Source organism: Populus alba, chromosome 1, assembly GCF_005239225.2.
Source record: "Populus alba chromosome 1, ASM523922v2, whole genome shotgun sequence".
NCBI classification, from domain to species: domain Eukaryota; kingdom Viridiplantae; phylum Streptophyta; class Magnoliopsida; order Malpighiales; family Salicaceae; genus Populus; species Populus alba.
The window spans coordinates 303,827-436,748 of record NC_133284.1 but is presented as its reverse complement, the minus strand read 5'-3'; the positions used below and the strand labels follow the sequence as shown (position 1 = coordinate 436,748).

Genomic DNA, 132,922 nt, shown 5'->3' with positions numbered 1-132,922 from the left:
TTTGCATGAAACGGCGTCGTTTTGGATAAAACGCGCCGTTCCATTTTAAAATAAAGGCGCCAGAACATTTCTTGAATCAGTCCTTAATCATTTGTGTTCAATTCAATTTCGTCCCTTCCAATTTCGGTTCGTCCCCATAGTTGGCCGCGTTTTCCACTTTGATCCTTGGCCTCTGATTTATGCAATTTAGCCCTCAATTGATCAATAAACTTCTAATTTCTTCAATTAAGCCCCTGGATCAAATTCAAACAGCCCCCTCTATCTTTGCGCCTTCTCCAAATTGGTCCCTGGTTTTGGATTTTTACAATTAAGTCCCTAATTGGCCATTAAACTTCAATATTTATGCAATTAAGCCCCTGATTTGACCCAATAAATTTCCTAAAAAATATATAATTTGGCCTCAGAACTTTAATTTCTTCTAATTAAAGCCCAAATTGACTTAAAAATCAATTTTTTCTTGCAATCAAATCCTTTATAAATTCAAATAAAAATCCAATTAAAGTCCATAAACATCCAAATTTGGGCTTCTCCTCAAAATTTAAATTTTCCTTCTCATAGGGCTCTCATCCTTCAAGAAAATACTGTAAAAAATCCAATCTTTGTATCTTTATACTCCTTGACCAGTTTTCTAACCATTTTCTGAGTGCTTCTCTGCCTTCCGTTATTTTTCTAGCCTCTTTTGGCTATTTTATTTTATTTTTTCAGGGGGACCCAAAAATGGGTTACAACAGATGCCCTCTTTATAATACTTACGGAGCATGGGTTTTGCGCAGTAAGTGTTATAAAGATAAACCCAAAAACGGAACTCCCGAAACTGATCTGGTCGAAGCTTAATTGATCTGAAACCTTGTCTTTTGCAACAATCCTCTTTAGCCCAAAAACTATGATCCAAATTTAGTCATCTCGAGATCCCTTCTGGCGATCTCCTTTAACCCCAAAAAACTTGGAATCCTATCTGGCGATTCTTCTTAACCAAGGCTAAAATATAAAGTCCCTTCTGGCGACCTCCTTTTGACCAATATCGAAATGCGAGATCCCTTCTGGCGATCTCAACCAACTGGAATCTCATCTGGCGATTCCTTTACTCACAACCAAATACAAAAATGCGTAATGGTCTCGTTGTATGGGTGACCTACCCAAGAAAAAATGATGGTCTCATTATATGGGTGACCTACCAGAAAAAAAAAATGAAGAATGGTCTCATTGTATGGGTGACCTACCCAGAAAAAAATGTTGGTCTCATTGTATGGGTGACAAACCCAAGAAAAATGCTGGTCTCATTGTATGGGTGACCGACCCAAGAAAAATGCTGGTCTCATTGTACGGGTGACGAACCCCTAGTGCTGGTCTCATTGTACGGGTGACGAACCCTAGAAAAAATGATGGTCTCATTGTATGGGTGACCGACCCAAGAAAAATAATGGTCTCATTGTATGGGTGACCTACCCAGGGGGAAGAATACTTAGTAAACTCCAATGCTTTTCTAAGAAATGGTTTCAATATGAGGTCCCTTCTGGCGACCTTCCTTGATGAATGTCGAAGTATGAGATCCATCTGGCGATCTCCTTTAACTTGGAATCCCATCTGGCGATTCCTTTTATTCAAAGCTGAAAATATGAGGTCCCTTTCTGGCGACCTCCTTGGATGAATATCGAAATATGAGATCCCTTCTGGCGATCTCCTTTAACCAACTTGGAATCCCATCTAGCGATTCCTTTTTTAACCAACATGAAATACGAGGTCCCATCTAGCGACCTCCAAATAGTGAAACACGAGATCCCTTCTGGCGATCTCCTTTAATCATCTTGGAATCCCATCTGGCGATTCCTTTTAACAAACATGGAATATGAGGTCCCATCTGGCGACCCCCAAAATAGTGAAATACGAGATCCCTTCTGGCGATCTCCATCAACTTGGAATCCCATCTGGCAATTCCTTTTATTAAAACATGAAATATGAGGTCCCTTCTGGCGACCTTCATCGAAATACGAGATCCCTTCTGGCGATCTCAAACAACTTGGAATCCCATCTGGCGATTCCTTTTTATCAAACATGAAATATGAGGTCCCTTCTGGCGACCTCCGTTGATGAATATCAAAATACGAGATCCCTTCTGGCGATCTCAAACAACTTGGAATCCCATCTGGCGATTCCTTTTTACCGAATGCTATCGATGTCGTTTTTCCTGCTGGCAGGGTTTGAGAATCCTTATCTTCTCTTCTTGTTGTTCTAGAATCAACTCAATGATTCTTTCTTCGTCCATAATCTTGTTGGAATGCACTAAGATCTCCTCCTGTAACGATCCAAAAAAACATACATGCAATGATTTATGATTAGATGCAATGCATGCATTCGTACCTGGTTTTGAAACATAGGCCCCATCCTCATCTTCTTGTTCGTGAGACTGCCTCTCAACATGAGCTTGCTTTTGAAATCGTATGCTGGATTCATCTCTCGTGTTGCCTCCTATCATATCTTGGGGAAGAAGTCTTCGACTTTTTTACAAGTAGCCCCTTTTTTCTCCAAATTTACGACTTGTCCTTGCCTCTTTGTCATGCTTTTGTTAAATGCTTTATCTTTTTCAAATCTACGGGCCCTCATCCCGTTTTGAAAACATGTAAAACCTTTCAGGAAATAATCTTTTATTGCCCCCTAGTGTGGAGTGCAACTATATGTCAAGAAGATCTGATTTGGTGCTCTCCAATTGATGGAGTCATCTCTTTAGTCATGTGTAAAAAGTTCTTTTAAGTAAAAGATTTCAAATGCTATGAGATCATATGTTTTATATATATAAATAAAAAAGGCTCTTTACAAAGAGAATTCATGGTCAGACTTTAATTTTGTTGATTGGGAAATTACGAAATACATCAAGCGTAATATTTCCTTATAGAGTCAGAATTCACGGGCCTAAATAGATCTTCTCCATCCATTCTAGGTAACAATTAAAGCTTCTCCCAAAAATGCTTTTTGTACCACTAAAGGGCCCTCATTGTTTGGCGTCCATTTACTCTGACCTTCTCCTGGTAAAAGACAACATTTTCTTCCATATAAGATCTCCTTCGTGGGACCCTCAAGGTCGAATCCTCTTGTTGTATGATTTGGCCATCCTTCTTTGATAAAGTTGATGATGACAGATTGCGGCTATCCTCTTTTCACTTATCAGATTCAACTGTTCACATTTAACCTTGTCCCATTCTAACTCTTCTAGCTCAAAGTCTATCAATACTCTTAATGAGGGGATTTCAACTTCTAAAGGTATTACCGCCTCCATTTCATATACCAACGTATACAGGGTGACTCTTATTGAGGTTCGGATTGCAGTGGGGTACGCGTGAAGGGAAAATGACAACATCTCATACCAATCCTTGTAAGTGAATACCATTTTCTAGATAATCTTCTTGATATTTTCGTTCGAAGCTTCTACCGCACTATTCATCTTTGGCTTGTATGGCGAGGAATTGGCATACTTGATTTTTTCATTTAGCGCAGAGTTCTATTATCATCTTGCTATTGAAGTTCTGGGCATTATTAATTTTTCTAGTGGACCATATCGATGGATCAAATATCTTTCCATAAATTTCTTCACCACTTTTTTCACGTGATCAAAACATCTCAACAAAGTTTCGTCAGATGATTTATACAAAGTTTCCCCATCAAGATAGAAATCCATTGCCAACCTCCTCAACGTCTTCTTGTTGATTTTTGGATGCCCCCACGGGATATGTATGGTTTTGGATGAAATTCTTGATATCATAGTACCAAGGGTTTCCATCTATTTCTCTTTCAAACTGAGCAACAGTGAGCTAAGTTATTTCTTATATCAATGTGTATTGGTTGTACCTTGTGCCCAAAGTCTATTCTAACCATAGAAGCTGGCGTGACCAAAACATCAAAATGGTTTCATTCCCTTCCTAGATGAGTGAACTTTATTTCCTCAAATTCTCTAGCCCATCTAGACAAGTATTCTTGGCAAGGTCTCAACTTCTCGTCCTTGGTTTGCCCTTGTCCTTTCACTTGACAAATAATCAAAATCGAGTCTCCAATACACATCTATCTTTCTGATGTTTAGCTCTAATGCAACCTCTAAAATGCAAGCTTCAAACTCAGTTGTGTTGTTAGTGTACCCAAATTGCGACTTAACTAAAACCGGATACTGTTTCTTATTAGGAAAGATTAGCACTGCCCCCACTCTATTACCACAACACCCTCAAAGTACATAATCCAACAATCTGATTTCCCTTACTCGACTGAAAGCATATTTTTATCCAAAAAATCAAATCTTAACAACCCATAAACTTTCACAACATGGTCAGCTAGGTGATTGGCGATGACATTCATGGCTTTTCTTGTCATATATACTATGTTGTACTCAGTTAGTAGAACTTGCCATTTTTCAATTCAACTCATAGATAGGGGTGGATTCAGTAGGTATTGCTTGATTTTTGTGAAAGCTTCTCCACGTTCTTATTCCAAATTCCAAGATTCTTCCTCCTTAACAATTTGAAGATGAGGTCATAAGTCGTGGTTAATTGGGATATAAATTGAGCAATGTAATTCAAACTTCCCAAGAACCTCCTTACATCCTTCTTAGTCTTGGGAGTTGGCATAGGTTGAATAGCCTTTACTTAATCAGGGTCCACTTCTATCCCTTTGTCACTCATCATAAATTCCAACAACTTCCTAGATTTTTACCCCGAATGAACACCTTGCATGGTTAAGCCTCAACTTGTACTTTCTTAGTCTTTCAACTAATTCCTTCAATATTTGGTCATGATTCTCTCCCTCTCTAGGTCATGTCATCCACGTATACTTTAATCTCTTTTGCATCATGTTGTGAAATAAAGTTACCCTGGCACTTTGGTAGGTGCCCCCAACTTTCTTTAACCCAAACGGCATGACCTTGTAGCGGGTTTCCAAGTTTGTTCATGTTGTTCGTTTTTGTGAATCCCCTAATGTTATTTTCCTACCATTCTTCCTCTTCTACAACTAATATGGATTCTTTAAAGTCCGGCCATTCATTCTCAGTGTAAAGTGCAGGTGTAGTTATGGAAGATTCGTTTTGAAAAGAAAAATGATGTGTAAAAACACCAAGATGAACTTTTGAAAAGGCATTTGGAACCTCGATTTAAAAAGTTGAAAAAGGAAAACAACACAATATCATGATCAAACAAGCATTGTTGATTAAATCACCAAATGAAGCTTCTTGGGTCTCCCAATTCTAGAACATCTCTCCCTTTATGGATGCAAAAAGATATTATGGAGCATACATCCTAAGGATAGGCTCTAGTTCCTTTATGTGAGACATTGGGTAGGTTTACTACTGGGTCTCTAAAAAGGGTCTCTTGATGTTCCAGTGATCACCCTCGTAAAGGCGATATGGAGGTCCAGCAGATAGTGGGATGGCACGTGTACCAATCACAATCAGTCTAAACACTCAGCAAAGAGTTGGGGTTTACACAAACTTAAACCTTGACTCAAGTCATAAGGCCAGCTGCTAGTCCCCCACTTAACCTTAAAGTTACAGGTGTGTGCCCTCATAATATAATAACAATAATAAAGTGATGCATGACCATGCCATGTACGATAGAATGTAAAGATGTATGCTAAAGCTTTTAAACAAAGCATCGTAAGAAAACAAAAACCAATAACACATAGCCTAAACAAACAAAAAATCAAGCTTAGTCCAAGGGTCCCCAGTGGAGTCGCCATTCTGTCACACCCCCACAAAAAAAAATTTTATAAAGGCACGACATCGACTGGCGATTTTCGTAGTGTTCTGATGATTTGGTTCTTTGGAGTCGCCACCTAGTATTTGGTCACTAGGAACCCTAACTGGTCTTTCAGAGATTCTAAGGCAAGGGACTGGTTGCGTAAAGGGAAGGTACTAGCACCCCTAGTACGCCCTACCTAAGGTAAGCTGCTTGGTGTTTGGTTTGCTTTATAGTCTATGGTGTTGGTGTTTTCTAATCCCGTCAACTCGTAAATCGCAAGGAAAAGAGAATAAAAAGAACGAAGAAAATTTCACAATTCCTAAAAAAAATTACTTTTCACGGCTCGTAAACCGTGGAGAGAAAAAATTTTAATTTTGAAATATTCTCGATCGCAGCCAAAGCTTCTTTCAAACATGTGCGTTGATTTATTACTCCCGATAATATTTTGGATGTTCGTCCTTTTAAGGATTTCTTCATCCAAACATTAGCGGTGAACAATAACCACAACTTCTCCTCCCAAAATAAGATTTTTTATAGTTTTTTGGAATATTGGCCAATACCCTTTGGAGTTTTACAAACGGGTTGTAAAATCCACAAATGCAAGAAAATGATTTTGTGTTTTAAGAAATCTATGCGAAAACACATTTTCAAAACTTCCAATATTTTTTTTTATATATAAAAAGAACATTCAAAACATGTTAGTGTATTGGCCGTATGCATGAAAACAAAACATTTTTTTTTAGTAAACATTTTTTTTGACGAAAACCGGGTATTTTAATACCGAATTTGTATCTTGACAATATAAAAATACAAACCGGTATTGACCCAAAATACAATAATAAAATTACAGAAAAATCACAAATTCTTTGAAATAATTTTTTTTGAAGATTTTTTTATTTTTTTATTTTTTTTTTAGGGCTGACCCATCGGGGCCCACATGGCTGGGCTGAACCCAGCAGGCCTCATGTGAACAGTGAAATAAATATGATGTGAACAGTGAAATAGCATTTCACTGTTCACGTGAATTATATGTGATGTGAACAGTGAATTAACATTTCACTGTTCAAGTGAATTATATTTCACTTCAACAGTGAAATGCAAGGAAATGGTGCATGCACAGCGACGAAGGGGGTGCAAACCTGGTGGCAGAAATGATGTTGAAGACGATGGCGAACACTCCCAGTGATGCTGGTGGCGGTGGACAGGAAGCCAATGGGGGCTCACGATGGTTCTGACGGTGGCAGTGGTTGGGAAGCGCAACTGTTTTCTGCAGTATTTCTTCTTCTTTATGTAGACGCACGTACCTCTGTCTTCCTCCTTTTTGCTTATGTCTGGTTCTTCTCCTTTTGATCCCGGGTGTTTCCTTCTGTCAGCTGTTCATCCTTCTCTGTGTACAATGGTCTCCCCTCTCGGTCGTCCCCTCACTGTCTCATTGCTTTTTTTTGTTTTGTTTCCTCCTCCCTCTCTTCTCTGTCCGTTCCTTCTCCGGTTTCTTCTCTCTCTCTCTTCGGGTTCTCTCCTCCTCTCTCTCTTTGGTTTTCTTTGTTTTTTTCTTTTGGGTTTTTTTTTTTTCTTTTCTGTCTTCCCCCCCTTCTTCTCTCTTTCGGTTCTCCATTTATAGAACCAGCGGGCGTGGCTTCACCGTGGAGCCAAGGAGCGGGTCGAGGAGCGGCTGTCCAGGCGGGCCTCCCTCGGCTTCGGCAGCGCGGCGGGTGGTCGGCCAGTGTCTTCTGTCGGTGGCCCACCGGCGTGGGGCCTCGGTCGGTGACAAGAGGGACCTGCAGAAAAATAAATAATGCAAACTTTTCCTTCTTCCCCGCTGTAATGTTCGGGAGAAGAAGAAAGTGAACAGTGCCGTTCAAAACGGCACCGTTCGGTCTCCTTTTTTTTTTTTTTGCATGAAACGGCGTCGTTTTGGATAAAACGCGCCGTTCCATTTTAAAATAAAGGCGCCAGAACATTTCTTGAATCAGTCCTTAATCATCTGTGTTCAATTCAATTTCGTCCCTTCCAATTTCGGTTCGTCCCCATAGTTGGCCGCGTTTTCCACTTTGATCCTTGGCCTCTGATTTATGCAATTTAGCCCTCAATTGATCAATAAACTTCTAATTTCTTCAATTAAGCCCCTGGATCAAATTCAAACAGCCCCCTCTATCTTTGCGCCTTCTCCAAATTGGTCCCTGGTTTTGGATTTTTACAATTAAGTCCCTAATTGGCCATTAAACTTCAATATTTATGCAATTAAGCCCCTGATTTGACCCAATAAATTCCTAAAAAATATATAATTTGGCCTCAGAACTTTAATTTCTTCTAATTAAAGCCCAAATTGACTTAAAAATCAATTTTTTCTTGCAATCAAATCCTTTATAAATTCAAATAAAAATCCAATTAAGTCCATAAACATCCAAATTTGGGCTTCTCCTCAAAATTTAAATTTTCCTTCTCAATAGGGCTCTCATCCTTCAAGAAAATACTGTAAAAAATCCAATCTTTGTATCTTTATACTCCTTGACCAGTTTTCTAACCATTTTCTGAGTGCTTCTGCCTTCCGTTATTTTTCTAGCCTCTTTTGGCTATTTATTTTATTTTTTCAGGGGGACCCAAAAATGGGTTACAACAGATGCCCCCTCTTTATAATACTTACGGAGCATGGGTTTTGCGCAGTAAGTGTTATAAAGATAAACCCAAAACGGAACTCCCGAAACTGATCTGGTCGAAGCTTAATTGATCTGAAACCTTGTCTTTTGCAACAATCCTCTTTAGCCCAAAAACTATGATCCAAATTTAGTCATCTCGAGATCCCTTCTGGCGATCTCCTTTAACCCCAAAAACTTGGAATCCCATCTGGCGATTCTTCTTAACCAAGGCTAAAATATAAAGTCCCTTCTGGCGACCTCCTTTGACCAATATCGAAATGCGAGATCCCTTCTGGCGATCTCAACCAACTTGGAATCTCATCTGGCGATTCCTTTACTCACAACCAAATACAAAAATGCGTAATGGTCTCGTTGTATGGGTGACCTACCCAAGAAAAAATGATGGTCTCATTATATGGGTGACCTACCCAGAAAAAAAATGAAGAATGGTCTCATTGTATGGGTGACCTACCCAGAAAAAAATGTTGGTCTCATTGTATGGGTGACAAACCCAAGAAAAATGCTGGTCTCATTGTATGGGTGACCGACCCAAGAAAAATGCTGGTCTCATTGTACGGGTGACGAACCCTAGTGCTGGTCTCATTGTACGGGTGACGAACCCTAGAAAAATGATGGTCTCATTGTATGGGTGACCGACCCAAGAAAAATAATGGTCTCATTGTATGGGTGACCTACCCAGGGGGAAGAATACTTAGTAAACTCCAATGCTTTTCTAAGAAATGGTTTCAATATGAGGTCCCTTCTGGCGACCTTCCTTGATGAATGTCGAAGTATGAGATCCCATCTGGCGATCTCCTTTAACTTGGAATCCCATCTGGCGATTCCTTTTATTCAAAGCTGAAATATGAGGTCCCTTCTGGCGACCTCCTTGGATGAATATCGAAATATGAGATCCCTTCTGGCGATCTCCTTTAACCAACTTGGAATCCCATCTAGCGATTCCTTTTTTAACCAACATGAAATACGAGGTCCCATCTAGCGACCTCCAAATAGTGAAACACGAGATCCCTTCTGGCGATCTCCTTTAATCATCTTGGAATCCCATCTGGCGATTCCTTTTAACAAACATGGAATATGAGGTCCCATCTGGCGACCCCCAAAATAGTGAAATACGAGATCCCTTCTGGCGATCTCCATCAACTTGGAATCCCATCTGGCAATTCCTTTTATTAAAACATGAAATATGAGGTCCCTTCTGGCGACCTTCATCGAAATACGAGATCCCTTCTGGCGATCTCAAACAACTTGGAATCCCATCTGGCGATTCCTTTTTATCAAACATGAAATATGAGGTCCCTTCTGGCGACCTCCGTTGATGAATATCAAAATACGAGATCCCTTCTGGCGATCTCAAACAACTTGGAATCCCATCTGGCGATTCCTTTTTACCGAATGCTATCGATGTCGTTTTTCCTGCTGGCAGGGTTTGAGAATCCTTATCTTCTCTTCTTGTTGTTCTAGAATCAACTCAATGATTCTTTCTTCGTCCAATTGGTCGGCCATTCAGAAGTTGTTGCTGTTGGTTCCTTCTCCCACCAACACCAACAACAACCCCAACCTACAAAGTAGAACCATAGTTCATTCTTTCATGTTTCAATTGTCTCTCTTCACATTATGGAGACAACAACTACTTCTATCATTGCATTGTCAAACACTCATCAAGTGGTTTCATTGAAGCTTATGAACACCAACAATCTCTATTGGCGAATGTAGATGAAGCCATATCTTCTTGGTCAATGTGTTTTCCAATTTGTTGATGGCTTAGTGTCGTGTTTTTCTTCTCATGTTTCTGATAGTTCTGATGGTTCTTCTTTGGTAATCAACCCCTCTTTTCTTGTGGATGTATTGCATCTTGTGGTAGATTGTTAGACTTTTTCTTGTATTTGGCACACTCTTGAGAAAGTGTTTTCTTCTCCGTCAAATTCTCGTATTATGCAACTCCAGGAGTCTTTTCAAGATCTTCGGCAATGAGATGCCTAGATTGTTTAATATATGCAACTTGCCAAGCCATTATTTGATAAATTGGCTGCTGTTGGCCAACCCCTTTCTCTTAAGTACTTTAACCTCTATATATTTTTGTGGTCTTTATGGTGAGTTTAAAGACTTGGTAACTAGTTGTGTGACCAAGAAAGAACTGCTATCATACACTGACTCTTATAGCCATCTTTTTACTCATAAGTTTCTGCATAAGACTTCTCTTCCATTCTTGGGTGTAAATTCACCTTTGCTCCCCACACTATCTATGTTGCCCTCTGCTCACCTTGCTCAACAGTAGCATAGCTATAACAGAGGTTGTTCTCGCGACAATTGGCACTCTAACAGTAACAGGTACAACAGCCAGCACATGTCTGATTTTCATAGTTCTTATTCCTTTGCTCCCACAGACTGGAAGCAGGGTCATTGGCAGCAGCCTAGGTGGCCTGCTGGTGGTGGGGAGTGGTCTCCTCACCAGTCCTTGGAGCGTAACATCAAGTGTCATCTATGCTTTTCCTTCGGCCACGTAACCCCATAATGTGCTTAGCTTCGCAGTAGTGGTCACCAACCCCTACCCATTCTGCATCCTATACTGGTGCGACCAACACGTTACGCTCGATATGCTCAAAGGATCATTTGCATGTTGGTGCCAACCAACTTTCCACCCCTACTTGGTGTTGCGATGTCACGGTCGCACAAATTAATTACCCTAGCTTCAAACACAACACACAAGATAATATAGAGCAAGCAAGGGGTCGATCCCACGAGGAAGATTTAGTTCAGATTTTTATGCTATACGTTATGCAATTTGGGGGGGTTGGATGTTATATAGGCTAAAGAAAAATAAAAAAGAAAACTATCAAACAAAATTTAATAAAATCACAAAATTATCAAGAGAACAAACCTTGGTCGCAATCACACATCCACCTATAGAAATCAGAACTGATCCTTGAAACGAAATTCCAGTTTATATTCTGAATTTTTATCTTTTCTTAACGTTGGTTAATTAACAGATCCGCCGTATAACTAACCCTAACCAACAAATAATCACAGTGTCCGCACTAATGATTTAATCCAATGGCAGCCTTAAGATCTAGATAAATTCATTATCTTAACAACTAAGTTGTCTGCTTATGTTGCTTTGATCGAATGTTCTCCCTAAGATTAATAATGTGGATCCGCTACAATTATTAAACTCAGTTGCTTCACAAGTTCATATACCACAACTCCGGTTTTGATATCAAACTTAGCAATAAATTGTCTATAATAATAACTTAGAGTCCGCTCTGGCAATTAAAATAAACAATCATTGGAAAAATAAGCATAGGAGAACAAACATATTCATCATATAAACTGAAAAGAAAAGGTAAAATAGATCTCACAGTTCTTGAAATCCGAAGGTTTCCGTGTCCTTGCAACCAAGAAAATGAGTTTAGCCTTGCATGTTTGTTGAACAACTAATCAAAAAGATGGAAGAATGCATGATTTAGGGTTTCTTAGAGTAGGGGGGCATTTTTCTCCTCTTGGGTGGTTTCCCTCGTTCTCTTCTCTTATTCTTTTTATATGCTAGGAAACCCTAATCTCTATTTTACAAAATAGTCCTCCCTTAAGTAGACAATTTACATTTAAGTAGTTCAATTACTATTTTCCTAAAAAAGGAGAAATAGCTTTGCATAAAATCTTCAAGCTTTGACTTAGAGGAGCTACATTGCTGAAATAAAAACTTGGATGTCGGTTTAGATGCTTCGGAACGTAATCTGGACTCGTTTCTTCACGAAACCTGTTTGCTGGCAGAATTCATTTGTCATCTTTGAAAAATCATATCTCCCTCATATGACATATTTTTTGGCTGAAATTTGGAGCTTTTATAGGCCTTTGAGTCAGGAATCCAAAACAATTGAGTTTGAATCAATTGGACTTTTGTAGCTCTAGATATTCAAGTCGGAATGACCGAAGGTCAACATTGGCAGATTGCGAGATTTGACTTTGAAAGCTGCGATTTCCATGCTCTTCCTTATTTTATTGTCTTGCCTTATATGTACAGAAAGGTATGGATGTTAGCTTTTTAATTCCACTGGAATCACTTCATTTCGACCTTTAGAGCTCACGTTCTGCACAAAACATCGACTGAACGTCAAATCTGTCAATTACCTTCAATTTACTCCTTTTTGCATCTTTCATCCAAAAGTGCCTTCAAAACATAAAACAAAGAATATCAAGGCATTTTCTATATAAAACATAGGCAAAACACTAGTTAAATGTGGGTGAAACCATCGAATAATATGGTTGCATCACTTGGTTTCCGAACACTGGTGCGAACCAACACGTTACGCTCGACCTTGTAACTCTGACCGATTTTGCATTCTATATTGGTAATGATCACTTGCATGTTGGTGACGGTAAGGGTCTTTTTATATCTCATATTAGGCATATCATGTTACGTTCCCCTACACGCACCTTTACAATATTTGACGTTCTCTATGTTCCTCACATTACCAAACCATTACAATCTATTCAAAAATTATATCATGATAATAATGTTTATTTTGAATTTCATGCCTCCGTATTTTATGTAAAGGATCTTACCACCAAAGCAATGCTTATTTCTTGTCAGAGCAATAATGGTCTATATGTTTTATTTGAGTCTTCTGCCACCACCATTCCTCAAGCTTATTGATCTTCTTGCGTCTCAATAACTGTTGATCTGTGACATCATTAATTAGGTTATCATACTTCCTGTATTTTCAATTTGCTAGTTTCCAAAAAAAAAAAGTGTGCTTCTAGACGCTCTCTTGTTCAATGTCAAGCTTGTCTGATTGGCAAGTCTTCGCGTTTATCACTGCGACCTACGGGTCACAAAACTACTACCTTACTTGATTTAATATTTAGTGATGTTTGGGGCTCTGCTCCTATGTTTTTATCTTATGGTTTTCGTTACTTCGTTATTTTTATCAATGCACATACAAAATATATATGATAGTATCCTCTTGTTGCAAAATCCGATGTGTTTTTTATATTCCAACATTTTCAAGTGCTTGTTGAGCGTTAATTTTCCTGTCAAATTAAATATGTTCAAACCAATTGGGGTGGTGAATATCATAAGTTAAATATTTTCTTTTGAATTATTGGTATTCATCATAGGTTAATTTTTCCTCATACAAATGAGCAAAGTGACAACGTTGAGCGTCGTCATTGCTATATTGTCGAAATTGGTCTTACCCTCCTAGAACAATGTAGTGCTCTGATTAGTACTTAAAAGTGCATGTTTATCAAGGTTTTATATCATCATTTTGCACTTGAAGTATCAATAACTCCTTAACTAAAGCATGTTTTATAATAACAAGTTTGATACTATAAGATACCTTAATTTATGGTAAATGCTCATCTTAAATGCAGGCCTATCACATAAATGAAAGGATTGATTGATAAGTTTAAGTATTGAAAGTGAAAGGACAAAGAGATGGCCAAACTTAGAAATGAGATGCTGGTGCAATCCAAACCGGAACATTGCTCGGTAATTGGATCATATCTGGAGCTCTAGATCTCGGATTTAGGTCCATTTTATGTGGATGGAAAGGTAAGACAAAGGCCTACAACTTTTATGGGAGCTCAAGATTTAAAAAGCCTGTTTTGAAGTCCAAATTGAAGGAACAACGAAGAAGTCCAAAGCTGTCCTGCAGCCCAGACACTGTTCAGTGTTCAGCCTATATCTTGAGTTCTAGAAGTCCAAATGACCTCATCTTTTTTTTGTTGGAAAGCTGAGACAATTTCCTAGAACATTCTTGAGGATTTTGTGCAAATTATGATGTTAGCAATGACGTCTTGTTCAGACAAGAAGATAAGGATTGTCACCAAGTCAAGATGTGGCCACCCACTCATCAATTAGTCAACAAATCAATAGTTTCAAATTTTGGCCTATAAAAGGAGGCATTTACCATGTATTGATGCATCTTGGTTTCCAGATCAAGATCATGCTTTTTCTTTCTCTCCTTGTATTGCTTATGTTTTGCTTTTATTAATATCAAGTTTATGCACTTCATTTCCTTTCCTTTACTTAGTTAACTTCTTTCTTATTTATGTTCTTATCTTGTTCATTTATGTTTCTTTCTTTCATTATGTTTAGCTAAGTTAATTATATCAAGGTGAAAAGGGTACACTAATGGTGTAAAAATAAGTATAATATAAACTTAACATGGATCTTAACGTTGGATACTAACATGTTTTATATTTGTTATCTTGTTCACTTTTAATACTTTGCTTGTTAAATGGTTAATCTAGATTTATGTTATATAACACTTGGTACAATAAATACTTGGCACTTTCATAGCCCATACTCTATGGTATAACCGACACCTGAGCTATGAAAGGAACTTGATTTGTTGTTAACATAAGTTATAATCATGAATGCATGCCAACATTTACAAGTATTAGCTTTATTCAAATAAGATAACTAATGTAATCATGTTAACCATTTATAATCTGATTGGAACCTCCTTTATGTGTTGTTTCCAATTGAGTAATAAGAGTTTATACTATACTTGTTTGAAGTACCATTAGTGGATCCTCTAACCTTGACATTTGTTTTTATCGTTGTTTAATCCTTACACTAATCTTCCATCTCAAAGTTCTCATTAATTTCTTCATCTTCTTCTTTTATTATTATTATTATTACTACTACTACTACTAGTGTTATTATTATTATTATTACTATTAATATTATTACTACTACTACTACTATTATTATTATTATTATTATTTACATTTTGTTATATATATCTTTGATCTTTTCATAAACTCAGTATATAGGCTGGAAACATGTGACCCGATCTTTTAGATCATTCTCAGGTATAACAACGCCACGTACTGAGTATTATTATTGTTGTTGTTGTTGTTGTTGTTGTTGTTGTTGTTATTGTTGTTGTCTTGTTATTTATAATTTATACAATTAACCTCTCTGTGGTTCGATCCCGGTCTTACCGGGTTATTTATTACTTCGACACTCCTGCACTTGGGAAGACATCAATCTTTTGGTCGTGTCATGCTCTGTTATGATTTTGGAATTATGCATTTGAATCCTCAGTATATCTTATCAATCATATGCCTACTTTTTTCCTTCAAAATCAATCTCTTTTTGAATGACTGTTTAATCGTACTCTTTATTGTGATTTTTTATGTACTTTTGGGTGTCTTTGTTTTCATTTTTTGCATCTATATCATGCTCATAAATTGGATTTTCATTAATCTTCATATGTGTTATTAGGTTACAGTCCCTCTCATCTTGGTTATCGTTGTCTTGATTTTGCATCTCAACGTATATATATCTCTCGTCATGTTCGTTTTCATGAAGGTATGTTTCCTTTTACAAAATCTGAACAGATAACCCACCCACCAGCCACTCTTTCCCAATCCACACACTTGCCCACCTTGATTACCCCTCTAAATTTTATCCTTGCTGAACTGCCAAACACCACACCTAACAAATACATCGCCCTTCTAGCTCCACCCACACAGCCCCACCATTCCCCACCCTTGCTTACTACCATACCAGTGCCACCCAACCCTGCCTCTATGTCACCATTTGCATGTTTCTATAATGATGATTATGCAGAAGCAGGTTCACCTCTTTAAAGTTACATAGTTTGGGGTATGTCACTGCAGCCACTTTTGATTCTGCGGCAGGTTCTCCTACATCTGTTGTTGTGAGCTTCGATCTTTCCATAGATTCTCCTGTAGGTTTGCAACTCTTTGTTGATCTCTCATTTTATCCTCTTCAGTAGTTCTCCAGTTTATATTCTCCTGCCCCTCGATCTACTACTCGTCAGCATCCAATGGTTCTTCACTCTTAGCTGCCAAAAACTGCACTCTTCATAGCGTCTATTGCTCCTTATTATTAGGGTAATGTCTTTTCCTATTTGTGAGCCCCTTACATTCTCTGATGCTGACAAGTATGAGGCATGGCATGGTGTTATACGCGATGAAATTCAGGCCTTATGCTTAAATAATACCTGGTCCTTGGTTCTCTTTTATCCTTCGATGAATGTTATTAGTTGCTGGTGGGTGTACATTATAAAGCATCATGTGGATGGCAGTGTTAAACGGTATAAGGCATGTTTAGTTGCTAGAGGCTTTACTCAACATTAAGGCATTGATTATTTTGAAACTTTTAGTCCAGTTGTTAAGCAAGCAACAATCAGTTAGTCTTCTCCATTGCGGTCTCATGTAATTGGAAGATTCATCAACTTGATAATCATAATGCCTTCCTCAATGATGTTCTTGTCAAAGAGGTCTACATGAAACAACCAACAAGTTTTGTTGACTTTTCTCTTCCCTCTCATGTGTGCCAGTTGCATAGGTCTTTATATGGTTTAAAACAAGCTCCACGGGCATGGTACACTTGTTTGAGTGATTTTCTACTTTTTATTGGCTTTCATGCCTCCAAGGTTAACACCTCCTTATTTATTTTATCTATTAGTGCTGATATCTTCTATCTTTTGGTTCATGTTGATGACATTTTGCTTACGGGTAGCAACTTTGCTATACTTCACCGCCTAATACAGTTACTAAGTTCAAAGTTCAAGCTTCGTGACTTAGACGCCGTTTATTATTTTTTGGGCATTGAGGTTTAGTCCACTACTATAGGTCTGATGTTACACCAGTATAAGTATGTTCTCGACATCCTCACTTAAACGAGTATGACCTCTTATAAACTGGTTGATACTCTTATCTCTATTTCTAAAGTCATCATACTATCAAATCTCTTGTTTTTCTAACCCAACATGGTTTCGTCAAATTATGAGTTCTCTTCAATATCTCATCTTTATGAGACTAGACATCTGCTTTGCCGTTAACAAACTCTGTCAATTTATGCATGCTCTTACATATTCTCATTGGGGTGCCGTTAAGCGCATTTTGCGTCATCTACGAGGTATGACCATCTATGGCTTACATATCACTCGCAGTTCCTCATTTGCTCCACATGGTTTTATAGATGCAGATTGGGCAGGTAGTACTGATGATCGTAAGTCTACGAGTGGTTATCTTGTCTTCTTTGGTCAGAAACCAATTTTATGGAAATCAGGCAAGCATCGCAGAGTTGCTCGCTCCTCCACCAAGGCTAAGTATATAGCCTTGGCAAATGGCAATGCTGAGGTTATCTGGCTTTAGTATCTATTGAGAGATCTGCATATTATTTCTAGCTCTGCTCCTACTATTTGGTGTGATAATCTAGACGCTACTTATCTGCAAATCCTATCTTTCATACTTGCACTAAACATGTTGAGGTTGACTAGCATTTTGTACGAGACAGGATTGCGGAGAAAGAGATTCAAATTCAGTTTATCCCCTCTCACAATCAACTTGTCGATGTTCTTACTAAGTTGCTTCCTACTACTCCGTTTACTACATTTTAATTTAAGCTTCAAGCTTATGCTTCACCCTCAGCTTGAGGGGGTATATTATAGAATCAATCTGTATAGAAAATATAGAAAATATTTTAGTCATACTCTTGTATTGTAATTTCTACCATTACTATTGTATATTGCCCTACACACACACACACACATATATATATAGAAAAGGTTGGCTAACCAATATGTCAAGCTTCCTAATTATTCTCAACTATCATATTTTATCTCCATTCTTCTTCTTTTTTCTATCTTTTTTGTTTTTGCAAGATTTTTTATTAATATTTTTTCACGATTTCATCTTTCAAGATTAAACTGCTTGGGAATTAAACTTCTTCATTGAACTTGGATCCAAAATTTCATGGGTTACGACTTTTAGAGATTAGACCAGGTTTAGGAGGTTTTCTTGGATTTGCCTGTCTTTTTTTCCTTTTTTAAGCTGACATTTTCATAATTTTTTTATTTTTTTTATAGTTTTGGCATGTTATTTTTTAAGGTTGCCTTTTATGAAGTTAGCTTCGGGTTCATTATTAAGACCACCGATTTTGAAGGTTAACATGAGTTCACTTTTGTTTTTTTATCCTTTTTTAAAATTAATCTATTTCAATTTTATCATTTAAACTTTTTTTTCTACTATTCTTTCTAAGATATTATAATATGGTCACGAGGTTTGTGAGTTCACTTGGTTTAACATGACCTTTTAAAAAAAAACTATTATTTTACAATATCACCCTTTAATATAGGGTCTGTAAAGCTAATCCAGATAGGCTAAGATCTTGGTTTTTTTTTACTTCTTTTCATGTTATTTTTGTTATCAGTTTATTTATTATTGTTCTTTTTTTTTTGTTCATAATTGTCGCACCCGACATCGCGGCGATCCTAAAAATTAATTCTCTTATTAATGAAAAAAAAAATAGATTTCTGGCATCTTGTTCTTTTAGGAAAAATATCTTGCTTAAGGAGTCGCCACCTAGTATTATGATCACTAGGAACCCTAATTGATCAACAGAGATTCTATGGCTTGGGATTGGTTACGTAAAATGAAAGATATTATCACCCTTAAACGTTCTGCCTAAGGCAGACTGCATTGTTGGTTTTGTCTTAAATTACTAAATGTTTATTAGTTTATGCTATGATGATTTGTTTACAATATTCCTGACTCTGACGCCAATGAATATTCGAGCTCGAATAATTCCAACTCTGGCGTTGGTAAAAATTCGTAGCTACGAAAAAAAATTAGATCAATATTTTTTTATTTCCTACTCTAGCACTAGTGCATAGATAAATAAAAATAAATTTATTTTTACGCATGCACATATATTTTTTTTATTTTTCTAGCTAAATAAAATAAAATACAACGAATAAAAATAATATAAATTTAAAATCGGTATTTTTATTCCTGACTCTGGCGTCTGTAAATAAACCAATAAATTTACATTATTTTTATTCATGCATACACATTTTTTATTTTTTTTTCTATGTTCTTTTATTTTTCTGTTTTTTATTTTTTTCTGTTTTTTTTATTATTTTTTTGGGCTGGGCTGGGTTGGACCCAGCAGGCCTAGCCAGGTCAGAAGCTTGACCCGACTAGCCATTTTTTTTAGTTTTTCTACAGGAGCATCAAGCATGTAATTAAAATGAACGGAGGGAAAGAGCAACTTACCTGGCGCTGCACTCGAAGATGAGGATGACGGTGATGGAGGGCTGGCCGGTTGATGCTATTTTCTCCTCCTCTGTTTTCCTCTTGGTGTTCCTATAGTCTTCCTTCTCTCTGCTCTCTTTTCTTTACTTTTATAGGTTCCTTCGTCTTCTCTGATCTCTCTCTCTCTCTACTGTGTTTGCTCTCTCCTCGTCTGTGCTCTCCATTTTTCTTTGTGTTCGTCCATTCAAGAGGTGGTGTAACCCGAGACAAGGCTGGTGCTCGTGCGTTGGCTGGCCAACGCTTCTCTCTGTTCTGTCTTCTCCAAGTCCCCTATTTTTTTTCTGCATTCTTCTTCTGTTTATTTATTTTTTTTGTCCTCTGTCCCCTCCTAGTTTTTCACTCGTTGCCTGCTTTTATGTATTCTTTGTTTTTCATTCGGGTTTGTTCACCTCTCTGTTTCTTTGAGAAGAAACCAGGGGAACGAACGTCTGCTCCTTTTCTTTTCCTTTAGTCTCCCCCGATTCTGTGGTTCCTCCCCCCTGGGTTTGGTTTCTGTCGTTCGTGGCTTTTCTTCTTTTTTTTTCCTTTCGGTTCTGCCCTTTTTTCTCCTCTGTCTCTGGTTTTTTCACTGTCTTTTCCCCCCCTTTCGTGGCTTTTTCTTCTCTGGTTTTTATCCCCCCCTTAGAATGCCATCGGTCGATCGTGCCTCTGTTTTAATGCAGGAGTAAAGGCCGTAGTTTTCTTCTTTTTTTTCGGGTGAAGAAGATGAATAGTGTTGAGGTTATTTTGCGTTTTGGTCCTTGATGTTTTGGAAGTTTTCAGTTCAGTCCTTAGATAAATTGCAATTGAAACCCTGCATCTCAGCACCATTTACACATTGGTCCTTGGGTTTTAATTTCTTGCAAATTTGACCAGAATCAGCCCTATACTTTGGTAGTTTTTCAATTACGTCCCTGATTTCATTAATTTAATTAAATCCAAAGTCCAATTAAGTCTAAAACTTATCAATTCTCCAGTTAAGCTCCTGATTGGATTAATTAAATTAATTTCAAGCTTAATTAAGTCCCAAAATTTATCAATTTTTCAATTTAACCCTTGATTGGATGAATTAAATATTTCAAGCTTAATTAAGTCCCAAAACTTATCAATTCTCCAATTAAACCCTTGATTGGATTAATTAAATTAATTACAAGCTCAATTAAGTCTTAAAATTTATAAACCCTTAATTGAATTAATTAAATTAATTCCAAGCTTAATTAGATTAATTCTAAAGTTTAATTAAACCTCAAAATTTCTAATCATGTTGTGCTTAACCCAAATTTTAATTTATTATTCATTTATTTCATTTTACTTGTTTTTTTCATCATTATTTTTTTTTCATCATTATTTTTTTATTCTTTTCAATAAATAAAATAATAATAATAATAATTAAAATAAAATGGTCAAAAATTGGGTTATGATAATAATATTTAAATTACCACTTGAGCTTGTAACTTGGATCTCAATTTTTTTTAACCTAGCATTTTCTCACGAAAGAAAGCCGGGAACAAATCTAGTGTATGCTAATTAATAAAAAATAATAATATGATGAATAAATCCATTTACGGATTTATGTACAAATCAAATCTCAAACTACATGGATTATGGTAAAGTTACGTAGCTTAGGAAGCCACACCCTAAGAATGGCAGAAAAGTTGTGTTAATAGTGAAATTACTTGACTTTCATGGTAGTTTAATTACGAGTCAAATTTTCTTTTTATCTTTTGGTAATAATTCTTGTAATATAATAATATCAAGAAACACTCTCTTCAATCTATATATGAACCCTAACAACAAGGGAATGAAATGTTATTCTTCCTGGACTTGCATATTTCCTTTTCATTTATCATTATGGTTTATAAATTAAAATTTAAGTTAAAGGTAAGTATCCTTAGAACAAATTTAGCAAGTGTGAAATAATTGTTAAAAATTGATGAGAAAATACTTTGTTTTTGTTTATTTATGAAATTTTAGGGGCATGTTTAGGAGCATGATTGTAGATGCTTTTTAAATAATATTTTTTTTATTTTTTAAAATTAGCGTATTACAATAATCTAAATATAAAAAAAATAATTTTAAATAAAAAAATAAAAAAATTTAAAATTTTTAAATTTTTTTAAAATGTAAAAGCAAATAAGGCTGTTTGAATTTATAAAAAGTTAGTAAAAAAAATAATTTATAATTAAAGAAAAAATTAAGCTTTTATTAGAGAGAAAAATTTTTTTGTTATTTTTAAAAAACATTCTCTTTTCTTTACAAAGAAAACACCTCATACAAGAAAACTGAGGTTGTTGTAAACATATATTTGAAAAAACAGATTCCATTAATCATAACACACAAATTCCAGCGAACCCAATCCTGCCCTTCTCTCTTTCTTACTCTGCCCTAATCCCCTCCCCTTCCTTTCACACTTCCCCTCTTTCCCTCCCTTTTCCTCCTTATTTCCCTCTCCCCCCCAAAAATACCCTAGGAGGGGAAGGAAAAAAAAACAAATCTCTCTCTCTCGCTTTCTCACTCCCTCTAATCCCTAAACCCCCCAAAAGAAACCCACCACTACCGCCGCCACCACAAGCCCTAATTCTTCACCACCATGGACGAGTCAACTCAATTCCAGCAATCTCAACTCGCTGCCATCCTCGCCGGCGATCCTTCTCAATTCGAAATCTTAATCTCTTCCCTTATGTCGTCCACTAATGAAACCCGATCTAAAAGAAACTAATCTCTTCCGCTTTTTTAAATTTCTGACAAGCACGACAATTTCTACTGCAAAGGACGGTGACTCCAGAGCTGAGAACTACAAGAAATTATCCAGTTAGGCTTTTCCAAAGAAATTATATAAGATAAGAAACCCAACTTTGAAATTTTCTGCCAACAAACATTCAAAATTAAGCACCCTTTTTCTCTTAGGAGTTCACCTGGCGGGCAGGTTAACCCACGGGTCATCGATCAACACCAACTATATTTTCAAAAAAAAAAAAACTTAAAATGATTTTATTTTGATTAAAAAACCAAACAGTTTTAAATCAATCTCAACTCAAATTAGACTTCGAGGTCAAGGATTGACCCTCGGTTTTCTGACTGCTCTTTTCCTTTCTCAAGATCCTTATTTCAGTTTAGAAGTCGGGAGAGTTGGTCCAACTATATATTGAACCCGGCCTCCTATCAAACAAAAATATTGGGCCTACCCGACACGACACAAGAAAAGGGAACCAAAGGCGGCAGTCGACAAAAAAAATGGGGACAGACATTCAATTCTGTTTTTGTTTTTATGTTACCAAGGAAAAACTTGAACCCGAGACATCCTCTTCAGGGAGAGGGATCGTGGGTGTGAGTTGTGAGCATTTGAGCTACAGTAAAGAAAAACACCAGAGGAACACACAGGCGCACGTAATGCAGGATTCACACACTCATGTTTCTAGCAAAAGAAGGAAGCAGAGTTTCCTCATTGCAAACCAGTGAACATGAAGGCCCTAAACTGTTTGAGAGTGAGGTGGAAGAGTTTGGTTCCATTGATAATACAATCACACCATCAAAAGAATGCTCAAGAAAACATATACCTTACAATTTTGAAAGGATTTCCCATTAGATAAGAATCGGGGCGCTTCTACATGTAAATGTCAGAAAAAGCTAATCCTTGAGTTTGTTATGTCGACATGGTTTCCGATCTTATATACTTGTACTTCTGTTCCTGGTTGAACCATCTTGCAGTTCTTGTCAAGCCTTCAAATAAGATGCACCTTAATGCAACAACCCCCTCTGGTAAGGCAGCATCAATCTTGTCCAACAACAGCACACAGCACCATGAGGAATGAAAAGATGCCATTCTAACTAGAAAAATGTGTATGAACCAATGACAAGCAGATACATATAAGCCAAATCCAAATGAACCTTATTATGAAAATTTGGAACTACAAACTTACTCGTTCTCGAGCTGTTGCATTGAACTTCTGCAGCAAGAAAGCCTTGGGATCCATTTGGCCAGGAGGCCTCCCAATTCCTAAGAAGAACGATAAGAGATTTGGCCTTTAGAAGGAAGTTAGGAAGCAAATAAATGCCAACTGAGGTTTCACACTAACCGATTCTTAGTCGAGCAAATTCTCTGTTCCCTCGAAATTGGTTGATCACACTCTTCAAACTGGTTAAAGAAAAGGAATAAAACATTATGCTCACACAATACATCCAAAAGCACAAAAAATGTTTGGAAAAATAAAATAAAACAGGGGTTAACCCTGAGCCATAAAAGGTCCACTGCTAATGCAGCCTACTGTAGTCACATCAACAGCAACATCAATATTGGCTGAGGAACCAGACTAAAAGCCTTAGGTAGGACTTAAAACTACTGCAAGAGCGCAAAAAGCAGTTGAAATAATAAAAAAAATAAAAAATTGCAAACAAATATTATTTCAAATGTACACAGGGCATGGCTTTATCACTCCATGATACTCTGTCCATCATTTCATTTTTAATTGAATTTTGGAGGTGGCACTGACATAGAGCTCATCAACCATTTCTATTTATCTCAAACGTGCTCTTTCAGTAAGAAATCGTACATTCCATACACAACTATCTGCAAATTCTAATCCTGGGAATAAATACACAAGACTTCACCGTCCATACCCTCTGTGGCATCCATGACCTCCTTTCTCTTGAAGTCGAAGCACTCCACATGGCAGCTCCATGTCGTCATGAAACTATAGTTGCACAACTTAGACAACATCAGTAAGGAAAAATACTTACATCATCCTTCAGTACCCAGTAAAGGGAAGAATAGTGGATAATGAGAGCAAACTTACCACAATAACACGATTAAGAGGTAGCTTATAGTAAGCAGCAAGCGGTCCTGCCTGCATTTGAACAGAAAAAAAATATACTACAAGTTATGTGAAGATTAATTAAATTCCTCCACACAAAAATTTTATATCCCTAGAAACTATTGATTACAGTCGAGACAAGCAATATCCATCAAAACTGAACCTTTTTTTAATTTATATCATGGAAAAAGAAAATTAGGTGGATGATTCACTCACCGATTCACCTCTCAGATTCATGTAAGTTTGAGGCTTCGCAAGAAGAACAGGCGCGTCACCAACAAACCCTGAAATTATCAAACCTGTATTAGTACTTCCACATAGATAAAGTTCATATCTTTTACAAAAAAAAGCAACGAAATGAACCACAAGGATATGCTTTGGGACAAAACCACCTTCTCCAAAAAGAGCTTTATACATAGAGGTATATTCATAGAAATCCCTAGTGACTCAGCAAATGCATCAATCATCTCAAAACCCACCTGCATCCATCCAAGTTTGAGTCAAAAAAATAGTAAAAGAAGCTAAATCTCATTGGGGTTCTTCGAGATTTTGATACATGCATTGTGTCGAGTTCCTTTGAATTTCTCGCCGGGATTTCCCAACCCAACAAAGAGCCAAGGCGATAGTGTTGTGGGAGCAGGAGTAGCAGCAGCAGTGCAAAAGCAGCGCCTTGAGACTCTATTCAACATCTCTCTTCGTAAAGGAGTGTCGGTGTCCTTTAAATTTGTTTTGCTTTGCGTTTAGAGAAATGGAAAAGAGTGATGAGACAAATTCGTTTAGGCAAATTGTTGAACAGTTGGTATGCACTTTGGTCACAAAAATATTCGAAAAAGGAAGATATTGAGAAAACGAGGTCGAAACTGCAGATACAAAATCCGGTTAATTTATCGGTCACAGGGGAAGAAGAAGGTTGCGTTTGAAGAGGGAGGGAGGGAGGGAGGGAGCCCGGCCCTAACTTCGCTGATTCTTTGCCCTTCTGCGATGGAGGCCAAGAGGCATGCCTGCCATTTTATGCCTGCGGTAGAACGCACCGTTTCCTCTCAATCAAATTCCCGCTCTCCCTTCCATCCAATCCTTTATTTATTTATTTTCTGTCTCATTCTAAAATCTCTATACAATGGAGGTATTCAATCCATTTATATTGAGATTAATAAAATTAGATTGATTGAGACTCAAATCTACTTCGATAAATAAATACCATTATTGGATACACGCTCCTTAAATCAACTTTATATATATTATTGTTTAGTGTTGAAAGATTGCTCTCGAGTCTCGACTCTTGGCAACGTTTAAGAACATAAAAAAAAAAAAATTAAAAAAAAAAAAAACAAAAAAACAAAAACAATGCATCTAGACTTATGCTCCTGGGGCTTGTATACAATTTTGTAGATGGGTTTTATGTTTACTAGCCTTCGTTCCCGCGATTCGTTGCAAAGATGGACTTTTTTGTGTATAAAAAATGATATACATGATTTGAAATTTAGTTAAAGACAAGATATAAAAAAACTCTTAATGATAAACTTGTAAATATACTAATTAGAATTGAGATGTTTCATTAAACTCGTGATTCAAATTATATAATTAAATTAATCTAATAAAAAAATCAAAAGAATTATAAAGTTTTTTTTTTAAAAAAAAAAACTCATTAACTTTTCAAACTCATAATCCAAGTTAGTGGACTTAGAGCACCTATTCTAAAAAAAAACATGAAGTTCAATTTTCAATTAATTAAAGGCCCGTTTGAAATTATGGTGGCGATTACGATTCAAAGTGCATTTTACTTAGAAATGCATTAAAATTATTATTTTTATTTTAAAAAAATTATTTTTGAGATCAGCACATCAAAATGATCAGAAAAATATTAAAGAAATAATATTTTTTTGCAAAAACAATTTGGGGGGGACATAGTTTTAACTATGTTCTCAAAAGGTCTCTAAGTATTGAAGGATAAATTTGAAAAAAAAATATACAAAATAATTTTAAAAAATAGTAATTAAAAGAAGGAGGATCAAAAATAAAAATAAAAAAATAAATTTTATGTTTAATTGAAAAAAAAATTAATTTAGTAAAAGGATAAAAGAAAAACTAAAAAGAATGAGGATCAAAATTGATATAAGAAATCAAAACAATTTTGTAATTAAAAGGTAAAATTGAAAAGAGTAATAACTTTTACAAAAGGGTTGAGGAAAAAAAAATTAAAAATTAAAACAACAATTTCTAAATTGAAAAATACAATGCCATGTCACTGTACAGAGATTCTGATTTGAATCCTTTGGTCATTCCATTGATAAAATTGTCTAAAAAAATTCACGTCATCACACCGTTGCAAATTTTTAAAAATCTATATAATTCATCGGCAATACAATCGATACATATCGACAAAATTAAAAATAAAATTATATTCATCGGTAAAAATTATTGCCAAAAATTTTTTGTCGACAATTCTATTCATTTTTGTTGATTTTCTAGTAGTACATGAACTAATCTTGTTGATGTAGTTAGGTTGATCTCCTCCTTAACCCAAGCGAATGAGTTAGTAATATTGAGCAATTTAAGATCCTGCAAAAGATAAAGATTAAGGCAAATTGAGTTGAGGTTCTAAAGATCATGAAAAACGGAAGAAAACATTGAGAATCAATCATTGATGATTGTACTCAAGATACCTTTGGAGAAGCCAAGTAATTAATATGAAAAAAAATAAATAAAAAAGTAATCCAAGCAAGTACACTTAGTTCTTGCAATTGCCCTCCATATTTAAAGTGCGTTTGATAACGAGATTGCGTCTGTGTTTTAACAAAACACAAATGCAACCTATTTGGTAAAAAAAAAAAAACAACAACTTATTATTCATGGATCCCACACTATTTTTACGTTCAAAACACTGGGGAAAGAAAAGCAAACGAATCCTGCTTCCTGCACCCTTCATGCTAATTAATTAGCATGAACAGTGGATAGTCATGCTCCACTTTTCATGATAATTAATTAGGATGAACAGTGAAGCATGGCTATCCACTTTAGCATGAACAGTGGAGCATGACCATCCACTGTTCTTGCTAATTAATCCATTATGTTCTTTTATTTGTTCAAAAAAGAAACGAAAGACTACTTTTGTAAACATTTTTTATTATGGTTAAAAGGAATAATGTAGCATGATATACTGTTCACGTGAACAGTGTAGCCAGCTACATTGTTCTGGTCGGACCGGTTTCGGGCGGACCTGTCCCAAGCTCAAAATACATTGAACCAAGTCCGACCCAGTAAAATAAAAAATAAAAATTATGTTTTATTTTTTAATTATGTTTTATTCAAAAAACTAGTGTTTAACATTATTTAATGACACTATATAAATTAGACAGAGATCGCTTGATGACGTAACATTTGTAGAATTTAATCGCAATTCTAAATTTTTTCCTGATTATATTTTACCTGATGTTGTTGCATACTTAAGAAATAAAAAAAACTATAGTCCTTGTCGGATGTATTTCATACGTGGTGGAATTGTAGATAATTTAATGGAATAATAAAAAATATTTTATATAAAATATTATTTATTTCATAATGTAATAACAATAGTTAAATCTATAATATTTAAATTAAAAACCATCAATATTAATAATATTTTTTTAAAAATTATTTTATAACCTTAATTTCAAAAGCATTATTAACCAAACACATTAAATTATTTTTTGCTCAACCTCAATTTTAACCACAGTTTTAACCAAACATATATTTTTTCAAACCAACCTCAACTAAAAATATTTTTTATAAAATAACTTTTTTAAAACCACAACCACAATAGTAACCGCAATACCAAATATACCTTTAGGGGCACTATGTATTGTTAATTTAATATAGTATGATGCGCGCGCACACTATGTATTGTTAATTTAATAAGAGGAAGGAATTCATCTTAATAAATAAACCCTATGTCAAAAACTTTCGCTAATATAACTCCAAAAATAATCTTCACGTCTTTTATGGCTTTGTATTAAAAAGACCAATACATATATAATAACATCACTTTAAATTAATACAATGCATTAGGTTGCACTTGGCTCTCCAAAAGAAGAAGAAGATCGGTGTCTTACTCGATCGGCGTGAGCTGTATTGGTTTACCTAATAAATACAATGCACTCAACTAAGTTACGTTTTTCACCGTTGATTATTATATGCATAACATAACTTTAATCTCTCTCTCGGTTGGTGTGGCTTTCGTAAGTTGTACGTTCACCGTTGATTATTATATGCATCAGGTCTTGCACTTTCCTCTCCAAAAAGAAGAAGAAGAAGAAGAAGAAAGAAGAGGAACAGTACCGTCTATTCTTAGTGTGAATTGTAAATAGATTTATTTATTTAATCTCTCATGGTGTTGGTCAATATTAGTCTATTCTTTCAGAAACTTGAGTACCAAATCAGCTAAATTCCTAAGCAACTTTTCATGGCATGGAATAATTTAGTTTTTATATACGCAAAAATTGGTCCATTTTCTTTCTTCAGGAAATGGTTCATTTATCCACATATATTTCATCGAACTCTAATTAAGTCTTCAATTTTATTCTTTTATTTTCAATTTCTAATACTTTAAATATAATAGTAGATATTTGAATATTATACGAAGGCATGCAGAGAGCACAAATCACCGGTGGGGTCAGCACAAAGATAAGACAACCCCGTGCCAGGTCCTCGAAGCGAAATTAACGAACAACTTTGTTTTTCTCGCAGGCCTAGTATAAAATAAAATCACCACCTCCATGAGTCCATGGTGTCGCACGTTAGCTCTTCAAACCGTACTGATCTCACAGGCAAAGTATTTAAGTGTTTTTGGCAGCGTGATAATAATTATTTTTTAAATAATTTTTTATATTAAAATAAATATTAATAATATTTTTTTTTAAAAAAATATTTTTTTTAGTGTATCAAAATAATTCAAAACATATAAATCATATTAAATTTTAATAAAAAAAATTTTAAAAAATATAATTTACACCGTGTCCCAAACATTATCTTTATCACTGAAACCAACATTTTGCAAAGTCCTCTATATTTCTAATTTTATATTAAAATAAAAAATAAATAAATCACTATATATGTGTTCTCGTGCGCTTTCGGTCGCATTTGCCTCTCCAGAGAGAAGAAGAAAATCATTGTCTTCCTCCGTGTGAATAATCTTGGTTCACAGATTACACCTAACTATAAATACAATGCCTTCAACAATTCCTTTGTTTGCTGCCCTGCCCCTGCGGGACTGGAGGAGGAGGAGAGTAAGTGCTATATAAATCTTGTGTCATTTAACAAAGTTGTTCATCGTCGATTATTATGGAGAGCTTAGCTTGTATCTCTCTGATCCCTTAGTTGGTGTTACTGCTAGATCCACTGATCTCCTTCCTCACTGTTCCCACTCCCTCGAGTGCTACCGATCTCCATCTCCCGCCTCATGTGTACTGCTCGAACGGAACTGTCACTAAGGAAATGCAGAAGCAAAGGAAGCGGGAAACTGATAGACGTTATCGAAAGAACAAGAAGGTAAATGCCAGTATCACGAGTAGTGCTCATCTTGAGGTTAAGAAATCCAAAGAAAGAAAGAGTACTCTTCCTCTTAATTTGTGTGAATTATTTTGGCTTATGCTGTGCATATTAATTTCACAATGGAAGCTAGTCCATTTCAGCTCTGCTATCTGTATATTCACTGTTTTCTTCTCCCCCACCAACCTCCTCCTTTTCTTTTATTATTCAAGCAGAGAGCAGTGCAAGAAACCAAGAACAAGCTGGCCATGACCATCATTGAAAATGAAAAATTCCGTCAAGAAATATTCCATCTTACAAGCCAGATAAAATTGATTTACCAAAGGGTAACTTCTTTTCTCTTTTCTTTTTTTTGCCTGATTACTAAGCCCATAAACCCAGCCTCCTTGTTTTACTTCTTCTTGGGTTTTTTTTTTTTGGGCAGTTCGAGACCATATATACTGAGCTGGAGAAAGAAATCGAATGCGTGAGGACTGAAAATGAACTCACCGAGTTCTTGTTGAATTCCGTCAAGAAACAGTTCTTGTATGAATATAATAATAACTGGACTGGGCTACAACTAAAACGCAATGACAAGGGAATTAACATGTATAAAAATTAAATACTCTACTCTTCTTCTTCTTTTTTTAAGCTTTTCCCCGAAACTAAAAATGCCCATCTTAAGAAACAGCGGGTAACTTTCTTCTTCTTTTCTCATGATTAGCTATTAAAACTTGTTTCTTTTAATTCTCAGCCCATTAACCCACCCTCCCTCCTTCTTTTAATCCTCCTTCGTGTTTTCTTTTTCTTTTCATTTTTTTGGCTGTTCGCTGCCATTTATGCTGAGTTCTCCCTTCCTTTGAACATGCTCCTTCTTTTGTGATTTGTTTTCTGTGACTTTTTTTACATTCACCATTGAAGCTAATACATAGTATTTAGAAAAGAGAATTAATTTTCAAGCAATTATTATATTTAATTGATTTTAAAAAAATATTCATTGACAAGCTCAAGCTTCATCAAAAAATTAACAAATATCAAAGTTGAACATTATGTTATAGCTCAATATAAGACTCTTCTAGATTTAAACTCAGTCTAATTTACACAACAACTAATAGACCCAAGCAAGTGTTTGATATTGTGATGAAGAGTACCTTTTAAAAATTATTTTTTTGCTTGATAAAAATATATTATATATATATTTTTTATTTTTAATATCAACACATTAAAATTATTAAAAAATACTAAAAAAATATATCAATTTAATATTTTTTAAAAAATATATATGCTTTTAAAACATACATATACGTGTTCCAAACATAAAAATAAACGGTATCTAAGCAGCCTCATATGAGGCTATCCATAACAACATCATTGTCAACTAAAGAACCAGGCTAATACCAACAGATTGTTGGCTTAGTGGTTGTTGGGGCAGCTCTCCTTCCTTCGAACTTCGGTTCGAGTCCTAGTGGGAGTGGGGCTGAAGAGTTTATTCCCTTCATGTCTCTATTGGGTCCTTCCTGTGCGGTATGTCTGTCACCCCCGCGATGCCTTACTTGCTCACTGAGCTTGTAGGATGTTCAGTGGGCCGTGGGATTAGTCGTAGTGCGCACAAGCTGGCCCAAACACCCACGTTAATAATAATAAAAAAAAGAACCAGGCTAATGATCGAGCCTTAGAGAATACTTGGTGAGACTTAAAAATGTGCCCGATATGCACTATCGTTGGTTCATGTCCTTTTACCAACTTAAAAAAAAAATATATTTGAATTATCTATAAAATATTTTTAAATTTTCTTATATCACCGTTTTAATTTATAAATAATTTATCAAATTACAAATATTTTTCAATCCCTTATAATTTTTTAATCTTTCAGATTTAATTTTCATTTTTTTATTGTTATTTATTTTTTATTTTAGATTATTTTTTAATTTTTACAATTTCATCCTCCTCAAATTCTTTTCTATCAAATTTTATCCATTTTCTTTTTTGTTATTATCTTTTTTATTTTTGCAAGTTTTTTTTTCTTAATATTTTTCCATGATTTCCTCCTTCAAAATAAAAATATAAAATTGCTTAGGAATTAAGTTTTTTTTATTAAGCTCAGGTTTAAAATTTCAAGGGTTACGAGTTTTAGGAATTATATTATATTTAGAAGGTTCACTCGGTTTTGCCTTTTTTTTTTTCTAATCCACGAAGAAGCGCGTGACAAATCTATTATATGCTACTAAATAAAAAATAATAATGTGATGAATAAATCCATTGAATTACAAGTCAAATCTCAAACTATATGGATTATGGTAAAGTTACGTAGCTCGGGAAGCCAAGCCCTAAGAATGGCAGAAAAGTTGTGTTAATAGTGAAATTACTTGACTGTCATGGTAGTTTAATTACGAGTCCATATTTATTTTTACCTTCTGGTAATAATTATTGTAATATAATAATATCAATAAGCACTCTCTTCAATCTATATATGAACCCTGACAACAAGGGAATAAAATGAGTTATATGATTTTGAAATCCATGGTGGGTCACCTCACCATCTCTCTAAATCATGTATCATGTCATGGTGCTACCATCATCTTCACACGTCATCACTCATAAACTCTCTGAAGAGTGCACTCAAAAGACTCAGCAAATAACTGAGGCAGGCTAGGTCTACATTATCATACTGTTCTACGTGGACTCCCATACAAATATTATTCTTCCCCGACTTACGTATTTCCTTTTCCATTATCATTACGGTGTATAAATTAAAGTTTATATTAAAGGTAAGTAACTTGTTTATAGTTTTGAAATCCGATCCGGTCTAATGATCGGATCATGGGCTAAATGGGTTGACCCGGTTCAACCCGGGTCAACCAAAAAAATTACAATCTTTGTGTTTAGTCGCTGTCATGTCTTACACAAAAATACCTAAAACTAAAATCTATCTCTATATGTCACTCTCCCAAATAAATCCAGCAGAGCCCCTTTCCTAGCTGGAATTCAACAATCCACCATTCCCTCGCCACAACAACTATAAACCTAGTCAATAGCAGTAATTCCCACAACAACCACGTAGCAGCTCCGCCACCACCATTCTATATTCTCTACCGGTTACAGTCTTTTTATCACCAAATCACAATATCTATTGCCCTTCTCACGTCACCCAAATCCTCTCCCCATAGTAGCCTTTACCAACAATCCATAAAAAAAAACCGAGTGACCAGCCACCACTTTAAACTCATAGTCTCTCCACCATGACTCTTCTCCTCCACCTCTCAGCTTTTTTACACACCCTCGCTCAGGGTATGGGCTTTTTCTATTAATAAAGTCCCGGCATGAACTCCCCTACTGATCTGACTCCAGCAGATTCTCGAGAAGCCAATTCTCTCTCTCAATCTACTTTTCCGACAATAGCTTTGAATGAATGAGCAACAAGTTTGATTCTAGCTATTCAAAGTCAAAGCAGAGAAAATAGAATATTCTATAGTTATATCCTTAAGAATCTCTCACTCCCCTCCCCTCTAATCTATTCTTATAAAGGCTAGAGAGAATTGTAACTGAGTTATAAAGCAAATGAAGAAAACAAACAGCACGCCACTGAGTTGTGAAGCAAAAAACAGCACAGTCTCTTGAATCTATAAAGAACAAAAAAAAAGGAAGCCAGGTCTCAGCCTGGTTTACCCGGGTCGACCGGGTTCCGCCGAGCCAACTCTCCTGCGGGTTTTTGACCGGTCCTAGGCCCAGGTCGGCAGGGTCCTGAGTCAACCCACTGGGCCAGTCCGAATTTCAAAACATTGACTTTATCCGACGCTTTTATAACAAATTTAGCAAGTATGAAATATTTGTTAAAAATCGATGAGAAAATACTTTATCTTCATTTATGAAATTTTATCATAGATTACATTAACTCTTGAGATTAATAGACATTTAGGTTTTAACCATGAGAGATGCAACTTAATTAGTTAGGTCTTGAGTTTGTTTTCTATAGGTCACAAGTTCGAGGCTCACGAACTTCATTATTATTGAATGTTTACATAATCGTTAACTTCAGGGTATATAAAATTAGTCGAGGTGCACGCAAACTACTTCGAACAATCAAGTGAATTAAAAAAACCAATAACCATTTAGATTTTATATGAGTGTATTGTTGAAATAATTTACATATATTCGAGATAAAATTATCTTAAATCAATCTTGATAAAAATAGAATATTTTTATTTTTTCATTAAAAAAAACTCATTTTTTTATATATTTTATGAACTTATAGAAAGTTAGTTCAAGAAAATGATCTATAGTAGATAAAAAAAACTAACCTTTTATGCTAGAAAAGTTTTTTTTTTTTTTTTTTTATCCTTGGAAAACACTTTATTTTTTTTAAAAACACCTTTTTTATATTATATATATAGTTATTTTTATAGTAAAAAAAATTGTAGTTGTTGTAAATATATAGTTAACGAGGTTAAATATCTATTATATTATATTTACAATATTTATATTATATATATATATAGTTATATTTTATAAAATAAACTATATATAAATACATGATATAATAAAAAATCCACTATTACACTTTTATATCTCATTATACTTAACAAGGTTATATATCTATTATATTATATTAACAATATTTATATTATATATATAATTATATGTTATAAAATAAACCATGTATAAATATATGATATAATAAAAAAAATTACTATTACACTTTTTGTATCTCATTATCCATGTGGTCAAATATTTATATTTAATGTTACATATATTTTGTAAACTTGAAAAAAAATAAAATATTAATAAATTATTTTTCAATTTGTTTTATATGATATATCAAAATACTAGAAAATATTTTCTAAGTTATTTTTTATAATTTTATCAAATACAAAAATTAATTTAATTTTAAAAATTAACTTTAAAAATAACTAATATTCAGCAAACAAACATATATTTGGAAAAAATAAACCCATTAATCATAACACACAAATTCCAGCTAATCCAATTCCACCCTTCTCTCTTTCTTACTTTGCCCTAATCCCCTCCCCTTCCTTTCACACTCCCCCCTTTCTTATTACCCCCACTTTCCCTCCCCTTTCCTCCTTATTTCCCTCTCCCCCCCAAAAATACCCTAAGAGAGGAAAAAAAAAAAAAAAATCTCTCTCTCTCTCGCTTTCTCACCCCCTCTAATCCCTAAACCCCCCAAAAGAAACCTAGCCACCTCACCACTACCGCCACCACCACAAACCCTAATTCTTCACCACCATGGACGAGTCAACTCAATTCCAGCAATCTCAACTCGCTGCCATCCTCGCCGGCGATCCTTCTCAATTCGAAATCTTAATCTCTTCCCTTATGTCTTCCTCTAATGAAACCCGATCTCAAGCCGAGCTTCTGTTCAACCTCGCCAAACAACACGATCCTAACTCACTCTCTCTCAAACTCGCTCAACTCCTTCAATTCTCTCCTCACCTTGATGCTCGTGCCATGTCAGCCGTCCTCCTCCGTAAACTCCTCACTCGAGACGACTCATACCTCTGGCCGCGCCTCTCGTTACAAACTCAGTCCTCTCTCAAATCGATCCTGCTTGCCTGTCTCCAGCAGGAATCTGTTAAATCGATCACCAAGAAATTGTGCGACACCGTTTCCGAGCTTGCTTCCGGGATTTTGCCTGATAATGGATGGCCAGAGCTTTTGCCGTTTATGTTTCAGTGTGTGACGTCAGATTCTGTTAAGTTGCAAGAATCTGCTTTTTTGATTTTCGCACAGCTGTCGCAGTATATTGGAGAGAGTTTGGTTCCCTATATCAAGGAGCTGCACGGGGTTTTTCTACAGTGTTTGGGATCCAGCACGAACTTCGATGTGAAAATCGCTGCTTTGAATGCTGTGATTAACTTTATCCAGTGTTTGAATAATACGTCTGAGAGGGACCGGTTTCAGGATTTGTTGCCGTCGATGATTAGGACTTTAACGGAGGCGTTGAATAATGGGAATGAGGCGACAGCACAGGAGGCGTTGGAGTTGTTGATTGAATTGGCAGGGGCGGAGCCCAGGTTCTTGCGGAGGCAGCTGGTGGATGTTGTAGGGTCAATGTTGCAGATTGCCGAGGCAGAGGGTTTGGAGGAAGGGACTCGGCATTTGGCTATTGAGTTTGTGATCACGTTGGCGGAAGCTAGGGAGAGGGCACCAGGGATGATGAGAAAGTTACCTCAGTTTATTAGTAGATTGTTTGCGATATTGATGAGCATGTTGCTGGATATTGAGGATGATCCAGCATGGCACAGTGCAGAGAACGAGGATGAAGATGCAGGGGAAACAAGTAATTATAGCATGGGACAAGAGTGTTTGGATAGGTTGGCGATTTCTTTGGGTGGGAATACTATTGTTCCAGTTGCTTCGGAACAATTGCCTGCCTATTTGGCGGCTCCTGAGTGGCAGAAACATCATGCTGCTCTTATTGCATTAGCTCAGATTGCTGAAGGTTGCTCTAAGGTATATAGAAATAACCGACGACTATATTCTCTCTTTTTTTGCGAGTTGTGATTAATGTCTTGATGATATGCTGTTCAAGTTTGGTTATGTATATATGCTTTTGAAGGGTACTCCAAGATACAGGAAATATATTGTTTTTTTGTATAGTTGTAATGCCTAGTTATATAGACAGTTGCTGTGAAGTTATATTTTTAATGTTAACTATTGCATTATGCATTTGATTTTGTCATTTTGGAATGAATTGCATTTACTAATGATGTCCAGGTTTTTTGTTTCTCAGTAATGTGTAGTCATATCGTTAATAATAAGCTGTTTTAAGTTTCATTATGCTATTCTGTAATGCTGTTTGTATGCGTTTGCTTTCTTTATGTCGGAATGTATTGGATGTTGGTGAGAATCACTCAGTTAATGTCACTGAATATTCTGACTATTGTTGTTTCAATCTTCAAAGTCTTGCAGTGATTTGTTGTGGGAAAGTTTGAAATGGAATTGTATTGGTTTGTACCATAACATATCCAGGAATTTTTTTAGAAAGGTTTTGATTTCTCTTGTTATTTATGTTCTTATTGTTTTGCTGATATAGGTAATGCTAAAAAATCTGGAACAAGTAGTTACAATGGTCCTAAATTCATTTTATGATCCACATCCCCGTGTGAGATGGGCAGCTATTAATGCAATTGGGCAGTTGTCCACGGATTTGGGTCCAGATTTGCAAAACCAATACCATCAAAGGGTTTTGCCTGCATTAGCAGCTGCCATGGATGATTTTCAGAATCCTCGAGTGCAGGTTAGCCATGTTCATTGCTTTGTGTTTTTTTAAGTTACCAATTCTAAATTTGGTAGACAATATCTCAATTAGAATATATTTGCTTCATGTGATTTTGATTAAAGCTGATTCTTTGTTAAAGTAGCTCCTGTTGTGATTGATCTTGATCCTTTCAGTTTTGTGAATAGTAACTATATAAAACACTTGCGATAAGCTTCTAATTGTGGACTTATGATCAAGTAAAGCCATGTCACTTTCCAGCACCTATATTGATTGCTTCCTTTCATACATTGCATCTGTTTGTACCAAAACCATTTGACTTGTTTATTGGACTTGAAAGATTTGTTAATAGAATGAGATTTTACCTGTTTATTATCTATTCATCTGATATGATGACTGTCTCAATTGATTAGCAGTAGAGAATACTTGAAATCTCTAAGTTGCCCAAGAATAGCTAATGATGTTAGAAAGTTTTTGATGTCAGCATCTGATTTTGAAATAGAAACATGAAACACCCTCACAATGGTAGAGTAAGAGGGTAACTTTCATGGCCATTTGATTGTTTTGAGCTAGAATGTAAATTGCTTTTTGTGGCCCTAAGTTTTTGCAGTTGAGACATTTTATTTTTATTGCTAGAAGACAGGGGGCTGGTGTTGACTGCTGTAACTGGCATGGATTATATGATTATCTCCTGTTGCATCTATTCTAGCTCACTGCAGTGCTGACTGAATTAAGTCTTTTGTTGGGAATGGGTGGTCTGCATAAAAGAAGTTGTGTCTAAACAATTGTCAGCTATACGAAGCATTTCCCCTGAATCTGTTGGAAAACATTATTGGGTTTGTTGATGTTTTTTCTTTCACCTTTTCTGTTAATTTTGAGGGGATAGAAATCAAGAACAATGTTGATTGTCAATAAATTTCTGTCATGCAGACATGCACACAAAAAGTGTCAGAAATAACAATATGTATCTAACATTGGTTTTAGATTACTTAAATGATGTTATGGCATGCTCTTCAATTTTTTCCCTCTTTTATGCTGGTGTTGGGTTTCTTATATGACGGGATGAGAATTTGGAAAGTGATCACGCAGGGATCACAGCTCATTTCACTTATTTTGGTACCTATTTTCATGTTCGTTCCCACTATCAATATGCATTATTCTATATTATTACTTTTTTTTTTTTGAATGGGTGGGGTTGGTGTTTATTTGGCAGAGATGCAGTCAAAGATTATGCTGTTGTTCTATCCAGTAACTGATTAGTCATCGTATTCTTTTGTGACAGGCACATGCTGCTTCAGCAGTTCTTAACTTCAGTGAGAACTGCACTCCAGAAATTTTGACACCTTACTTAGATGGAGTAGTGAGCAAATTGCTTGTTCTTCTACAGGTATATTCACAAGAGAGTAGGAAACAAAATTTCAAATAATTTTTCTGATTACACTTTTTAGCACAGACACAAATTTCTTATATGTCATTATATGGCATATATGTGGTGCAGAATGGAAAACAAATGGTGCAAGAGGGAGCATTGACTGCTTTGGCATCAGTTGCCGATTCCTCTCAGGTAATGTATAATATCTGCTTGGTTTCTTATTTAGTTTGTCTTATGGAAGATTTGGTCTAACAGTCTCTAGTTTCATAGGAGCACTTCCAAAAATACTATGATGCAGTTATGCCTTACTTGAAGACCATCTTGGTGAATGCAAATGACAAGGCTAACTGCATGCTTCGTGCCAAATCTATGGAGTGCATTAGTCTAGTTGGGATGGCTGTGGGGAAGGATAAGTTCAGGGATGATGCCAAGCAGGTAGGTTTCATTGCATAACACAACTCTTTTTCTTTTTTAAGGAGTGGTTCCTTGAGTTTATCAAGTCTTTCATGGAATACCTTTAAAATGTGGGAGAATTTATCAATGATCTGCCCTTGGTTTCTTTTGACATCCTTATTCTTATCACTATGTACTAAAATACTCACCAATAAATTGAAAAGTGTGGTTCTTATATTTTTGCATGTCTTTTTATCCTTTCTGTTTTTGTCCAGGTTATGGATGTACTTATGTCATTGCAAGGATCTCGGATGGAGTCGGATGATCCAACAATAAGTTACATGCTCCAAGTATACTCTGATCACTAAAAAATGTGCAGAAAATCTTAAAATCATTTTGTTATTTTCTTGTCTCATGATCTTTTATTCTTTGCTGACATAGGCGTGGGCCAGACTTTGCAAATGTTTGGGACAGGATTTTCTTCCTTATATGAGTGTTGTCATGCCACCTTTGCTTCAGTCTGCTCAACTCAAGCCTGATGTAACCATTACATCTGCAGATTCAGATAATGACATTGATGATACTGATGATGAAAGGTGTATATATTTTCCTTGAACCTGATTTCATCAATTTTTTATGTAATTTATTGGCAGAACTCTCTTTCAAGTTCATTTACCTAGATCAATAGTTCAAGATGCACACATATGTAAGTTACTATATTTATATGACTGTAACAAGGGCACCCACTCCCTCTCTCTCGGACACACGTGCATGATTGCTTGTGATCACATGCATCTAGACACAGATGAACTCATGTTCGGTGTCTTGTGTCTTGCTAAGATGTGTATTTCTGTTACAGTATGGAAACCATCACCCTTGGTGACAAAAGAATAGGGATCAAGACTAGTGTTCTGGAAGAAAAAGCTACTGCTTGTAATATGTTATGTTGCTATGCTGATGAGTTGAAGGAAGGATTCTTTCCATGGATCGATCAGGTTTGTCAGTGAAACATATTAACAACTGTTATATTTTATACTCTTCGTAACTTTCCAGTTCCATGATGCTGATATAATGACATTTTACACACAGGTTGCTCCAACTTTAGTACCTCTTCTTAAATTTTATTTCCATGAAGAGGTTAGGAAAGCAGCTGTTTCAGGTATTGAATTGATAATGTGGATCTCTTTTCCTTTGGTTCCTCGGTCCTTATTTGAAATTCGACAATACTCACTGGAGTCATTTACTTTCTTCTCCAGCCATGCCAGAACTTCTGCGCTCTGCAAAATTAGCTGTAGAGAAAGGACTTGCTCAAGGTCGCAATGAGTCCTATATAAAGCAGCTGTCTGATTATATTATTCCTGCTTTGGTTGAAGCATTGCACAAGGTCACCTGCGTTTCTTTTCTTTTTTCCTGTGTTGGTATAATCTTACTTTTAATTTAATGTCCCTTTGAAGTGATGAAATTCTTGACTATTAAATTGATTGCAGGAACCTGATACTGAGATCTGTGCAAACATGTTGGATGCATTAAATGAATGCTTACAGGTTTGTTGTATTCCTTAATGAACTTATTTATGTCAATTTCTCTGCTTTCCCACTGTGTTTTGTGTTTGTAATTCATCCTGCATCAAATTCTGGATAAAAGTTGGAATTCATCTTCCATGTGAAGAGAAAACTAGGAATTGATTTTTTTTCTTGGAATCATGTGTTCTTTCCCAATCTGTGCTGCAATCAATGTGAAATCCCTGAATGTGTTTTGCAATCTTCTGTTTCTTCTTTCAGATATCTGGGACATTTGTTGATGAAAACCAAGTGCGATCCATTGTGGATGAGATAAAACTGGTCATCACTGCCAGCTCCAGTCGAAAAAGAGAGAGAGCGGATAGAGCCAAAGCTGAAGACTTTGATGCGGAGGAGAGCGAGTTGATCAAGGAGGAAAATGAGCAAGAGGAGGATGTTTTTGACCAAGTCAGTATATATCACAATAACATGGATTGATTTCTTCTTCATAAACTTTGAAGTTCATGTTCCTTAGTTGTATAATTTCTGGTTTCAGGTCGGTGAAATCTTGGGAACTCTGATTAAAACATTCAAAGCCTCTTTCTTGCCTTTATTTGAGGAACTATCATCCTACCTGACTCCTATGTGGGTAAGTATTCATCCACGATTACAAATCTTTTCTGAGCTTTGTTGCCTTGAGGAATCTTATATTTACTATTATATTTTCTCATTGTTTTTTTCAATGAGAAGGTTGATTGTGTGTTAGTAGCTCCTGATACTGGATTTTTTTTAGTTTCCGTGTTACCTATTTGATTTTTGTATATCATTAAGTTTTTATTGCCGTTGTACTTAATTTTTGTTTCAGTCATCTTAATGGATGATACAGTATAACTTCTCTTTTGGTTCGTTTTGATGTGTTAATGTTGCCTGAATGCTATCAAATTTCTGGTATCTGAGTTCTGTTTGAGCTCCTATCTTAAATGTGTTGTTTACATTGCTCTTATGCAAGGCTGTAACTGGTGTTAACATGGATTTGTTGGTTTAAATATTTATTTCCAACAACTATAGTTTAGAAAATATAGAAAGGCTAATTTTATGTAGATAATATTTTTGCATTCCATTTAGGGATTGGAATGGTCTTGTTTATTTGCAAATATGCCAGTTATGGTGGCCACTGTAGCTGTTTAATGGATGATAATGGGGTAGAGAAATGCTCTAATAAATTGGCTTTAACTTTTTTGTATTTCATGGTGTAAATCGCTGACTATTTACGTGTCTAAAACTAATTGTTACTAATTAACATCCACACTGCATGATTTAAGGTGGCATGAACTTGTTGAAATCTGTGCATATAAATGATTTTGACATTTCCATTTCTCATTAGCATACATTCTAAAGATAGTTGCTTTCTCTTGGTGTATGCTAAATTGTTTCCATCCCTATGAGCAAATGTTTTTATCAAAGAGCACCAGGGTTGCGACCAATATTCAGAAATAGAATTTCTCATTTGTGAGAAAGAGTGGACAAGATCTTCAACTAAAAAGTTCAATGCACTGAAAGCACAATTTTCATCCTTAGCCATTGATTGACAACAATGCTATGAATAATTTTGCTAGTTTTATTCGTGTTATTTGCCTGACAAGTTTTGTGAATGCAGGGCAAGGATAAGACTGCTGAAGAGAGAAGGATTGCAATTTGCATTTTTGATGATGTTGCAGAGCAGTGTCGTGAGGCAGCTCTTAAGTAAGCTTCTAGAGAACACACACAAACACATTCTTACAAACTGGTTTTCATTATCTAGAGCCATTGTTTGATGCTACTGTTACAATGTGGATGGACAGATATTATGACACATATCTTCCTTTCTTACTGGAGGCATGCAACGATGAAAACCCAGATGTTCGGCAGGTCTGCACTATTTATGCTCTGGTAGTTGTTTGACTCAATTTTGCAATATTCCCATCCAAGTTGTGTGTTTATTTTTCAGGCAGCTGTATATGGACTCGGTGTTTGTGCAGAATTTGGTGGGTCCGTGTTTAAATCTTTAGTTGGAGGTAATTTTTGTCTGTGTCCTAAAGGAGTTGATTTTTTATTCTAGTGGGAGTAAAAGCATTGATTTTTTTTGTACTTGCAAGTAACATTTATTAGTTCTTTCCAGAGGCTCTATCAAGACTTAATGTTGTCATAAGGCATCCTAATGCTAAGCAACCAGACAATGTCATGGCATATGATAATGCTGTTTCTGCTTTAGGGAAAATTTGCCAGTTTCATCGTGACAGTATTGATTCAGCTCAGGTATTTGATCTCTGTCTGTCTTTAAGTATATTGCATTGTTCAAGCCTATTCCCATTCTTTTATTCGTGATGAGCTTCTGAGGGTGCTGTATGCTTTCTAGTAGAAAGTGAAGGATAGTCTGCACCTGGAAATTGTCTTTTCAAAGAGAGCTCACTAAAAAATTTATGGTTGCTTCTTGTAGGTGTAGGTCTCATTTTTATGAATTATTAAAAATAAGTGTAGAGGTTTTCCATGATTTTATTTGCTACTGAGTTTAGTGTTTCTTTCAGCATTCTTGTTGGTTGACACTTGTCTTGTTTGGCAGGTTGTTCCTGCATGGTTAAACTGTTTGCCAATAACAGGCGATTTGATTGAGGCAAAAGTTGTTCACGAACAACTTTGTTCAATGGTGGAGAGGTAAGGAGTAGCATCCTCCTCATTTCTCGTTTTGGTTTACTCAAACTTTAGTATGCCTTGCTTTGACCAATTACCATCCATTAATAATGAACTTGTACCTATCATTCATTTACAGGTCAGACATTGAACTTTTGGGACCCAACAATCAATATCTTCCTAAGATTGTTTCAGTATTTGCTGAGGTTAGTTTATAAATTATGCTTTCACCTAACTTACAACTCGAATTTCTAATATTTTGTTTTGAACTCGTTTTTATTACTCAAACGTCTAGAATTTTTAGTGCTTGGTTGATCTGATCTAATAGTCAATTTTTTATCCCTTTGACAAGCATCATAATGAAGTGAAACAATGACATGTTAGAACTCCCTCCCAACTTTGCTTCCGACTTAACTTGGGATCTGTATCCTTCCCGAACACCAGTGTCTGACATCTGGCACCATTGACTTTGTGGTTATGTATTTTATTGCAATATAGATGTTTATCCTGAACCAACTCCTGATTACCTATATTGTCATTGATTCAAGTACATGCTATTTAGTAATTGATTCTCTCATCTGTCTCCATACTCCAAGTTAAGTCCTTCCCTTTACCCAGCATGCTAACACTTACAGCTGTGCTTGAGTTTGATATGAACTTAACACACACATTAGATTTTGGTTTATAATTTCCCTTTGATTTTAAAAGGAATTTGTATGGTTAGACAAGCAATGATGGAAACTCAACACATACACCTACAGCTGCTCTTGAAATTTGATATGAACTCAACACATACATTAGATTTTGGTTTTCAAATCTCCCTCTGATTTTAAAAGGAATTTGTATAGTTAGCTGTTCTTGCATGGTAGATGGGGGTTATGTTTGCAATTTTAGTTTTTCTCATGGAGGGAATGCTACTGTTCCTGTAGGTTTTATGTGGTAAGGATCTAGCGACTGAACAAACTCTAAGCCGAATGGTTAATCTGCTGAGACACCTTCAACAAACCCTACCACCAGCTACCTTGGCCTCAACCTTATCACTGTTGCATCCACAACAACAGTTGGCATTGCAATCCATCCTCTCAACATAGCCTCTTGGGCTGGAAGCGATGACTCTGGGGAAGATGCAATCAAACCCCGGTCTGTTGTTGGAATATTATTCATTACCCATTCTTTCGATAAGATGGTATCGGTTCCCATCATTTGTTTTTTGCATGGCGCTCTACAACCACCTGGCGTCAGTTTGATTGAGTGTGAAAGTCACTGCCATTGAATTTTTTTTTTTTTTTTTTGTAGAATGTGTATATGATTTATAAGTACTATTTTATACTGCATCCATCAAGATCGAGTCAAGGAGGAAAAAGAAAAACAAAAGAGTGTAGGTAATGTTTTTGTTTGCCTGTTTTTCTTTTCTTTTTTTGTTGGTTGGTGCGTCCGTCCAGTCTGAGGGTTGTCAGAGGCAATTCTTGTCACAGTTTTGTCCCCCATTGTGATGATATTTCTGGGTTTCATACAAATAACATCTGAGATTTTGATCAGTTGTATGCACTGAAATTTTGAAATGGTGATTCTTTCATTATAATTGCAATATTGGATTTACTGTTTTAAGTTCTTTCAAGTCTTGATACTACACTCTACTCAATGAGATCTCGTGCTGGAAGACTGCTAAAGTAAGTTACTAGTAGATCTTACACCCTTTTTTTAATTAGCTCATGATAGATACCGTGCATGGCCGAGCAGTGCCTCTCTTTTTTTTCCTTTTTTACCATTTCTCTCTAACATAGTTATGAAACCCACTTTGAGAGTTCACTCAGCCGTTGACTTGATCCTGAGTTTTATGGATTAATTTAGATTAATTGAAAAAAATTAAAAAAAAATTAAAGTTTCAAGTTTTTATATAAAAAAATTAAGAAATAATTTATATAAATATAGGCTATACTTGTAATTATTTTATTTTACATTAAAAATATATTATGTTAAATTTTTTAATTTTAAATTGAATTATCGAAACCAAAATTTTTTTTATTTTATATTAAAAAGTATGAGTTTTTTTGTTTAAAAACATAGAATATATATACTAATAGGGTTTAAATTTTATATTAAAAAAATATAATTTTTTTCTTGAAAATATCTATACAAATGGATTTTAAATTCAACATTTAAAAAAAAACAGGTCTTACCTGATCCCCGATCACCCGAGTCATTAATTAAGCTGTAAAGTTAACTGAATTTATTCGGGTCGTTGCAATAACTGGTTTTTTAATAAATTCAGCCAGTCCGGATACTATGCTCTCGTGTATTACTTTTTTGAAAGTGGAAACTTCGGAACCTCGACTGTACTTCGTGTTTGTGGCAAAAGAAGAATTCTCATGTCTGCCCTTTTGGTTTTTTTTTTTTGCCAGACAAAGTTATAAGTTATTATTATTATTATATTCAAAAGAATTATTTAGTATACCGAGAATTGTACTATTTTCTCTCATAAGAATATAGATTTATAATTTATTTTCAAAGGGAATCTCTTAAAAAAAAAAAAAAAACTAAAAGGACCCAGTTAATTAGTTTAGCATGAGGAGAATTATTGTGGATTTGAACAGTAATAATGATTGTCTTTAATTATTCTTAACAATTGGCTTGATATTGAGAGTAAAATTGTATTTTTTATGAAATTGAAATGTTATATGACAAATGATTGGGGTAAGGTTGTTGTTCTATGTACTGTAAGTGCAGTAAAAATATTATATTGCCCAGGGCTCAAAAAATTAGCCTTCGTTTTAGAGGTTTTCACGTCTTTGCAGATTTATTTGTATAGTTAAATAATGTTTGTACCTTTCATGTTTAAAAAATATTGAAAGGTTGTTTTTTTGTACATTTTATGTATAGTAAAATTTCATAATTGCTCTTTGATTTTGAAAAATTAAAGGCTGTCTGGGGAGGGTATTTTTTAATTTGCATTAATTTTTTTTCATAATATTTATCTGCTGCTTTTTTAGTAATTAGTGTTATTATAATATTAAAAATCAATAAAATAAACCTATACGTGCCACACGTTTAGGCACATCATTATGGTGGCGTGTGAGGGCACATTCAGTAGCTAAAAAAAGCTGATCTCCTACTCACTTAACATAAAAGGTGGCAGCATATATTTTAGGGTGACGTGTTTTGTTATTTAAGCAATAATTAGTTTTTGCCTTTTTTTTTTTTCTCTCTTCTAATCTTTGGTATACATGAAGAGCTTTAACAAATACAATTGTGTTATTGAATTTATATTTTATTTTGGATTTGATCTTGATTGTTATTTTTTTTATTTTGTCCTGAAAGTTTAATTTAATTTTATTTGGTTCTTAATTTTGGTCCGCATTGTCTTATTGCTTTTTTTTTTATTATTCTTTTTTTTTTGTTTTGTTTTTCAATTTTGTCCCTAATTAGTTTCTTTGAATTATTTTTGTGTATTTTTTAGTCCTTATTGTTTTAATTTTAATTATTTTAAATTTTTAATGGTTTGAATTTTTTTTAATGCATGTCATTTAAGTATCGAACCTTTAGCATGTTTTATTAAATATTATTTTAAAAAAAATGTACATGTCAGCATGTGATGGGTTATCTCAAGTGTGAGGTGGTAAAGTTAACTCGGATTAGCTTGTATTTTCTTACTAAGTTTTTTTTATTTAACTTTGATTATTTTCACTAGGTGCTTCTTTTGAAAGTTTGATTTTTTTTTTGTAGATTTTTTATGGGGTTTTCCTTTTCAATTTCATCGTTTTGCATGAAATAACTTTTTCTTGATCTTTTTTTTTTTCTATTTGGTTATTACGAGTTAAGAAAATTAACTCAAGTTAACTCGAGTTTTTTTTGTTGAACTTTGTTTTTTTTTTTTTTTGCTAGGTACTTCTTTTGAAAAAAAAATTATGTCAATTTTATATCACGGGTTGTGAGTTTATCAAGGTATTTTGAGTTGACTTGGATTCGCTTATTCAACATTATATTTTTTGAGTTTTTTTCATCTTTGATATTATTTTATTAAGTCTTGAAATTTATATTTTTTTTTATGAGTTATTTTAATTTTATATTATAAGTCATGTTTTAATAAATTTAACTTGATTTATCTTGAATTATCATCATTTAAATATTATTTTCTCGTGTTGAGAAAATTTACACCAACCCGCGGATATCACGAGCCACCTACAGTGTTTTCATAAAAGAGTAGTAATTTATCATGTGTAGAAAGAAAGGAAGGGAGACAAAACTCTGCAGAGTGTATGGAGTCGCTTACTACACAAAATTTGTTCCTTTTGTTTTGAGAATTAACAAACACAACTTTGAACCGTACCTGACTGGGACAATGTCTACTCTGCAAATTACAATTTTTTTGGCACTTTGCTGATGTTTTATTAGATGTTTTTGAGTGATGGTATGCATCAATTGTCAATAATAACCTTCACTAATATCCCAATGATACCATCAAACCTTTAACTGTAAGCCATGCTTGTAAAACCGGATTCGGTTTTGGTCCTGGACTCTTTAGGTTATATATTGTCTAATACCATCTCTAGTTATGTTGTGGGCTTGAAGGAAAGTGGGTGGTGGTCACTGCTGTCTTGTCTCTGCGATGACTGTAGGTGGGCAAAGGAGTGGCAGCACTTGCGGCAATCACTGGGAGACCATTGCATTTCACGAGCTCCTCTCGTCACTGGTTTGTTTGATAATGCGAGTGAAGATTCCTCCGAGGAGAGGCAAAATCAGATGCCACCAAAATCTGGGATGGAAGGGCCCAATCATGTTCTTTGAAGGCTAGGGCTCCAGGTGTCTTGCCTTGGTGCCTTGCACGATTCTTGCTTTGTTTTTTCGTTGACCAGATGAAGGAGAGGACAGCAACTTGAACCTTGAACCAATAAGAAAATGCTGACTATTGTTTCTCAGGTGTTCTCTTCTAGATACTAGACATGGCTTGCATGTCCCTAGGAGATGTGTTGACAAGCGGGTCTTAACTTCAACTTTGATATCTGAGTCATGCTTAAAACAGAACAAATTCAATGGAAAATGCTGGCAAGTAAAAAAGACGAGACACCCACTAAGATTAAACCACTCCTTTTCTCTGTATAAATCCACCATCTCTCTAGTTTTTCTCACCCACTCCTCTCCCAACACTTGCAAAATGGAATACCATCAATTCCAAAAGCAGCCAGGAGGAGTCTCACACAGCAAATTGAAGGAGAGATGCTTAACGAACACCTCCAAGAACAAGTTTGTTGGAGTTAGACAAAGGCCTTCAGGAAAATGGGTGGCAGAGATCAAAGACACCACACAGTCACAGAAGATCAGAATGTGGCTTGGGACCTTTGAGACAGCTGAAGAAGCTGCGCGAGCTTATGATGAAGCTGCCTGTCTTCTTCGTGGTTCGAATACTCGAACCAACTTTAACACTCATGTCCCCTCCAACTCTCCCGTTTCTATGAAAATTAGAAACCTTCTCAAACACAAAAAGAGTTTGAAACAGAACTCTTCCGCGACTTCCACCACAAAATCTACCATTAAAACCAGCACTATAGTTAGCAGTAAGAGTAGTTTCAATAGTAGCATTAATAGTTTTCTACCTAATGATAGCAACATTGATAGTTTTTCATCATCCATCGATAACCATAGTAGTTATTTTAATGGCATCAAACAAGAAAACCTAGTGTTTGATAATGCATATAGGCCAGACTTGAGTGGCTGCTGCATTGGAGGGCTTGAACCGGTTACATCCCAATTCCATCCCTCGTGCTCACTCCCGTCTGGGTTTGATCCTCAACTTCAATTTGTTCAAGACGGAACGTGGCTGCCGAAGAATGTTGGTTTGTTGTCTGATACATCATCTGGTCCAGAGTTAGCCGAATTCGAACGCATGAAGGTGGAAAGGCAGATATCAGCATCATTATATGCCATGAATGGAGGGAATGAGTACTTTGAGAATGCTAATGATTCAAGTGATGCTCTCTGGGATCTCCCTGCACTCTGCCAATTGTTCTGTTCTAGTTGATTCTCCCAATTTCATGAATGGAGGCAGCAGCTATGTTTTGATAACAAATATTATTTGAGTTTTGATTCATTCAACGATGAATGTTATCCTTTGTTATTACAAGGCATTGACACAGCTTTTCATACAATTAGTGTCGTGCATTTCTCACCATCTTCTTCTCATTTCTCCCAACAATTTGTTCACGCTAGGGTTTTAGGAAACCTAGGTTCGAGTCAGAGATTGGAAATTCTTTCAGCCTGCCTTGCCTGCTGTACATTTTGCTTTTCTATCAAGTCTAAACCTCGTAATGATTAAAATTCAAGTGCTTACATTCTTTTCGGATCAAGAGGGAAAAAAAAAAAAAAAAAAACCTACTTGCACAACATAGATAACACCTTACAGCGAGCTGTGGTTTTATCGAAGTTTTATGTGGCTGTCAGTTCTTCATATATTTGAGCACTTGTTCAATGCTTCCAGAACGTCTAGCGAGACCCAATAAGCAAATTTATTCACTTAACAAGCAAACGGGAGCTAGGCATTCAGCAATCACAGATGGCCTGTACTTTCACACCCTTCCTTTCGAAGGGATGTTGCAGCAGGCATGGACAATGGGAAAGTATACTTGTCAAATCTGGTCCATGATTTGATCCGATTTAAGACATGTTACTGAAACTGCAATTAATTCAGGTTTTTTTTTTGTTTTTTTTTAATGAAACATGGTTTTAGACAAAAAAAAAAAAAACATTTCCTTAAAATTAACTCAATCACATATCGTTTGGCTGATAAACCACGTCGCAGTTAACTTAGAATATCACTTAACGTTGATTAGATAAATGTATGAACTGATTTGAAAGAAATCAACTAGGTAATTTGATCATGTCAATGTTTAAACTGATTCAAAGAAAGATCCACTAAGTTGATCTGCTAGAACAAATTTAGTAACTGCTTGGAAAAGAACCAACGATTTTATCAGATGCCAATTTGCTTGACATACGGCGGTATCAGAAGAAAAGAGGAGGCAGAAATTCGAGAAGGGAAACATAGAAATGATGAGAAACTTAATTCTGAAATATCAAACTGGAAACAATAAAATACACTTCAAATACGAAGACAGACATAGTCTTGAGTATTTTACAGAAGAAGGATAGTGGTGCGAAAAATCACAAACATAACAACGGCAACGTAAGACGGGCGGGTTGGTGGCCAAACCCTCACACGCTTCACCATTTCCCAGATGAATTCTATTGCAAGTGGCAATAACTTATTGATAATCATCGCCTTCCTCTTCATCATCTACACCTTCAGCACCAACTTCCTCGTAATCCTTCTCAAGGGCAGCCAGATCTTCACGAGCTTCTGAGAATTCCCCTTCTTCCATGCCTTCACCAACATACCAGTGGACAAAAGCCCTCTTGGAGTACATGAGATCAAATTTGTGGTCAATGCGAGAAAACACCTCGGCCACAGCAGTGTTGTTGCTGATCATGCATACAGCACGCTGAACCTTGGCAAGATCACCCCCAGGTACTACAGTAGGTGGCTGATAGTTGATCCCACATTTGAAGCCAGTTGGACACCTGCGGATTACAAGTAAAACAACATTTCAGATTAACGATAAGTTAAGCAGTGGGAAAATGTCAGCTTAAGATTTCATACTATCAGGCATTGAAAAAACAAAAATAGAAGTGGAAAATTCAAGACTATTAGTGAAAATGATGCTTGTGTATCTTTAACACGACCATTCCTTGTTTTTTTTTCCAGTTGTGTGTATTTTCTCACCAGTCAACAAACTGAACAGTCCTTTTGCTTTTGATAGTAGCCACAGCAGCATTGACATCCTTTGGAACAACATCTCCTCGGTACATCAAACAGCAGGCCATGTATTTCCCATGTCTAGGATCACACTTAGCCATCATGCTTGCAGGCTCAAAGACAGCATTTGTGATCTCTGGAATTGACAATTGCTCGTGGTACGCCTTTTCAGCTGATATAACAGGGGCATATGAAGAAAGCATGAAATGGATACGGGGATATGGCACAAGGTTGGTCTGAAACTCTGTAACATCCACGTTTATGGCTCCATCAAACCTTAATGAAGTTGTCAAGGATGATATGGTTTGAGATATCAATCGGTTCAAATTTGTGTATGTTGGTCTTTCAATATCCAAGGATCTTCGACAAATGTCATAAATAGCTTCATTGTCCAAGAGTACTGCCACATCTGTGTGCTCAAGAAGGGAATGAGTAGAGAGTACACTGTTGTAAGGCTCCACAACTGCTGTTGAGACCTGCAACCAAAGAGAGACACATTATAACCGATTTCCATAAGAGTTCCAACCTAGCCATTATTGGAATCATGCTTCCTGTGGCATTCCCTCATAATGTTCGAGAACAAGGAAGCCAAGCTTTCACTTCTTTAAACAGTAAGTACCTGAGGAGAAGGATAAATGGTGAATCCAAGCTTTGACTTCTTTCCATAATCTACAGACAAGCGTTCTAACAACAAAGACCCCAAACCAGACCCCGTTCCACCACCAACAGCATTAAACACCAAAAACCCTTGTAAGCCAGTGCAGTTATCAGCCAACTTCCTCACTCGATCAACACAGAGATCCACAATTTCCTTCCCAACTACAAACCACAACTACATCAGTTTAATCCCGCAACCATTTACAAGGCAAAAGAGTTAATTACTTTACCTGTATAGTGTCCTCTAGCAAAATTATTAGCAGCATCTTCCTTTCCAGACATAAGCTGCTCAGGGTGAAAAAGTTGCCGATAAGTTCCAGTCCTAACTTCGTCAATAACAGTTGGTTCCAAGTCAACAAAAATAGCTCTAGGCACATGTTTTCCAGAGCTTGTCTCACTGAAGAAGGTATTGAATGCATCATGTGCAGCACCCGGTGAAGTGTCACTGCAAAAACACATTAGCTTTTTTTGTTAGCACACCACACCACGACTCCAATCAAGACCACAAGCAGGGCAAAAACACACACAATACTCTAAGTACAACTATGGATGTCTAAAGATTCACCCATTAATCAAAAGACCATAGCTTTCAATGCACCTTCTTAAAGTGTCAAATCATCACAGATTCTTGAGAAAAAATGGTTTATCTACAGATGATATGTGCAAAAAAGTTAGAATCAAAATCTATGAAGACCATCCATGTAATTGTTCAACAAAAGAAAGATGTTTGATCTGGTGATTTCAACACTCAAAATAAACAATCTTGATCCCGTCAAAAAGCATACTTCAATACGCCATTATAAAAAAGCATATATATAAAAACTACCCCACTAAATTTTATTAGCATAAACATACAGAAAAAACAGCAAAAGATCAAAGAAAACAGAAACAAGAATAGAACAGTAAAGAAAGAAAGAGCGAAACTTGATAAACAAAATTGAAAACCCAGAAAAGAAAAGATACCTAGGCATCATTCCATCAGGTTGGATGTCATGTTCAAGACAGTAAAGCTCCCAACAAGCATTGCCGACTTGAATCCCCGCTTGTCCTATGTGAATGCTTATTATTTCTCTCATCTTTTTTCCTTGACTCTAAACACTCACAGTCTCTTCTCCCTCTCTCTCTCTGTTCGGACACTCAAAGTCTCTCTATCTGTGTTTCTTTGACGTTGTTATAGATCGAGAGAAGGATGCAAGATTTTTTCTTGGATCTCAGTCTCTCTCTATCTCTATACAAAGTTGCCTTCCTGGGTAAACTATATTTCCACCTCTATAGATTCAGAACATTTCATTCCGGTTTATGTACTTTAAAAAACATATCGATGATGTTAGTCTCATTGTTTCCAATATGTTTCAATGTAGTCCCTGGTTGCAAATCGCTAATGGAAATCAACAATAAGTCTACCTTCTGAATTTATTTTACGTGTTTCTTTTTGGATTTTAAGAAAGGAAACACTAACTTTACATTATGTACACAGAAAACAAGAACAGTCTATGGTTAATGTTGGAGAATCTAAACAAAGGGTCAAGAATGAAGCATTTTTGAATTTACAGGGACTACAATTATAGCCATCCATTTTTTTTTTCTGTTTATAATTTTTTTACTGGACAGCAAGATTTGAAGTAGACATAAATGAAATTCGATAGAAGATTTGGAATCCGATAAAAAAAAATAAAAATGGTCCCCACCATTTGGCTCCAGCCTTACTTGGGACCTACTTCAAACTTGCTGTCTTATTGACCGTGGATTTTGTTGGGATTAATGGAGAAAATGGGAGATAAGGGAAGTTCCTTGGGGTAATATTGGACATAGGTGGAAAATTGAGGACCGCTTGGGAGGTGGGTGGCATGTGCATTTGCAGATGTTGTGAGCTGGTGTAAAATACCATATATATAAATATTTATTGCTAAGATGTTTGTGACACATTTGACTATTAATAGTGTTTGAAATTGTGATGGTGGTGATTATTTAATGTGCATTTTTATTTAAAAATATATTTTAAATAATTATTATTTGTTTTTTTAAAATTATTTTTAAAATCAATACATCAAAATGATTCGAAAACATAGAAAAAAAATTTAAAATTTTTTAAAAAATATAATTTCAATATTGTTATCAGATATTATCTAAATCAGATCAGCCTATCAAGTGGATCCAAGATCTAGTTTTTTATATAAGACGGAGTAAAAAGAAAAAAACAATTCAAGTTGATTTAAATCTAGTTTTATTTTGCCCTTTTCAAATGAATATCATTTTAAATCATAAAATAATTTTAATTGATTTGAGTTAAGATGAACTGGATTTTAATAACTCTATGGTGTTTCTCTTTTTATATATATATATATATATATAAATTGGAAAAAAAGATCCAATTATATGAAAAATACTTCATGGGGAGAGATCATATATTGATGAATCTATTTTGTTTCCATAGATTAAACATACATGCATTTCATTCAGCCCATTTGAGTGGAAATGACATGCTATTCTTGGTTTTCTTGAACAGAACATAGCCTGGGAATTGTGACCTAGCTCGAGCAAATTGAGATAAATCTTGAGGTTCAAATTTGAAAATCTCAACTGCCGCAGCCTTAATCTTGATTCTTTTCCCTCTAATTAACGTGGAAGTACTCGATCCCTTTTTTATATATTGTCTACTTTCAATATACAATATAACACTCTCTCGGGGATTGACCCAAAACTGCGGTGCCTTTAGTGTAAAATTAGCTTTTTTTAATTGAGCTTTGTGTATAATTCAACATAATTTTAAGATCCGGCCTGATTTAAGATCCGAATTCTAAATTTTAACCAGTCACCGGGTTAAAATCAGGTCAAATTTTATTTTTTAAAAAATTAAAACGACGTTGTTTTAGTAAAAACAACAAAAAATAAATAAAAGTCAACAGGTTTGTAGCCGGGTTTTGACTGGATCGGCGGGTTTCGTCAGGTTTTTTCTTCCCTCATTGTTTCTTCAACCCGGTCTGGTTCCAGCTCCGAGTTGGCCAGATCTCGAGTCGACCTACGGGCCAAACCAGATTTCAAAACTATATAATTGAGTTATATCTAATTATAATTGAGTTATATCTAATTATAATCTCAATCGTAAAAGATAAAACAAACACCCTTATATTTTTTCTTTTTTCACACAAAGAACTCATTTGTTCTCTTAATTCCACTTATTATTGTATAAAACTAAGTTATCGAATTCTACTCGGGTCAGCACTCACTCGGCTCAAAATTAAAGTTATTAGTTTGGTAGATTAATTAAAGCCAATTCAAGACGCAGTTGTTTCAAGATTTTTTAAAAATAAAAATAAAAATAAAATAATATTATTTTAATTTTTATTTAATTAAAATTGAGCCAATTACAATTTAATTTAATTTAAAATTCAATTCAGATGAGATTTCACATCAATTAATCACCGAAATGATCACATGCAAGTCTTGAGATGAAGCTTCGAAGTACAGAGGTGGCTTTGGTTTCTTGCCGGGTGTTGGACCAACAGAGTTGCTTACCACATTTATTAATGCCTTTACTAAGGTGGCCTTCACATGGCTACAATATTCCTTCAAACAGTCCCTTCAAAAATAATTATTGTCTGCTTCCCGTTTAAATTGTTTTTTTTTAAATATTGTTTTTATAAATATATTAAAATAATATATTTTTTATTTTTTAAAATCTATTTTTAATATGAGCATATTAAAATAATATACATAAAAAATTCAATTCTTTTTAAAAACTATCATTTCTGCCGCAACATCAAAGATGCATTTAATCAAGTGTTTTTATCACCTTCTCCTCTCCATCTATTCTCACCTAACTAGTAGCTTGTGCAATAACTCATAGTTAATTACCATTAATAAACACTAGTGCAATATGCATTAATTAAATTACAAGAACATAAAAACTTGAAAATAAGTTTTTTCACTATTAGAATTAATGTCCATTTAAAAAACATATGCGCGCGGTTAAAGTTAGACTTAAAAATAATATTTTTAGTTTAAAAATATAAGTGCGATTGTAGCCGCGCTCGCATTGTCAATTCAAGCCTCAGATTTTTAAAATAAAACTCAACCTCAATTATAAAAATTTAAAATACAGGTTTATCAACCCTCCATCGGAAGGGTAATTTTCACCATAATAATTAATCATTTTTGCACGCTTTACTGAGTTAATATATATAGTAGTAAAGGAAGAGGCTGGCCACCTATGAGAGTTTAGCAAGTTTACAGCGAAAATAGAGAGAATGCTGTTCTTCTCCCACTCCCATTTATATCTAGAACGAGTACAGTCCACGCCAGAGAGTAAATACATGCTTTTAAATTTGTTGTAAATGGAAATTAAATTGGTTTCGACCAGAAAAATGAAAAAAGAAAAAAAAAGACAGCAGGGCATAAAGGTCCCATGAATTTGCTGGCATTAATTAACAACAAGTACAGTACATGGTGGATGAGGACAAACAGAACATGGACATGTATGTAATTTGTCCCCTCTTGCATCCATGTATCATTTGTCTTCACTGTCTAAGTATTATGATTCCCTTTCTTATTTAAATGTATAGATTGTGTTTCTTATGGATACAGATAAAATATACCTCAAAAACCTCTTGCATGCCTTAAAAACACTAATTACATAACTTATCTTAAGAAGACGCCTGACATCCACATGGTACATTTAAAAAATCAAATAATTTTTTTAAATATATCTGGAATGATCATCGCGGGCTTTATTAAAGAGCCCATTCCGCAGACAACAGGCCGGGCCTCCTGGCAACATTCTTCTTGCGTGTTCACTGTTCACCCACATTAAGGCCCAGAGACAGATCCCAGTGCCTGCAAACTGTGATCCTAATTATAGCGTCGAGCTATTCTCTGCTGCTTGAATTTAAAAAAATATATATCTAAATCACAGGAAATTATGTTAATTTTAAAATCTTCTGATATAATGGTTAGAGTTTTAAAATTAAATGATCCCAATATAATTTAATTAACTTGGGATCCAAAAAACATTCTAAATGATCAATATAAAATATAAGTAATTTTAATTTTTTAAAAAGAAGTAAGATTAATGTTTTTTTTTTTTTTTAAATTAAGATGGCACAAATTCTTGATTGGCCTAGGCTTGGGGCTTAAGCCACCAAATCTACAGTCTAAATGATGGATTTCATTGGGTTTATAAAACTTTTTTTTTAAAATTATTTTTTACTTTTATACGATAACAAAATATAAATACTTGTAAAATCAAGTATAAACTAAATAGTAGGATATTTGTTTGAAAGTATAACAATTTTATAAGAAAATATGAAAATTAAAATAAAATTAAATAAATGTTAAAATATGAAGTTAAGAAAGGAATGGTGAAAATAAGATAAAAAAAAATAAAATAAATAATTTTTGAATTGGAGTCTTATATAGCCCTAATATATTGTAAGTTTTATTCAAAACCTTAATAATGCAGAAAAGCTTGATACAGACAACTCTTCGAATCTTCAATCGCAAGCTACTCCATCAACTCGCCTCATCAGCACCTGAAGTTCTTGCTTTGCCAAATGCCTTAATTTGCTCGAAAACAGACTCATTTTGTTGGTCCGACAATATCATCATCATCCTGTTCTACCTCCACCAATCACCATGCATCTCTATTTCCCTCGACCTCACTCCTTTATCAATGCTAAAAATCCTTTGCTAGTTCTAGCTAGGTCTCAGCAATTTTAAAATGATGTGTTTTTTGTTTTGATTTTTTCTCCTTTTACGTATCGCAACAGCTCCTGCATGCATGGGCATGCAGCGTGCCACGATTTTTATTCTTTATTCTTTGATTTACGAGTTGCAAATCAAGTGCATCTGCACATCAATCTAATAAATTTAATAAAATATCTTTTTTTTTTATATATATAAAAATTTGATCTTAAATCTTGGATTCAAAACTATTAAAACCTAGATAACCGCTTTAACTATTATAAGCATGTATGTTTTTCGAGGAGAGCTACATTAGGGTTTTTGCTTTCAAAATTTTTAGAATGTCCCTCGAGGTAATTAAATGAATTTCTTAAGAATGTTTTGTTGTTTTTTATACAAAACGACTCCTATATTTTCTTAAAAAATCTCTAGCATGCAACTTGAAATGTAGTTTGCACTCGTGGGTGACTTCCTCATTTCATAGTAGAAGTAATTATATACTTGTGTTTGATATTATTATGCAGAGTGCTTTTAAAATATGTATTTTAATTAAAAATATATTAAAATAAGTTTTTTGAAATTTATTTATATTTTTAACATTTAACACATTAAAATTATAAAAAAAAACTTAACAAAAATCAACCAGTGAGTGTTTGTTTTTACAATATAACCTTCTTTTTAAATTGTTTATCTAAAAAATATTGATTATTTTTTTTTTAAAATTGTTTTTTACTTGGAAAATAAATAATTTATTTTTTTAGATTAATAATAATTTTAAAAAACATATTATAACATATAAACAAACACTCAATAGTATCTCGTGAATAAAAACAAATTTTCAACCATTTTTTTTTTGAGTTTCTCTCTCCAAGCATTCCTGCATTTAAAGAAAAAAAAAATAAAACATGGAAGGACATCATCGTACTTCGAATATTTAAGAATCTGCCAATCCTAGGTGGTATGGCAAACCGAGTGGTTGGGCAATCTTAGTTAACTTGAATTTGTTTTTTTTAAAAATGTTTGAGGTTCATATGATTATAAATTAACTTGAGTTAATTAATTTATTTTTTTAAAAGTAAAAATAATATTATTTTAAAAATAATATTTAAGAGTTAAATTAGATTTTATGGAGAGTTAACTTGCCAATCAACCATCTCGAACTAAATTAATTTTTTTTACACCATCGGATGAATCTCTCAAGTCAACCTGCAGCGGTGAGTTCTAGTTATCATTATCTCTCTATTTGATTACAAGCATGCTTCGATGTGTGATATTTAATTACAAAAATGGCAGTGTAGTCAATACATCAATTCCACCAAACTCAAAAATCCACCTCTCGTGTCACACACGCACCCAAAATAAAAGAAAGTAAATGGCTAAGTGGCTGTTTGGCAATGCTAGTGCGGCTGCGGTTTAAAAAAAAAGCAGTAAAAAGCTGTTTGGTAACCACGAACCACAGGTTATTTGTACGTGGGTCCCACTAGAAAATGCGTTTCAATTGTCAAAAATGAAAAGCTATTATCTTTTGCTTTTCATGCGTTTCAGCTCTCTCTCATCACCGACGATTTCTAATTGCTTTCTTTAACAGTTCTCTCTGTCCCTCATCAATTTGCAATAACCTCTAATTTCTCAACGGTCACAACAAACACTGGAAGTGTAGATCTTTCATGCGGTTTCCTACGCCCAGTTTCACTACGCCCAAAATTTCACCCAAAATTTCTTCACTACGCCCAGTTTCCTTCACCTCTCAACTCACCACCGAACTTTCCCAACCACGGATTACGGTCAACCTCTAAACTTTCTTACGGTTGCAGATCAATTTGATGAACTAAAAAACGCCAATTTCCTTCCCCAAACCTTTCTCCTCTCTCTTCTCTTGCTACAACCCCGTTTCTATTTGCCCTAACCACCAACGCCAGACAAGCTTCCTCCTCCTCTGTCCATTCATTCAAACACAAACGTAAGGTCCACGAACAAAAACCAAGAGATTGGTCCCGGGAAAGGTCCACGAGCGAGATACCAGGTACTGTTTGTTCCCTTTGTCAATTCTAATTTCATGTTTCTCAAACTCTAATTTCTGTAATGGGTTTTTGATTTTGCAGAACACAGCTGCAACACCGCTGCAGAACAAAAACGCAGAGAGTGAGGTAAGTTCCTCCCTCAGCTCCATCTTCATTTTCGGTTTTTTAGATGAAAAATTTCATTGCTGCTGCATTGCTTTAAACAATTCCTTGAATTTATTTTTTTTTCAATCTGGAGAGGCAAATGACGAATCTTTTGAATTGTTGAATGCTCTGCTTCTTTTTTGGGTTTCGGTTCTTATGATTTAGCTTCTTGAATAGGAAGATCTGATGCTCTCTATGTTTCTGCTTTTGTCTTCAAGTCTCGGCTTCAATGGGTTTTTCTTAATTACTGGCAACCAATGATGACAATACTATTTTCATGGTTTTTTTTTTTCAATCTGGAGAGGCAAATGACGAATATTTTGAATTGTTGAATGCTCTGCTTCTTATTTGGGTTTCGGTTCTTATGATTTAGCTTGTTGAATAGGAAGATCTGATGCTCTCTATGTTTCTGCTTTTGTCTTCAAGTCTCGGCTTCAATGGGGTTTTCTTAATTACTGGCAGCCAATGATCAATACTATTTTCATGGATTTTTTTTCAATCTGGAGAGGCAAATGAGGAATCTTTTGAATTGTTGAATGCTCTGCTTCTTATTTGGGTTTCGGTTCTTATGATTTAGCTTCTTGAATAGGAAGATCTGATGCTCTCTATGTTTCTGCTTTTGTCTTCAAGTCTCGGCTTCAATGGGTTTTTCTTAATTACTGGCAGCCAATGATGACAATACTATTTTCATGGTTTTTTTTTTTTCAATCTGGAGAGGCAAATGACCAATCTTTTGAATTGTTGAATGCTCTGCCTCTTATTTGGGTTTCGGTTCTTATGATTTAGCTTCTTGAATAGGAAGATTTGATGATCTCTATCTTTCTGCTTTTATGTCTTCAAGTCTCAGCTTTCATGGGTTTTTTTTATTACTGTGCTGGTAGCCTATGATGACAATTCTATTTTCCATTGAAAGCAGGTCTATGGATCTGCCTAGCTATTGAAATGCATGAACTAGGATGGTTTGAGGCTTGAATGGTTTTAGTTTTTTTTTTTTTCCTATCTTCTTCTTCACAGGCTAAAAAATTGCTCTGGACTCTACTGTTTTGTGCATGATGAGAAACATAAAAAATAACAGTTATCCCTGGCTGATGCATTAGTGCTGATTATTGTTGAATCTGAAACTGTAGAGTTCTTTACAAGCTTTTTTTTATAAATTGTTGTAATCCCATCAGTGGTCTGTTTAACCGGGAAAAAAAGTAATTCTATGTGTTGCTGCTTGATTCCTTTAGATTTGTAGTAACTTTTTAAAGCTATTTTGAACAGAAATATTTTGATTTTTGCCATGCAGCACAAATGTTTCGATTACAAATTTCGATTTACTGCTCACAGTCTTTGCAAGTTACAAACAGACATGCATACTTATCCCATTGCTAGGAAAAACCGTTGCATAGTCCTTTATTCTCCATTCATGAAATAAACTAAAAAATGTGTTATGTCTCTTCGGAACTACTTCCAAAAACTGTTCTGGAATTGAAAACCTTCATTTCTGTGATGCTTTTGTGTACTTGGTTGATATACCATGTCAATTTTGTAGTAATCGTCGCTGAAAATTTAATTTATCTTCTAGGTCTCCATTGTGTATTTGTTTTGTAGGACAAAGTTGCAGAACTGCGCTAGTCTGGACACCTATAGACTGAGGTAAGTTCCTGCCTTATCTCCATCTTCATTTTCATTTTTTTAGATGAAAAATTGCATGTCTGTGTACCTGCATGATCAATTACCGTGTGTTCTGCAATTGATAAATTTCATAGCTGTTGTTGATTGTCTTCTGTTTACTGTGCCTTCATCAATTGTTTTGAATTTAGCAAAATTTAATTGCTTCTATATACTGCTTGTTTGTTGTTCTTTGTTTATGTACTTTAGCAAATATATTCTATTCTATTTGTTTTTTCCCTTTGTTTTTGTCTTCCAAACAACATGATGGCAATGAAGTGTTGCTTGATAATTCAAATATTTTATCATGGCTGAAACTGAGTTTTTTGAGCAGTTCAAAATTAATGGGTTGCAATTAGATTTCATTACAAATGAATGTGAACATTCCCATTCAAATACATGCATGTGCTGAACATTTATTGTTATATTATTGTTTTATAGTCCACGGTTTATGTATGTGCCACTATTTATTTGATATCATTTATTGATTTCAATTTTTTTTTAAATGTGTTAAAAGATATCATGGAAGGTCTTGAATCTTTTGATAAGGCTGCTTGGACAAAAGACATGTTGCATATATTTTCTGATATATGCATTAAGGCAATTGAAATGGGAATGAGACCTAATACTCATTTCGATAAAACGGGGTGGAAATTTCTTATAACATCATTCAAAGAACAAACTGGGCATGCATTCACTAAAACACAATTGAAAAACAAATGGGATGGATGCAAAAAGGATTGGAGGATATGGAATAAGTTGGTTTCTGAAACCGGTGTTGGCTGGAATAGTGAAATAGGCACAATTGCAGCTAGTGATGAGTGGTGGAAACAAAAAATTCAGGTACATTCCTTGTCATCCTAACAATTTCTTTTATTATTGTCAAATTCCAGCCCTAAAATTTTACTAGTATTGATCCTTCATTACTTGATTTAATTTATATGCAGGAAATTAGAGGAGCCAAAAAATTCAGACATGTCGGTATTGAGCCCTCTTTGAAGAATAAATTTGACCGAATGTATTCCAACATTGTCGCAACTGGAGCGTTTGCATGGGCTCCTTCATCAGGTGTTCCTGCCAGCAGTGGTGTTGATCCTGGTACAAGCAATGCCGACATTGCTGATGATGGTTTGGAAGAGGGCAGCGGTGATTCAGAGGAAGATGTGATTCCAGATTTCTGCACTGACATGGCTCGAATGGTTGGAGAGATAAATATGTCTACCAGCAGCAATACAAAAAGCAGCGGCAAAAGAAAAGAACGAGATCATGCCGATGTGCGATGTAGAAAGAAAAAAACATCTGGAATTGGTGTTCAGCTGCTGACAAGGTGCAATAATCTTCTTGAGAGTATGTCGACCAAGAGTGATTCGACGTCTATTAATATGGATCGCGAAGGTTGTAGCATCCCCGAGGTGATGGCTGAGCTGCACTCAATTCCTGGAGTTTCAATTGAAGATGACTTCCACGACTTCGCTACGGAGTTTCTCATGTCAAGAAGGAAAAGAGAAATGTGGGCCAGTATGGGCGATAACCAACAGAAGTTGAGATGGTTGCAGCGAATGTATGCACGAACTAAACGTGCTTAGCTGACATGGTATGATTTAAGTATCTTAACTGTTAATCAATTAAGTATGTTCAAGTGCTTACGATATTTATACATGTTTATTTTTTTTGTTGCAGAGTAATGGGATGCCGGTTTTTAAAAGAGTAGTTTCCAATTGCCGAAGTTTGTTTTAGGCATTGTATTCTTCCACATTTGATTTTAAGGCATATGAGCATATGCATTTGCGGTAATTTATGAACTGTTATATTTATTAAATTGCTTTACGGGAGTTAACAAACTTGTATGAGAAATTGGTGGTTGTAATGTTGTATTTTATCTACGAATTACAATGTTCAATGGTTAATGTTAAATGGTTGCCCCTTTAATGGAATTGGTTGTTAATTTACATGAATTGGTTGTTCAAAATTACCTTAACTGTTTTGTTCAATTGGTTTTTGCTCTATTTCTTGACCAAGGCTGTGTGGTTTTAAGGTGAAAGGTTAGCTTTTTCATGTTCCCTCTGTGTTTTAAGGTGAAAGGTGAAAGGTTTCTGTGGAAGCCATTGCCTCATTTGCAGAGATTCTGTTGACAGTCTTGAGAAATGGAGTTAATTTTATGAACCCACCCTTAATATTTTGGCTAAAAAATGGGTTCTGCCGGCTCCAAAGTTGACAAAACTGAACCTTTGGCTCTGTGCAAGGAACGGAGGAAGGTCATAAAGCAAGCGATTGATTCAAGGTACAATCTTGCAGCAGCTCATGTTTCTTACATAAACTCTCTTAAAAACATTGGTGTAGCTCTCCGACGATTTGCTGCAGCAGAGGTTTGATAGAGTCTTATCTGTCAACAACCTCAACTACTGAGCTTGGAATCTGTTTTTAACTTTTTTCCATGGCAGAGTAACTTGGAATTTGGAATTTGTTTGCATTGTAACTTGGAATCTGTTTTTAATTTTTTTCCATGGCAGAGTAACTTCGAATCTGTTTGCAGAGTAACTTGGAATCTGTTTTTAATTTTTTTACATGGCAGAGTAACTTGAAATTTGTTTGCATTGTAACTTGGAATCTATTTTTAATTTTTTTCCATGGCAGAGTAACTTCGAATCTGTTTGCAGAGTAACTTGGAATCTGTTTTTTATTTTTTTACATGGCAGAGTAACTTGAAATTTGTTTGCATTGTAACTTGGAATCTGTTTTTAATTTTTTTACATGGCAGAGTAACTTCGAATCTGTTTGCAGAGTAACTTGGAATCTGTTTTTAATTTTTTTACATGGCAGAGTAACTTGAAATTTGTTTGCATTGTAACTTGGAATCTATTTTTAACTTTTTTCCATGGCAGAGTAACTTGGAATTTGTTTGCATTGTAACTTTGAATCTGTTTTTAACTTTTTTTCCATGGCAGAGTAACTTGGAATTTGTTTGCATTGTAACTTGGAATCTGTTTTTAATTTTTTTCCATGGCAGAGTAACTTGGAATTTGTTTGCATTGTAACTTGGAATTTGTTTGCATTGTAACTTGGAATCTGTTTTTAATTTTTTTTCCATGGCAGAGTACTTTTACAGCACATGCATACATGTGAATGTACTTATGTTGAAAGCTGGAAAATTGTAAAATAGACGTAAAGAGCATATAAATTTTCTATATAAAGAGGAATGGTTGCATCATATTTTTCAATGCAATAGCTTTGTTCATAACAAGCTTCTCAAACCTCTCGGTTGCACCAAATACAAGCAAGTCGAATATTTCTTTTTGTTGGCTTTACAGGTATGGAAAAAACTTATGTTGATACAACTCTTTGATAGTTTTTTTATTGAATGATATTTAATTATTTCAAGTTTTTTTAAACAACATATAATTTTTTTTCTTTTTTACATGTAATTGAAGTTATGGCTGATCCACGATTTAATGACATATTTAATGAAGATTTCGATGGTAATTATGACAATATAATGAACCGCATTGTAGACCAAATTAATTATCCTAGTTGTGAAGGTAGTGGTGCCTCAGTTGATGGTGTCGGAGATGATAGCAATGGAAACGACTCCGACGATAGTAATGATGATGACGGTGACAGTGATAGTGACAGTGACAGTGATGATGACAATGCATTTATTATAAGGAGGCATCTTGATAGGAAAAAATTAATTATATGCATAGCTGGAGCTGTAAACATGTATTATATTAATTATATGTTTAAAGAACCATGTATGGTTTCATATAACACAGGGATGCGTTGGTTGACGGAGGTTGTAAGAGGGCATTGGAAACGAAGTGTTAACATGTTCAGGATGGACGCAACCACTTTATTGAGTTTGTGCACTGAATTAGAAACGCGTTATGGCTTAAAACCGTCAAGAAGAATGAGCGTTATTGAGAAGGTAGCAATGTTTCTATTTACAATAGCAGTTGGGGCGTCAAATAGACAAGTGCAGGAAAGATTCCAGCATTCAGGTGAAACTATTAGTCGATGTTTTAAAGAAGTGCTTAAATCATTACATTTGTTTGCTGTGGAAGTCATAAAACCAGAAGATCCACAATTTACGAGCACACCAAGAGAAATTGCTATGAATCCAAGATTTATGCCACATTTCAAGGTATGATGAATTTTTGTATAATTAAGTAGTTTAATTAAGTTGTTCAAAGGAGTATGAAATATGTTATAAATGTTTATGAGTACTAAATATTTTTGTTGTTTGTAGAATTGTGTCGGTGCAATTGATGGAACACATGTTCGTGCCTGCATACCATCTGCAAATCAAATTCCATTTATTGGAAGAAAAGGTGTACCAACACAAAATGTCATGGCCGCATGTAGTTTCGACATGCAATTCATGTTTGTGTGGGCAGGATGGGAAGGCAGTGCACACGATACGCGTATTTTTCTTGAGGCAATTGACAATAGCAATATCCAATTTCCAAAACCTCCGGAAGGTTGTGATTTTGACTAAATTGAAGATTTGATAATTGAAGGAATATAATTATTTTTTTAAGTTTAGTTTAAAATTACAATGTTATTTTTTTTCCAGGAAAATATTATTTGGTTGATGCTGGATATCCAAACGAGTATGGATATTTGGGTCCCTACAAAGGCGAGAGGTATCACTTCCAAGAATTTAGGCGTCGTGGACAACCAAGTGGTCGGAAAGAAGTGTTTAATCGTGCACACTCGTCATTACGTAACGTGATTGAACGTTCTTTTGGGGTATGGAAACAGAGGTGGAAATTTTGCAAAACATGCCTGCTTATCCATACAAAACACAAGTTGAGATTGTAGTTGTATCAATGGCACTACATAATTATATTAGAAGGAGATCGCAAGATGATGCAGTTTTTTCTGAGTATGATCGCAATTCCAATTTAATTCCAGATGACTTTTTACCTGATAGTGTTCAGGCTTCGGCTGTTCAAGGCTCACAGAGGCCTTCACGTATGGATTTTGTACGCGATGGAATTGCAAATAGTTTGATGGAACAATAAAGGAGTACATTAATGTATAATGATTTTTTATTTTGTTATGTACTCATAATTACAAAACACCTATGTTTTGGAATTATATGTCTTTTGTCTATATATGTCCTTTTAATTAATTCAAATCAAATATAAAACACAAACCATGTTACGTGTTTGGAAGTGTGGTTGTTGTTGATTTTCGAAGTGATTTTCACTAAAAAAAGCATGTTAATAATATTTTTATTATTTCTTAAAAATCATTTTTGATATCAGCACATCAAAATTATTTAAAAAACATCAAAACATAATAATTCAAAGCAAAAAAAAAATTAAATTTTTTGAAAAGTGCTTTTTGAACCACGGTTTTACCAAACACAAAACTGCTTTTTTTCTACCACAATTTTAACCACAGTTTTTTAACCAAACACAAGAAACTGCTTTTTTTAAAACCACAACTTCAACCACAGTTTTAACCAAACACCAACTTTTTTTGAAATCAACCTCACAAAAAGTACTTTTTATTAAACTACTTTTTTTAAACCGCAACCACAAAAGCTACCACAATACCAAACACACCCTAAATGCGTAAAGATATGAAAAAAAAACATCATAAAAAATTGAAAGAAAAATAATATAATAATTGAAATAGGAAAGACAAGGTTTTTCTTGTGAATATTCAAGATTGGTATACTGTGAACTTTAAAATAGATTGTTTTTTAAAAATATATTAAAATAATTTTTAATTATATAAATATTTTTTTAATTTTAATATCAGTATATAAAAACATTAATATTTTTAAACAAAAATATTTAATATTTACTTTAGTAACTAAATATTTTAAATCAATTTTAAATATATTTTCAAACACTTATTGGTTTTATTTAGAGTTTGTTTATGAATATAATTGAGTTATTTTTTAAAATAAATTTTATTTAAAAATATATTTATATAATAAATTTTATTTTTTAAGAATTATTTTTAATATCATTGTATCAAAATTATTTAAAAATATTAATTTAAAATAAAAAAATAAAAAATTTTAATTGTTTTTTTAAATACTTTTGAAACGCAAACAGGTGTTAGCTGTGGTATATTTATATCGCCTCCTTCACGTGTACATTCTCCCTCTCTCACTCGTTGCTTCTCTGTGGCAAATCCCAGATTCCTGTCTACCTTGAGGCCTTTTTGAATCCAGAAAAAAGAAGGGAAGGAATGGGAGAGGAGAAGAAACCTCAATCACGTGGTGTATGGCCTACTGTCAAACCTTTTGTTAATGGTGGTGCCTCGGGTATGCTTGCCACCTGTGTTATCCAGCCTATTGATATGATTAAGGTACATAAATGTTTGTGTTTTTGGCTTTTGGAGATTTGCTGAGGCTTGTTGTTTATCAGTTTCTGGGTTTTGTGTTATTTGTGAGGTAAAGTTTGAATCTTTTGAGCTAAAATGGGTCTTTTAGATCTGGGATTTGATGGGTTTTTAGAAATATCTTGTTTGCTTTTGTGGTGTAAAGTGGTTTATTGAGGTCTGTGTTTTGATGGGTTTTTGTTGTTTTGGTGTTTGGTGTAGGTGAGGATTCAATTGGGTCAAGGATCAGCTACTGAGGTGACGAAGACTATGTTAAAGAATGAGGGTTTTGGTGCTCTTTACAAGGTTCGATTCTGTTAACTTGTTAAATTCTGGATTTGTAGTTGTGTGTAATGTTGATTTAGTTTCTGGTTTTAAAATCCGTGCTACAGTATGGAACTTTATTGCTGTTTAATTTGAAGTTCAGCATTAATCTCGCTGGGAAACAATTAACGATTGCCAATTTGAATGCTTTGAAATGAGGTGTGGTTTGTGCTATTTTGATAGGACATTGATAAATTTGATCTAATCTGACCTTTAATTTTGAGATTAAAACAAATTTGTAAGATTTGATACTGGTCACTTGTTCGTGTCTTAATTTAGGAGATCGCTACAGAAATGGCATCAATGAGAAGCATTTAACTTGACCAATGAAATTCTTAGTGTCTTTTGAATTCAAATGTGTTTTGTTGTTATTGAATATAAATACAGTGCATGTTACGTGTGCACCGTATCTCATTACCATATTTAATGTCAATAATCAGGGGCTTTCTGCTGGACTACTGAGGCAAGCCACTTATACAACTGCCCGACTTGGAACATTCAAGTGAGTGTTTGGAAATATTTGTTATCAAACTATAATATGGTTTGCATCTTTTAACTTCTATTGTTATCAAGCTTTTGAATTCTATTCTCTGTTTTTGTTAGGATTTTGACCAGCAAAGCAATTGAAGCCAATGATGGGAAGCCCTTACCTCTATATCAGAAGGCTTTGTGTGGGCTAACTGCCGGTGCGATTGGAGCATCTGTTGGCAGCCCAGCAGATTTAGCACTTATCCGTATGCAGGCTGATGCCACTTTACCAGCTGCTCAGCGCAGAAATTATTCAAATGCTTTCAATGCCCTCTTCCGCATTGTTTCTGATGAAGGGGTTTTGGCACTCTGGAAAGGTGCAGGCCCTACTGTTGTTAGAGCAATGGCATTGAACATGGGGATGCTTGCTTCTTATGATCAAAGTGTTGAGTTTTGCAAGGATTCACTTGGTTTTGGTGAAATGTCCACCGTGCTAGGTAATATTCTTTGCGTGAATGATTTTTTTACTTGTATTAATTAGTATTTTATTTTTATGTTTTTTTATGGTGGTTTTGCACAGTGTCTTGTTTAGTTAAAAGTATTGTTATTTCATAACTATTCTGTTAAACTCAACTTTATTTATGTAACAAGATCCTTCTTCTAGTTATGCATGCATTCATTTTCGTAACATGAGTATGGCATAAACAATCTCCTGGCGTGCATATTACATAGATTCAAGGGCAGAACTAGGATTTTAGTTATGGAAGTGTCAAAATAAAATATATTAGAATAAACTTGAAAATAGTATAAACAAATAAGGGCTATAGAATAATAAATAATTCTTTGGAGGGGGGACAAAATGCACGTTTCTTAGGAAATATGCCTTAAATTCAATTGTATATTTAAAATATATTAAAATTTTATAACTAAAATTTAAACTTTGTCAGACTTTGGGGGTGCATGCCCCCAGCTATGCTGTAGTTCAGGCCCTGCATTGAGATAGTCAAAGCTTTGAAAAGTTGGTCTTATTCAAGCATGTTTTTTTCCTTTTGTTGCTAACATATGGATTTTGTTTTTTGCTGTATAAATAAGGCATGTTGATTGATTGAATTCTGACATTCCTAACACCATGTAGCAAAAGATTTTGTCTCAACCGTTAAGCATGATGTGTTACAATGACTAACAGCTTCTTTTATCCTCTCTATTCCCAGGTGCAAGTACTGTTTCAGGATTTTTCGCCGCAGCTTGTAGTCTTCCATTTGATTATGTCAAAACTCAAATTCAGAAAATGCAACCTGATGCCCAAGGAAAGTATCCATACACTGGCTCCATGGATTGTGCCCTTAAGACATTCAAGTCAGGAGGACCATTCAAGTTTTACACTGGATTCCCTGTCTATTGTGTTAGAATTGCGCCTCATGTTATGGTACATCTCTCTACCCCTCCCCCCCTCCTTCCGTGCACGTGTTTGTCTTCCTTTCTGTGCATCTTGTCTGATTAGATACGGGCTTATTAGTTCAATGTTTTTAGATCTATGCATAGAGTTCTTATTGTTGAATGTTTGCATGTGCAGATGACCTGGATATTCCTTAACCAGATTCAAAAGCTGGAGAAATCAGTTGGGTTGTAGTTTTCTGCGGAGATGGGATTGGTGTCAAGTCAGGCGATCAAAATAATGGCATTTGGTTGAGTTGTAGTTTCTGTCTGGTTTTTGGCGGTTCACACTCTGTTAGACTTCAAGTCAATTTTAAGTAGGATTGCCGAATTTTATGCTTATTAGCACCTTTTAGGGTGGGGAAGGATTTGGATTTTACATAAATCCCTTTTGAATTCAATAGAGTTCCGCAAGAGAAAAGTAAAATAAGTTGTTTACTTGATAAACAAGTATTATGGATAAATTTTTATACCTTTCAAGAACATAAATTTCAGAATTCAAGATTGACCCCCGTCTGTGCTCTGAAGGTTTTCCATGCTGGCCTTGTATTTATTTTCACTCGGAATTTTCTTTTTCTTTATGGAGAGGGTGAGGGGTGTTTAAAATTAAGGGTGGTGGTTAGAATCTACCAATTAGGAAGCATGTTGCTGTCACAAGCCATGATATGAATTGGGTGTGGACAAAGTTCTTGCTGCAATTTGACATTATTGTTATTGCCAGCTCTCCAAATTGGCAATGCCTAGGTGCTTTTTTCACCTCTCTTTCACAATTTCACTGTTGCTGTAAATCATGGAGTGCTGCTATTCAGTAACTGGATTGCTACAAAAGAATGCTTTTAGGCTGAGGCTGAGGCTGAGGCTGTTGAGCCTTGCATTGTTGATGGAGACTGAGGATGAAAGTAATCGATTGTGATGGCTTGTGGAGATGAAGATAGTCTTAAAAAAGTGATGAGTGTTCTGCTAAATGACATTTCCTTACCAAAACTTAAATTAAAATCTTAAAAATTCAGGAGCCAGAGCTTTTCTTAACCTAATAGAATATAATCACTTAACAATAATTAGTTACTTGTACATCTTCAAATTCATACCAGCATTTCAAACGCTCATCTATTTAAACTTAGTTCACATAATTCTACTTGTTATGATGTTTTTAGAAAGACAAAGGTAATGTTATTGATAGATTTTCAAAAAATATAATGAAATGGATCATACAAAATGCAATGGATCACCTCCAGAAAAAAAACTTATTTTATTCTTCCCTTAATTAATAATATTTACCTTGTTTATCATTAAATCCTTATTTTTTTCATTTTATTAATTAAAAAATAATTAATAATATTTACCTGATTATTTCCTTAACATATTTAAAAAAAAACAAATTTTAACATTCTTCAATATCTCAATTTAAGCATGTCAATTTCTCTTAATTATGTTTAGATAATTCTTATATATATATATATATAAAAGAATGTTGTAGGCTAATCATCACAAATAAATTTATTAAACTATAATGAACATTGAATGACAAATATTTTAGATAACAAAAAGTGCAGAATATGTGAAATGTCTTATTTGTGCTAATAATACATTAAAATCAATGAGTTATAAGAAAATGAAAGAAGTAAAAATCATCAATTATACATCAGCACTTAAAAAGACAAAAGAGAGATTATTTTAGATAATAAAAACATCTAAAAACAACTTATTTTTATACTCTTTTGAATATAGTTTAACACGAAAAGTTAATACAGTGATTTGTTAATCCAGAATTTAATTCGAGTTGAGTTGAGTTTATAAAAATTAATTTGGTTAAATTTGATTGATATGGATAAAATTAAAAAAAAACCATTCACTTTAATTATTTTTTTAAAAAAAACTAAAATGATATAATTTTAATTTATTTGTTTTTAAAATATTAAACCCACGTAATTTTAACATTTTAATCCTTAACCCCAGTCTTGGACCAGATCATAGTCCTGGGAGCCTAGCATTCACCTCCTTCATGAGCCTATCATTCACTCAACCATGACTCACTGGCACCATTTTTGCAAACCATCATGCAAAACACAGTAGTTAAAGTATTTATATCCAAAAATAGATAGTATTAACCTTCTTACTATTAGCAATTATACAGCAGCTTCAGCAGACTTCAGCCGCAGCTCCACAGTAACAAGCAAAACCTATGCAGCAGCAGCAGGAGACATCACAGCTTCTTCATCCCCGTCAGCAATCTTGATCAACACCTATTACGCCAACATCTAAGATTGTAGGGAAAACACCCCAACGGCTACTTCACTTCAGGATGGTAACTCACCATACATGGAAACTATAGCTGGATGCAGATCAAGAAAAATTAGCCTCCATAAATAAAGAATTCTGTAACTATGGAAGGGTATTTTGAATCCTATAGCTATGGAAAGTCAATAGTTACTCCCTTTATTTATATATAGAACATCCTGTACAAGCAATGCAATGTGCTTACATATGAGGGGAAATTCAACTAGTCAGGTCACGAGTTCGAGTCCTCTCAGAGCTATTAAAGACTTACATGGTCGTTAATTTCAGGGTTCATGGGATTAGTCGAGATATGTGTAAACTAACTCGAACACCCACATTAATAAAAAAAAATTTGTAATGCGTTCACGGTTATATCTTTTTATCAGAGAAAAACAGAACAAAAGTCTTTCCTCATCAACTGTCATTCTAATTTTTCTCTCTTACATAATGCTCACTTTGGAGCTATCTTAGGTGGAAACTCTCTGCTTTCACTCCAATCTTTTGTACAAAAGAGATTTCTCTGAGAGAAAGAGATTTTTTTTTTTGAGAGAGACTAATCTTTTGTCTTAGAAATAAGGAGAGCCAGTCAATACCAGGTGGTTATTCAAGTGAAAAGAATCAAGAAATGGGTTTTGTTTCAGAAAAGGAAGAAGAGAATCAGTCTCTATCCATGGGAAGAAATACCCAAGCTTCTTTAATGGGTGGTTCTTGGCGGTGGCAAAATGTGAAGGCATTTGTGAATGGTGGATCAGCAGCATTACTAACACAACTACAGTTTCTCTTGGTGGAATCTGCTATCTATTATTACCTTCGAAGTTAGGAAAAGGAATCTGCGGCAAAGGCCTTTAAGCAGCTGCCTCACCTTCAAAATCTCAAGGTTGGCCTGTGTTTTCCTTTTATTTATCCAAGTTTTCTCCTTTATATATATATGTCTGTGTGTGTGTGAAGGAAAAGAGAGGAAAGGAACTTCCTTTATGTAGAGTAGGCATATTGTTTAAAATTTATGGTTGGTTTCAAAGAGAGGAAGAGAAGCAAGGCTATAACTTTACATTGAAAATCAGTGAATGTGTAGGAAGGCAAGCATTTGTGTATTATTGAGTTGAGATTTTCACTTTCATTTTCTTGAGAAAAAAAAGTACATTAAGGAAAACCATTACCATTCTTCCATGGGGATCTTCTTTCTAGTTGGGATTTTCATTAATTAATTTGTGCTAATCATGTGGTCATTAATGGATTTGCTTTACATAGCAGGACCTATCTTTATCATTTCATTTCTAGATTCACATATATCATCTGATTTTCACTTGACCGTAGATAATGAAGTGTATGATATCTATACACATTGCTATGCTAGACCGGAAAGTTTTTCATCAGTTCTCTAGGGGTTGAACTAGGAATTTGATTTGGTTTTCCTCTGCAAACTTATTTCTTAGTAACTTTGATCTTGTTCACCGTATTCCATTGTTTAAGAGGAGGGTTTTTCCATCCAAAGCCAATTACACATCACTGCTTTCTTTAATCAAAAGCGCTCATCAAAATGTCAAACTCTACCGTTTCCATTGGATTAATTAGCATTAGCTTGGATGAACACACAACAGCATTGATCTAACATTACTTCAAACTTACAGAAAAGGCAAGGTTACATTCCCTTGGAGCTACCATCGTGCTATGGCATTCGGATCATTCGAGCAAGTGACTAAGAGTCTTTGTTCCACGAGTACCAATCTATGCAACCTGCAGGAAAAGAAAATGATCAATATTGGCTACATGACCACAATTCTTATCATAAATGTTTGTAGTGAATTGGTTGGTTAGAAAGGGTTTTTGAGAATATAAGCAAATAGATACAATCAGCAATTGCTTCTTTTCTCTCATGTGTTTATGGCTTTATGCATGGTGTTGACCTGGAACTTTCTGTTAACAGTCAATGATGTCTTTGGTTTTACTAGGATTTTGACCAGAAAGGCCATTGCTGCCTGTGTTTGCCGGAACTGTTGGAGCATGCGTGGCTGCTCCAATAGCTACAGCCTTCTATCATGCTGGGACTAAGATAGTATCAGGGGCAAAAAAGCTGGCTTGTGGGGATGTCTTCAGAGCTTAATTTATTATCAGTACAAATCAAGGGCTTTCAGCATTATGGAAACATGGATTATTTTGGACTTTCACAGCATTTTATGCAGGCATGCTCGCTCCATTATTTGAGTAGAGAAAACTTTTGGAAAGATAAACACTAAACACATACTAAAAAATGTTGGATGGCTATAGATTTGTGATTGATTAGTATATATTTTGTTCACATATAATAAAAGCTAATAAGATATTGGTTTAAGTGTTTAATTGATAGCTTCAAATAAGTTATTTACCATCCACAAAAATTAAAAAATTAAAAATAAATTCAACCATAAAATAAAAGCTAAGAACTAGTGCAACCGATCATTATCATATTCTCAACAATTTAGCTGCCTTCCAAAAAAATTTAATTAAAGCATCCCTTTATCTCAAGAAATACAAAAGATTAGAGGTTTGAAAGCCGAGGTGGAAACTACTTCTCTCTCTTTTTTATTCCTCAAAAATCACATTGACTTCATATACCAATATGACTGTCCTGTCCTCCTATTTTTCATCTCCTCCTGTTGCCTTGTTAAATGACCAGTCAAAGCTTACGGGCATGGCAGCTTTTGTACCTTGCTTTAGCGGCGCAATAAAGCTTTATATATAGATGAAAGCTTACATCTTGGAGGGAAGTTAAATTTTATTTTTTTGTTTTTTTTCTAAGAATCAAGGCTTGCTTTAAGGTTATTTTTGTGTCGTTAGTATATGAAAATGAAAACAAAGCGTGTATTCATGTTTGTTCGGTTAGTGTCCAGCGATAAAAATAATATATACATTGCAAAGCTACAATTTGAATCCTTTAAGTAATGTTTCCTTGGCCTCGAGTACTAATATAATTTTATGCAAATATAAATTACATACACTCAAGGTAAATAAGTTACTTAACCGCTTTATGTTAGCAGAAGCTACACAGATTAGTAATGGTAGAGGGCAGGTAAAGTTTCTTGCAGATTAAAAAGAAATAAGCTAGAAGGGTGCCAAATTGCAATCAATGAACTGAGCTTGCACTAGGATGTGGTAGCATACATTCAAATTACCATACTCTAAAATCTTATGGAAAAACCAGAAACGAAAATCTACATGACGAAAAAGAAATGGAGAAGAAGCTTGGGAGTCACCTACCAATCCATTTCAATTTGCATGGGACCATGATTATACCAAAACCCAGACACGCCATTCTTGCCCTCCCATCAGGACTCAAACATGAAGATTGAAGTGTGTGTGCATCACAATACACACAGTACCTACCTACTTCATACATAAAAGCAACCTTACTAAGAAACTGACTTCACAAACTTTTATTTGTTTATATATATATATGAACCCGGTCATCGTTGAGGTTTTCTTGAGGAGGCTGGCTATATAGTTGAGTAAGATGGAAGGTTGCCTGAAGAATGATCAGTCTCTGCCAAGTGATTGTTCTAGTGGGGTTGATGAAATCATTGGATAGCCAGGTTTTATAACTAAGAAGAGGAGTTGAAGCACCGTGCTATAAATAATGCCTCATCATCGGGTGTTTCTTGGTGGTGGGAACAAGTGAAGCCACTTGTCAATCCTCGAACAGCCACCGTACTTGCACGTTCAGCATGCAGAATATAGCCAGGAGTTCGTAGCGAAGCACTCCAAATGCTTGGTATCCATCCATGAAAAATTCAAGGCTTTTGTTAGCAGGGTGACATCAGTTTTTGTTTTGATTTCTAGAAATCAGCACTTCACTTTTCCACAACACTTCATGATGACAATCACACTATTTCACGTCTGCTTCAACAATTTGATTTCATTTATAACGGAATAACATCAAATTTAGTCTTGGATCTAGCAGCAATGGTGCAGCATCTGGATTATTTTAGTCATTTTACTATAAAACAACCAGTTAATAAGAAAATAGTAATCTGTTCAAGAATTTTGGAGATCAGGTCTGACATTAAAAGGAAAATGCTTCAATACAATGTTGGAGTACTCTCGTTGAAACAAAATTTCTAGACTGATGGTAGGTTTCGAGGGCTCTAAAAGCTAGCCCTACATTTTCCAATTCTGCATGCAAAACATATCCTCTTGTTTAGGAAAGAAGTTGAAAAGAATACCATATGCCTTATAATTTCTAAAGAGACTCTCGTACTTTAAGATCTAGTGAAAAGTACCAAAAAAAGCATGCATTGATAGAAAAGAACCAAACAGAACGGTATGCAGTAAGCTGCAGTGCCTGGCTCCAATGCGAAATAAAAGATTCTGTATTTTCAATTTTCTCCTCCGGAAAGTAGCCGTGGGCTAAGGTTATTTGTTGGCCCTGAGTAAAAGAACAAAATAAATCAACAAAGCAACGAAATGATACTAATAACAATCTTTTACAAATCGTTTCTAAGTATTTAAGCAAGCAGGGCCAGCCAAATTAGGAAAGGGCTGTTTATCGGTACATTATTATTGGGTGTGTGTAAGAGAAATGAGAAAACTTAAAAGGCCTTAGACATGCCAAGTAATTAAAAGAAACAAAGACCAGAACTATTCCCAAATTTGAAAGAGATGCAATCTAATTTACCTGGTAACAAACGAGCCATCTTCAGTATTGACAACAACTGCTTCTCCAGTCTCAATGTATGTTGGTACCTGGTGTTTCAGAAGATAGATAAGATAATAATGAAGGTTTTAAAAGTTCGTACCAAACCTATTGTGGCTGTTTAAGAATCAACACTTGGGTGTATTCAAAGACTCAAGACACACACACACAAGATCCAGTGCACCCTTAAACTTCAAAATAAATCCAAAGTACATTTTCCTTTTTGATAATCCAAAATACAATTATTTACTTCCAGGAAAAAGTAAATGTTAAATCAATTAACAAGCAAGCACTTCTATCCGAATGGCTACATTAATTCAAAATTTTATAGCCTCAAGCATCCATTTTACTCAATAAATGTTTGCACCTAAACCGCTATCTGTTTAGATACACTCTAACCCTTAATTGCAGTTTTCTACTTGCTCATAGTACAGAATTAGTTTACAATAACTGGAACCAGGAAAAAAAAAGTCTTACTTGAATAATGAGACCATTGTCCAGCACAGCCTTTTTGTACCTACATCAAAGGGGAAAGTGTTGACAACAGAGTTTACAGTGACAAGCATACAAATAATCAAGTAGGTGAAAAGCTTTTTATGAAACATAATACATGAATATGAAGTTCAGTTATCAATCACATAAATTATTTTTGAATTGAATTCTGGTGTGCAGTCATAATTAATTATGAAGAGATATAAGATGGGGAGAAAACTGATCATGGAAAACACATGGACCACATAAAGCTGAAATCCCAAATTAATTCATACAATCTATAGTGCTAGTGACTACCCAATTGGCAGGCTACATTTATGTGGGATAAGTACCTCATTACCATTATAAACAGCATTCACTAATCACTAAAATATATTGCCAATTACAACTTGTAAAAACCACTACATGAATAGATCAGGGCCTATTTGCGAGTAACTTAAACCAAAATGATGACCAAACTACAGACTGAAGAAAAGGAAGAGCAAGGTTTTATAATTGTTATCCACCATGAAATGTGTCATTTGGCCAGAATTATCTATCTGCTTCATGAAAGATATCCCAAAGGGTAAATTAGTTCATGCATTTTGCCTTACTATATTTGAAGGAAGTATACTTCATTGTAGTGGGAACAAATCAATAATAAAAAATTCAAACATGTAAGATGGCAATCAAAAGCATGTAAAAGCCACACAAGTAAGATCAGGCACATGACAAGAACTTATGAGAACACACGAATGAGTATCTGGCAAGTTGTGTAGCAAACCGAGGTGTAGCTGCATGATCTTGTGTCTCCTTAATAACACATGTTACTTGTTTTGGAATTGATCCAGACAAAGGTCTTCCATCAAATAACTGCATTTTAACTTTCATTTCCTCTGTTCATCATGAAATTTTGTAATAGTTAGAAAGAAAGTTCACCATGCAATTCCTTAATAGCCAAGCAGATTATTAATTGCAGCAGTTGATGATGAACAGTGCAATTAAGAAAAGGCAAGATTTTCCCATAGGAGCAACATTAAAAGAATGAAGCAGAAATGACAATTAACGGCATCCATAAACATCATCTTTAAGAGTTACAAGAAGCAGAAAGTCCCTCAAAACCTTAGACAAAGTGCATGAGAAAGTAAGGAAAATCATAGAAGATCTGCGCATATAACAACAGTGGAAATCTTAAAAAAGGCAGGATGCTTTTTGAAATATCAAATTTGGAATTTTACCAACCTTTTAGATATGCAGCAGCTTGGCCAAACAAGATCAGCGGCACTTCGAGTTGCTCAAATTTCTCAAGGCTAACATTATAAAAACAGACATCATTTTGAAATTTATAATAGATACATATCCGTGACTAAAACAAAAGATATTTCAAAAGAAAGGAATAGCCTGTCTTGGGAGCAGGGAGAAGTGATGATATTACTTACTCGATTAGATATACTGATTCATGTTCTGTGTACAAACATGTGAAAGACCTCTCCTCAACAAAAACCCCTAAAGCAAGTTAAATAGGATTAATCTAGATTTCAATATATGAATAACACCTTGAAATGGAAAACTGTTGAATAAACTTTTGACCTTTCAAAATAAAATGATTCCATATGATTTTATGCTTACAGGAAAAAAAAAAAGCCTGCATTAACAATACATTTGATGAATAAATTGACGTATCATACAGTTATGAAAAACAAATGAGAAAACACCAAGTCTATGTGTTCCAGTTTCATTCAAAACTGATACTTTTCCCAGAATATCCATGAGGTTATTTCAACTGCCATCACTGTTCTAGGGTGTTAAACAATAATTTCTGAACTTGCAACCCCTAAAATAGCTGAAGCAAACAATGCCTGATATAGAGCACCAACCCGCTACTAACAATTTAGGCAGGAAGAGCAAAAAAATAAATTTGCCATCCAAAACGACCAAGATTTTGACTATGTAAAAGAGTGGATGTCAATGCCTTATATTTCAATATGTACAAAAATGCATCATCTAACAACATAGGGATCAAGAATTTAAAGTTGATAAACATACTTTCAACAGCCTCCTCTGCACCAAAGCGTAAGGTTTGCTTGTTTCCACTGTCAACATCACGAAGCTCCAACTATGGCAAAAATGGCAAATAAAAAACAGATGCAATTGATTCAGACAATTCAACCAAGATAAGGTCAGCTATGTCAGAGAATGACAATGCCTTTTATTTGCAATCCAATTATTTCACATTCACAAATATGAACAAAATAAATTCAAATGACAATTAATTATTTAACAATAAAGTCGCTAGGTGCAAAAGAATAATCGCCAATGAAGCCAGCCACTCTGTAAGTCAGATAGACCAAAAATAAGCAACAATTCGCTGACATAACTAACATGGAAATGTATCTTATCACTGCAAGGGTGATCACAATAGCATGCAAATAAAACTAAACAATGTTTAAATTCCCGTCAACAAATTTGAACACATAGTAAACATCAAATATAGAACACTTAAAGGTTTTAGCTGTCGAATAAACCCATTAAATACATGAACCTAACATTCAAACTCAACTCCATGATATAGCATGAACCCGACAAAGTACCACCTTTACTAAACCCTAAAACAATCCAAAAAGCAGATACTTCAAAAGCAGCACTCACTATTTACAGTCACTTCGCACATTATCAAACAATGAAAAAATTTATGATAATTGGGGTTTAAAATTGATAAGAAAAAAAATAATAACACCGTCAAAATCGCTCCTCCTCTTCCTCGCTGTTTATGCTCCGCATCCACCACCTACATTAATCAACTTCCATTATCATAAACTCCAATTCAAATCACACAATAATCCATTATAATAAACATATTAAAATTCAATTACCTCGAAAATTCTTCCTGATATGTATTCACCAGATTTACAGTAACAAAGGCAAAACCTTTAGCAAGTCACATCCAAAAACAACAATCCAAAAAGAAAAAAAACCAAATTCATATAAAAACCACAAAGCTTACCTGATTTTTCAATTACATTTCCAGGTCTTAACTGCAATACAAAATCAAGTTTTTATTTTTCTTATATTATCTCATAAAATCACTAATAATTTCAATTTAAATATAAAAAGACTGAAGCTTTACATGAATAGCATTGACTTTAACGCCGCGGTGTTGGATTGCGAACCAAGGCCTGGCGTAAACATTGCCGTTGGTGGTGATGGCAACACCGTGGCAGTCAGGTGAGAATAGAGTGAGTGTAGAGAAAGTTCTAGAAGAAGTAAGAGAGGAGTAGGGGGAGGAAGAGAAGACAAGAGCGCGAGAGAGTCTCTTGCTAAGTTGCAGTAAAGCTCGCATCTTTTTTGTTTTTCTCTGATCCTTTAAGCTCTCTAGATACTCGTGTTTGTTTTCCGAAACTGAAAGCTGATGATGGACTTTGATTGATGCCAGGAAGACAAAAGAAAAAAAATGTGAAATCCCAAGTAAGCAACCCTTAATGTATTACCCAAGTTTCATTTTGGTCCTAAATAAAAAATATTATAACTTGATTTTTGAAAAAGTAATCGACAAATAAAAGTGGAAGGGTTGATCATTGGTAAATGATAATGCCTAAATTGCAAGAATTGATAGTAAGTTAACTCGATCGAGACATTAATGATAATTGTATGACTAGTGTGTATTTAGTCCCTGAAAACCGTCATAAGAAAACATAGTCAGCATCTCCTCGTGAGAGAGTCCCAACAGTGGTTTCACACAGAGAGTACACACCTGGCTTGCTGGCTTTGGCTGGGCCTGGAAAGAAATCCAACCTCTTCAAAAACTTCCATAAAAGCTTCAATTTTTATTTATTTACTGAATTATTATTAATAATTAACTATCTCGTCAGCTTCAGCTTCAGCTTCTTCTTCGTCTTCTTCTTCTTCCTCTTCCTTACAGGGTAAGCCAACCAAATCTCTCTATCTCTCATTCCTCCTTTTTATTTTCTGTTTGGTGATTTACGTAGACAAGTCAAACCCCCTTACGTTTCTTTCTTCCGAATCTGTCAATTAGGGTTTTTCCTTTTCAAATTTCACTAAACGGCGTCGATTTGTGCGAAATGTTATAGCTATCGATATCAAGTACTTCACTGCTTAAGTGTTGCTCTTTGATTTCTTGCATGGAGATATATGCGTGCGCGCGTGCTTTGTAGCGTAAAGCTTTTTAATTTTTATTTTTTGGGAGCTTTAACAGGTTGAAGAAAGAGAAAAGATGTGGACTAATGTATTCAAGATTGTATGTATTTTTCTTTTCTTTTTTACTTCAGTTCTGTTACTATTTATTTATTATTGAATTCTTTATTGTCTAGTCGTAGTTAGCTAATGAATTCTTTGTTATTATAGTGGTATAAACATTGTTGGTGACGCGGTTGTTCGGAATTTATGCGAGGATGAGTGATTGAATTTGAAGTTTATTTAGGGAAATGCCGGGGTTGACGTTATTGAAGATTTGTGTGTGTTAGTTTATGTATTGGACTTTCAACTTTGACTGTTTGCTGTAGGTTGTTTTTTTTAAGCGTATAGTATGATCAGATTGAGGATTTAAAGTTTCTGACAGAACTAACTGAAAAGTCATGTGGCATTGTATTTAGTACGTGATTTGTGTCGGTCGTGGTGTATTATTCTCTTAGTTTAAAAGGAAACTGCTTTGCATGTAAGGATTGCTAAATATGGAGTTGGCATTAAGATCATGGTGGTGTTTGGTTAACGGGTGTTAGGTTTTGTGGTGGATGTTAAATTTTACTGGTTTAGCGACCGGTTTAGGAAGGTAGAATTATGTTCTTCAGGATGTGATTTTTTTTTCTGGTTAGTGATCAAGAGGGATTTTGTTAAGAGAAAAAAATGTGATGCAAGGTGGAAAATGAGGCATCCTTTTAGAGATTAAAAAACTTAACAACATAAAACAAGAATTGCATGTCCACTAAAGATACTCCTGTAATGATGCACGAGGCGGAGTGCTAAAGTGATGCCAACCAAACCTCTTTATCTATAGGTAAGCGCTGGTACTGAAAGATCCAAAATTGAACTCCATTCAAATATGCTAAACCTTTGCGCATATCAAGCAATTCCAAAGTATCTTACATCACTCCACTCTCTCAAATCCTCTTCATGCATTAATAACAGCTCTTCTGGTTAGTGGGACAAACTTAATGCTTTTTGGAGATGAAAAATACCCTACCTAGCTATTCTACAGCTTCATGCCACATAGTAGTGCAAGAGAATAGATTCTCCATTTTCCCTTCTGCTCTTAACTTTGTGTCGATTCTTTTATGGAAGGCTTATTTTCCCTAAATGGTAGTAAAATATCAGAAAATCTTGGCACATGTTTGGCTAACAACTATTTTAAAGTGGCTTTTTTGTTCTTATTGGTTTCGATCTTTGTTATTGCTTTTCTTTTTAGCTGTGGTCACATTTTCTCTTACATGTAATGTTCTTATTAATATAAGATTTTTATTCTGCCTGAATGCCTGATGAAGTTTCCCACAGAATTTGAGTTCCATAATATAACACCTTGAACTGAATATTTAGTTTTTATGCATGTCATCTTTGAGTCTTTTATTAAACATCTATCATACTTTTGCTCCATTTCTTTTTTCTTTTTTTTTTAAACTTTATCAACCATTTCTACAGGGTGGTCTTCATCATATATCATGGTTCCAGTTTCTCCCAAATGAATCTGATTTGAACTCTTTACCTGATAAGAGGCAAGAATCATTTGCTTCCCTTATCATTGCCTGTGATTTGAACTCAAGGCCATCTAAAATATTGGGAATCGTACTCACAGTTATGTGCTTAAAAATCACCAATAGATTTTTTTTATGGTTGGACAGTGTGAAGGTAGAGCAGAAAGATGTTGCTACATGTCTCGTGATTTTGGCTCATTTGCAGTTGCAGAAAGAGGGATTTCTAAGCACTTGGACCAATTCCTTTGTTGGACCTTGGGATCCATCACAAGGTCTACATAATCCTGGTAAGAATTACAATCTGTGGTCATCTACCGACCACGTGGTACTTACTCCCATGTAGGAAGGAGAAGAACAAATAAATGAATCTGATCATGTGATCATGCATGGGTTATGCCGTGTTCGAGTTCTGACCATGCTCATAACTGTTTAACAGATGAGAAAATAAAACTCTGGCTTTTTCTTCCTGGACGTTATTCATCTGTTGTTGATAAGGCTCAAGCTGCAGTGTCTAGATTAAGAGGTAAAATTTGTTTTTGAGTCTCTGCTGCTGCCATTCCTATTATTTTTTTCTGAAATTCATATTTTATGATTCAGGTAGATTAGGAATGTCTGCTATCTTCTTTACCCAATTGTACTTTCTCCATCTTTGTTGTTCGCTTTTTGCAACATTTTTATGGAATTTGCACTAATGGTGTATAATTAAATCATTACATGTCTTATTCCTATGTATCTTTCTTTTGTAGTTGTTGCATCTGGAATTTGGGTGGCTCCTGGGGACTCTGAAGAGGTTGCAGCAGCCCTTTCTCAATCTTTGAGGAATTACATAGAGAGGTAAACTTATCCTACTTTTCCCATTCATCATATTTTCTCTTTGAATTATTTTAACTAAAATTATTGATATTTACAGAGCATTGGCCGGGTATTCATACATGCGGTTTGGAGATGTGTTTTTAAAGTACCATCCATCTCAAAGTGAAGGACTTTCCAGGTCGAACATAATTATTTCTTGATTACTTGTAATAATATATAATGTTGACGATTTTCATCACCAAAATCATGATATCAAACAATTTAATGATTTAATGGCTTCTGCATTCTTTTGGTCCTTGATGTTTCTGTTTCCTAGTAGTCATTCATTTTCAATCCAGTTCTTGACCAAGTAAAAAGCTGTGATATTGTGTTACACAGTCGAACTTATGTTTCTTTTTGATAACATTATTTGCTTGTATTCAGTAGTTTTTTTTTTTGGTGGGTGTTTTGCAGTAAAGGACAGCCCACAGTTGAGTTCATCTTTTCTGCCTCTGAAGAGACGATCTTTGTGCACGTGATAATATCTGCAAAGTTGGTGAAATTTCATAGTTTGTTTCTAGTTATGATTATTGCATCAATAACTTTCCCTAATGTACAAGTTTAAAATAACCTGTTTTCAGGCATATCCGAGCACTTTCAAATGGTGATGTGGAAAGAGTGTTAAAACATTCTTCTACAAATTCCAGTTATAGGCTTCCAGGTTGGTGAATGTTATATGTTGGGGATTTCTTAGGAATGTTCTCATCACATATTTTACAAGAATATTAGGACCTCTTCATGGTGATTACAGAACCGAATTCACAACCCCCCCCCCCCCTCCTATTGTTTAGGATTTGAGCTTTAAGCAGCATTTTTTCCGCATTATGTTGTAGTCTCTTTGAATTTACCCTTGTTTCAGGGATTGAGGGTTTTGCAAGTTAACACGAATATAATAACATAAGAAACACCCCCATCTAGTTGAGTTTGTCATTCTTGAATCATAGCTTCTGGATGGTGTCAGAATCTGGACATCTATGAAAAAGAGTGTCTTAACATGTGGATGTGTTTTGAGAAACATAAAAGAAAAAATGTTTTGTCTAAGTTGGAACTTGAATGACTATTTATGATAGTTACAAGACAAAGTTATCACTGGAAGAAAATGTAAATAAAAATAAGGTGCAATTGAATCTGACTCAAGCTGATATCACTTTTCATTGTAGAGTGTAGAGAAGGTAGTTTGTTGATGCATGAGCATATTGGTACATTGGATGCCCATTCTAAGGTTTTAGCATTTTCAGCATTCAAGCAAACTTTGTTCTTTGTATTCGGGATTGCATCCCATGGTCAACTAAGAATATCTTTGCCATATTACTGGGCAATATCTTTTCTGAATTCTAGAAAGCAACATGTATTTGCAAATATATGGTTCTGATTTGTCTGGGCATTTGTTTATCCAGCATTTCTACATTTGCTTAACCTGTAAAATGTTCCACATCCCACAAACCACCTACCATTGGTGGTGGCAAGGTCGATCCATGGGATGTTTTTTCACCTTCTTTATGAATAGCTGGATTGCTTGTCATGTGACAATGGCAATTATGTGTGTAATTTCTGTATCAGGATCTCTAATTTGTGTTTTATGTTTTCATCTTGTAGTGATTGCTTCTCCTCATGGAATTCGTGGTTCGCTGACAGGATGTTGTCCAAGTGATCTTGTCAAGCAAGTGTATTTGAGGTAATTTTTTGTTTTTTGTAGAAATCTGTATGTTCACAGTTCTTTTTCTTTTGGAGTTTGGGTTAATATTTTCCATTGCCAACTTATGCTTTCCTCAACAGTTCTGGCAAGTTTAGGACATTAAATGGATATATTGGCCTGCCATATCATGTTTCTCAAGGACCTGGCTGTCAGCTGAGGGGGCAAAATTGCTATGTTGAAATTACACTAGGCTGCCCAAGGTCTGATAGTGACAAGGCATTGCAAAAAAACTCGCAGTCAACTAAGAATTCATCCAAGAATTATATTGCTGAATCTATTGCAGCAAGGAGAGGTGATCAGAAGGTATCGCCAGATCACTTATCAGCTCATGAGAAAGCATTTATTTATCCTGCTGAAGCAGTTGTTGTTCCAGTCTTACAAAAATCTTTTGCTAGGTCTTCTTTGAAAAGGTAAATTGAATTCTGTGCTAATTTTTTTCGAGGTTTGGAGGGAGGGTTATACTTTTCAAGGTTCTGGGTATACTTTTTTATTCTCTAGTTTCAGAGTTGGGATGATCAATAAGCTTATTTCTGTTTGTTCATAAATATTGTTATATGTGGCTTAAGCTAACATCGGTTTTGTACTTGCAGATTTTGGCTGCAAAACTGGATAGGGCCATCACTGCCTGGTTCATCATTCTTTATGCATTGGTTAGTTATGCTCATGCTTTTTGAATTAAAATTGCTGATACTACTTGAGAAATTATGCTGTTAAAGATCTCAATTTTTTAGTAAGCTTATAAATCTAGTCCATCACATGCTTTATCTAATTATCCATTTACTCATGTATTTTTAGTCATGCATGTGCAACCTTAGCTTGTGTTTTCCATGCTTTCAAATCACGGTCCCGGTGACACCATGACTATCTTGGCCACCTTCGTTGTGCATCATTAGCAACTTTTAGCAAATTTTTAGTAACACAAGTATTTTAATATTGTATCTTAATGAACACGAGCAACACTTTGACTGGTTACATATCATAAAAAATACTATTTGCCTTGATGTCATAAAATATCCATCCACAAAAATTCCTTTTATTGAGATATTAATAACTAAATTTCATGTTGCTTGTTTGAAGGTTGTTTGAGGTTGGAAATGTGAATGAGAAATTGTTCTAAACTTACTGTATTGGTGGGAAATGGTTATGGTAATTCCCATGGAAGCAAATTCCCTTTGGCAAAAGGTGATTAGGTTAAATATGGTTTAGTAGAACAAGCAAGACTTGGATAGATACCGCCTATCTCATAATTATGGACTGAGCACACCCTTATTCTTAAGTGTGGAAATCAGTCTCAAAATCAGTTAAGATCTTAGAGAAATCTTAGTATATATGGTTTAGGAAACAGAATCTGATATTAACTATTCAGATTCTCTAGATTATTGCTTTCTAGTTTAGTGTAGAATACTTTCCTATCTAGGATTTATTTCTTGTTTTGAGGGTCAGTAGGTTAGCTTCTCTTCCCTATTTATTGTACAAACATACGGCTGTTAAGATGAAAGAAAAGAGAAAGACTTCTCTCAAAATTCTTCATGGTATCAGAGCCTACTCTTGAACCCTAATCTGCTTCTCTAAGACATGGCAGCAGCAGGACAAAGCTCTCTCTCTGAGGTGACCTCACAGCCAGGAACAACCTCATCTGTTAGCCTTTCAGGAGGCACTGAAGGCACATCACACCAAATCACAGGACACAAACTCAATGGATACAATTATCTTCAGTGGTCATCATCAGTCATGATGTTTATTTGTGGAAAGGGCAGAGATGACTACCTCACAGGGGATATCATCATACCAGAAAGGAATGATCCCATGTTTCGAACATGGAAGACTGAAAATCATATGGTAATGTCATGGCTGATCAATTCAATGACCAATGAAATTGGCGAAAACTTTCTGCTATATGGAACAGCAAAGGAAATCTGGGAAGCAGCAAGAGAAACCTACTCAAGTTCTGAAAATACATCAGAACTATTTGAGATTGAGGCAGTGTTACATGATCTACGCCAAGGAGAACTTTCTATCACTCAATTCTTCAACACTCTCTGCCGTCATTGGCAGCACCTAGATATGTTTGAAACTCACAGCTGGAATTGCCCTGAAGACACAGTCTTATATAGAAGAATTGTAGAGCAGAAAAGAACTTTCAAATTTCTTCTCGGGCTCAACAAGAATCTTGATGAAGTCAGAGGAAGAATAATGGGAACCAAACCTCTTCCAAATCTCAGAGAAGCATTCTCTGAGGTTAGACGTGAAGAAAGTAGAAAGAAAGTAATGATGGGACCTCACAACTCAGCTCATATAATGGAAGGATCTGCACTTGCTGCTCGAGGCTATTCAAACAGCAACTATGATAATCGACAGAGGAAAGGAAGACCCTGGTGTGATCACTGCAACAAACCAGGACATGTCAAGGAAAAACTGCTGGAAGATTCATGGCAAACCTGCTGATTGGAAACCATCAAAATCAATAAATGACAAAGACAGACGTGCCAACAATGTATATTCAGACAACAACCGAGATAAGAACACCATTCTGCCAACAGAAACAAGTCCTTTCAGCAAGGAACAGCTTGAGATCTTACAGCAACTCTTCAGTCAGAATTCACTGTCTCAACCAAGTATGTCAGCCTCTGGTTCTGGATCTGGACTGTTAGCACAAAAAGGTAACTTTTCAACAGCCCTTACTGTTAGTAAGAAACACTCAAGCCCTTGGATCATCGACTCTGGAGCGTCAGACCATATGACAGGAGATGCCACTCTTCTTAATGAATACAATCAGTGCACTAATAACTCTACAGTCCGTATAGCTGATGGGTCTTCCTCCCAAGTTAAGGGAATAGGCCTGAGCAGACTCTCAAGGGACATGATCCTAAACTCTATCCTCCATGTCCCTAACCTAGACTGCAACCTACTCTCAATCAGCAAATTGACTCGTGATCTAAATTGTGTTGCTAAATTCTTTCCTCATTTGTGTATATTTCAGGATCTGGATACGGGGAAGAAGATTGGCAGTGCTAAGATGTGTTCTGGGCTCTATCTCCTCAAAAGTGAGATTCCTCTAAGAAGGCAAACTCAAAACAGAAGCTATATATCATTCAAGGGTCAGTCAGCTTTAAAATTTTCATGTCAATAAAGATAGTGATGTTCTGTTATGGCACTATCGCCTTGGTCATCCAAACTTCATGTACCTTGAAAGGCTGTTTCCCTCTTTCTTTTCCAATAAAAGCTCACAATCCTTCAAATGTGAAATATGTCAAACTCTCTAAACATGTTCGCAGTAGTTATCCCACCATTTCATATAAACCATCACATCCATTTGCAATGATTCATAGTGATGTATGGGGACCCTCAAAAGTGCACAAATATAACTGGAACTCGGTGGTTTTGTCTCCTTTGTTGATGATCACACTAGATTGACTTGGCTATTCCTTATGAAAGAAAAAATCTGAAGTCAGTCAGATTTTTCCAAAACTTCCATTCCATGATACAAACCCAATTCCAGACTAAAATCCAAATCCTAAAAAAACTGATAATGCCAAAGAATATTTCAATTCTAGCCTTAATACCTTTTGTCTAAATCAAGGCATTATCCATATAAGCTCTTGTGTTAACACCCCACAACAAAATGGAGTAGCTGAAAGGAAGAATAGACATCTGTTGGAAGTTGCTAGATCCCTTATGCTCTCTACTCATGTGCCAAAACAATTCTGGGGAGAAGCTGTACTCACAGCAACCTATCTCATCAACAGAATGCCTTCCAGAGTTCTAAACTTCAAAACTCCTAGCCAAGTCCTTCTACAAGCCTTTCCACATACCAAACTACTCTCTTCCTTAGACCCCGAAAGTATTTGGCTGCTCAGTGTTTGTCCATATACACCATAGAGGAAAATTAGACCCTACATCTCTCAAATGTATTTTTATAGGATACTCTCCACACCAAAAGGGTTATAAATGTTATTCTCCTACCTACAAAAAGGTCTATACCTCTATGGATGTCACATTTTTTGAACACCAAGCATACTATCCCAAGTCTGATCTTCAGGGGGCAACCATGAGAGAATATCAGAATTGGGATATACAATCTGATCATGTAATTAACCTAGGAGACAACCAACAGAGTCTTGTCCAAAGTCATTCCACAATGAGTTCTCCTACTTTGAGTCCTCACACTACACCTCCAGTCTCAATCCAATCAGTCCCAGCACCACCAGCCTCAGTCCAATCTCCTGACCAGATTCATCCTACACCAAAACACAGATCACAAATCATGAGCTTCTTACCTACTCTAGAAGGAAAAAAACTTGGAAAGGAGATAGAGCACACAATACCTCTTGCACATGACCAAGATTCAGAACCAAGTCCAGATTCTGCCCCAATATACTCAGGTATGGAAAACTTCTGACTGTGAGAATACTGCCTCTGTTATTGATGATTCAAATATTCCAATTGCTTTGAGAAAGGGTGTTAGATCATGCACAAGTCATCCCATCAGCAAATTTGTTTCATATGAAGGGTTATCACCAACCTATCATGCATTTGTTTCAGCCATTGACAGTGTACAGATTCCTAAGTCTATTGAAGAAGCTCTCAAAGATTCAGGGTGGAAAAAGGCAGTGAGTGATGAAATCAGTGCCTTAAACAAGAATAGAACTTGGGAAATTTCTGAACTTCCACCTGGAAAGAAGCCAGTTGGGTGTAAATGGTTATTTACTATCAAACATAAGGCTGATGGGAGTATTGAAAGGTTAAAAGCTCGTCTGGTTGCAAAAAGGGTATACTCAGTCCTATGGAATAGACTATCAAGAAACATTTGCTCCGGTGGCCAAACTTAATACAATCAGAGTACTTCTGTCCCTAGCAGCTAACCAAGACTGGCCACTACATCAACTAGACATCAAAAATGCTTTCCTTAATGGAGACTTGGAAGAAGAAGTATACATGGATATTCCTCCAGGACTAGAAACATCCTCCAACCTCAACAGAGTATGCAGACTGAAAAAAATCACTATATGGACTCAAGCAATCACCTCGGGCATGGTTTGACAGGTTTACAAAGACAGTAGCACAGTATGGATATTCCCAATGCCAAGCAGACCACACACTGTTTGTAAAAACCTCTCCAGAAAAGAAAATAGCAATCCTAATAGTATATGTGGATGACATCATCTTAACTGGGGATTATGAGGAAGAACTGGTGAGATTGAAGAAACTGTTAGCCAAGGAATTTGAGATCAAAGACCTTGGGTATCTCAAATACTTCCTTGGCATGGAAGTGGCACGATCAAGGAAAGGTATATATGTTTCTCAACGAAAATATGTCTTGGATCTACTACAAGAAACAGGAATGCTTGGATGCAAACCTGCAGACACTCCAATGGATTCAACAAAGAAGATAGGAGCAGAAAATGATAGTATAACCAGTGGATAGGGGGAGATATCAAAGACTTGTGGGTCGACTCATCTATCTCTCACATACCAGACCTGATATTTGGCTTTTCTGTCAGTTTTGTAAGCCAATTCATGAACAACCCGACAGAAGATCATATGGCAGCAGTTAATAGAATCTTGAGGTACCTGAAAATGACTCCTGGTAGAGGCCTTCTATACAAGAAATGTGACAACAAAAATATTGAAATCTACACAGATGCAGACTGGGCAGGAAACATTATAGATAGGAGATCTACTTCTGGATATTGCTCCTATGTTTGGGGAAATCTAGTAACTTGGAGAAGCAAGAAACAACATGTGGTATCTAGAAGCAGTGCAGAATCTGAACTGAGAGCTCTAGCTCTTGGTATTTGTGAAGGGATGTGGATACTTAGATTACTTAAGGAACTTGGCATGGAATCATTGACACCTATACAGCTGCATTGTGATAATCAAGCAGCCATAAGCATAGCAAAGAATCCAGTTCATCATGACAGGACAAAGCACATTGAAATAGATCGACACTTCATCACAGAAAAGATTGAGAAGAACATTGTTCACCTTATTTACACTCCAACAAAATCTCAGATTGCAGACATCCTCACCAAAGCTCTACCAAGAACTAATTTTGAAGAATTGAGTCACAAGCTGGGCATGTATAACATATACAACCCAGCTTGAGGGGGAGTGTGGAAATCAGTCTCAAAATCAGTTAAGATCTTAGAGAAATCTTAGTATATATGGTTTAGGAAACAGAATCTGATATTAACTATTCAGATTCTCTAGATTATTGCTTTCTAGTTTAGTGTAGAATACTTTCCTATCTAGGATTTATTTCTTGTTTTGAGGGTCAGTAGGTTAGCTTCTCTTCCCTATTTATTGTACAAACATACGGCTGTTAAGATGAAAGAAAAGAGAAAGACTTCTCTCAAAATTCTTCATTAAGTTCTTGTCATCTATGTGAATAATCTTTAAAAAATTGTATTGACTTCTCATTTTTTTCTTTTAGTTTTGCATGCACTTTCTTTCGAATTTCTCTGCTTCAATAACTGATAAAATAGTTTTGGAAAAGAAAAGAAAACTCCTCACAGGAATTATGGGGCAGAGGGAGTATGCATGAGATCTTTCAATGGTCATGCTAAGTGTCATAATTAACTATCAATGTTGAGAGTTGGTCTTGAATCTTCATTTTGGCTCTTGCATTTTTCTTCTTTCTTCAGTGGTGGTGATACAGATTTTCTGGAAGGATCTTGGATTGAATCTAATGGAGTACGTATGCAGCATGGATATAACAGCAGTAGCAATAGTAATAGTAGCAGCATCAGCTCCATAAGCAGCGGCTCTAGTGACAGTGATTACAAGATGACCACTGGTGAGCTTGAGGCTGATGCTGATTCATTGTCATGCAGACAATCTGGTTTATCTTCCAATGATCAGATGGAAAATGATGGCCTCAAACTGGTACTCCATTTTATCCACATTCATAGTTTTGACTCTTACAATCCTTGAATTATTCATTATCTGTAGACAAGGATACCTATGTTTGAGCTGAAGATGAAGATATTGTTGTAGGCACTAAAGTTTACAAAAGTCTAAATATAATGACATGCTCACAAGGGACAAGCATCTTTTGCCTTTTTTTGAGTTTATCCAAGGGACAAGCATCTTTTACCTTTTTTGAGTTTATCTTGTTGGCTTGGATGTTTAAAATAAGTGTGCATACACTAGATGGAATGGTTTATGATTGTGAGGAATGGCGCCAGAAGATCCATTAAAGCGACCCTATGTAGTTTGGGATTGAGACTTTCTTGTTATGTAAACTAGATAGAATAAACAATTTAGAATATAGAAATCTTGTAGAAGCCTCAAGTACTAGACTTTGTTGGCCTAATATCTTACAACATAATGCTTTTTAGTAACTCCTATATGGCAATCATTTCTTGTAGAGAAAGAGCCACTACATAGATCAGTGTATTCTTTACATTGCTGAATTTAGCAAAGTAGGTTAATTGTTGGTTCATGTTAGAAACTGTCCAGCAGGCATACTGTAAGCAGGAATGTATTGGTACACACATGCACATATACAGCAATCCAGCAAAATTATGCTTATTGCGAGTACTAAATAGAGTTGGATAATTTTGTAGTTTCATTCTAGTGTTGTATTTCATTAATAGATGCAAACTACTAGTCATTCTGATCGCAAAATCCTTGATTCTTGATCTTATTCTTCTTTTGTGATTTCCAAAAGGGATGTCTAGGGCCTTTATGGTACTTGAGAAATCCTAATAATCCGTGATTCTGCCTAAATGCGTGTCTGCCCAATGTCAAACCAGTTCCAAAGTGCTAAGAGACTAGGGAAGACTAGACATGTTACTCCTGTTATGTTGCCTGTGGCCTCTAGCAGGGATTTCTGTATGATTTATACTGTTTTGATTAATATTAAAGACTTCCATTCCTAAAGGTCCCCTCAATATGATCTAGGTGTGAACATTTGATATTGTTGCCTCATTCCCCCCTACAACTAAACTATAAATTACCTGAACTGAGGGTTCTGAGTGCAATTCCATGGTCTGCTTGCTAGATTGCTCTTATAATTGACTCTCATGTGATCTCCTCTTGTACAAAATACGTTCTTGACTGAGTTTTATCCTGCAAAGAAAGAATGTAAAGGTAAAGAAGCCAGCTTCTTTTTGTTGACTATAACTGCACTTAATGTCTCCTCACTGGAAGTTCTAGGTGATTATGTTCATTTCATTCATAGATGTCCCATCAATATGATCTAGGTATGAGCCTTTGATGCTGTTGCTTTACAATTTTTATTATGTAGGATGAGTTTCTTTTTCACGATTTTCTGGACTTAGTTCAAATGGGTTGTCACTTATTAAGGGATACTGGAAAATTGTCTTTATGGATGATGAATGGGAACAGCGCTTGAACCTGTCTTTGTATATGTTCATTTTAGGCATTTTGTGGGATTCAGACTGATGACTTTGCTGGTATTTCTTATGCAGGGTTCGAAGCGTCCTAGAACAGGGATGACTGAGCCATTTGGTCAAGCGGGCATGGTTAAAAATGTTCACATGCAAGATTTTGGTTCAGTAGAAGTTAATGATTCAGCTATTACAGGAATTGCAAATGAGCAGATTGGATCTCGTTGGGATTGGGACGATGACAGAGGTGCAGGCATGGATATCCAAGCTCTTCTCTCTGAATTTGGTGATTTTGGGGACTTCTTTGAGAATGATGATCTGCCTTTTGGAGAGGTAATCTCCTATACAACTGCAAGCCTAACACAATGCACAATATGGGAGATACTCATTTGTATGCATGCTTGTGCTAGTGCATGCAGATTTTGATTGTTTATCTGATGAAAAGGAATGTATAAGATTTGCATATTTGTCAATGGGAAAACACTCTGTGACATGGGAATATTTGACACTCGATAATTATTATTATTATTTTGTCTTTATGAACCTGGAAGACAACTCTTTCATCTGATAGACCCTGATGTAGAAACTCTTATCAATTGCTGAATAGCACTAGAATCTAGATGTTTTGTTGATGTTTCTTAACAATTGTTTCCCCTTTGGAGCTTGGAAGGTCTATAATTGCTTTATAGTCTTTTTATAATTAAACAAAATTAAGTTTTAAGTTTTTCCCTTTGTTTTGTGAAGCCTCCTGGAACAGCAGAGTCGCAGGCTCTTATGTTTCCTGGTCCTGATTGTGGTGAAGTTGCTAACAGTCCTATTGGGGTAATGGATGTCGTGGATCAGATGCTTCCGCCAGTAGCTTTTCCATCTTTTGAAAGTTTTAATCCGTCTCCTGCAGTAGTCATAGATGAAAGTGCCAGCAAAAGCCAAGAAGACACACCTGGTACTCTGGCATTAATTCCAGTGAACTGCACTCCATCATCTTCTTCAGGCGAGTTTGATCATTTAATCAAAGCCGAAGCTTTGATGACCTTTGCCCCAGAATATGGGGCAGTTGAAACCCTTTCAAGCGAATTCTCCTCATCAATTTTCAGGAGTCCATATTGTCCAAAATCTCGCCAAGTGGAGAGCTCAAATTCAAGTTCAAATAATTATGCATATGGTGCAACACCACCATCTTCTCCTTGCTTTGAAGGATCAAATGAGAAAACTGGCATACAGGTGAATCTGAAAACAGGTCCTGGAAGGAATGACACAAAGAAATATTACACTCTTGTGGAAGGTGGGAAAGTACCACTTGATAGAAGAACATTCACATCTAATGAAAGCCGTCCTACAAGTGAGGCGATGATGCCATCTCCATTATTGAATTCTAATTCATCAAACACTGTCAAATCTGCGCAGAGGAAAATGAGTGATGGCACACTAGGAGCAGAAAGTTTCTTATTTTCTATGAAGACTGTTCTGGCAACTGAAGTAGAATGCATTATGTTACAAGCATCCATGTGTAGAATGCGACACACGCTGTTGTCTCCTGGTAACCCTACATCTGTAAATTTGCACAGGTTAAGTGGAAGCACTGGTTTGAATCAGGTGCATGGTGATGCAAGTACCATGACAGACAACATATCTGGCAGGCATGAAGTGAAGAAAAAAGAATCTATACCAGTTAGAATAGCTGGGGATATGGATGGTGGAGTACTAGATGGGCATCTTAATTCACCTGTAGGTGTTTGGCGCTCTGTTGGAGTTCCTAAATTAACAAAACATACTAGTTCATCGAATATTGAAGTTAGTGTGTCCTTGCCACACCATTCATTCAGCGAGGAAGGGGTTCTCTCATATAGGCAAAGGCAGCAGCCACTGCAGGAGCTTTTGGATGGCATGGCATTGCTTGTCCAACAAGCTACTTCCTTTGTTGATGTGGCTCTGGATGCTGATTGTGGTGATGGTCCTTATGGGTGGCTTGCATTACAAGAACATTGGAGGCGTGGATTTTCTTGCGGGCCTTCCATGATCCATGCAGGTTGTGGAGGGACTTTGGCTTCTTGTCATTTTCTGGACATTGCTGGCGTGGAACTAGTAGACCCACTTTCTGCTGATGTAAGCATTTGTATTTCATGAGTACGATTTATTGTGGGATAATATTCAAACACTTAACATAATTCTGCATCTATGCATTTTTACTGTACTGTGATGGGAACCTCTTCCTCTTCCTCAGATTCATTCTTCTGCAGTGACCACCTTGCTGCAGTCTGAAATCAAAATAGCCTTAAAATCTGCTTTCGGGAATTTGGAAGGTCCTTTATGTGTCACTGATTGGTGCAAAGGCCACATTCAGTCAGGTGATGGAGCAACCACATGCGACGGATCCTCTGGGGAGTCCACTTTAAGTGAATGCAAAGATTCAAGTACTGTAACACTGTCTGTTGGAGAACCAATGAGCCCAGCCCTCTCTTCCGCTGCTGGATCATCTTCCCTCAAAGGTATGGTAATGCTGTGCTCACATGCACATCTGTGTGCGTGTTGGGTTCTTGAATTTACAGTTACTTTACAGTTTCTCAATGGCTGCAGCATCCAGTACACCAGATGGAGCTAAAGTGGATGAGACATCCCAAAGGAAATCAAATCAGGAAATAGAGCCAGAGCTTGTTCCCAGGATAAAGCCAACGGTTTTTGTTCTACCTTTGCCTGCAATTCTTGTTGGGTATGTATCATAATTGGTTTTGTTTTCATGTCAACAGTTGATAAATTAAGAAAGAAATTTAACATATGTAGATGAGCATTGCATTTTCTCTTTTGTGGTGAATGCAAAGCTGATTGCTAAGAAAATGCATAAGACATTTAGAGAATGCACTTTATTCAAAAATCAGATCTAGGAAAGAATATGTGGATCTCAACTTTTTGAGTTCATCAAATTGCTTGTTGTTTTTCTCTGGCTGGTTGGTCTATGAATCTGTGTATCAAACAAATCAGAGAATTTGTTGCAATGTTTGTAACACTTTATACAGAGTTTTTAAGAGGATATCCTGCAGATCTCATTGCCATTTATAACTTCAGAGGCTTTCAGACATAATGTTACTTGCTCTTTTTGTGTAGATAACTCAAGTAGACCAAGCCTTACCCCCATTATTTGATAACTCTGTAATTTCAGTTTTTCCGTTAGCTTTATTATTTGGTATCATTGTCTATGAAATGTGCAAATGAATTGTTTGTCAAATAGGTACCAGGACGATTGGCTTAAGACATCAGCAAGCTCTTTACAACTCTGGGAAAAGGCTCCTTTTGAACCATATGCTTCACCAAAACCAGTAAGATCCTTGAAACCAGTGCCTTCTTTGGATACTCTTGCTGTCTGTTTTGCATCCCTGTTTTGTTTGTTTCTTGAGTAGATTTTTTGTTGTGTCCATTTTTTATGATACTGAAACTTTATTGTTCATTAACCTTTGCAGATAACTTATTGTGTTGTATGTCCAGACATTGATCCCCTTACTTCTGCAGCTGCAGATTTTTTCCAACAACTTGGAACTGGTGAGTGTGCTTTTATATTCTTGCCCTGGTAATGTGTCTATAAAACTGTGGTCATGTTCAAAAAATTTACCCAACCATTCCAATTTTAGGGAAAGGATTCTACATACTTTTCTCTTGGAGGAAAAAAGTAATTTCTAGGTTTTGTTCAAGATTTGCTAACAACCAGATGAGTATTGTGCTGAATAAAATTCTGTGATCCCAGTCTTTTAGGGAAGTGATTTTTCTTTTGTTTAAGAATTCCTAGCCCTGAGGGGAAAAAGCCACTGTTATTGACTTATTCATTTCGCTCATGTTTCTATTTTTAATTTGTAAATCACATTCTTCATGAAATTTTCCTAGGCTAATCAATGTGTGTGCAATCATGTGTTTTTCGCATGCATGTGCTGTTTGAGTAATCTATTTGAGTTCAATGGCTCCATGTCATTATGTAAATTGGTTCAGTCTTATGAATTCTTTTTTATCCTTCAGTCTATGAGACGTGCAAACTGGGAACCCATTCACCTCAGAGTTTGGGAAACCAAATGGAGATGGATGCAGGGAAATCTTTGTCTTCTGGTTTTGTACTACTTGATTGCCCTCAGTCAATGAAGATAGAAAGCAGTAATGCTTCCCTTGTGGGATCGATAAGCGATTATTTTCTCTCGCTCTCCAATGGTTGGGACCTGGCAAGCTATCTTAAGTCTCTTTCGAAGGCTGTCAAGGCTTTGAAAATTGGTCCATCCTTAGCAACAAACCCAAAAGAAGGCAATAGCAGCCCTTGTATGGTAAGTAGCGAGCTCTATTTTCCTTAAATGAAGAATGTAGGTTGAGTTTTTTTCTCCAACTGGTTTGCTTCTTGTATCCCAAAATGGCATTAGTAGTGTGGCGTTTTTTTCTTTCAATTCTTTCACTTTTAGCCACCACTATTAATGACATGTTCTCCATGTTTAATGGATGATATCAGTATCTTTTGATTTTGATTTTACTTGTGAACTCCTGTTATATTTGGGAATTACTTAAAATCATTTTCTTTTTGTGCTTTTGGGGAATCTGGATGGGTTTGTTGTTGCTATCTGCTAGTTTTGAACTCCAGAATCTGTTGAACTCAATTATGCCGTGTAATGTTTATGCTGTGCTCATGTTTCTTGAGCAGGCAATGATGTATTTTTTTTAGCAACCAAAGTTTGCATGCCTGCATCTTGTGTCAAGCACATAACGTTGTATTAGTTTATTTTCGTGTAACTGAACACATCTGTGATGGTTCTTGGTATCTAGGTTGTCTATGTGGTGTGCCCCTTTCCTGAACCTGCTGCAGTTCTACAAACTGTCATTGAATCCTCTGTTTCTATTGGGTCAATCATTCCCCCAGCAAATAGAGAGAGGAGGTCTATGTTGCTGGCTCAGGTCGGCAAAGCATTAAGCAGCTTGGCAGCTGTGGATGAAGCGTCGGCCTCAAATGTTCTAGTACTTTCTGGGTTTAGCATTCCTAAATTGGTATTGCAAATTGTGACAGTTGATGCCATTTTTAGGGTCACTAGTCCAGCTCTTAATGAGCTCATCATTCTTAAGGAGACTGCTTTCACTGTATACAATAAGGCCCGGCGAATTTCGAAAGGCTCTTCAAATGATGTTCAGCCATCAACATCAAGTAGATCTCATTTAACACAAATGAGTTCTGTTCCAGCAATGTGGAATTCGTTACCAAGAGAGACTGACATTGATTCTAGATTGAGATCTGGCACTTGGGATAACTCCTGGCAAACAGCAAGGGCTGGAGGCTTGACCTGTGATCCAAACCGAAATGGAGATTTTTCTCTTCAAGATGAGATCCGCTACATGTTTGAACCACTTTTTATTCTTTCAGAGCCCGGATCTCTGGACCATGCAGTTGCACCTACAATTATTGGTAATATGGTCTCTGAATCTTCAAAACTGCAATCTGATGATACTGGTGGAAGCTTCATGCAAAGTGCAAGCTCAGCAGGGAGTGTGGATTCTGGATCTAGCTCACAACATGATGGATCTGAGCCCGATGGCTATGGATCTAGTTATCAAAAGACTCTTCCAAGCCTGCATTGCTGCTATGGATGGACAGAGGACTGGCGTTGGCTTGTTTGCATCTGGACAGATGCAAGAGGAGAATTGCTTGACAGCCATATATTCCCTTTTGGTGGAATTAGTAGTCGCCAGGATACAAAAGGTTTGCAATGCCTTTTTGTACAAGTTTTGCAGCAAGGATGTCAGATACTTCAGGCTTGCTCCTCTCCCGACACTGGTGGTGTAAAGCCTAGAGATTTTGTGATTACTCGAATTGGAAACTTCTTTGAGCTTGAGTACATAGGTATATAAGTTTCTTTCATGAAAGTCATCCATTGTTCTCTGTTTGATGTTTACAATCAATTGCCTTTTCATGTCTAAGGTTTTCCTGTCTGCTGTCATTATTTAGATTGGCTGCTTCACAACTATTTTATTGTTTATGTGCAACAAGTAAATGGTTTATGAATTCAGTTTAAATAAAAGAAGATGTCTTCCATTGTGATTCTCTTACCAATTACCAGTAACGAAAGTTTCACTGCAGTCTTGGGGTGCCTTTATATGGTTTAGTGTGTTTGGAACCTTTTGCTAAGTTGCCAGTAATTTATCAGTTGCCTGCAACTATTACCCATTTAGCCTGTTGATTGAAGGATTTTTGGTGTTGTGATTATGACTTTTGACCTCTATTTTTGTTCTATTCTTTTGGCATTTACTTTTTGTTATTTCTCTTCTACTGTGTGATTAAACAGAGTGGCAGAAAGCCATTTATTCAGTTGGGGGTTCTGAGGTGAAGAAATGGCCACTGCAACTACGGCGATCAATGCCTGATGGGACGGCTGCAAGCGCTAATGGGGCTTCCTTGCAGCAACAGGAGATGGGTTTAATTCAAGAAAGAACCTTGCCTTCCTCACCTAGTCCGTTGTATAGCCCTCACTCAAAAGCATCTGGCTATATGAAGGGTGGTTTGGGGCAAACTTCTTCAAGAAAACAGCTTATGGGTGGGCACGCAGCAGTTGACAACTCAAGGGGGATGCTTCAGTGGATGCAGAGCATCAGTTTTGTTACAATTTCAATTGACCATTCTTTACATCTATTGCTTCAGGCTGATACACCATCTCCTGGTAAGTTGATGTTCTCTCCTCCACTCTCATTCTTTATTTCCCCTCAGTGCATTCATATTAAAAACATTTGATACTCTTGTTAAAGAAAGGTCACATTCTTCATCTATTGTTCACTGCACCTGGTTTTCTGTGGTGATGCCACAGTAGCTACGTTTTACCACCAGTCTCATTTTCTTGGATGTTGATGGACTGTAACCTTGGCATCGACTTGGTGTCCTTTTGGGAAATCTTTCATATGACTTTAGACAATATTGTTATGCTGGTGTGGTGATGAAGATACACAACAATAAACATATTAAAAGCACACGTTATGTTGCCACTTTGCTCAATCATTGGGCATGGTTTTCCTTTCCTGGACATGCATGTACAATTAACACAAGCAAGCATACTTTGTAACCTTTAGGAACATGTGAAATAGTTTTGGTGTGCCCTGTTTAGAGGAGTTGGAAATATTTTGGCACATAAGATCATATCCATGTAATCAGGTTTATGTTGAGATTTCTTGGAACATCGTTTCCTCCACTAATTAGGGCTGGAGTTCATAACTTTGTTGCCTTGAGTTCTAATAGCAAAAGTTGTGTAGGAGGAAGTGGCAGTGGTGTTGGCACGTCAATCTATCTGGAAGGTATCACTCCTGTAAAGTCTCTCGGTTCAACATCAGCATCTTACATTTTAATTCCATCACCCAGCATGCGCTTCCTTCCATCAACACCCCTGCAGCACCCCACATGCCTCACTGCTGAATCCCCACCACTTGCACATCTCCTTCACAGTAAGGGATCTGCAATTCCGCTCTCCACTGGTTTCATGGTTTCAAAGGCTGTACCTTCTGTGAGGAGAGATTATAAGAGCAATTCAAGAGAAGAATGGCCTTCTGTTCTTTCTGTGAGTCTCATTGATTATTATGGAGGCAATAATATGACCCAAGATAAAATGTTTCGAAGGATTGTGAAGCAAGGGGGACGGACTTTAGGTGTAGATGGTAAAGATTTTGAAATCAGGACCCAGGTAATTCTTGAGAGTGTCGCAGCAGAACTTCAAGCCCTATCATGGATGACTGTGAGCCCAGCATATTTGGAGCGAAGAACCGCACTTCCATTTCATTGTGACATGGTTTTAAGACTCAGAAGACTGCTTCATTTTGCTGATAAAGAGCTCTCTTCACAGCCGGGTCGGTCACAGGTATAAGACACAAGCAACAATGACCTGCCCCCTGCGTTGTTGCTCCTATGTACAATAAACTGTAACGTGTAAATGTAACTGTAGCCTGCTGATGCATAGCCCTCCTTTTTGAAGTCCTAGAAAGAAATGAAATGTTTGGGAAGAAATAGTTAGATCTAACAGAATAGGTTTTGACAGCAGATGCCAAAAATGTAAATGAATAGGCAGTTCATTGTTTCTCTAGGCACAACATGTTTGTAGATTTTGTTTATGTGAAACATAACCACCACCCTTGTAATAGATACCCTTTTTATTATCTCACATTTCAATTTTCTATATCGATTTTTGCCTCTAAGATAGAAGTTTTTCTTCGTTTATTCAACGTTATTGCTTGTATCCGTGGCGATGATATTTGTGCATGTGCACGTATATCACTTTCTGAAAAAATTTCATTATAGTTGATTGATTTTTGGAGCAGATTCAAGAATACAGAGAGTGAAAGGTTGTCAAGTTATCAAGTTGTGTGGTTAGTGTATAAGAATAAATAAGATAGATAAAGAATGTATAGAAAGACGGAGACACAAAAATAAATATTTATAGGATAACTTTGAAGTAAATTCTAATCTTTTCAAAACAAGAAAAGCAAATGAGACATGCATAGCATGTTACAGCCATCTTGTTCTTCCTATCCCAGAACACAAAAAAAATAAAATAAAGAGGAACACGGTGGCATGAGCAGCTATGTTCAGCGTTGATGAACCCTTTATCCTTGGAGGTCTGTCTGCTATCTTGGTTTGAATCCAATAAAAAACATCGAAACACAAATTTTTAGTGCAGATATGGAAGAAAACCTGACCAGATCAGGATTTTATTTCAATGCCTGAAAACTGGCGTGAAAATACCTGGTGACTAAACCAAATGGATTCTCAACAAGCCAAAAAGTAAGAAAAGAAAGGACATTGATGGCACTAAATGCTAGAACCCATGTTTTTTATGCAAAGTCTTAGCGTCCAGACAAAGCTTACCCCAACCCACCACTTCTGCCTGGTGACACTGCATTTGGTCACTTTCACAGGCCTCGTGTGCATAGCACATATGATGTGAGATTCCACATGGCAACCTTGCAAGCTTTGTATTCTCATCTTCTCATTGATTAATAGATGATCAGTAAGTTAATCAAAATTAATGACAAATCTCCGTAGCTATCAAACTACTACTTTTCTTTTTTTGAGTTCTATTTTGGTTATCCTTGTGGGAACAAATTTTAATTGGGCTGCAGGTGCTTGGATGCCACCTTACTAAACAATATATTAGCAAGCATATTTCTCTATGATTAAGGCCACTAGTTAGGCCAAGAAAGCTTAATATAAAATGGATTCCTTTTAAACAAAAACTGCTGTACAGGGGGCTGCCATTTATCTTACATTCTATGTCCCAACAAGCATGTGCCATTTGTTAACATGTTCACATCATCAACTGGTCTTAACTCCTACCCTGGCCGCTCACCCATAATTCTAATAATATTGATTCATAAAATGTCCAAAGTTTACATTGTTGGCGTGGTTTAGGGATTGGATGGCCCAAAGAGTGATTTTGTTAAAAAAATAAAAATAAAAATTAGAGGTGAAATCGACGGGGAACACTAGGATGGCAAAGTTTAATGACAATGGAGCCTTTTTGGGACAGAATTTGAGTGCTCTTTCCATTAACCACAGTTCTTCCATCAACGACCATGGCCTGCCCTTGTTAGTAAAATTAATACTAGGTTTCTTTTAACACGAAGCAGGATTTTGATGGCATGTCATTGTAGGGCATCCTTAAAGTTTGGTGACCGTCACTTTACCGGCGGTATCAAGGACTGATTGGAATGACTCACTGATTGGCCTGATTGCTTTCCCGCACCGACCGAATTGCTTTCCTTGGACAGTTCAAGAGAACAAAGGAAGAATCAGGTGTCACTATCAAATGGAAAAATATCATCTTGTGTGGCTATGGTACATCAGGGCAGTAGGCAATATTTTCCAAGCCGTTCAGCATTCCAAATGGCATCACTAATGCTTGAGATTAGGGTTTAGTTTACCCATTAAAAAAAGGGGAAGTTTGATTTGATTTTGGAAGCCTCATGCTTCATTTCAATGGGTTGGTGCTTCATTAGCATTGATTTTTTTCATGGAAATGCTTTTACCAGATTTCTGTAGCAATACAATTCCTAAAACTTCTAGGCTCCCATTTCAATGCCAGGCCATTTGATTCTGGACCATATTTCTTCACATGTCAGGAAATAGGAACCACTTTTTTTACCTTCACATGGTAGGCCAATGCCTTGCCTTCAAATTCAATGGCCTGGCCATTGTGCCTAACACAATCATAATTGAAGGCCCCATCAACTCCTGTCTACAATCATCACCTTCAACAATCACCACATAAACTCCGATGGAATCTGCCAAACTACAGCTCATTACCATCCTTCCAACAAAAGCTTTCAACTTGGTCCTTCACTTGTTTAACAAGAACCTATTCTCAGTGACCCCTCTGAACCTCAACGAGAAAATTTGTTATGAGGTGCTCAAATGGTTTAGGACATCAATTATTCTCATAAAAAAAGAACATCAAATTCATTGGAGAAGAAGAAACAAAGAGCAAGACTTTTATAAAAAAAAAGTGAGGGAAGGATTTATTACTAGAGTAAATCACAAATACAAGTGAGAGAAGCTCAAGCCAAAGCAAGATACATGAATAAATGGAAAGGAATTATACAAGAAAATACAACACAAGTGCCATCAAAAGACATCAATCACACCCCAAGTACATCAATACATAAAATAAATACAACAAAGAAAGAAAGGGAGAAATCCCAACCCATTTCCTCTCCTTCTTTCTTGTGTCACTCCCATATTGTAAGCATGAAAGATCCAACATTACAAAAGACTATGGAAAAGTGATCCTAAGGGGAGAAAGAAAGAAAAATGGGAAGGGAAAGAAATGAGAGAAACCATGCTATAACACCTAATAAGTTGGCTCAAAAGAGGAACCCGAAAGCAAGAGCAACAAGAGATGCCAAGAACGTGGGAACAAAGATAGTGGCATCAGATGCTGGGCTTGGTGCTGGTGCATCGGCAGCTGCAGCCTTTTGCATGGTTGAGAAGGCCATCAAGACCACCATCAACACAACAAAGATCTTCATCTTCATTGCCTCCATTTTCTTGATCAACAGATATAGAAAGAAAGAAGAAAGGCTCTACAAATCCCTCTTTGAAAAGGGTTTTCTTTAGAGAGAAATTGTAGAGAGGCAAGGCAACAAGCAAAGCAAGCACAAAAACAATGGAGACAATGAATTGTAGGAATGTGGATGGTAGGTATATATAAAGGGGTAAAGAGGAAGGTGAGTGAGAACAGGGTGGCGAAGACAGGGTTGCCATACTGCTGTCCAATGGTCTTTTGTGGCTCCCCCATCTTTCCTCTACCTACCATTACAATTTTCCCCAATTTTTTTTTTTTTCACTATTTTAAGGATTTTAAACTAGAATTTTTTTGTTGGGTTGTGAATTATTTCAACTACTTTGTGGAAATGTATGTACATTGGTTGTTTGGAAGCATGTGCTTGCTAGAATGGTTTTAATCATTGCATGGTCTTAAATCATTGTTTTTTCAGTTATAGATGGGGGGGAGGTTAAGAAAATTACTATACAATAGAGCATTGATTGGAAGTATTTGATTCCTAGAAAGGGGAAAAAATGAAAAGAAGAGGGTAAAATTAAGATAATTTTACAAAGGATACAACCCAAATAATTAATTAGTTTCAGAGTATTTTTTTTTTTAATATCATAGTTGTTTTTGCACTTGAAACTATATCAAATTATATCTGGCTTAAAAAAATATCAAATTGAATGTTTTTTTTATATATTTTATGATAATTTTGATGTACTGATGTTAAAAATAAAAAAAATATATAAAAATATTATTTTAATATATTTTTTAGTAAAACATATTTTAAAAAGTACACTCCACCACAATACCAAACACACAAAGATAATGTTTGACACTATGGTAGTAATTATTTTTTAAAGTGTATTTTTCTTGAAAATATATTAAAATAATATTTTTTTTTATTTTTTTTATATCGGTATATCAAAATGATCCAAAAACATCCAAAAAAAATTAATTTAAAATATATATATAAAAAAATATTTTTAAAAAAACACAATGGCACTACATGTTTAGATTGTCAAGTTTTGCCAAATACAATAATTAAGTTCCAAGTTTAAGCACCAATTGTCTAGAGAGATTGGTTCAAATTCTTTATTGCTGCGTGAAATATCCCTTCTCTTTGTATATATTACCACTTTTATTTATTCGTATTAGAATTGAAACTGATTTATCATTCCAAAAAAATCTATTTTCATGAAAAAAATAAAATTTATTAAGATCCCCATTGCATGTTAAGAATGAACTATTTTAGAATTTGTTTTTTAAAAAAAAAAAAACACAATTACACACATACATAATTTCCTAACATTATTTATCAAAAAATAAATAATTTGTCCTCATATAATAGGACCATTTTTTAGAAGCTTTGGAAATTACAACACCACCACTTAATTTACTTGTATGTGAAAGGAACTAAAAGATATGGAATGAAAAATATATAAAAAATTTTAAAAAATATTATTAAGCTTGACTCCATCTAAAACATGTATTATAGGTTCTCAACTGTTTACATGATCGTTAATTTCAGGACTTGTAAGATTAGTTAAAGTGTGAAACAAACTACCTAGACACCCATATTAATAATAATTAAAAAAAAATAGTTAGCTTAGGTTGACTAACAAATTTAAAATTTCATCATTTTAAAATTAAAAAAATAAAAATAAAAATCTCAAATCAGGTTTTGATTGAGACGCGGGCTAATCTATTAGGTCAATTCAATTCTTATCCAGATCTTGGATTAATAGGTCAGCGGGTTCACCCACGAGCAAATAAATTTTTAACAAGACAACTATTTTTTCTTTTTATTTTTTATTTTTTTTTTATCAAAAGAACAATGAATGCAATTAGTGTTAGTTGATTTCATTTTCATTATCCCGTGCCGTGGCCACCAGGAATGATAAGAACAAGTTGTTCTTGTTCAAATGAGTGGAATTGAGGAAATTCATGTGTCAGATTCAACTTTGAAAAAAGCCAAACACTAAAGAAGTTTCTGCTTAAATTCCAAATAGAAAAGGATATCTTAACTGTTATGATATGTGCATCAATTTATATGAGGTTGAGAAAAAACGAGGGAATGCTTCAAATACGCACCTACTTTTTGCCTAACTTGCAGGTACTCCGTCAAGATCAATGCCTCTTCTTACACATCTTGACAGCTCCTGCTTCGTGTTTTGTTATCTTTACTCGTCCAGAACAGTCGCTTTGTTTGATCAAATTCAAACTGGAAATAATAACGTGAGGAGTATGTAACATCAAGTTGTAAACCCAGGTTGGTTGACTACACCGTGCAAACCTACTTTTTAAATATTGTAACATGTAATTTGCATCACGTAGCCAAACAAAACCATAATCTTCAAGGATCTTCGGTTGCAGCCAGGTTTAAACCTGAGAACAATAATTCATATGTATGTATGGCTGTACTTTAGGTTACGTTTGGTCCTGCAATGCAAGAGATCAATGGTATATATGCTTTGTAGTTGTTAATTATAGCTATAGTTTCTATAACCATCCTAGAGATCGACTCGAAATTAATCGACTAGAAATCATTGAAGAGAAATATAATTAATGAATTTCTTTCCAAACATGGGCTCGTTGATGCGACCAAAACTCGAAGGAGATGGAACTATGGATGTCAATATACTACAAGTTAGCCTCAACCTCGGATTCAACAGATAGCTGGCTGGCTGCTGCCCTAAAGAGAAAACAACAAAGAACCAGTCGAGTGGATTAATGTCGACACTGTGTGCTTGTCAAGTCCAGCATATATGGAGCTCATGATTCATCGCCATCATCAAAGCTAGGCGTGGGTGGTCACATAACCTCTCGGTGTGTTGCTTTCCAAACCAACCTGTTCGTTTTCAAAATTTGAAAGACTCAAGAAACCAATCAAAGCACTGGAGCAAGAGTAACGTTACGATGGCGAGACCCTTTTCTGCTTTTAAATCAATGAGAAGCAATGCCAAAAGACCTTTTCTTTTTCCTTTTCCTTCATCGTAGAGAGGAAGGATTCTGGTTCCCACCATCTATAGTCCTACAATCATTAAAGTAGGTCCTAGGATTGTTTTCGTAGCTGTTTGGTGTCGCGGTGCAATCTAAAAATGAAAGTCAGCTCGGTCCGTTCGATTAAAAACCAAAATAAAACTTGGTTCGACGAGCTTTATAACTATGCTTGAAATAGAGGAATTAAACCCGTGAATTTCTTCACAAGTTAAAACCCTAGACATGAATCACAGTTCACTTTCTAATTTTCTTTCTCCACTACGGTAATGTAGAGAAAGGACATCATCTGTGTCTTGAAATTAAGAAGGTGGTTGTTAGAGCTAGGCCACCCAATAGTAGACTTGATGGGCTCGTTTGAAGCAAGGAAAGTGATCTAATTGCGCAAACAATAATTAATTATTACTCGAAGACTTCTGAACAGCGCACTTTAGTTAACTTCTCCCGAACGAAAAGAAAGCTTCTGATCAAACTCTGAAGAATCAATATATATATATATATATATATATATATATATATATATAGAATAAGTTACAGTTTGAGCTTTTAAATAACCATTGTGAGGTATAAAATGAAGTGAAAGATGATGAGTGCTCATCTCCTGTTCATGCACTTTCTCCTACAACCTTCAATGACATTATTTTCCTTTGATCAGCCCGGCAGTAGGAAATTTAAACAAAACTCTAAAACGCGTGGTGAATTTATTATGACAATAGATGCCGTTTACTGTAGATTGCTTTGGTAAATTTACTTTTATGTCTCTTGGTGGAAAAGTTTGGAAAGTTGGAATACGAGGGTGTTTCGATCTTTTTACATGGATCATTTGGTCATTAAAAGATTGAACATGGATATTATTATCTTTTTTAGATTATTTTGTATAGTAAAAATACTATTTTATCTCTGAGGTCAACAAAATTAAAACTCGCTAACCAAGAGTTTTTTTTTACTTTGCACAAACTTTAAAATAAGTAAAATATTTCTTTTCCCTTAGATAAGACAAAATTGCTTTTATACATTTAGGGGTGTTTTGGTACTTTCACATTGGTTTATTTATTATTTCCAAGGTTATGAGGGGCTTTTTAGTAATTTTATATTTATTTTTAATATTAAATTTTGAAAAAGATGTTGATGCATGTTTTTTCACACACCAGGATGTTGGAGTGTGTTGGTGGTGAATTTAATATTTATTTTACTTTAACATTGGTTTATTTGTTATTTCAAAGGTTATGAATTTATCTAGATCTTATAATCCATGTCATAGGTTTTCCATGTCATTTTTTAATATAAATTTTTTAGAGTTGTTTTGTTTTGTCTGATTTTTCAAGATGATATGCTAATTCATTTAAAATATTTTTTTTGGGTTTTATACAAATGAGTTTATTTTTAAAAATAAAAAAATATTCATTTTTAGATAATATTACTGATATGTTTGGCCTTACCTAATATTGTTTTTTTACAAGAATTTATTTAGTCACTTTAATTTGTGTTCATATTTGAAGTCATGAGTTTTTTAAGTTGTAGATTTATCTTTTATTGATTTTAATAAACAAGTTCAGTAAACACAATCAAGTGAATGTCTTATTTTGTGTGGTTGAATATCTTAATTTACATTCATTTCTTAATTTTATGAATTTTTCTTTTGGTTATTATTAACAATTTTTTTCTCCTTTATTTACATAAATAATTATTAATTTATTTATTGAGATACTTGCATAGGCTTTCCAATTTATATTTTGAATTTTTTTATGTTAAAAAATACATTGAAGTAGCCTATATATTTGGTTTTTTTAAAATAAAAAATTATGACCGGCAACGAAGCGCGGGTTAAATGGCTAGTTATTGGATAAATGCGAATGTGTGCATGTATTGTGTTATTGGCATTGCATTAGCTTTTGTGATTGTAGTTTGAAAGAGTAGGTTTAAGAAAAACTATTGTTGATACCACTATTCTACATCAGTCAAGAGATAAGGGTCTTAGTTTTTTATATAGCACAACCTCTCTTTTCAATAAGTGTTTTTTCAAGAACAAAACTCATTATGTAGTTCCAGTGATACGATACCTTTTAAGAGACATACCATGTACGGGTATAAACACACATCATCATTAACACTGTTTGTGGAAATGTCAATATGTTGTCGTATTCAAGCCCCTTGTTTAAGAGGCTATAATGATGTCATTATTTCATATTGGTTAGAATACAAGGGTTTTCATCGCTTATATAGTACAAGAATCACAATATCTCTCCTCATGGAGGGACCACTATATACGAGTGTTGGTATACATCATCAACTATAAACTACAGCTTTTTAAGAGAAATTTTAGTAAAACCCATATAAAATTGTAATATATATTAATTAATCAAATATTTTTAAAATTATATCAAAATAACAGTAGTGTTATAATTTCGATGAAAACTCAAGAAAGATGGTTTAGAAAAGTTTCTTTGATATTTTCTTATTGCTTAATAAAAGTTCATCACATCTTCGTTATCTATAGCCTTATTATAATATAATCTAATTAATTAGAGTTCTAATAATTAAAAAAAAAATGACAACGCTAATTAAACCGCTCAGAATCTAAGACAGATAATAAAAACCGGAACTCAAAAAACTCTTTTAAAGTCGATATCCTAATCCCGTCAGCTTCTTATTTCAAATTGAATTATGCCACGTCATGAAAACTCTTGATTCTCATCCTACCCTGCAGTTTCTTGAAGGATAATAGCACCGAATATAGCATCCCCTTCCACACAGCCCACCTGCTACTCTTCTGGTAGAGATGAGCTGCTTATAGGCTTTAATGTCGCTGCTGCATTTTCCCTTGCTTCTGTTGTGAGTCCAAATCTCTCAATACTTCAAGAACCGACCCCAGACTCCATTTTTTTCAATCAACAATTCGGCTTTTATCTTGTCATGAATGGATAAATTGAGTATTGCAGAACAGAATCTTTTGTGCGAAGGAGTTTGTACAAGACAGCAGTTTACGAAGGTGGGGAATTGCACAAGCGTCTGCGTTGAAATCACGGTTCTCTCTTCTTGTTTTTGCTAACAAACGTATCCCACGAGCAGCTTTGGAGTGCATAGCTGCTGCCAAAGCCTCCACAGATGAATCTGTATTCTCTGGAGAGTCATAAGGTATTCCATGAACAGTACACCGTTGGACGATCAGATTCCTCAAAGCTCGAATTGGAACGAGAATTCGTGTTTTTGTTGCCCCGTTTCATAGCCTTCATGATCATCTCCTCTAGACAATCCATGCAGTTTCTTGAATGATAATAGCACCGAATATAGCATCCCCTTCCATACAGCCCACCTGCTACTCTTCTGGTAGAGATGAGCTGCTGATAGGTTCTCTCTTCTTGTTTTTGCTAACAAACGCATCCCACGAGCAGCTACTGTCTTTGCACCTTGTGAACCGCTGGTTAGCTGATGAACGAGAAGTGTTGCTGTTGCTCTGTTGGCTTCATTTACAGCTTTGGAGTGCATAGCTGCTGCCAAAGCCTCCACAGATGAATCTGTATTCTCTGGAGAGTCATAAGGTATTCCATGAACAGTACACCGTTGGACGATCAGATTCCTCAAAGCTCGAATTGGAACGAGAATTCGTGTTTTTGTTGCCCCGTTTCATAGCCTTCATGATCATCTCCTCTAGACAATCCATGTGTTTCTTGTGCTTGAAAACCAGCTTGCATATCCAAACTAAGAGTCCTAGTTTGGAGGGTGAAGACGTAGCCTCTAATGCTTCATTTCGCCATGCTTGGCCCTCTCAATGATAAAAACTCGGATAATTTAGAAAAGTTTCTGAAAGTGTTTGTTATTTTCTTATTGCTCGTTGAAAGTTCATCACGCCTTCCATTAATATAATTGTTCTAATAAAAAGAAAATTAGAACACTAATAAAAACAATCATAATACATGATTTAATATGAACAGCTCTCTTAAAACTCAAAATCCTTGAAATAAAAAATATCCTAATCCTATCTGATTCTGACTTCAAATTCAATTTTGACACATCATGAAAATCCATCTTGTTTTTCAAACTCAAGGAGCTAGAATAGATTCGAATAGGGAATCACAAGTCATTGCCCCAATCCATGTTGGGTTTTACTATGAGAATAGATAATGCACCATACTGGTCACGTGCTTTAAGCTCATGTCACGTGCCACAAAAGACCTAAACCAATCTTCAAGTAACAAAGCAACCCAATTGGAGGGAAAGTCATCTGATCGTCCATTTCACATCCAACGGTCATGATCAAACCAAAAGAAACCACACGAAGTAGTAAAAAAAGGTTGGAAGACATAAAGAGCCAGGGAAACAGAAACACGGAGTGAAAGATAAGTAAACTAGAGTATCAGTTTTTGGTGAAGATAACAGAGAAAGCTCCGATCTTTGAACTTGTTGGCCATCAAATTGAAAATCTGAATCAGGCCCGCAATTCTAAACCCTTTAAGCTTTCACTTCCTCAATCTTCTCGGGAGATTTTGGTTTTTTTTCCCCATCTCTCTTTGACCACACAAACAAACGAAAGGACTCTTCAAGTTTTTTCTCCTGCTGCTGCTGGAACTGTGTAATGAAATGAAGTGCCTTGTTATCTTTCACTCTTTCTCTGTCTGTTTGGTTGCTTAGAAAGTGAAAAGATATTTCTTGATGGAGGATTCCAAAAGTTTTTTTTCTATTGTTTCATTTCTGTGGTTTCTCGGCCAACAAACAGAGAAAAATGTTTTTTTCCTTGTGTTAGCTTTCTGATTTTATTGATGCGTTATTATTTTTGTCTGTTTTGAAATGCAGGTTAGTAGGATAAAATTTTGAGCAGTTTTCATTGCATTAACTAGAGATCTCGAGGTGAGTCATCTTATTTAATTCCTCTACAAGTTGAGCTTATTTTCTCCGAGTTTTATGTATTTTCTGTTTGGTTCCTCTTTAATTTTCTGTTTTAGAACTCTGCTTGGGTTTTTGGTTGGCTCTTTATACAATGTTATGCTTGTGTGTAACCAAATTTCCTCTAAAAATTGTTAATGATTTTAAGAGTGTCTATTTGATTGTAAGAATTTTATTTTTGTCTCTGTAGATGTAGTGAGTGACACCCTTCTGACAGTTTGTGGGGTTATTTTTTTTCTGTTTAGATAGAGGAAGAGAGTAATGGAGAAGGAAAAGAAGAGTGAAGCAGCTGGAGATACAGATTTTGTGTTGCAGTGGGGAAGTACAAAGAGGCTTAGATGTGTGAAAGTGAAAAAAACACAAAACTTGGGAAACAAATCTAAACTTAATGATTCTTTGCCCAAGAAGAAACTCACTTCTCGTGCTGTCGCTACCGAGAAAGACTTTCCTTCTCGCCTCATCAAGTAAGAACCCCAAAAATGTCCCACAGTTGAATTACCAAAGGCTTCGTATTTGTGAGAATGCATGAATGAATTGAGTTCAATACATTTATTATTGGTTGTATCTAGTAAGTATCTATTCAAGGCACTGAAGAAAGTGTTCATTCTTTAACATGCTTAAGTGAACAAATCTGCTTGTTTGCATATTTCATTTGCTTGATAAGTCATTGTTGTTTTAGGATCTTTTGTTTTATGTGAATTAGGAAGGAAGTTTTATCTGATCTATGACTGACCTGGTTGATTAGAAAATATAGGAAATTAGGAAAAATCAGAATTGTGAAAGAATTTTTTGCAGTTGCAAGTTTTCTTTACTTTCTTGTCCCATTTGTTATTAATATCTCTTGACTAAATGTGTCAAAAAGTTCTTATTTTACTTTTGGGCTGTGGTTGGATGTAGGAATTCTGATTTGTTATCGAACATTAGGAAGTCATCGGTGTTATCACCGGATAAGGAAGATAGGTACTACACAACAAGGGGATCAATGGGATTGGATGATAATAGCAAGATTTTAATGGATAATGTCAAGGAAGAAAAAGTTGTTTGGCCTAGACTGTTCATAGCACTGTCAAACAAAGAAAAGGAAGAGGATTTCATGGCTATGAAAGGGTGCAAGCCTCCTCAAAGGCCTAAGAAAAGAGCCAAGTTGATTCAACGAACTTTACTTGTAAGTCAACTCAATATATACACTATTAAAGGAATTTGGGGGCTGTTAAAATATAGAGGAAGTCTTTAACTTTTTCTTTTGATTGGAGCTTTTGTTGATTCTCGTGTGTTTGCAGTTGGCAAGTCCAGGTGCATGGTTATCAGATTTGTGTCAAGAGAGGTACGAAGTGAGGGAGAAGAAGACTTCCAAAAAGGTACTGGCTTGTTCTTTCGTTTCCTTCCATGCCTTGTTTTTTAGTTACTGGTATTTATTTCAGATTGTCTGGCTGCTCGGAAAGTACAGAAAAAACTAAGGAAGTTGATTTAAATTTTGAATTCAAAATAAATGAGCTATAATCAAGATTTATCATCTTTTCTTTGAAATTCATGGTTGGTTTTTATTTGATGCAGAGACCTAGAGGATTGAAGGCAATGGGAAGCATGGAAAGTGACTCAGAATGAGTGATTTTGACCGTTGGTAGTTAGGAAAGACAACTAGAAATATAGAGTTCGCACTTCCCTCCTCTCTCTTTTCCTCTCTTTTATGAAAAGGAAAAAAGAAAAGAAAAGGAGGGAACAGTATCGGAGTCTTTTTCCACGTTGTTTTTGTAGCAAGGAGCTTTTGCCAGTCTGATATTTGGAATATAAAATTTTATGTTTATCTCAGTATTTGTTATATTTTCTTCTTCCTTCGTTGATGCTTTTGGCTGCCCTCTATGATTCTTTTGCTTCTTTTTTTCATTTCACCGGTTCTCTGCAGTTGTAATTTGCTTTTGCATTTATACTGGCCTCCGGTTTGTAGATTATACAAGATCGAAGAACATCACTCAAAAGAATACAAGGACTTGCAAGTTGGTCAGGAAACTGATGACTGTTACCACAGAATTGTTTCACTCTATTTGTGGATTTTCCATGCAGTTATCCACAGACGGGCAAGTACAAGGTCAAAACAAAACCATATTCTCCATGGCCACATCTGGCCAGGTCTAGGGTTTCTGCATAGAAAATATGCATACGGATACAGGATACAAATACAAAATGGACACATTTTTTAAAATTTGGGAGACAGTTGGTAATGGTATTTTAATTAAAAAAAAAAAAAGGGATTATTATTATATTTATATACAATTGTTTTATCTTTTTTCATACCTCGTTATATCTCAGATATGAAAAGGAACGTTCCTGTAAAGATGAGATGAAAAGACTTGCTGATTATAGTTTGAACTACCATCGTAGTTCATGCAGTACATGCAAAGGAAACAAATTAAACACAAACTGACAATTACCAACTCAAATGACAAATGATGATTATATTGCAAAATGGGGTAATCTTTTTTTACAAGTGACAAATTGTTCAGAATATAAAGCACAACAAAACTGCAGCTGAAACCTTCTCCAGCTACCATGCTTTTCAGTATTCACCTAGAACTAGCGTTAGTGGTTATTTTCCTTTTTCTTTTCAACCCTTTTCTTTCGCCACTTCATTTACATGATTAGGCCTATATTTCCTACAGATTACATACCTACACATGTACAATTAACCAGCTCGACAACCCTCTCCGAAGCACTGATAGCATGCAATAAGCTCTCATGTCTAGCTAAGTGCATTCAAATTAATTTGGTGCTGGAGCTTGTACAAGGAATCAAGTCCAAAAATGCACTAGTCGAATGGCTTGCTTGCTTTGTCACACGCCCATCCTGGCAGCTGAGAACCACAATGTGCACAGGCTGCCAAATTCACAGGTTTAGATCAGTCCTTCGTAGCTCAGCATAGATACAAAACAAAAAATAACGAAACAAGATGAATGTAGAAAGTTTTACCAAATGCCTTGAGAAGAACAAATGGGAAACAGATGGGTAGAAAGACGCATTGCAAGATAGACATTGAAGAAACTTGCGACACAATTTACCTTGTGATTCTGTACACTGATTTGTGGTTCAACAAAATCTGCCTTGGGTAGTCCATGATCTATGAACAACCCAAGCACATAAAAATCTAGCACGTAAGCTCTCAGCCCAAAGGACAAAGAAAACAACTGAAAGCCATCACTGATTATTACAAAGCTTCAAGGGTAACTGATGCTTTGGTGAAAACAGAGAGAACAAATGGTGCTTCTTCACCGGGATGTATAGTTGTAGGTACGATTGTGTAACCTTTTGGATCAGGATCCAAAACCATTTCACACGATATTTCTCGAGAATTGACATAATCTGTCCCGCCAACTGATTCATGTAGGTAAATGTTGTAGGAAGCACGACGACCACGTGTTTTCAGAATCCTCATTCCAATGTAGAACATCATTGAATCATGACTAGATTGGTAATTTCTGAAACCAGCTGCTGTTCTAGAGAAACTCACACCCTAAACACAGAAAATTAGATGAGTTCATAAACTCTGTAAAGATGTGAAGTGCAAGGGATTAAAAAAAATTCTTGTATGTCCTTCACTGGAAGCATACCTGAGTTAAAGTGATGAACACATGAATTGGTAATGATGCATCTGGACCAGTGGCCCTCAATCGGAACTGTGGATTTTGATTCCAGGAAGCATAATCTTGGCATCCACCAGCACTGTAGCCTCGCCATTGGCCATGGACAGAATACCGCATCTCAGAGGGGTAGACACGGCATATATATATTGACCGGAAGTGGATTTGAAAGTCTTGCCAGGACATCCAGAATATACCATCCTTGGACTGTTCAACAAGACTGTTAAGTTTTTGAAAATAATATCCCTTTGCAAGATGGCGATCAGAAAATGAAATCATATGGTCAAGCATGCCTTAACAAATAGTACTCAAGGACCATGTTGCATAACTTTTTACTCACCAAGAGAAGAAAAGGAAAACATGCCTTAACAAATAGTACTCAAATACCTGTGGAACATGCTTTAATTTGTGCTTCATCCTATCAGTCCATTCAGGAGATGAGTCAGACCAAGGTCCATTCCACTCAACTTCATTAGCCCATGGATTTCGAATTTGAACAAGCTTATGGCCATCCACCTCTCTTACCTGAATAATTTAATAAGTGTAAACTTCCACCAAGATTTCTTCAGCTGGTACACAATTAATGTAGAAAGATACAAGCTGGTCTTACCTGCAGCAAAGAGTACGCATGGCCCTGCACAATACCACTTGAGGAAACCTGGACATCAGAACCTGATGGACTCCCCGCACCCAATAGAAAGCCTTCTTGTTTAAAGCGCAACAATTGAGACCACAGTCTACCACTTGCAAGATCAATCTGGGCCTGAGCACTCCTCATGTCAATCTCCTCGCCAGCACCTCCAGTGAGATCCACAAGAGCATCCTGAACAAGCCCACCTTCCAATGCCTCATAAGAACCATGCAATTTGGCGTATGCTTTCTCCAATATAGAAACCCAGAGTTCGTTACCCTTCCGGCTGGTAGCAAATGCAGGTTTACCTGGTGATTCACATGGAATCCAATCATCAACAACGACTGGGACCCAGTCACCCTGCAAGGAGATCACAAAACAGAGAATACTGTTATGAACATGATAACCAAACAGGAAGAGGTCTTGCTAATTTTATCTGCTAGCTTATTTAACATGAAATGAAGCACCATTAGAACAAAAACAGGATCAGAAATGAAACGCACAACCCAGTTAAGAGATCAGGTAATTATAGTACACGACTCATGGAGTACATTACGAAAGCCAGTGTTCATGACCATAAAGATTCCCAAGACCAACCCCAGAACCACCTCACCCCTAGCGCACCTGGGCCGAGTCCCAGGGAAAGCATTGCCAATTCTTAAGGGAAGCCCCAGGAAGCTATATCTAATAGAATGGCAACTGCTTTGATATAGTCACATCAAAGGGAGATAGCTCCACCAAAAGTCTGGTAGCGTTGGCATCTAAATCATCTAAAGAAGTTGCCACCTCTCCTACTTCCAAGACGCTAGCACAAAAATTGTCTGCTAAATGGTGCACTAGAGTTACTTTATCACTAAACAATGGGGTTTTCTCCAGACAAATTTCTCATTTGAACAGCCAAGTCTATAAAAGAATAGATTTGGATAAAAGTTTTAGTTTTCTCACACTCAAATCATCAGAATATGGAAGGCAAGCCTAACCCATCAAAGATTAAATTCACATCAGCAGATCGAGTACTTTCAACAACTTTAGGGTTTTTTAACTTGCAAACATCAAAGGACTTTTTCTAATTATTTCCATACAACAGTGATGATAAAAATTCCAGAATACATCACAATGTCTCAATTTCCCCTTCAAAAGCACAGCTGAACCATATATAATATATTAAAGCACAAATGGCCAACTTTCTGCTTCCTGACACGAATTAAACATTGAAAGATGTACATAATACCAAAGGAAAACTATGAGCTGTTACCTGAATACAAAAGCGAACTGTGTAAATTCCTTCCTCATTATACTCTGGGGTAATAATCACTTCTGATATTCGTGATACCTCCGTTAGAACAGCAACAGCACTTAGAAACCAACAATCACCTAAATGACCCTATAACATGAGCAAGACAATTTTTAAGAATTCTGAACCAATAAATTAAGGTGATTCAAAATATATCATGATCAGTACAGTAAAGAAAAATTGCATGTCACGCAGCCAGGAGAGACCAGACCTGACAAACATCAGAGGGATTTGCTGCCCCAGAAAACAAACACGGGTGGGAGTCTAGATGGCTTTCCTTGACTATTTCCACAGGCCGCATCCACTCAGAGACAACCTAGGTTTGAACTCCAAGACAAAGTTAGAAAAACCAATAAAATACACCAAGCTGCATGTAATTACAGATAAGAAACAACCTGCAACTTTGAAGGGGGATTTCTAGGATCCATGTATAACGATTGATCATTTGGAGGAAATTCCTGGTCAGTAAAATGTGCTTCTCCTCTAGCACACAAGGCTTCCTTAACAGCCAATTCAACTGAAAGCATCCGTTGATTAATTTCTTCTTGTGTTTCTATCCTAGGTTTCCTAAACCTCCTAGCAAAAGAATCAACATCTATCGCCACTCCTTCACGATCTGACCTCCTTTTCCTCCCACTTGAATATTGCCCGTCCCAGTCTACATCATCCCTATCATAAAGATCTACATCTGCAGGATCACTATCCCACTCATCAACCTAAGTAAACACAGGAAGCAAAGATTAGTCAAGGACTTCAACCCCAAATATAAAATGTTGTTTCTGTTATTTGAAATTTCACACAGTTCACCATAATAACAAATATTGACAGCAGAAACATACTCTGGGGGGTGAATCTGCCCATTGCCAGTTATCTTCAGGGTAGTCAATCATACCAAACTCCGTTGAGCCTATAGCAGTGTGAAGAGAGGCAATCTCATCTTCAGTTAAGCACCTTCCCCATAAGAAAACATCCATTATATGCATCTTAGACTCAGCTCCTTCGCTATCTGATCTTCCAAATGCATCCACATCTATTGGTGGCCTAACACCGACCCAAACTTCTGTCCCCTGTTCCCAGATGCTACTGCCCACAGACAATGGTAGCCCAGTTTGGAAGCCATCAAAGCCACCATCCAAATAGCAAGTTGCTTCACCCAAATCAGCATCAACTGTCATTGTCACAATATGCCATCTGCAAAGTAATTGTAAGACCCGAGTAACTTGAAACTGTAGATAGAAATGATATATGCTGAAAATAAAAGTAAATTACAAGTATATCACATTTCGGAGTTCCAATCCTTCATTAAAGATTAAATACCACAGCAAGTGCAAGAATACATGGAAAGTTAAAAAGGAAGCACTATGATTTGAAGTTGCAGCAAAAAATTTCCTAACCTTCCATCAGCAATACTTGTTGCACTGATACTCCACTCCTTGGCAACAGTTGTCTGCCTATCACCTTTAGTAATTAATCTAAGCCCAACCTGTCCAGCCTCAATACCTTGCTCAGCACCAGCCACCAGAATTTCCCAGCATTCTTTCTTCTGAAATTCAGTGCCCAAAAGGCAAACTGGTCCAGACTCAGGTTGGATCCAAACTGCAATGGAAAAGCTGACCTTTCGACTTTGACATACACTGGAATCGATCTCGCCACAGTGCCTGCCACTTGTGGTTGGTTCATCATCAAGAACACACACGGCACCTGTAACTCCGGTCTGCCAACAACATTTAGATTTAATAGATTCATATTTCACAACAAAATTGGAGACATCTTTACATACAAATTCAGATATTAGCATTATAGATCATGAAGTAGCAAAGTGATTCTAGGAAAGCTCAAGGCAGTTTGGGCTAGTTTCTTAAAGGTGCAGTCCCTGCTCCTGCAAAACCAGACCTGAAAAGTCCACAAATTCCAGGAGCTGGAGTGCTGACTTCCTTTATACAATTTGGGATATTACTTATCTGGCTACTAATCAGGTTATTAAAACTAGCACATAAAACTGCACAATATTTTCAGAACATCTTCTGCTGCATCAGTTGTTAAAGATACAGTCTTTCCTTAACCAGTCTTGGTTTCAGAACCCAGATTCCATGCATTTCACAATCCCCGCGCCTATTTCAGCTGAAGCACTGCAGCTAACCTATAAGCTTTAATCATCTATGGGAAGGCAAATCATCCAAATATGGAAGAAATGCCAGCATTTCATATCATATGATATTAAAAGGAAAAAAACAAAAAAACAAAATGGAAACAATAGGAGAACTGATTTACAGAACAAGGTTATCAACCTGCAATGCTCGGCGAGCTAATTGAGCTGAGCGTATCCTACGTGCAATGCTTGAAACCCTTTCTCGTGCAAAGGAATCGCTGAGAACAGAATCACCTCCCACAGCACGCACTGCAGCTGTCATAGCTGCTGCCTCCCTGCTGCCAGCATTAGGAATAGTGGAAATGAGAGAAGCTTCAATCTCCTTCCATTTGCGCTCTTCCTTCTCCAAAAGGGCCTTCCTTCTTTCTTTACCTCTCCCCTCCTCTTCACGTCTTTGCATTAAGATTTCCTCTTCCATCTCCTTTTCTCTCAGATAGCTACAAAATCCAGAATGAAGATTTAGAAACAAGGAAAGAGTAATTCCTAGCATGGCAGAAAAAGGATTTAAAATAATAGTCAGAAAGTTGTCACCTCTCCTGAATAATTTCAAATTGCCTATGGTCCTCTGGCATCCACTTTTTAATTTTCTTGGCACTTAGGTCAGAGAAACCTATGCTGTCAAGAAAAAGCCTCAAGCGTACCTCATCCTATCATGGCAGAAGTATAGTCAGGAACTCTAAGTCATGATAAAACAAGTATAGTAATCATCACAAAACCCTGATTTACCTGTACTCTTTCTGCCTGAGCAGTCAAGCCAAGCAGAAGAAGCAGGTAACCACCAAATCTATCCCACATGTACACCCATTCAGTATCAATTGCCTCTTCTAAAGCCAAAATCCGAGCATGTGCACACATTTCCCTTCTGTAATCAACACCACTGACTGATTCATGGCGAAATGTCTGGTATCTCATCCTGCAGAGGAAAGATCCTACTACTAATTCCTCATTTCTTAGACGATCTCGCAATTTCATGACATCATCTCTAGGAAGCACAAGTTTTCCTGCCTTATCACGTGTAGCAGTAGGGTCCCCAACCAAAAGAGCTGTTGAACTAGCAGATCGCTGAGGAGCTGAATATGTTCCGGACAAAGCATTTCTTGTCTGCATGATAACATAATAAAATGCAACACATTAGTTGCAGTGCAGTAGTATATGAGCATAAGTTTGGACAACCTTTCACCATGCAAGATATAGGGAATTAAAAACTATGGTGGATTTATTATGTTCTATAAACACATTAAAGTAGGAGTATGTACACATACATACATTCACAAATATTTAGAAAGTAGTTTGGGCATAACCTAGTGAAAATCATATACCATACGGACTCAATTTAGTTGTAAGAAGGTGTAAGGATTTGCTGCACTTCACCGCCCCAAATTTTCATTTAGATTTAGCAAAATACTTAACCACACACATCATTGATGCCAAATTCAAGAAACCAATCAACATTTATATTGCATATTCAACTATTTGCAGGGGGGGTCTTATGGCATCGATGCAAGATAAATTGGATAATGAATCAACTCCAAGTTCAATTTTAAATTCAAAATCAAACACACCTTAGTGGCAGATCGTGTAATTGCTTGAACAATCATATCCTTGCTGAGAAATTGAACTGCATCTTCCATCATCTGGAGATGCAAGCAAATGTTATCAACTAAACCCAATAAGCATTGCAAAGGGAGATACAGAGTAACTGATTTCAGATAATATTAAAACCAGCATAAGAAAAAATAGTAGCAGACTGGCATCAAGTCAAATCAAATCATAGGAAATCAGATATGATTAGTATGCTGACCTTTAGAGTCAGGCATGGACGAGAGACTGCAAACCCAAAGGATACAACAAGAGTAATTGCAGATACAGCAGCACCAGCAAATGGTGGATAAATATTCAAACTGGCAACAACACCCCATCCTTCGGTTGCCAAAGCAATCCCATAAAGCATGAGAAATGCACCGCTGTTTGAGAGGTGATGCACAAGCATTAGATGTGAATAAAGAATGAAGCTCTGGTATAGATATAAACAATTATAATAGAAAATAAATGACAAAAGAATTAGAAATCCATGACTATATAAGAGAAAAGAACATAGATTAGATAAACAAACCTGACATTCTTTCCACAATCTGCATGGGCATCATAAACGTAAACAGGCAGTACTCGTGGTGAATAAACTACAATGGGTGGTGACAGAAGGACCTGCAGGGACACACGTGTGTGCAGAGAAGGAAAGGAAAAGAATAAATGAGAAAATAAAATCCATTTTGTAAAATGAAAAACAGAGAATAAATATTACAATCAAAACTTGAATGGAGTTAATGTGATGAAACTTACAGTCAATGCTCGTCCAGCAAGAAGAAACAGAAATGAAAAATAACCAACAGATGCTCCCACAAAAGGCTTGCCTGAAAAGAAAGGTGAAATTTAAAGTCACTGGCTGATTGTCATTATGCAACAAAGTCATGAAGAGAGTCTGTCCAAGACTAGGGTGCTGAGGAAGTAGCATGGGTCAATTATGATATTTGTTTTCACCTTCAAACCATCCAACAAGAAATGCAGCCAAGCCCAAAAGAAAAGCAAGGAAACAAACAAAGAGCATCTGTGTCCTGGTCAAATAGAAATTGTTTGAAGCCCAGTGATGGATAACACCAATAGCTAGTACGATCAGGAGAAGAATTAAGAGGAAGGCCACCCCTATCTGTTGCAATTGAGAGGACAAAAGAAAACAAGTCAACAGATTTTGCACAAAAATCTCAAGGACACGAAAATTCAGGGATGCATAAAAAACCCCACTTACAGTCCATGGCTTAACCACAACTATAACAGCAGATATTGCACCAAGCAGCAGCAGAAGACCAATAATAACAAATATATATACACCTCGAGAAAGTTTCCAGTCATCATCTTTCCTGCAAAAAAAAATTACAGCACATTAAATGGCCAAACAAACGCCCACTTGCAGCAGTACACAAATATCCAGTCATGTTTTGAGAAGTAAACTTCTGTCATGGAGTAATGTTTAGTACAATAATTCTCACCATTTAAGCAATCCACAGCAAAGTGATAGCAATGCTGGAATGCACACAAGAGGAAGTAGGGCCGCAAGAAAATCACCCTTTGTTGGAACCTGGTCATCCCTGGATTGGACTACTTCCAAATAGGATGTGCCACAAAATGCCACGAGAACAACTACCAAAACAGGCAACATGAAGTAAGATAAATCCACATGCTGACTCGGCCAATTTATGATAGACCAAAAATGCAAATATTAAAGACCATACAGGTATAGACAAGTTACCTGCAAATATCCCAACACATACAGCAGAAGACTGGGAAAACCGATATGTAGCAAACCATGAAATAATTGGTAACACACCAGTGACTATTAAGGCAATTGCAGATGCCATCACCCAACCAAGGTATGCTGGTGATGCATAAGGAGAACTAAAGCTTTTTTGGCCACTGGTCAATGCCCTGTATCCTAAATCATCCAGAGGCTTTGCAGACACAATTGCACCCAGAGCTAACACAGATCCAATAAATACTATTGTACAAACAATAAGAACAATACCCTAGAAAAGACAAGAAAAACAACTAGAATCAATAGAGGTTTAATGTAGCAAACTAAATCATAAAAATATAAAAAAGCGGAAAGGCAATAGCTCCTTTGAACCATAGACTTCCAAAATGATAGATTTATTCTTGAATAGTTACATAAAATCAAAGGTGAAGGGTGGAGAGCGAGAAGGAACAAACCTCCTTTGTCCCAGGAGGACGATGGTTTTCAGTATGACCTGCAGACTGCACTTGATGAACCCAAAACTGGTAGCCATTGTGAATCCAAATAGGAATGGCAACAGAAAGACAAGCCACCATGAGTGGGACAGTCAAGGACAATCCAAGAAGTAGTGACGATTTGCTGCAGAAGAGGAAATAGAAATTAATGCATAATGAGGAATGTGGTGCGGAGTCACCCATAACATGTCATAGAATCATCCATGAAGTAGGCTATATACAATAAAAACACACTGCCTTGATTGGAAAATTCTAAAATGATACAAGTAATTAAATGAAATATGAAATCCACCATACCTCAAGAAGGAAAGCAACAATCCAACACCAGTGCTGAGCAGCCAAGCAATAACACCATACTGAAAAACAAAGATGTTCAAGGAGACATAAGAACACCAAGAATTCAGATAGAAGTCCCACAAACTTTAAATAGTATAAAGACATAGACTAACAGAAAGAACAAGCAAAGGCAAATTTTTTTATGGATTTATGTACATATGCACATAAATAAACAAAAAAGAAAATCCATTTTTAATGCAACACAAAAAAAATTAAGAAATTACAACATTCAACAGTATCTACCTTGCGAGGTTTTGATGTCATGGCCATTTCTTCTACTTGAAGTGACCGAAGGAAAGTCATGATAGAGCAAACAACAAGAGATAGAAGAAATACTGCAATGCCAAGCTCAAACTGCAACATAAATTGTTTCAGCAAACATCAAGAGATAGTAGAAATACTGCAATGTCAAGCTCAAACTGCAACATAAATTGATTCATCAAATTTAAACATTATTTTTGTTCACTATCAATAATCTGACATAAATCTTACCAAAAACAAAAACAATATAATTAAGGAAAAATCTTACAAACTCCACTCACCTGTTGATGTGTAGTATTTATAATTTTTATTATCTTGGGACGAACAATTGCCAGAATAGTCGTTTCCACAATGAAGATGAAACTAAAGAGAACCCATGCTCGCTCAGGAGTACCTGCTATGTGATGCAGAAAAAATCTAGACAACTGAAGCCACTTTTCACGCCCCTGAAGCCTTAGTTCTTCTGAAAGAGAAATTTGATTGGGCATAACATTGTCAACACTATTTGAGTCAACAATTGTGATGTCAATATTGTCACGATGATCTCTATCTGCATCCAAACTGCTTCTCTGGAGTAATGCCAGAATAGTGTGGTCCAAGTTCTTCTCCTTCAACATCATGGCAAAATTAGGATCCAGTCCTTTATCCTGAAGTAAAGTAGTCAGTTCTCTGTTGCCTTGCCTTGCCCTCTTTTTCAGCATAGAGGTAATCCTCGGATCATTCAACCTTTCCTGAAAAGCAAGAGCAAGGTTCAAATCTAACAGTTGTTGATTTGCAGAAGTCGATGCACTAGACTCGCAGCATTGGCTATCAAGACCACTGCTAGAGCAAACCACTGGGGAACTATTCAGATCAAATTTTTTATCCCCAGATGTCCCAGCTTCAGGCTCTTGGACAACTGAACGACAAGAACTGCTATGTAATGCTAAACTCGGCCTTCCACTGTCTGTGCTTTTATCACTGTTGATCCCCTCATGACAACTAGCATTTCGGCATAGAACATTATTCCAGTTACTAGAATCAGTTGTGCACTGCACTGCCAACTGGTTACCAGAGTCAACAATATTACCAAGTGGACCTGCTTCAATACTACTACTACGTTTTACACTTGAGCCACAACCTTCAGAAGAGCTGGATGAAGTGTTCTGTTCCTTTCTGCGAAAACCCTCTCTAAGGCGAATCACTGTGCTCTGTAAGGCATCTCTTCTAGCAGCTAAAGGATTTGTGACTGACAAATGACGAGAAACAGCAGCACCTAACAGAACAGATGCTACAATAGCATAACTAATGCAATGGCCCAAGTACCTGAAGCAAAGAAAAAGGATGTTAACTATGACATAAGACAGCAACTGAAACCAACAAATTTACACATAATTTTGAGCAAAAGTCTATAGAACAAACCAGTAATGCACCCCAAAGCAGAAAAGAAAAACTCGGGATGTGCCCGCAACAAAAAGTGCCACCACACGGCTTTGAAGAAGCTGAAACCCATACAAGCACGCTCCCATGTTCCAATCTGCATAACAAATAATCACATGAAATTAGCTCCAAGTATAGCAAAGATGCATAGAAGGCAATGAAAAATGCAAAACATGAGTAACCATGGTCATCAATAGGATACCGAGAATAATGACAGCAGCTGATGTAATGAATCCAAGCCAGCGTGCTTCTGTTGCTGTCAAACCATATAAAATGGAATACACAAGCAGAACCACAAGCGAACCAAAGTATAGAAGTCCAAGATGTGAAGCCCTATAAACACATTGAGAAGAAAAAGGAAAAAGAAGTTATTATAGAAGCAACTAAACAATTACACTGGCTAGGCAAAAAATGCCTAATAATTTAACACCTCAAAAGGATGCTGAACCGATTTAATTAACCCTCATAACCAAGAGTCATACACACTCCCTACTTATCATTAAGCAAGTAAAAAATAAATGCAGTTATCAACAGGACCACCTGAAAAGGTTGCACCCACTCTAGTTATGCCTTAACAAGACAGATTCAACACTAACCACTAAGATATAATACAAAATACTAAACAAACAAAGCTTGAGCATATGGCTTACCTACTGGATTGCCGAGGGTATAATTCATTGGGTTCAGGTGGCTCTGGTGAGCATGGAATTGGACCCATTTCTATACAATCACTATAAGCAAATTTGTATGCCCTCCGCACATACTCATCCACATCTAAGCCATTCCCTTCAGGCATTGAAGGAACAGGAAACAAAATAAAATATTTATTACGTCAAAAACACATAGCAGCAACAAAAGTTTATTGCATCATCAAGACTCATGCCTGGAAAACATGAAATCATATCATCACAGTGCAATGCATCTCAGGAACAAATAATGAAGCAAAATAACGCTTGACATGAAAAGATAAAGCAAAACTCACCATTAAAGACCATTCGGCAAATAAAGAGCATGTTAATTGCCAAAGCAATTGCTGATACACCAAAAAAGAAACCAGAGGGTGAATATCGCTCAGATGCATTTTTACCAGCAGTAACATACACAGCACATAGTTCATATGCACAGAGCAAGGCCACAGCCAGCAGAAGAAGAATAGCAACTGCTCCTGTAGAGCCAAAACAAAGAAATTAGGTCAAAACCAAAAGCAAGAGAAAACAATGAAAAACTCAGTGAATAATATGAATGGAAAAGTTACGCAATGATAAAAGCAAACTTCAATTATTACCATGCACAAGACAAAACCAGTGCCAGATAAACAAGATTAAGACAATGAGAACATGATATTTAACAAATGATGAAAATGAAATTTTATCATGTTAGGCTTCCCAGCCTTAATGCCCCTCTTTAGTGAGGGATCGTCACAAATAGATTCATATGGACCAGAAAGCAGCCTACAGTTACATCTATATATGGAGTTCAAGTGTAATGAAAGCAGCTCTAATTTATCATCCACTTGCTTTTTTATTACAGCACCTTTAACATGAATACTGTAAATGCATGCAGCTTAGCTGGTCATAATAATGTTCCTGTTTGTTATTGAGCTTCTTACATCTTTCTTTTTCCCCATTTCATAAGTAGCTTCCTCTGCCACTTTATCATATTTGCTTTAGTCCCAACTCTTTGATGCTTTACCAAGTTTACTGTCACATTCCCTTTATATCTCATTATTAATCTGTTTAACTGAGTGACATTTTAGAGGTCCGGAATAAAGTTTTCCTAATTTGGCAAAATAGTCAATAGTTGTGTTTTCAACTTTTATAGATGCCAAGTTGCTTAAAACCAAATCCTTGGCTCATTCATGACAGTTTAAGGTTTTCTTTTTTTCTTTTTTCCACAGATTCCAGCAAGATAATCAATCGTTGAATTTTTCCCAAATGTCTAGTGAATGCATTGCAACTAATCTCCCAGTCTAACAAAACTTAGCTGACAAGACAATCCCTCATTCCTATAACTTGTTGTCACTAACCCATTCTATATTACTACACCGTTTCTATCACACACGCCTCAATCTCACCAACAAAGCATCTGCATTGTCTAGCATGAATCGATTTAGCTCAACGTGAATATTAAATTCAGATTTAGGAGTGGAACCGGACCCATTCTCAATAGGACGATCTATCCTCCAATTAGTTTTTTTTTATGAGAAATAGAAAGGAACGACTTTGTTATTGACTTGACGAAGTTCTTAACCACTTGGAAACTTGTAAAATAGAGGAATGCATGCTGAATAGCATGTTTAACATGAGATTAAATGCCAAATAAAATCAATTTAAGAGGTTACATCTCTAGCACCGAAGACAGATTTGCTATACAAATATCACAATGGACATACGAAAATTAAATAATAAGACAGAAAAGAGTTCATTTTCTAGGTAAACAATGAAGACAAAGAGGGCAAGGACACACATACTTGAACTTTGCCATTGTGTTCTCCACCAGAGCATGATTGAATAGAATGCCAATAGAAGAGCAGTTCCAGCCATGATTACAGCCAGGCCAATTATATCCCGATTCAATATTACAATTAACCAGCCTCCCCACATGACAAGCATTAGAACTGGAGATACAACAATCATCCATGCAGATAGAGAGAGAAAACGACACAATATGCCCAGCTGAGGACCTTGTATGATATGTGGCCATTTTCTGGCAAAGATCCAGCTGAGAAATGCCAACCGAGAACAAGAGGATGAGAAAAGGACTGAATCCAATTATCAGAATACACATAGTTTTACAATACAACACATGGACTTCATAATTAAGAATGCTGAAAGTAGGGAGACCAATAAAGTACACAAGCGAAGCCTAAACATGGAGACAAGGAAAAAGAATCTGTATAACAGAGGAACATGTAGAGTTTACTGATCACATCAAAGAAAGAAAAGAAAAAGGTGCAAAAAGCTCTGGGAAGTTCTCTATTTTTATATTGTCCAAAACCGATAAAAACAATCTATTTTTTAAATGAAAGGAAAACCTTGTACTAAAATAACCTGCTAAACCAGCTTTCTGTTCCATAATACATCTCTGCATAATCGGAAAAAAACAACTGTTTTTCAATCACACAACAAATGAAGCCTTAATGATTAATTAACGACACATTTAACAAACTAAGGAATATTACTATGTAGGACAACGCAACCTCAAATCCTAATAATTAACCATCAATTATCACATGCTATAAACCCCCACATGAAATCTATGTACTGTCAATCACTCTGGCAAGTATGGTAACAAGATAAATAGAAATTTCCAAAGTTGCTTATCCAGAATTACCTATAAATCCTCCATGGCCTCCAATTCACTGCCCATAGAATCGAGAATGAAGCGGAACCCAAAACCGCGAAAAGGGTCCCTGAAATAGCACAGGCCAGCACAATCCCATGCTGGTCGCCTTCCATGGCTCCACTATCCCACCTACTGCACACCCACGTGCATCAATACCAACACCAATTTTTCACAATACATACGGACAAAAGTGAACTGTAAAGCCAAAAACTAAAAATTAAAACTAAACACATTGTCCAAAATTAACAGTAATGAAAGGGGCAATTTAGCGGGTTTTAACTACAAACGTGAAAGCATACAGAAATTACAAGAACAAGAAAAAATCCATCCAACACTTACTGAAAAGAATTGAAATCCACATAAAGAAGAGCAATGTAGGGTACAGAAAATTAGGATTTTTACCTAGAGTGAAGTGAACTTGATGGGAAGCAGCACCATAGCCTTAATTCAAAAGGGTCATCTAATAATTGAGCTTTATCTAGGGTTTTGTTGCTTCTATACAAGTAAAGAAGAGAAAAGGTGAAAAAGTTAGCTACTTTAGACTTTGTTTTGTTTTGTCTGGTGTTTGATTGGTTAGGTTTTATCTTCTTAGAGGATTTTCAGCTTCAGAGAAGAACAGAGAGAAAGAGTAAAGTTCAAAAAAAAAAAAAACTATTGCTATGTGTGAACTGTGAAGTAAAAAAGATGGTCTTTTCTGAGAGAGAGAGAGAGAGGGGAACAAGACAAGAAGACTGGAAAACATGAGTAAAGATGGGGGATGGTTAAAAAACTAACAGCTTTGTTTCTGTCTGAATATTTCCTTGTCCCCGTTCGTTTCGAAAGGTTTTTTTTAAAATTAATTTTTAAATTTTTTTGTATTTATTTATTATTTAAAAAAATAATCAAAAAAATATTTTTAATTTTTTAAAAAATAATTATTTTGGTTTTGGAAAAATAATTTTTTTATTTTGAGTGAAAAATATTTTTTAGGAGTGGTAAAATATTCATAAATATCTTATTATATGTTAATTATATTAAATTTGATCCTTAATTTTTTAATTATTATATATTTTGATTTTGATTTTTTTTTAATTTAATCCCTTAAAATTTAATTTAATTTTTTTTATATTAACTTTAATTTATTATAATACATTGTATATAAATATGTAGGTGTCTTCTTGCACCTTTTTATTATTATGTTCATTCAGTGTCATTAAATTCATTTGAATCTTTTAAAGTTCATTTGAATATATATTATGATCTTTTAGCTTACAAATATTTATGTAGATATGTCTATAAATTAAAGCATTATTGAAAGAATATGATGATCTCACACACACATATAAATTCATATGAAATAAAAGTGTTTTCTCTTCATCCCCCTTATCTCTATTATTTTTATATATTCTACTTACTTTTTATTATTAATTACATTGTTTTATTATTGTATGCTTCTTGAGATATAGTTTTACAATATAGTCCAAGCTTTTTATTGTTATTTAGTTTTTTCTTATTCTTTTTTTATTGTTATAGTATTAGTTGACTATTCCAAAAATATTATAAAGGATTATGCAGCAAGTATCACTTTGCCAAATCTATAATTTTCAATAGTTTTAGCTATTTTGAATTTTGAATCTCCTTTAATATCCATTATACTCTCATTCCATTACTTAATTAGTTGGATGTAAATGTGTGCACCACTAAATATAAAATAAAACGTATCATTTGAGTTATTCTTTATAACATGTCTCTATAAGCTTTTATAAACTTTCATAGTATCAGAATAATAATAGATAAACATTTGATCATTTCTAATGCTTCCACACACAAATCTTCATCATCCTTGTTATCTTTATTATGGCTTCCTCTAATTCCACCTATTTTTTTTCTCTATTTACTTAACAGATTCAATCAATTTCACAACTTATCAATCAAAAACCTAAAGAACACAATTACTTATCATGGAGGGTTTAGATATAAGTTTTTATTCAAAATCAGGATCCGAATGGTATGATCAATGATTCTAAAGCAGCACCACCCAAGACACTTTCAAATGACTCTTGTAATCCAGCATATAAATTTGGTTTAAGAAAGACAGTTGTGTTTTGAGCTGGTTATTAGCCTTTATGTCTAAGAAGCTAGTATCTATTATCTTTAGTCTGAAAACCTCCAAACAAGTTCGGTATTTTCTCTAGACTAGATTTTAAGCTACCTCAAGGTCATGTATTGCTTTTCTTAAATGACAATTTTAGACTATCATTCAAGGCAATTGTTCATGCTCTATATTTCTTGAAGATTTTAAACAATTAGTTGATCACCTTGTTTTTAGAGGTCAACCAGTGGATGATCATAACCTCACCACTTTCTTAATTAGTGGTCTTCGTGCCACATTTACTTTATTTATTACATCTTACAATTTTGCTTGTAGGGACAAGGGCTTATCTCTTGATGATTTTCATTTAGAACTTTTAAGTTTTGAGATATTGATTAAAGCGTCTACTCTTATGCAAAATTAAAAATTTGTATTTTCTACAAAGACATTTAATTATCAAAAAAGGAAGCCTATAACTATCGCAAAAAAATTTCAACAAGTTACTACATCAGCACAACCTCATGAACTTCCAAGATTCAAGTTCACACAATAATCGTACATCTCCACATTAAAGACCACAATATCAAATTTGTCAAAAGCATGGTCATATTGCTTTAGATTATTTCCAACGCTTTAATTTTTCTTTCCAAGGCTGGAGACCACCTTTTGAATTGGCAACAATAGCTACCGAAGCTAATGACACTTTTAAACAATAAACTTAGCATATGGATAATAGGGCTTACACTCATATTACTGCTAATGCAATAAATTTAACAACTATTCAGCCTTATGATGCTCTTGAAGTTGTCCAAGTAGGCAATGGTTCGGGATTGGTAATCCACAACACTATTTTTTCATGTATAAATACAACTTATAATTCTTTTTATTTGAATAAAATTTTTCATTGTCCTAGAACCACAACCAATCTTTTCTCTATTAATCAATTTTTCAAAAATAATGATTGCTATTTCATTATGACTGAAACTAATTTCTATGTTAAGAAGAATAAGACAATGTGATTGCTACTCCATGAGCTAGTTGAGGATGGTCTCTATCCAATCAATGGGAACAAGAGCTACACCGAAAAATTTTGTTGTTTAACTTCCAAGCTAGGGATAAAGTTCATCAGGGATCAATGGCATGATTGTCTTTATCATCCTTCAAAGTCCACCCTAGTTTATGCCATTGATAAAAGAGTTCACTAGGAAATAAAGTGTTTGTCATTCCTATTAGTTAGGAAAAGCTAAAAGATGACTTTAAATGACTTTCATGTTAGTTAGGAAAAGCTAAAAGACTACTCTCAGTGACTTCAATAGACAATCCACAAGATCTTTAGCTTTGATCTATATTGATGTCTGGATATCCTTTATCACTTTAGCTGGAGGCTAACACTATTATATGTCATTCATTAATGACTTTAATCGTTTTACATAGACGTATCTCATGCATTTCAAAAGTGATGTTCTTTTATTTTTTTTCAAAAATATAAAGTTCCTATTGAAATTTGTTTTCATATTCAATTCAACAATTGCAATCTAATACTGGTGGAGGGTATTTATCTAAATGTTTTCAAAACCTTTTAGCTAAATATGAACTCTTCCATCACTTGATATGACCTTAT

General features: G+C 35.6%; 10 protein-coding genes, 1 long non-coding RNA gene, 2 other non-coding genes and 5 pseudogenes across 29 annotated transcripts; 12 read left to right on the top strand and 6 right to left on the bottom strand.

Annotated features, from left to right (window-relative positions):
* Nucleotides 1–22,838: 22,838 nt before the first annotated feature.
* On the bottom strand, nucleotides 22,839–25,434 carry LOC118032699 (peptidyl-tRNA hydrolase, mitochondrial-like; annotated as a pseudogene).
* A 9,390-nt stretch (nucleotides 25,435–34,824) lies between these two features.
* Nucleotides 34,825–44,519, top strand: LOC118032700 (uncharacterized). The gene is made up of 20 exons (XM_035037461.2): nucleotides 34,825–36,210; nucleotides 36,794–36,997; nucleotides 38,259–38,363; nucleotides 38,475–38,540; nucleotides 38,619–38,783; nucleotides 39,017–39,091; nucleotides 39,183–39,337; nucleotides 39,601–39,736; nucleotides 39,831–39,900; nucleotides 39,998–40,125; nucleotides 40,229–40,285; nucleotides 40,523–40,708; nucleotides 40,797–40,889; nucleotides 41,898–41,983; nucleotides 42,082–42,148; nucleotides 42,228–42,294; nucleotides 42,399–42,535; nucleotides 42,840–42,931; nucleotides 43,047–43,113; nucleotides 43,837–44,519. The coding sequence occupies exons 1-20, from the start codon at nucleotides 34,984–34,986 to the stop codon at nucleotides 43,996–43,998; spliced, it is 3,345 nt and encodes a 1,114-aa protein (XP_034893352.1). The 5' UTR covers nucleotides 34,825–34,983; the 3' UTR covers nucleotides 43,999–44,519.
* A 2,903-nt stretch (nucleotides 44,520–47,422) lies between these two features.
* On the top strand, nucleotides 47,423–49,132 carry LOC118032702 (ethylene-responsive transcription factor ERN1). The gene has a single exon (XM_035037462.2). The coding sequence runs from the start codon at nucleotides 48,060–48,062 to the stop codon at nucleotides 48,921–48,923; it is 864 nt and encodes a 287-aa protein (XP_034893353.1). The 5' UTR covers nucleotides 47,423–48,059; the 3' UTR covers nucleotides 48,924–49,132.
* An 817-nt stretch (nucleotides 49,133–49,949) lies between these two features.
* LOC118032703 (tubulin alpha-6 chain) lies at nucleotides 49,950–52,650 on the bottom strand. Of its 2 annotated transcripts, XM_073407158.1 has the most exons (6): nucleotides 52,335–52,650; nucleotides 51,602–51,816; nucleotides 51,334–51,533; nucleotides 50,682–51,190; nucleotides 50,359–50,479; nucleotides 49,950–50,273 (listed from the first exon to the last, which is right to left on the bottom strand). In XM_073407158.1, exons 1-6 carry the CDS (start codon nucleotides 52,445–52,447, stop codon nucleotides 50,196–50,198), a joined length of 1,236 nt encoding a protein of 411 aa, XP_073263259.1. In that variant the 5' UTR covers nucleotides 52,448–52,650; the 3' UTR covers nucleotides 49,950–50,195. The 2 variants fall into 2 exon arrangements, with proteins under 2 accessions (XP_073263259.1, XP_034893354.1); XM_035037463.2 differs by having other exon boundaries at nucleotides 49,950–50,479; nucleotides 52,335–52,648.
* Nucleotides 52,651–59,322: 6,672 nt separating this feature from the next.
* Nucleotides 59,323–59,405, top strand: LOC118032759 (small nucleolar RNA snoR64a; annotated as a pseudogene).
* Nucleotides 59,406–59,530: 125 nt separating this feature from the next.
* Nucleotides 59,531–59,613, top strand: LOC118032754 (small nucleolar RNA snoR64a; annotated as a pseudogene).
* A 121-nt stretch (nucleotides 59,614–59,734) lies between these two features.
* Nucleotides 59,735–59,817, top strand: LOC118032760 (small nucleolar RNA snoR64a; annotated as a pseudogene).
* A 126-nt stretch (nucleotides 59,818–59,943) lies between these two features.
* Nucleotides 59,944–60,026, top strand: LOC118032755 (small nucleolar RNA snoR64a; annotated as a pseudogene).
* A 69-nt stretch (nucleotides 60,027–60,095) lies between these two features.
* On the top strand, nucleotides 60,096–60,183 carry LOC118032756 (small nucleolar RNA snoR20a). The gene has a single exon (XR_004684710.1). It is a non-coding gene; the product is annotated as a small nucleolar RNA snoR20a (small nucleolar RNA).
* Nucleotides 60,184–60,256: 73 nt separating this feature from the next.
* Nucleotides 60,257–60,341, top strand: LOC118032758 (small nucleolar RNA R38). The gene has a single exon (XR_004684712.1). It is a non-coding gene; the product is annotated as a small nucleolar RNA R38 (small nucleolar RNA).
* A 458-nt stretch (nucleotides 60,342–60,799) lies between these two features.
* Nucleotides 60,800–62,818, top strand: LOC118032704 (uncharacterized). Its single transcript, XM_035037464.2, has 4 exons — nucleotides 60,800–60,853; nucleotides 61,386–61,711; nucleotides 61,816–62,462; nucleotides 62,549–62,818. Exons 2-3 carry the CDS (start codon nucleotides 61,391–61,393, stop codon nucleotides 62,452–62,454), a joined length of 960 nt encoding a protein of 319 aa, XP_034893355.1. The 5' UTR covers nucleotides 60,800–60,853; nucleotides 61,386–61,390; the 3' UTR covers nucleotides 62,455–62,462; nucleotides 62,549–62,818.
* Nucleotides 62,819–66,966: 4,148 nt separating this feature from the next.
* LOC118032705 (mitochondrial dicarboxylate/tricarboxylate transporter DTC) lies at nucleotides 66,967–69,945 on the top strand. The gene is made up of 6 exons (XM_035037466.2): nucleotides 66,967–67,195; nucleotides 67,430–67,513; nucleotides 67,972–68,033; nucleotides 68,135–68,496; nucleotides 69,211–69,425; nucleotides 69,573–69,945. Exons 1-6 carry the CDS (start codon nucleotides 67,076–67,078, stop codon nucleotides 69,627–69,629), a joined length of 900 nt encoding a protein of 299 aa, XP_034893357.1. The 5' UTR covers nucleotides 66,967–67,075; the 3' UTR covers nucleotides 69,630–69,945.
* A 4,399-nt stretch (nucleotides 69,946–74,344) lies between these two features.
* Nucleotides 74,345–80,276, bottom strand: LOC118032706 (uncharacterized). 6 transcript variants are annotated; one of them, XM_035037468.2, is made up of 11 exons: nucleotides 79,975–80,275; nucleotides 79,852–79,882; nucleotides 79,721–79,734; nucleotides 79,585–79,635; nucleotides 78,894–78,963; nucleotides 78,287–78,353; nucleotides 78,090–78,157; nucleotides 77,632–77,743; nucleotides 76,854–76,893; nucleotides 76,359–76,426; nucleotides 74,590–75,451 (listed from the first exon to the last, which is right to left on the bottom strand). In XM_035037468.2, exons 1-11 carry the CDS (start codon nucleotides 80,185–80,187, stop codon nucleotides 75,286–75,288), a joined length of 900 nt encoding a protein of 299 aa, XP_034893359.1. In that variant the 5' UTR covers nucleotides 80,188–80,275; the 3' UTR covers nucleotides 74,590–75,285. The 6 variants fall into 6 exon arrangements, 4 of the variants coding, with proteins under 4 accessions (XP_073262401.1, XP_034893359.1, XP_073262393.1 ...); XR_012168674.1 differs by having other exon boundaries at nucleotides 75,313–75,451; nucleotides 77,601–77,743; nucleotides 79,975–80,274; XR_012168673.1 differs by lacking the exon at nucleotides 74,590–75,451 and adding an exon at nucleotides 75,716–76,109 and having other exon boundaries at nucleotides 77,601–77,743; nucleotides 79,975–80,273.
* Nucleotides 80,277–80,552: 276 nt separating this feature from the next.
* On the top strand, nucleotides 80,553–101,613 carry LOC118032707 (mediator of RNA polymerase II transcription subunit 13). Of its 4 annotated transcripts, XM_073411417.1 has the most exons (24): nucleotides 80,553–80,767; nucleotides 80,881–80,948; nucleotides 81,061–81,102; nucleotides 82,497–82,570; nucleotides 82,697–82,836; nucleotides 82,986–83,072; nucleotides 83,296–83,383; nucleotides 83,460–83,540; nucleotides 83,816–83,893; nucleotides 83,983–84,062; nucleotides 84,998–85,076; nucleotides 85,178–85,507; nucleotides 85,688–85,747; nucleotides 91,742–91,982; nucleotides 93,533–93,784; nucleotides 94,196–95,554; nucleotides 95,673–95,937; nucleotides 96,026–96,158; nucleotides 96,675–96,762; nucleotides 96,904–96,982; nucleotides 97,451–97,746; nucleotides 98,237–99,302; nucleotides 99,745–100,116; nucleotides 100,700–101,613. In XM_073411417.1, exons 3-24 carry the CDS (start codon nucleotides 81,079–81,081, stop codon nucleotides 101,302–101,304), a joined length of 5,877 nt encoding a protein of 1,958 aa, XP_073267518.1. In that variant the 5' UTR covers nucleotides 80,553–80,767; nucleotides 80,881–80,948; nucleotides 81,061–81,078; the 3' UTR covers nucleotides 101,305–101,613. The 4 variants fall into 4 exon arrangements, with proteins under 4 accessions (XP_073267518.1, XP_034893361.1, XP_073267519.1 ...); XM_035037470.2 differs by lacking the exon at nucleotides 80,881–80,948; XM_073411418.1 differs by lacking the exon at nucleotides 80,553–80,767 and having other exon boundaries at nucleotides 80,780–80,948.
* LOC140955954 (uncharacterized) lies at nucleotides 88,996–89,849 on the bottom strand. The gene is made up of 2 exons (XR_012170760.1): nucleotides 89,423–89,849; nucleotides 88,996–89,335 (listed from the first exon to the last, which is right to left on the bottom strand). It is a non-coding gene; the product is annotated as an uncharacterized lncRNA (long non-coding RNA).
* Nucleotides 101,614–103,923: 2,310 nt separating the features above from the next.
* LOC118032709 (arabinogalactan protein 13-like) lies at nucleotides 103,924–104,624 on the bottom strand. The gene has a single exon (XM_035037472.2). It carries the CDS (start codon nucleotides 104,474–104,476, stop codon nucleotides 104,297–104,299), a length of 180 nt encoding a protein of 59 aa, XP_034893363.1. The 5' UTR covers nucleotides 104,477–104,624; the 3' UTR covers nucleotides 103,924–104,296.
* A 7,145-nt stretch (nucleotides 104,625–111,769) lies between these two features.
* On the top strand, nucleotides 111,770–114,191 carry LOC118032711 (uncharacterized). Of its 5 annotated transcripts, none has more exons than XM_035037475.2 (6): nucleotides 111,770–112,051; nucleotides 112,273–112,326; nucleotides 112,608–112,826; nucleotides 113,287–113,527; nucleotides 113,643–113,720; nucleotides 113,917–114,191. In XM_035037475.2, the coding sequence occupies exons 3-6, from the start codon at nucleotides 112,624–112,626 to the stop codon at nucleotides 113,965–113,967; spliced, it is 573 nt and encodes a 190-aa protein (XP_034893366.1). In that variant the 5' UTR covers nucleotides 111,770–112,051; nucleotides 112,273–112,326; nucleotides 112,608–112,623; the 3' UTR covers nucleotides 113,968–114,191. The 5 variants fall into 5 exon arrangements, with proteins under 5 accessions (XP_034893366.1, XP_034893365.1, XP_034893364.1 ...); XM_035037474.2 differs by having other exon boundaries at nucleotides 111,772–112,049; nucleotides 113,260–113,527; XM_035037473.2 differs by having other exon boundaries at nucleotides 111,772–112,064; nucleotides 113,260–113,527.
* A 609-nt stretch (nucleotides 114,192–114,800) lies between these two features.
* LOC118032712 (calpain-type cysteine protease DEK1) lies at nucleotides 114,801–129,956 on the bottom strand. Of its 4 annotated transcripts, none has more exons than XM_035037477.2 (32): nucleotides 129,633–129,956; nucleotides 129,219–129,425; nucleotides 128,356–128,606; nucleotides 126,868–127,050; nucleotides 126,536–126,671; nucleotides 126,088–126,218; nucleotides 125,868–125,982; nucleotides 124,748–125,771; nucleotides 124,449–124,559; nucleotides 124,167–124,225; nucleotides 123,831–123,993; nucleotides 123,373–123,646; nucleotides 123,113–123,263; nucleotides 122,872–122,983; nucleotides 122,607–122,772; nucleotides 122,409–122,479; nucleotides 122,182–122,273; nucleotides 121,870–122,032; nucleotides 121,631–121,702; nucleotides 120,795–121,169; nucleotides 120,600–120,715; nucleotides 120,208–120,505; nucleotides 119,314–119,633; nucleotides 118,759–119,110; nucleotides 118,315–118,635; nucleotides 118,131–118,235; nucleotides 117,881–118,009; nucleotides 116,605–116,985; nucleotides 116,382–116,519; nucleotides 115,965–116,201; nucleotides 115,416–115,867; nucleotides 114,801–115,233 (listed from the first exon to the last, which is right to left on the bottom strand). In XM_035037477.2, the coding sequence occupies exons 2-31, from the start codon at nucleotides 129,341–129,343 to the stop codon at nucleotides 115,562–115,564; spliced, it is 6,477 nt and encodes a 2,158-aa protein (XP_034893368.1). In that variant the 5' UTR covers nucleotides 129,344–129,425; nucleotides 129,633–129,956; the 3' UTR covers nucleotides 114,801–115,233; nucleotides 115,416–115,561. The 4 variants fall into 4 exon arrangements, with proteins under 4 accessions (XP_034893368.1, XP_034893369.1, XP_034893367.1 ...); XM_035037478.2 differs by having other exon boundaries at nucleotides 115,327–115,867; nucleotides 129,219–129,362; XM_035037476.2 differs by having other exon boundaries at nucleotides 129,219–129,362.
* Nucleotides 129,957–132,922: the final 2,966 nt, after the last annotated feature.

Bases quoted from the DNA above. Each gene is read 5' to 3' on its own strand.
- LOC118032703 (XM_035037463.2), bottom strand. From the start codon at position 52,447: ATGAGAGAAATAATAAGCATTCACATAGGACAAGCGGGGATTCAAGTC. The intron at 51,817-52,334 runs GTATCTTTTCTT...GTGTTTTTGCAG, and splicing joins CCTGATGGAATGATGCCTAG to TGACACTTCACCGGGTGCTG. The intron at 51,191-51,333 runs GTACTTACTGTT...CTTTGGTTGCAG, and splicing joins CCATTTATCCTTCTCCTCAG to GTCTCAACAGCAGTTGTGGA.
- LOC118032712 (XM_035037477.2), bottom strand. From the start codon at position 129,343: ATGGAAGGCGACCAGCATGGGATTGTGCTGGCCTGTGCTATTTCAGGG. The intron at 122,480-122,606 runs GTGAAAACAAAT...CTTTCTTTTCAG, and splicing joins TCTTGTTGGATGGTTTGAAG to GCAAGCCTTTTGTGGGAGCA. The intron at 116,202-116,381 runs GTATTTGAGTAC...CTTGTTGAACAG, and splicing joins AATTAAAGCATGTTCCACAG to TCCAAGGATGGTATATTCTG.
- LOC118032706 (XM_035037468.2), bottom strand. From the start codon at position 80,187: ATGCGAGCTTTACTGCAACTTAGCAAGAGACTCTCTCGCGCTCTTGTC. The intron at 79,883-79,974 runs GTAAAGCTTCAG...TTTGTATTGCAG, and splicing joins TTAAAGTCAATGCTATTCAT to TTAAGACCTGGAAATGTAAT. The intron at 77,744-78,089 runs GTTGGTAAAATT...CATGATGAACAG, and splicing joins AGCTGCTGCATATCTAAAAG to AGGAAATGAAAGTTAAAATG.
- LOC118032707 (XM_035037470.2), top strand. From the start codon at position 81,079: ATGTGGACTAATGTATTCAAGATT. The intron at 96,763-96,903 runs GTAAGATCCTTG...TAACCTTTGCAG, and splicing joins CATATGCTTCACCAAAACCA to ATAACTTATTGTGTTGTATG. The intron at 99,303-99,744 runs GTATATAAGTTT...GTGATTAAACAG, and splicing joins CTTTGAGCTTGAGTACATAG to AGTGGCAGAAAGCCATTTAT.
- LOC118032704 (XM_035037464.2), top strand. From the start codon at position 61,391: ATGGAAGGTCTTGAATCTTTTGATAAGGCTGCTTGGACAAAAGACATG. The intron at 61,712-61,815 runs GTACATTCCTTG...ATTTATATGCAG, and splicing joins GGTGGAAACAAAAAATTCAG to GAAATTAGAGGAGCCAAAAA.
- LOC118032705 (XM_035037466.2), top strand. From the start codon at position 67,076: ATGGGAGAGGAGAAGAAACCTCAATCACGTGGTGTATGGCCTACTGTC. The intron at 67,196-67,429 runs GTACATAAATGT...TGTTTGGTGTAG, and splicing joins AGCCTATTGATATGATTAAG to GTGAGGATTCAATTGGGTCA. The intron at 69,426-69,572 runs GTACATCTCTCT...TTGCATGTGCAG, and splicing joins GAATTGCGCCTCATGTTATG to ATGACCTGGATATTCCTTAA.
- LOC118032711 (XM_035037474.2), top strand. From the start codon at position 112,624: ATGGAGAAGGAAAAGAAGAGTGAAGCAGCTGGAGATACAGATTTTGTG. The intron at 112,827-113,259 runs GTAAGAACCCCA...GGTTGGATGTAG, and splicing joins TTTCCTTCTCGCCTCATCAA to GAATTCTGATTTGTTATCGA. The intron at 113,721-113,916 runs GTACTGGCTTGT...TATTTGATGCAG, and splicing joins AGAAGAAGACTTCCAAAAAG to AGACCTAGAGGATTGAAGGC.
- LOC118032702 (XM_035037462.2), top strand. From the start codon at position 48,060: ATGGAATACCATCAATTCCAAAAGCAGCCAGGAGGAGTCTCACACAGC.
- LOC118032700 (XM_035037461.2), top strand. From the start codon at position 34,984: ATGGACGAGTCAACTCAATTCCAGCAATCTCAACTCGCTGCCATCCTC. The intron at 36,211-36,793 runs GTATATAGAAAT...TTGCTGATATAG, and splicing joins TTGCTGAAGGTTGCTCTAAG to GTAATGCTAAAAAATCTGGA. The intron at 43,114-43,836 runs GTTAGTTTATAA...CTGTTCCTGTAG, and splicing joins TTGTTTCAGTATTTGCTGAG to GTTTTATGTGGTAAGGATCT.
- LOC118032709 (XM_035037472.2), bottom strand. From the start codon at position 104,476: ATGGAGGCAATGAAGATGAAGATCTTTGTTGTGTTGATGGTGGTCTTG.